General features: G+C 49.6%; 5 protein-coding genes and 1 long non-coding RNA gene across 12 annotated transcripts; 1 reads left to right on the top strand and 5 right to left on the bottom strand.

The window, feature by feature from the left end:
* Positions 1 to 450: 450 nt before the first annotated feature.
* On the bottom strand, positions 451 to 5,494 carry FXYD3 (FXYD domain containing ion transport regulator 3). Its single transcript, XM_074306809.1, has 7 exons — positions 4,880 to 5,494; positions 2,851 to 2,913; positions 2,057 to 2,089; positions 1,937 to 1,960; positions 1,547 to 1,621; positions 1,402 to 1,438; positions 451 to 764 (listed from the first exon to the last, which is right to left on the bottom strand). Exons 2-7 carry the CDS (start codon positions 2,888 to 2,890, stop codon positions 752 to 754), a joined length of 222 nt encoding a protein of 73 aa, XP_074162910.1. The 5' UTR covers positions 2,891 to 2,913; positions 4,880 to 5,494; the 3' UTR covers positions 451 to 751.
* Positions 5,495 to 7,112: 1,618 nt separating this feature from the next.
* Positions 7,113 to 32,004, bottom strand: LOC141564377 (IgGFc-binding protein-like). 3 transcript variants are annotated; one of them, XM_074306802.1, is made up of 22 exons: positions 31,860 to 32,004; positions 31,718 to 31,756; positions 31,097 to 31,227; positions 30,003 to 30,287; positions 29,471 to 29,608; positions 29,205 to 29,364; positions 28,640 to 29,028; positions 27,218 to 27,725; positions 26,319 to 26,914; positions 25,319 to 25,883; positions 22,548 to 23,146; positions 21,346 to 21,895; positions 19,594 to 19,796; positions 18,301 to 18,702; positions 16,457 to 16,743; positions 15,585 to 15,850; positions 14,298 to 14,890; positions 12,113 to 12,677; positions 10,984 to 11,582; positions 9,803 to 10,367; positions 9,179 to 9,358; positions 7,113 to 7,776 (listed from the first exon to the last, which is right to left on the bottom strand). In XM_074306802.1, exons 1-22 carry the CDS (start codon positions 31,885 to 31,887, stop codon positions 7,763 to 7,765), a joined length of 7,662 nt encoding a protein of 2,553 aa, XP_074162903.1. In that variant the 5' UTR covers positions 31,888 to 32,004; the 3' UTR covers positions 7,113 to 7,762. The 3 variants fall into 3 exon arrangements, with proteins under 3 accessions (XP_074162903.1, XP_074162902.1, XP_074162904.1); XM_074306801.1 differs by having other exon boundaries at positions 9,165 to 9,358; XM_074306803.1 differs by lacking the exon at positions 18,301 to 18,702 and having other exon boundaries at positions 9,165 to 9,358.
* An 18,702-nt stretch (positions 32,005 to 50,706) lies between these two features.
* HPN (hepsin) lies at positions 50,707 to 62,939 on the bottom strand. Its single transcript, XM_074306810.1, has 13 exons — positions 62,766 to 62,939; positions 61,770 to 61,874; positions 58,449 to 58,550; positions 58,314 to 58,355; positions 56,812 to 56,941; positions 56,599 to 56,721; positions 55,266 to 55,306; positions 54,544 to 54,709; positions 54,155 to 54,345; positions 53,916 to 54,011; positions 53,585 to 53,727; positions 53,032 to 53,196; positions 50,707 to 51,185 (listed from the first exon to the last, which is right to left on the bottom strand). Exons 2-13 carry the CDS (start codon positions 61,783 to 61,785, stop codon positions 51,147 to 51,149), a joined length of 1,254 nt encoding a protein of 417 aa, XP_074162911.1. The 5' UTR covers positions 61,786 to 61,874; positions 62,766 to 62,939; the 3' UTR covers positions 50,707 to 51,146.
* Positions 62,940 to 63,042: 103 nt separating this feature from the next.
* On the top strand, positions 63,043 to 67,979 carry LOC141564384 (uncharacterized). Its single transcript, XR_012488627.1, has 4 exons — positions 63,043 to 63,163; positions 65,867 to 66,038; positions 66,418 to 66,553; positions 67,058 to 67,979. It is a non-coding gene; the product is annotated as an uncharacterized LOC141564384 (long non-coding RNA).
* Positions 64,901 to 73,618, bottom strand: SCN1B (sodium voltage-gated channel beta subunit 1). The gene is made up of 6 exons (XM_074306811.1): positions 73,127 to 73,618; positions 69,083 to 69,249; positions 68,666 to 68,906; positions 66,402 to 66,543; positions 65,814 to 65,886; positions 64,901 to 65,725 (listed from the first exon to the last, which is right to left on the bottom strand). Exons 1-5 carry the CDS (start codon positions 73,164 to 73,166, stop codon positions 65,820 to 65,822), a joined length of 657 nt encoding a protein of 218 aa, XP_074162912.1. The 5' UTR covers positions 73,167 to 73,618; the 3' UTR covers positions 64,901 to 65,725; positions 65,814 to 65,819.
* Positions 73,619 to 76,951: 3,333 nt separating this feature from the next.
* GRAMD1A (GRAM domain containing 1A) lies at positions 76,952 to 112,008 on the bottom strand. 5 transcript variants are annotated; one of them, XM_074306817.1, is made up of 20 exons: positions 111,900 to 112,008; positions 108,025 to 108,103; positions 86,935 to 87,160; positions 86,770 to 86,790; positions 86,341 to 86,425; positions 86,029 to 86,132; positions 85,848 to 85,943; positions 84,338 to 84,418; positions 84,062 to 84,177; positions 83,827 to 83,980; positions 81,331 to 81,526; positions 81,094 to 81,237; positions 80,724 to 80,842; positions 80,469 to 80,611; positions 80,114 to 80,217; positions 79,155 to 79,328; positions 78,531 to 78,618; positions 77,979 to 78,086; positions 77,747 to 77,867; positions 76,952 to 77,666 (listed from the first exon to the last, which is right to left on the bottom strand). In XM_074306817.1, exons 2-20 carry the CDS (start codon positions 108,069 to 108,071, stop codon positions 77,574 to 77,576), a joined length of 2,220 nt encoding a protein of 739 aa, XP_074162918.1. In that variant the 5' UTR covers positions 108,072 to 108,103; positions 111,900 to 112,008; the 3' UTR covers positions 76,952 to 77,573. The 5 variants fall into 5 exon arrangements, with proteins under 5 accessions (XP_074162918.1, XP_074162915.1, XP_074162914.1 ...); XM_074306814.1 differs by lacking the exons at positions 108,025 to 108,103; positions 111,900 to 112,008 and adding an exon at positions 103,508 to 103,806 and having other exon boundaries at positions 83,827 to 83,923; XM_074306813.1 differs by lacking the exons at positions 108,025 to 108,103; positions 111,900 to 112,008 and adding an exon at positions 103,508 to 103,806.
* Between the last annotated feature and the right edge of the window lie 3,228 nt (positions 112,009 to 115,236).

Consider the following 115,236-nt stretch of genomic DNA (forward strand, 5'->3'; position numbering starts at 1 on the left):
GTATGTTATTCTAAGGTCCTTGATGCTTGGAGTAAGCTGTTCTGCAATGGAGGTCTTTGAGACTCCCGGAAAAGTCCCTGAGGTCTTTGGGACTCTTGGAAGGATATCCTGTGATTTTTAGGGCCTATGGGAGGCTATAATAGGAGTTTTTGAGGCTCCAAGAGAGAACATCCTGGATCTCAGGGCTCCTGGGGAAGATATGATGGGATTTAGGGGGCTCCTGGGAATAAATAGTAAGGTTTGGGGCAGACTGTTCTGGGAGTCTTTGCCTGTGGGCGAGTTATTGTCAGGTTTAGCCAAGCTTCTTTGCTGGGTTATTGGAGGACACCTGGGGTCCGACGCTAGCTTACGCTGGTAGAGACGGGCCAGCTTTTCTAAACTTGCCGCGGGGACCACTCTTTTCAAGGGTTGTCATAGAAAGCAGAAATCAAACATCATCTTCCCAACAAAGACGTTTAAGAGAGGAGGAGTTTATGTGAACCTGAACAAAAAGGGCTCTTCTACAGCCTACATTTCAACCCTTTCCGCCCCCATCCACGCTGTTCTCCCTCTCACTAGACATCTTGAAAAATCTAGAATGGCTTAATTCAAAAACACATGTGAAAAAAAAATGTCCGCCTGGGACCAGGGTCCCCAGAGAGATGCCAGGTCAGTGGTTGTCAGAGGTACAAAAATGTAGGTGAAGGCGAAGTCAGGCAAAGGAACAAAAAAGAGATCGGAAGGGTCGGGGAGGCTGGGGGCAACTCGGCAGTTACTGGCCGGGCCTACAAGTGTGAGGAAGAGAGGAGAGAAAGATTAGATTTTCTAGTTTCTGAACTCATTACTTCAGTTTTCCTTCCCTGTCTTCACATCTACATTTATTTCCTCCCCAATCCAGATAAAGCCTGCTAAACTGGAAGCATTTTCCCTACCTGGTGGGATTTCTCCTGCCCTGGGGCTAGAGAGAAGGAACAGGGGGTGGAGGAGAGGGGAGCAGGTCACACACAGTCCACCCCACCCTGCTTCCTTCCAGTTTCTTCAGGCAGTCACCTCCCCCACATACACACCCAAACCATAGATTTTGAAATTTGGAAGGGACCCAAGGGTTCCTTTGTTGCAACCCATCCCCAAAAGGAATCTTTGTTCTGAGCTCCCAGCCCATCAGGCCTCCATTAAAAACCGCTAAGGGTGAGGGCATTAGGAATTCTGGGATCCCTTGTGCTACCAATGTTTTCCAAGGAAAGGTGAACCTCCCTTTAAACTATCCATTACAGTCCCTGTTTCCATGCAGAGGGAATTTAAGAGGATGGGTCTGGAGAAGGCCCAGAAAGGGGTCCTTCTCCCAGCTATCAGGATTTGGGCTCCTAACAGGGCCACAGATTCTGGGGCAGAACAGGTCAAAGGACAGGCGCTCCATCTTACTTGTGTTTCTGGCCGAATTTGCATTTGCATTTGCCACCTGCATGAGCAAGAAGAATGGAAGAGGGTGAAGGGACTTCGCCCAGGGAAAGCTCACTGCCCCCTTGGTTTCCCAGATCCTCACTCCTCGTTAATTCCCCAGACTCACTCAAAAGAACGATGATACCGACAGCACACAGGATGCCAGCGCAAACCAAGCCCCCCACACGTAGGCTGTGCCAGTCTGTGGGAGAGAGGCATGATGGGTTGGCTTCTGCCCCGTGGCAAGTCTGGCCACCCCTTCCCCTTCTTCAAAGGCCAGCTTACCTTCTCCAAGAAGCCTTCTTTGATTAAAAAGCTCAGAAAGAGCTTAGATGGCAACATCTATCTTGTTGATTTGGAGGTATTTTCTCTCTGGGCCCTGTCTCGTCATCCTTCCCCAGCCCACCATCATATTTTCTCTTTTATCCCTCCCCCCACTCCAGAGTGCAATGTCCCTAACAGCTTCCATCCCCTTTACCCCAGGACCCTGGGTAGGCAAAATCAAGGAAGCTCTTACCATAATAGAAAGGGCTGTCCTTATCTGAAGGAAAAAAAAGACAGAAAATGGGGTCAGGAGAGACGGTACCTGCAACCCCAAAGAAGTTGGGGAGGGGAGTAAGAAATTGGGGTAACTCACCTTCTATGTCATTAGCTTCCAGGACAGGCAGAGCTGTGTGACACAGAGAAAGAGAAAGCAGAGAGAGACTGGGATATTGGTTTCTAAAGGCAATGTGAGACAGGGGAGCTCCTGCATTTCATTTAGTGGGCAGCTCTGGGCATGGGAGGATTCCTGCCTGCTGTATCCTTCAAAAGGGGGGACTGTCAGCTTGCCGGTAGTGTTAGGCCATATGGAGGGTGGCACAGATGTGCCTCAGAATGGGGAGCTCACTCACACTGGCCGGATGGACAACAGTGTTTTATTCATTCATTCTCCTCTTCAAGGTAAGGAAGAGGGGGAAATGAGCCCTCTCCATCCAGTTTTAGTAGACGCCATTTATCGCTTTTCTTAGCCATGTCTAATAAGGTTCATGTGACTGTCCCCCAGCACTTCAGCCCCCGTCACTCAGATCTCTTTTCTCCTGGACTTTGGATCTCCCACTCTCGTTCCAGTGGCTGCTGTTGATTCCAGCATCTTAGAAGCCCTTCCTCAATATTAAATATATCTGATTTTTGGGAGGAGGCAGCATTTTAACCGCCTTTTGGACTTTCTCTGGGAACAAAGACTCCCAATGGTCATTTCAGCCATCTTTTTGACTTTCTTCCATCTACCTCCTACTAGAAAAGTGACTGCCTTCTTTAAATGGTTTATGGAGTGCTCCCCGCCTTGGGTTGAGGGAAATGCTAGAGGATCATGGGTAGTAGCTTTGGGTTCATGTGAAGGAGAAGTCTATGGAAAGGAACAGATTTTCAGTCTCTGACGCTGGCACTCACCCGCCATCAGGAGTAGAATGCCCGCTGTTACCCCTTGCATCTTGGTGTTCAATGGGTTGGACCCTGTTGGGAGGAATCTTAATGGAACACGTCCCTGTCCTTCTTCTTTCTCTCCTTCTCTCCTTCTCTCCTTCTCCCTCCCCCACCTCCCACACAGAACCTCAAACATATGTACACAGGAGCACACCACAGGCAGGAAAGTCTTTCTGTGGAGCCCAGGGTAGGATGATAAGAAGGGAGAGAGCAGATAAGGGCGGAAGAATGAGTGGAGCAGATAAGAATGAAGAGAATGGGAGAATGGAGACCAGCTGGGGGAGGGTAGATGCTTACTGAGTCTCGAACTGAGAAATAGAGTGAGGTTTTGTCTGCTGGAGCAACGGCGAATGGGGTAGCCATGGTGGAGTCTGAGATAGATTTGGGGTAGGGGCACTTGAAAAGGAGGAGTCTGGGGCCAGGTGGCAACATGCCCGTATTCTAAACAGGCTGAGGTTGCCTTCCCAGCCAGTCTCTCCCACAGACAACTTGGAGCCTTAACAGCCCATCCCTTCCACGGGCCACGGGCCAGAGCCTGGGGCTGTCCTGGCATATCTGTCTGTTCTAGGGGGAGATGAAGGAGGTCATGGTCATGGGTGGTTGTGGGTGAGCAGTAGAGCAGAGAGGACAGCGGAACCCCAGGGGGTTGAACTTGCCGCCAGAGCTGAGAAGGAGCAGCCCTATCTAACTCAAGGGAATTCTGTGGATTCTGCCAACCTTGCTATGGCTCTTTGATTTCTGGACTCTTGGAATCCTGCATTTTCCTCCTCTCTGGGCCTTTTCTTATCCTATCCAAAGAGGCAAGACACCCCTGCCTTTGGGAACTATCCCCATGGTCTCTTTCTGAAATTAGTATGGGGGTGGGGTATTTCTTCCACCCTTTCCCTCTCTTAAAGGGTGTCAGCCCTGATCCCGGAGGCAGAAAGGCAGTTTTCTAGTTACTGTTGACTTTTGGGATCTCCATGTTACTGCCAATGTGTCACGCCTCATTTGTGCTACCTCCCTGGGCTGTGGCCCTTAAATCGTGGTCACTCCCCGAGGCTCCCCGGTACTGCCGGCGCCCCTTTACTTTGAGATATGCTGCAGCCCCCCCCACTTCCAGGTGACCACGAACAACATCCTCCACCACATGCATTACTGCCAGAGTACCATGTTAACATTCTGCGTTCTCTTTTAAATGAATTCCCCCCCTCACTTCCTGTTATTCCACCATACTCTGATAACCCTGGTCTTTGCCCTGCCTCCCCTATTATTTCACATTATTATGACACACTTCATTACTTTCTGTTAATGATGTGATTTCCTGGTGACTTTGATATACTCTCCTGCCCTTAATCATGTTATTACTGCATTCCCTCCTGGCCTTTACACCTGATCCTGGGTTGTGATTTAAGATCGCAAGGACACGGCCGAGCGCACGTCTCGTCTCGGTATCTACACCTCAGGGGAGGCCTCCTCCATTTAGTGAGCACATCGGTGCCCTTTCATTCTAACCATCCCGATCCTTTCTTTGCTCTTCTAACAGACGGAGATGGGACTTTCCCAAACCAATTTCTCCATTACAGTCACCATCATGCATTGGGTTACCTCCCTTACTCAAAGTGACCAATAGTACTGGCTTTTCTCCTTTATTCCTCCTTTCTTCCTCCCCTTTAGTGCCCTTGTCACCATTACTTTTCTCCAATACTTTCAAATCCCAAAGTGCTGGGAAAGCTTTGATTCCCAAGCAAATCTCTCTTCTCCCGTTCTATTCAACCGACTGTGGTCTACACAGAGACAGCCCTTCTCCAAATTCCTGCATGGAGGAAGGTCCCCCCAATAGAGGAAGTGAGAAGAGGAGGAAAGCAGAGAAGGAAGGTGGCTCAGGGGAGAGGTACAGAGACAAGGATAACAGGTAGAGGAAGTTAGAAAGTTTGAGCTGGGGTGGGACCAAGCCAAGGCCGAGGAGACCCGGTTAATAAATGGAGTTAGAGTAGTGGGGGCTTCTGGAGCTCACCTGGATGGCAGGACAGAGCTGGGCAGGCAGAAGGCACTGAAGCTGCTGCAGCTGGGCCAGACCCAGCCTCTTTATACAGAACAGACACGCCCTGGGCAAATCTAGGCAGGTAGGGAACAGGTCTGACTCCCTGGGGCTCTAGCAGGGCTCCCCCCCCAACCCTTGCTCTTAAAGGGGCAGCTCAGCTTCTTTTATCGAAAGGTCCCATCAGCCTTAAATCCTCACTGAATAGGAGGATGAGTTAATCTACATAGATAAGGAGAGAAGGAGGCTCTTTGGAAAACTGTGGAAATTCTATGTGAGGACTTTAACCTTTCTCCTCCTCCTAAAGCCCAGCCTAAGTGGAACCAATAATAAAGAGGCCTCTGAAAGAGACCCCTGAGCAAGAACTTGGTCGTTGCTCTGAAGAACCCAGCTATTGCTGAGATCACTCAGTCATGGGGAGGGCCTTGAGATATTTGTGGAGAAAATAGAAGAAGAGAGCCCGGAGACCCCTTCTCGCCCCCTGGGACCCTGGGCCGCAGCCCCACCCAACCAGGCAGCAGAGGCCAAAGTACTCTCTCCCATCCACCCCTTTCCCAGTAAATATCTTGAATTGCTGATTGCTTCCAGGGGCATCTGAGGGGAGTGAAAAACCTCACCCCAAGATAGAATGCCTGGGCCTTGGGAGTGGCCGGGCTGGGTTCATTTTAAGGGTTATAGGCAGAAGTGATATGAGGAAGTGGAGTGCACGTAGTAAGTGGATAATTAACGCTTCTTGACTGGCCATCAACTGAGTGTGGACTCAAGTTCGATTCTTTCTCATCCCTCCTCCCCGCCTCTAACATTTACTCCCCCTCCTCCCCACATTCCTCCAGACAGGGGTCCATATGGAACCCAAGATGGCCCTGGCCTTTCCAGTTGGGGGCAACCACCTCCCCCCCCCCCCAAGCTGCTCCTTCCCCACAGAGAGAGCTTTGTTTGGGGGCTGGACTGGAAACAAGGGGCTATTGAGTAGCTGGCAAAGGATTGGGGTCATAGGGAGGGGGCAGGGGCTGGCAAAGGAGATGCTTCTGTTCCTGCTCTGGTCACCATCTGGAGCTTGGGTGCCCCCACTCTGCCTCCTGGGGTGGGGCCAAGGGGACCACGGGCGGAGGAGAGCCAAGCAGAAGGTTAGGTATGAGGGCGAGGGGCTGGTGGCCAGAGACAAGGCTTGCCACCTCTTAGAAGGTTAAGGTGGTAATGGAGAGAGCTGGGGGAGGGAATTGTTCTGGAGTGGAGTTGAGGGGGATAAATGCTTAGGAAAAATGGCTCAGGGTTGTTATTACTTCCCAGCAGAGGGGAGGGGAAAGAGAGAGAGAGAAAGAGGGAAACTCCCCAGAGCCATCTGCTGTCTAAATGTGGTTCCTCCAAGGCATTTCTCAATTCCTCTGAGTCAGATCCAGCTGGCCAGGGCCTTGAGCCCCACCTGGCCCTCTGCAGCCTGGGAATTCAGCCACCCCCCCCCCCACTTCTGGAGTCTGGATGGCTGTAGGATGCCCAAGCACCTGGGGAAGAGTAAAGGCTAATAGCCTTGACCTGGAGACAGATGGGGGCTTGGGGGTGGGGCTGCTGCTTGTAGAAGATTCCCTGGGAAAAGGCATTCTAACATGAAGACTTCTCTTTATCTGGGACACAAAGGCCCAGTCTCCCTGGAAAATGCCCTGGCCATCTTCTTTTCCCAGTGGCTACAAGAGGACCCCAAGATGGCTTGGCCATGGCACAGCATTGCCCTCTGCTGGGGAAACCCCAGAAATATGACACCAAACTTAGCTAGACACCCTGTAGGCCCTGCCTCCTAGGCCAGGACAATACAAACGATCCACATTTATGTATGGGCCGAGAATCATGTGCAAGGACATTAGTACCCTGCCCCTTGTCCCCAAGCCCCTGCCCCATGGGCCCGGGTCCTCTGCTCCCCTTTTCCTCAGGCTCTCTGCCCTGTGCCCCATGCGAGATGGGCTCCAGCCTTCACTGTTACGCTACAGCTTCTACAACTCTTGGCCAACAAGGTGATCTCCGTGTTCACACAGGAGAGTTCATAACAGGAATATAATAAAGCCTAGAGAATGTCCACCTGCCCTGCTTCTTCCTGATCTAGCTCTGAACTTTCCTAGTCCATGTGGAATGGAACTATATCATGTCAGGCCTTTAATCAACAGGTCTTTAAGGAATCCTTCTTGTGGTCACTGCCCTTGACATCCACAGCGATGAAATCATTGCATGCGTTTTTATTTCCCCAAACGGGCAACGAATTCCCCTTGAGCCGGGGACCAGGTCAGATCCTTGCGCTGCCTCCACTACAATACACGGTCAGACACAGGACTCGGGCATGGAGGTGGGGGGGGGGGGGATAGCTACTAAACAGGTGAATGAATGGATGTCTGCTAACAACTTGTGGGGAAGAATAGAAGAGAGAAACCCAGAAGGAAGTGCTATACTGATGGCTGTGGCCCCTTGGATCCTGTCCCTCCCACCTCCCCCACCTTGAAAAAAAGTGCTGAGTCCCAGCAGCTTGGGCTAGGTTTGGAGCAGAGCAGGGAGGACGGGAGCCAAGGACGTGCTCAGCTTGTGAGTGCCTGATGCTGCTTTCCCACCCCCAAGACTTGGGAAGCTAAAAGAACACTCTGATCCACAATTCTTATCCTCAGTCCCCGGGCCAGATGTCTGGCTCAGGGAGATGCTTGTGGTAGAGCCTTCTTAATGACTGGGCTCCATCGTGGGAGAGGTTTGTGGCTGCTTGGATGCTGCCGCCGGCTCCCTGTTTCCTGAGCCCGAGCTGGACTGGTTCGGATCTAGCCAGTGTGGTTCCTCTGGAGACAAATGTGGCTGCTCCGTGATCTCCACAGCAGCTCGGAAGCCTCTTCAGGGCTCAGCTCCTGGAGGAGGAAAGGAAGGTGGGGAGTCCACGGGAGAAGAGCAAACAGAAAGCCATGAGCCAAGATTCCGGGCCAGGGCTAGCTCTAGGCCACTCACACGCCCGATCAGTCTCGGCACTTTCATCCGTTAGATGAGGAAAACACCTGCCCTGCCTGCCTTCATAATGGCTGGTTTGAAGGTCATCAGGAATAATTCATGTGACAATCCTCTGGGTTTTCTCCTCTACTGACTGATGGTTCCCTTGAAGCAAGAAGGCACTGGCCAGTCGGTGGTAGGGCTGAGAGGGCAGGAGAAAAGCTTGTCTGCCACGTTCTCTGGTGGCATTAGGAGATAAGGAAAGAGCCAAGCTCGGTGGGGGACAGCTCAGGACACCATTCTGTGCATAATAAAGACCTATGAAGCTAGCAAGAGCTGGATATTTGAATTCTGGGAGTGGTGAAGGGATGGATGGATGGGTGGATGGAGAGATGGATGGATGGATGGATGGAGGAAGGGATGGATGGAGGGATGGATGGAGGGATGGATGGATGGGTGGAGGGAGGGAGGAATGGATGGATGGATGGAGGGAGGGATGGATGGGTGGATGGAGAGATGGATGGATGGATGGGTGGGTGGACAGATGGGTAGATGGATGGATGGATGGATGGATGGAGGGATGGATGGAGGGATGGATGGAGGGATGGATGGATGGGTGGAGGGAGGGAGGAATGGATGGATGGATGGAGGGAGGGATGGATGGATGGGTGGAGGGAGGGATGGATGGATGGATGGAGGGATGGATGGATGAGTGGAGGGAGGGAGGAATGGATGGATGGATGGAGGGAGGGATGGATGGATGGGTGGAGGGAGGGATGGATGGGTGGGTGGACAGATGGGTAGATGGATGGATGGATGGATGGATGGATGGATGGGTGGAGGGATGGATGGATGGGTGGAGGGAGGGAGGAATGGATGGATAGATGGAGGGAGGGATGGATGGATGGGTGGAGGGAGGGAGGAATGGATGGATAGATGGAGGGAGGGATGGATGGATGGGTGGAGGGAGGGATGGATGGGTGGGTGGACAGATGGGTAGATGGATGGATGGGTGGAGGGAGGGAGGAATGGATGGATGGATGTCCTGCTAGACAGTTGGAGTCTGAGGAACAGTGTGGCAGAGTGTACATTGGAATCTCAGCTCTGTTATTTAATCACTTTTGCAATCTGAGACGAATCACTTCACTCTTGCTCTCAGTCTTCCTCTCTCTAAAATAGGAATGGAACCAGACCACTGTGGCCCTTTCCACTTCTAGCATCAGTAGTCCCAGGAAATGAGGAAACCCAGTGTAGAAGCCCTGAGCTGTCTCTTTCCCCAAGACTATATGGGGCAGTCAGGGAGGAAACTCACTAGGCAATGCCGACCTTGGTGGCCACAGCCAGGCTCTGGGGCTGGGATACAGCCGGGTCCCTGAGGCAAGGATCCGTCGTCACAGACGCAGCCCTCCGCACACAGGAGCCCACACTGCAGCTCCGAGCCGGGGCAGGAGCGCCGGCGAGGGCAGGCACAGAGCTCGTAGTGGCTGTGCGGGGGACACCGAGGGGCTGTGGAGAGAGGAGAGCGAGGAGCTGCAGAGGGTCCTGGAGGGTACGCCAGTGGGTGCACCAGGGGAGTGCTTGGGGTCCGAGGTGAGGAGCCAGAGTATGTTATCCCCCTGCTCTCATGCCTTGAGGAGATGACATAAGCCCCTCTAAGCCTTTTTGTCACACTTCTCTTCCCAGAAAGCCCCCGAGACTTCCCTAAACTCTACTCTCTGTCCTTTCAGACTATCTCGCTCTGGACGGATTGCTTCCAAAATGATGAGAATAACGGTATTTTGTGAGTCCCACAGCATGACGTGAATTTCAGCCCTGGTTATTATCGTTTTGACTGAAGGGAGGACAGCAGTCTGATGGGTGACTACCATCCCGCTGCTTTGCTGGCTTTTGGGCCCATGAACCCCAAACCCCAGAGGTAAAGTGTGGCAGGAGCAGGACTTGCACACTTACCACAGAAGGAGGGGCTCCTCCAATGGCCGATGGTGATATTTGCTCGCTGACAGGCAGCAGCGTAAGTCTGGATGGCTAGGCACAAAACATGGCTGTCTCCCCTAGACCGGCATACTTCATTGGCGCAGGCAGAGGCAAAGGGCTTTGGGTCAATCTCCACGTGACAGGAGGAAAAGGGCCCCCGGGGGTTCTGGAGGATCCAGCACCGGCTCTTGGCTGGCACAAGCTGTTCCTGCGCCATACATACTGGACAGCCATTGGTACAATCGTCTTTACACTGATGATCATCCGGCTTCCGCTCAAAGGCAGAGGAAGCCCCTGGATCCCCTGCTGGGGAATCTCTCTGTAGCTGGAAGTCATCGCCAGACTTCCCGTTGAAGCTCCCACATAGCCCACAGGTCCGGCCCTCGTAATTTGGGGGCAGGGTAAGGAAGAGGCTGTGGGCCAAGTCGGAGGTGAAGATCAGCCCAAAGTGGGTCTGCAGCGTCAGGTGGAACCCATCCTGGTACAGGAGAATGGCGCCCATATTGAGGCTCAGCGGAAGGGTGAGCGGAGCCCCATTGACCTGAGAGAACGAAAAGTGGACAACTTGGGAGCCACATTCTCGTTCCCTGCCTGCCCTGAACCTTCCTGGGGAGGAAGGGACGATTGGGGAACTGGGGGGGTGACTGGTGAAAAGTCTGAAGGAACAGGTTTCCCATGGCCTCCAGTCACCCAAGGGAAGGTCAGCTGATGGTGAGGGGGAGCGGGACAAGAGTAATGAAATGAGCCAACAATCCATGGGCAGCAGAGCGTTCACATAGATAGTAGTTTGTATATATTCATATGTATATGTGTACTATATATATTCCCACAAATATATATATAACACATGCACATATATATGTATACACACACACACACACACACACATTACCCCCCAAAACGGTTACAAGAGGCACTGGGTTTCCCAAGCCCCAGCAATATGATCCTGGTGGCCATTCGCCTCTCCAGACAAAAGAAAGCGTTCTACGCACACACTCCCTCCCTCCTCAGATAGGTTCTGTACTCATGTTTCAGACTACGGACCCCGGTTTTGGAGAGTCTGCCAGGGGGAGGTCCAACCAGCATTCTGCTTTTCCTCATTGGTGGATCTTGATCTGGGGCATTTGGCGAGAGGTTTCTTGTTGAGATGAACTTACCTGGACCAGCCCTGGATTTTCTTTCTGAAGATGGATCTGGGTCCCATTGACCAGGATAAATATCTCGGAGATGGCAGATATGGGGGTGCTCAGAGTGTTCTCCTTTCTGACTTCCACTCTGAAGAAGGGCAGGGACCCCAAGGAAACACACAGCTCAGATAAGATGAATTTGCAGGTGCCAGGGAAGTCATAGGTCTTCTGATCGAAGGTCACGTACCGAAACGGCCCCAGTGTCCGGCAGGTGCTAGGGGCAAGCGGATGGCATCCGGAGATGCCCTTCAGGGTGCCGCACCTCTCCCCGGGTCCACAAGAGGAGTCGGAACAGTGCACCTCGTGGCTGGAGGCATCACAGTGGCAGAAACGCCGGCAGTCCTCCCCTTCCCAGAAGGTCTCCCCGGCCAGGTAGTATCTGCCCTCCGAGGTGCAGCCGCACTGAGCCGGGGGCACGCAGTCAGGGCCGCTCAGCACAAAGCCCTGGTCACACTGGCAGCCCTCTTGGCAGGGGGTGTGGCAGCTGGCAGTCAGGTTAGGCTCAGCACAGGTGTTGGGGCAAGAGGATCCACAGAGTTCATAGTGACTGTGGATGGGACAGGCCCTTTCTGAAAGAAGGAAGGAAATAAAGCAGAACTTTGTAGAACGTGCTTTTCTGGCTGAGGAAGGAGGTAGAGAAAGCAGCGTCGGGAAGACACAGGGGGAGGACACGGAGTTTAGAACGACCTGAAATTGAGGCTGAGTGGAGGGAGTCCTATGTGGCCCCACGGTAGGCTTAAGGCTGGTTTTTCTGGACATAGGAAAAGGTCACTTGCGATGTGAAGATTTGTGTGAATCCTCACCCCTGGACTGAGGAATATCAACATTTATGGAGACCCTCTGAGAATAAAGGGCCTTCTCAAGCCTTGGAGCAGGCACAAAAGAAGCAGACCACGCTATTCTTGATTGGATGAGAGAGCTAGCTTCTCCCCCAGGGAAGAGCCAAGACCTCTGATCTCAGGGTATCCCTTGGTCTGATGAGAGAAATAGGATCCCTCCCTCCCAGAAGCCTTGAGTACAATGGATTTAGGAAGGCTTTGTACAGGTAATTTTGAGCTAGCTAAAGAACCAGAGATCTCATCTAGGAATGGCTACTTACCACACCCCACCTCCTGCCTCCAGGACTGGATGGGGAATCCACGCAGCTGGCACTGGAGAGCATAGCTTCCGAGAACCTCGCAGAGTATCTCCTGGGAACCGTCGCTGGCGCAAACGTCATGGATGCAGTTGTCCGTGTGGATGCGGGCTTCGGTCACCTCATGGCAAGCAGAGAATGGCCCGTTCGGGTCTTTAAGCAGGCCACAGGAAGCCCGGGACTGGTACTGGGCTTCCTTCTCCGGTGGGCACTTTGGAGCCAACCCCACTCCAGAGCAGGGAGTAGGAAATCCCGGCTCCCTCCAGCTACTGGCAAACATATTGGCATCGGGGATCAGTGCACCATCAGGGCTCCTGAAGTCATCCTTAGGATTCCCATTGAAATCTCCACCCAGACCACACAGAGAACCTGCATAAGCCTCAGGGACCGATACCCACAGGGAACGAGACTCATCAAAGGACACAGAAAGACCAAAATGGAACTGGAGCACCACTGCAGAGGGACTGGAAAAGGCATGGACTCTGCCACCAGCCCGCCCCAGGGGCAGATTCATCCGGGATCCATTCACCTGGAAGGAAGACATGGGCGAGAATCACGGACCCACTTCAGGCTCTGCTTCTGAGTCACGGGAATCCTCCTGCTACAACTCCTTATTATCCTTCTTCCTTCTGGATCTGAAGCTGCCAGCAGTGGGGCAATAAAGGGGCTCCAGGAAAGGGGACTCACTTCAAGATAGAGCCAGTCTCTGAGAGCTGATAGCCACACACCTTCCCTTCAGGGCCTGCCTCTGCCTGTCTGTCTGTCTGTCCTTCTCTCCTATTTTCTCTTGTCCTGCTCCCAAGAGCAGTATCTCTAAGACTGTGCTTCCCCCAGGGAAGAGCCAACTCTGACTTCTTGGTCTGCAGAGAGGAATATGATTCCTCCCTCTCAGGGGCATTGGATACAATGGATTTTAAGAAAGTAATATCAATATCTCCTTCCCTTGAGGGCAATGATATCTATAAGAAAGGGGCAGCACTGAACTTGGAAGACTCATTTTCCTGAGATATTTAACTAACCGTGAGATTCTGGGCAAATCAGTTCACCCTGTTTGCCTCAGTTTCCTCTTCTGTAAAATGAGCTGGAGAAGGAAATGACTAACCATTCCAGAATTTTTGCCAAGGAAACTCCAAATGGGATGGAAGCACCTGGATTCTGGTTTGCTAGAGTCAAGGAATTTTGCCTCTCTGAGCTTTAAGTTTGCTCATCTATAAAATGGACCATTTGTCCCTCCAGCACTGTTTTGGAGAAAGTGCTCTGTAAACACTAAAACACTAACTAGATAGTGGTTGATAGTATTATATACATGTGAATTGATTATTCATGGTTGTTGAGTGCCTTTTCATACTCACCCAGCTATTCCCTATTCCTAATTCCTGGATTTGATATTAGAAGTCTAAAGCTGTGGGTTGGGAGAATCTGAGTTCAAATTTAACCTCAGATACTTACTAGCTATGTGACCCTAATTTGAGAAGGGGGGAGGGAGAGAGGGAAGGAGAGAAGGAAGGAGGAAGGAAAGAAGGAAGGGAGAGAAAGAAAGAAAAAGGAAGGAAGGAAGGAAGGAAGGAAGGAAGGAAGGAAGGAAGGAAGGAAGAAAGAAAGAAAGAAAGAAAGAAAGAAAGAAAGAAAGAAAGAAAGAAAGAAAGAAAGAAAGAAAGAAAGAAAGAAAGAAAGAAAGAAAGAAAGAAAGAAAGAAAGAAAGAAAGGAAGGAAGGAAGGAAGGAAGGAAGGAAGGAAGGAGGAAGAGAGAGAAAGAAAGAAAAAGGAAGGAAAGAAGAAAGACAAAGAAAGAAAGAGAAAGAAGGGAAGGAGGGAGGAAGAAAGAAAGTGGGTGGGAAGAAGGGAGGAATGAAGGATGAAATTATGGAAGGAAGGAAAGGGAGAAAGGAAGGAAAGAGAAAGGAAAGAAGAGAGAAAGAAAAAGGAAAGAAAGAAAAAAGGGAAGGAGAAAAGATGAAAGGAAAAAAAGGAAGAAGGAAGGAAGAAAAGAGAAAGGAAGAAAGGAAAAAAGAAATAAAAGGAAAAAAGAAAGCATGCAAGAAAGAAAGAAAGAAAAAGGGAGAGAGGGGGAGAAAAAGGGAGGGAGGTAGGAAGGAAGGAAAGAAAAACACTCTGTTTCTCCTACTGAAGACTTGGGGAAAGCTCTTACCTGGATTGTCTTATGCTGTCCAGCCAGAAGGGAAAACCTCTCTCCACCTAGATCCACATCCACCTGCTTGGCCCAGGAAGTCACCATGGAGTGCTGGTGCTCAGCCTTTAGCCAGATGGCAAAGGGGGTGAGTTGGGTATCACAAGTTTGCACCAGGGCAACACGGCAGGCTCCCCTGAAGCTGAAAGTAGTCCCATCAAAGGTCCGGAGATGGGGGTCTCCATACAGCCACATAGTCCCATATTTGATAGGGTAACAGCCCCTCACCCCTCTGTGCAGACGGCACACTTCCCTGGGCCCACAAGTATGGGGACGGCACTTCATGGCCCGGCCCGGACCCTGACATGTGCACTTCTGGCTACACGTGTCTGTGAACAGCACCTCAGCCCCCTGGGGGTAGTATTGTCCATTCAGGACACATCCACAATGATCCTGAGGGATGCAGATCCCATTCTCTAGGACATATCCTTCTTGGCAAAAACAGCCTGAGATACATGGCCGGCTACAAGTGATGCTAGTATTGAGGTTGGCACAGGTGACTTGGCAAGAGGTACCACAGAAGTCATAATAGCTGTTTGGTGGGCAAGTAACATCTAGTGGGAGAGGAGAAAGGTAAAGAAAAACTTGGATGTGGGATAAAGCTTCCCATCCCCTCTTCCCTCCTGATTTTCCCACCCCAAGAAGGAAGCAGGGGTACCAAACTCATCCTGTAAACCAGCCAAAGTGCACATGCTCAGAACAGAGATATAAGGGGAGAAGGAGGGAATTGGGATCAAGGAAAGGGTGAGGGCTGGATGTGGAAGCTGGAGGTTAGTATCTTAGCAATAAGGCTGGGGCTGGGTTAGGGAGCGATATCCTCTAAAGTTGGGGCAGCTAGGTGGCACAATGAGTAAGAGTGCCAACTCTGGGATGCCAAATCCACCTCATACACTTCCAAGTTTTTTGTGATCCTGGGGCAAATCACTTTACCCTGCCTGCCTCAGTTTCCTCATCTGTAAAATGAGCTGAAGAAAGAAATAGCAAATCTCTGCCCAGAAAAGCCCAAAAGGGGTCGGGAAGAGTCAGACAGAACTAATTGATTAAACAACAATCACATAATGTTAGAACCACAAGTGATCTTAAAGACCCTCTAACTCAATTTTCTCAGAGGTTAAGTGATTTGGACTGGAAAACAGAGGCTTAAAAGAAAAAGGAATAAAATTGAGTTAGTGGATGAGGTACAGAGTTAGGGTTAAAACTAGGGGAGATGACGAGGCTGGGGGTAGAGAGTGGGGGAGTGATGCTTACTGCATCCGAGGCTTGTTCTCCAGTCAGGCAGTCTCACTTTATGCAGGGCACAGAGCTCAGCATAGGCCTCCAGAGCAGCACACAGCATTCGATTGGCCGTCCCATATTGACATAGATCATATACGCAAGACTGGAAATAGGGGTCGGGATTCTCATGCCAGTGACACTCAGCAAAGGGTCCTGAGCGGTTGGAAAGGACCGCACAGATCTGGGCCACCCTGTGCCCTTCACCACAGGAGTCCCTTCCAACAAAATCTTTCCGGCAGCTGCAGATCAGGAGAGATCAGGAGAGGCGTTGGTCTCAGCTCCAACGAAACCCACCCTTCCTCTGGTTCCTCCCCACGGTGCTCCTGACACTCTGGCCCATCTTTGGAGTGCCCTTCTCTCCCTTCTCTGCATATTGCATCATCACCTTTTCCTCCCCCTTCCCCGTTTCAGCCACATTCCTCTCTCCCTTGTCCAACCTATAATACTTAAGGGTATGTGGTCCTAGAACGCTTGCTTTATAGTTGGCCCACATGTGGAATCTGTAAGTACACTGAAAGTCAAGGGCAGCTCTTATGCCCCTGTCACATTTCCCTCACTTTTGGTCTACCAATAGCAAAAGCTTAATTTTTCTTGAATTTTGAGATGCTTTTGGTTGTACCAGTGAAGGTACACATTTATCGGTTTGGCATATATTTACTAAAAGTCTACCATGACCACATCTCCATGGTCCCTAGTCTGTCCCCTTTCCCCTATACTTAGTCTGAGACTTTACAAGCAAGAAAAGTTCTGCCTTATAATGGTATCCCTCAGGCTCTAGACCCTCTGGATCTACACCTGGGCCTGCAGAGGAAGCCCCGTGTGATGATGACAGGTAATGGCCTCACCCAGGTGGACTGGCATTGGCCTGCCAGGCATTCCCAAAGGCAGCATCGCTAGGTGCTGGCCTCCCACTGGGAAGGATCTTGTCATCGTCCTTGTTTCCGTTGAAGTTGCCACACATACCACACAGACGGCCCCTGTATCCCGGGCCCACTCTCACAAACAGGGTGTTTCGTCCATTGTACTGGACTTCTAGCTCCTCTCCTACTTGTAGCCGCAATAGACCCCGCTCCTGCAGCACCCTGGCCTGGGGCCCCAGCTGTAGCGGCAGGTTGACTTTGTGCCCATCCACCTGATGAGGGAGGAATAGACCAGCTCTAAGGATGGTGCTCTTTTGGCTAGTTCGCCTTCTACACTTCGGAACAGGATTTCCTATGCAATGCTGACAATGAAAAGGCACCTTCCACACCGTCCTTCCGTATCTGACTAAATCTAATCTGTGCCAACTTTTAAACATTTCAGTCTTCCTATTCTCCACTAGAGAAGGAAGTCATCACCCTTTTTCTGTAAGTTAGGTCATCTCAATTCCTTTCACTCGCCTCATAGCTTTCCACAGGCTCCTAATATATTCTTTTTTTTTTTTTTTGTGGTTTCATATGCAATCATCATTTTATTGTACTATGTCATGGAAATGTGTGTTTTATTCCATAAATTAAAAAGAAAATAAAAAACTTAAAAAAATCTATGAAGGGGATCATTAATTGGAAAATGGCTAAACAAATTATAATATATGAATTAAGCAGAATATAACAAAATCAACACTTGATTATATTATATTATTGTTATAGGTGCCACTAACAAATTCTTATTAGCTAAAAACAATAATATTATAAATTATATAATCATAAAATAATATATAAAAATTGAAATTATAAATTTTATAATTATAAAATATAAATTTTATTTATTATTAAAATAAATAAAAATATATATGATTATAATATAATACATAAGTTACATAATTATAAATTTATAAATCAGATAATTATAATATGTGATATAAATTATAATATTATAAATATAAATATTATAATAATATTAAAAGCTAACATTTATAACAGATTATTTCTGGTATATTTTCATTTTCAACAGACTGTTTCTTATCCCCAATCCCCACCAGTGTATATCTGGGTCACCTTCTTCAACCACCAATCTGTGAATTTATCAGGTTCAGGATTATTTTACGGGTGGCAGTCTTCCTCAAAGTAATAAGAAAAGAAAATATGGCCCCCCAAAATCCTACAACATTCTAAAGCCAGATAGAAATGACTTCTGGACTAGTTGTGAACTTGCCTCTCTAACTCATGAAGATTTGAGTTTCCAACCACATTTTTGTCTGTTTAGAATCACAAGGATCTCAAAATTGGAAGGAGACCAAGACCATCTGGTTCATCCTATAGCTGAGCAAGAGGTTTTTTTTTTTTGTTTTGTTTTATTTTTTTTGTTTTGTTTTTTTTTCCTATGAAAGCCCAACCAAGTGGGCATCAAGCCTGTGCTTGCATTTCCCAAGTAGGACAGCGCCTAGTCTCTCCCAATACATCCAGTTCTAATTATATCTGACCAAAATCTGCCTCTCTGCAATTTTTTAACTCATTGTGCCCAGTTTGGGCCTCCTAAGCCAGACCCAAAAAAAATATAATCCAGGGAGTTTTAAAATTCAGATGAAGGATGAGGTCAGGATTAGAAACAGAATGAATTTTGAGTATGGACTCAACTTAATCTGAAGATGAGAGCTGGGAGCAGAATTGGGATTGAGATTGGCTATATTGTTAGGGTTCAGATTAGGTCTCCTTGACAATGGTGGCCCTCTTCCCACCAATTTTTTCCCTTTTTTTCAATTCATGCTTACCTTGACTGGTTGGCCACGTTCTAAGACCACGTGGGCCTTGAAGTCCTGGTTACTGAGCCACACCTCCACATGAGTCACGAAGGAGACTCTACGACTACGGAAGTTTCTGTTGGTAGCCTCCACTCGGAAAGAAAGGTCCCCAGGTAAAGAGGCTTCCTTACACGTGTGGGTCAATTGATAGGCACAGGTGCCTTGGAAGTGAGCAACCGCTCCATCAAATGTGAAGTAGTGAGGATCCCCAGTGGCTGTGCAGATACCCATGGGGCTCTGACAGCCCAGCCGTCCAGCCTGCAGGGCACATATCTCCCCTTCAGGACACTGGGCCAGAGAGCATCGGAATTGACCGGGAGCATCACAGCTGCAGCGGTGGGTACAGTGAGAAAGCCAGACCAACTCTCCAACCTAGCAGGAGGATGTAGGGAAAGGGAAGAGGGGGAGGTTGGGGGAGGGGATAGTGTCACTAGGTCCTGGCCCCTCCTAGATGAAGGAGGCTGGGTGGGCATGGGCTTCTTTGTATATATGTGGGGTAGAGACTGAAACATGGAGTGGGAAAGGTGGTGGGCCGAAGCTCCCACTTGAATCAGGGTATCAGGCTGAACAAGAACAAACTTGAAAAGAACTTCTAGATTTCAACAGTCTAGAAGAAAAAATCTTAATGGGTATAGGCTCAATATCCCTAGATTCAGGGAGGGGACAAATAAAGGAAACACAGGAATGTTTTAGCTATCTGATACTGAAAGGAAAGGCTAGGTCACATAAACAAAGTCCCACATTACACCATGAAGAGAAAGCCTGTCAAAGGCATTCTGTTGAAAGGTCACATACACTGAAACCATAGACTCAAAAAGGGTTTTTAAAGATAAATTACTGGTTATTCTTGGAAGCAGGCCTGGAATGTTGTGAGACAGCCTGAACCTGTGAAGACAACTGTGGCTTCCCTCAGCCTGCCCCTCAGGCTCCTATTAGAGAGATCCCTTTGCTAGAGAAACATTAGTGTTGACCCTTTGCCTGCCTCAGTTTCCTCACTTGTAAAATAGGGATTACAATATCTCCTACCTCTCAGGATTGTTGTGAGCATCAGAAGAGAAAATATCCATAAAGCACTTTGCAAATCCTCAAGTGCTACAGAAATGCTAATTATTATTATTGATTGTTGTCGTGTTGTTAAGCAGGGTTTTAGATCATGTCCTTTGAGTCCAGATGCAGCACTTCCTCAGTGTATCACACCACCTCTCTATCCCACCCCTTTCTGCCAATCTGGATATGAGACCTTTTTCTGGCCTTCATACTGACCTTGTAGTAGCGGCCCTCATGCTGGCAGCCACACTGATCTGGTGGAACACACCTGTCCCCACTCCACAGGTAACCATCCAAGCAGGTGCAGCCCTCAGAGCAAATTGGGCCAGCAGGCAGAGGAAGTGGAAGCACAGCACAGAACCGGATCTTGTGGGGGTCTTGACAGAGATGATAATAACTGTGTGCGGGACATGCAGGGGCTGGGAAGGGGAGAAACAGTCTGGAAGTGAGGGAACCCCAACTGGGCCATGGCAAAGTCACTCTGTTGATTTAAACCACTTTGGGCGAGGCATCCCCTAACTCAGAAACTGAGAGTGGTTCACTGGTTGCCTTTCAGATCAAATCCACACCTCTCAACCTGTGATTCACGGCTATTCATAACATAACTGCATCCTCTCTGGCTGCTTTTGTTCCCTTTCCTTGTTCAGAAGAGGAGATTAAATAGATATTCCCTCTTTCCTAGCCAGAAGGGTCTTCTCACTACCCTATGTGCTTCCCTTCACATGCTCAAATCTTTTCTGTCTTTCAAAGTCTACAAAAAGACTACAGGGCCTCTGGATGGCACCATAGCTAGAGTGTAGGTCTGGAGTCTGGAAGGCCTAAGTTCAAATTCAGATACTTACTAGCTGTGTGATGCTAGGCAAATCACTGAAACCTATTTGCCTCAGTTTCCTCATCTGTAAAATGAGCTGGAGAAAGAAATGGCAAAATCTCTAGTATCCAAGAAAACCCCAAACAGAGCCATGAAGAGTTGGATATGACTGAAATGACTAAAAATACACAAAGACTTCTGTGGCTAGCACCACCATAAGTGACTTAGCCCTCTTCCAAATCTCCTTAGCATTTATGTCCTTTTGATCCCAATCGGACTACGTGATGAGCCTTTGACTGATTTGTTGCAATGGAGAAGTGTAGAAAAGAATAGTCCATGAATATAAGTAGACAGGCTTTCCATCTGTATCTCGGGATCATGGGAGACCATGGACCCTTTGGTTAGAGTATAAAAAGAAGTCTTATCTCTACAACAAGATGATAAAGGTTCTGATAAGCAGAAGCACCGGGGCTTTTTATTTTGTTTCCTTCCCTTTTCCTTGTACATATGCTGCCGAAGCAAGCACTCTTTCCCTTTTCCTTGTGATGTTCAACATAGAACAGATATTTATAAAGTTGGGAGATGGAATTTTTATATAAAAAACAGCAAGAGGGTCATTGGGTCGGTGAATTCTTGGGAGGGGTGTAAGGATGTTTGATCTCCTACTGTATCCAGGCCATCTCCAGCCATCCTGATCTCTATCTGGCCATTGGACCATATGGCTGTGGAGGAGAAAGGGAGGCAGGTGACCTCGCACAACCTTCCCTCACTTAAATCCAACTGTATCTCATGGCGTCATCTCTCTCCTGTGATGGTTCTCTTTGAGAACAAAGGACAAACAAGAACAAAAACAACAACCCGGTCTGAATAGAAATAAAAACTTGGTGACTGAGTGAATGAGTGGCGCTCTATCTCAGTGTGCCACCAGTCTCATTCTCTACAATCTCTGAAAGTCTGAGAGACAAGAAAAATATCAGATCTGGCTCTTTGCAAATGTTTTCAGGAAAGGAAAAAAACAAAACCAAACAAAAAGATCCAACACTATTAAACACCGACTTTGGCAATCCCATTGGAAACTGCTTGGGGCCAGTTCAATTCAACAAGCCCTGATGTAACACCTGTGGTATACAAGTGTTGCACCATCAGGACTGACTCACCGCAGAAGGAGGAGTTCCTCCAGGGGCCAAGAGTAATGTTTGCCCTCTGACAGGCAGCAACATATGTCTGGATGGAGAGGCAGAGAACGCCGCTATTGTCCATGGAGAGGCACGTGTCATTGACGCAGCTGGCCACATAAGGTTCTGGGTCGATCTGAGAATGGCAGGCAGAGAATGGTCCCCCGGGGTCCTGGAGGATCCAGCATCGGGCTTTGCCCTGAATAAGCTGCTTTTGTCCCCTGCAGGTTGGGCAGCCATTATGATCACAGTGATCTTCACAGTCCTCAGTTTTCCACTTAGAAACCAAGTTGTCAACAGGTTGCCCTGCTAGGGACTGGAACTCATCCTCATGATTCCAACTAAAGTTTCCACAGAGTCCGCAAGTGTTGCCTTCGTAGTGGGGAGGCAGGGAGAGGAAGAGACTATAGACCAGATCAGAGGTGAGCATCAATCCAAAATCTGTCCAAAGGGTAACGAAGAACCCATTGGGGTACAAGATGATGCCACCAGAATTGAGGCTTAGTGGGAAGTGCAGAGTCTCTCCATTCACCTATGGAAGCAGAAGACAACTCAGATAATTGGGGGAGGTACAATTTCCCTAGGGATGGTGGGAAGTGGAGATTGGTGAATCTAGGTGTATATAGAAAGAGGTCTACTGAGGATTCTTTAATATGGACCTAGCTCAATCCAAGGGATAGTGGGAAGTGGAGATTGGTGAATTTAGGTATATATAGAAGGACCATTAAGGATTCTTTAATATGGACCTAGCTCAACCCAAGGGATAGTGGGAAGTGGAGATTGGTGAATTTAGGTATATATAGAAGGACCATTAAGGATTCTTTAATATGGACCTAGCTCAACCCAAGGGATAGTGGGAAGTGGAGATTGGTGAATTTAGGTATATATAGAAGGACCATTAAGGATTCTTTAATATGGACCTAGCTCAACCCAAGGGATAGTGGGAAGTGGAGATTGGTGAATTTATTTATATATAGGACCATTAAGGATTCTGTAATATGGACCTAGCTCAACCCAAGGGATAGTGGGAAGTGGAGATTGGTGAATTTAGGTATATACATAGAAGGACCATTAAGGATTTTTTAATATGGACCTAGCTCAACCCAAGAAATAATGAGAAGTGAAGATTGGTGAATTTAGGTATTAGAGGGTTCATTGAAGATTTTTTTTTAACATGGACCTACCTTAACGTGACCTGAGTTTTTTCTATGAAGATGGATCTTGGTCCCATTGATCAGGATGAGCAACTCTGAGATTGCAAGTATATGGGTGTTTGTTTCATACTCCTTCTTGATTTCCACTCTGAAAAAGGGCCGGGGTTCCAAGGAACCACATAGCTCAGAAAAGATGTATTTGCAAGTGCCCGGGAAGTTATAAGTTTTCCCATCAAAGGTGATGTACTGTGATTGTCCTAACATTTGGCAGGTCCTGGGGACAAGCGGGTGACATCCAAAGATGCCCTTCAGGGTGCCACACCTCTCCCCGGGTCCACAAGAGGAGTCGGAACAGTGCACCTCGTGGCTGGAGGCATCACAGTGGCAGAAACGCCGGCAGTCCTCCCCTTCCCAGAAGGTCTCCCCGGCCAGGTAGTATCTGCCCTCCGAGGTGCAGCCGCACTGAGCCGGGGGCACGCAGTCAGTGCCGCTCAGCACGAAGCCCTGGTCGCACTGGCAGCCCTCTTGGCAGGGGGTCTGGCATTGACTGGCCAGGGTGGGCTCTGTGCAGGAATTAGGACAAGAAGATCCACAGAGTTCATAGTGGCTGTGGGTAGGACAGGCCAGCTCTGAAAGATAGGTTGGTAGACATTAGAACATGAGAAATACTCCTGAGATCAGATCTCCCCAAGATCGGGGGTGGAGGGAGACCTTAAAAGAAAGTTGGGAGAAATGAGGTTGGAATTAAAACTGGGAACAGCTCTGTTTCTTAGAGAAATAAGTCACTCAACAAGCTCTTATTAAGCACCTACTGTATACCGGACATTGTGCTAGGCTCTGAGGAAACAAAAATAAGGCAAGAGACTGGAGCTTACAGTCTAACAGGGAAGACGATAGGCAAATAACTATGCAGAAACAAGATCTGTACAGGGTAAATTGGGGATGGCATCAGAGGCAAAGCGTTAGCATTAAGGGGGACTAGTAATATCATGAATGACTTTCTGGGTCCTAGTTTCTTCAAGTGTAAAGTGGGGGGTTCAGACTACATTCTTCCATTTCTTTGGAAGCTCTGTCCCAAAGCTTATCTTGAAAAACTCATCCTGGATACATTCAGGAAGTTGTCTAAACTCCAACCTCTTCTTGGGATTTGTGTGTAATTCTAGCAGTTCCAATGGTCTTGTGATGGAGAGAGCCATCTGCTCTCTGGGGTCTGCGGGGCCTGAGTGTGGATCACAACATAGTATTCTCACTTTTTTGTTATTTGTTTACATTTTGTTTTCTTCTCATTTTTCTTCCTTTTTGACCTGATTTTTCTTGTGCAGCATGATCATTATGGAAATCCATATAGAAGAATTGCATATGTTTAATATAGATTGGATTACTTGCCGTCTACGGGAGAGGGGAGGAAGGGAGGGAGAAAAATTTGAAACACATGGTTTTTCAAGGGCGAATATTGAAAACCATCTATGCACATTTATTTTGAAAATAAAAAGCTTTTAAAAAAGATAAACAATTAAAAAAAAAACTAGCCTTTCCCCCACATTTACTCCCCTACCTATAAAGCAAATCTTCCTTCGGCTTGCTCTAAATGTATTTCTTCTAACCTCCATGGGCAGCCTTCATTCTAGAATGTGGATTTTGGTGGAAACATTTGGTTTACACTCAACTTCCCTAGGAAGCTATAATTGCATAAAGCGAAGTCCACCCACACCTATTTACTCATCCAGCAGCAGCATCTATCCAAGTCTTCGTGTTCTCTCCCTTATCCCGTGGGCTCAGTTGGCACCGAGGATGGGGATGGGGAGGGACTGTCAAGTTCCAAGGGCTTGCAGCCAGTCCCTAGCGAGCTTCGGATGCAGTTAAGGTTGGTGCTCAAGAGATCCCAAAGCCATCCCTGCTTTCCTCTGAGGTTCCTGTTACCACAGTGTTTGTGTCTGACTTGGCTGAGGGTAAAATGAGGGTCCATTCCCTAAAAAACACACATATCGGCTAAGGAGGATCTGCCACTGGGCGTTAAATTGAACCAAACTGAGGAAGTTTTTAAAAATCACGGGGATTCGATTTGAAAGAGACCTTAGCCACTGTCTAGTTCAACTTGCTCATTTGACAAGAAAAGCACTAAGACCCAAGTGATCCCCATGTCACATGAGCAATGATGGTGGACAGACTTCAGAGCAGAATGCCCCAATTCAGGGCGCTTTCCACTAGGCCACCATTGGGTGCATTACACGTGTGGCAGACAGAAGTAGTGGACAGAGAGCCCTGACCTGCTTGGGAGGTGGAGGTACTAATCCTTCAACAGCATACTGGTCAGTAAACATTTATTAAGCTCTTACTGTATGTCAGGCACTGTGCTAAGCAAGGAACTTGGGCAAAGTTCCTTTATTTCTGTGCTTCTGTTTCTGTATTCTCATCAATGGGTTTAGAATAAACCTTTCTAGTAGAATTTAACAGGGCTCCCCAGATTTCTGACGGGATAACTCTCTACTTTGGCTTATAGCAAAACTGGCCTAAGAGGGCTTCTCTTGGGGGATGTTCTTTATTCCCCTCCTGGGGTGTTTTAATAAGTTCATCAGACCCTGTGTGTGAGAGCACTTGGAAAAATGTGACATCACAAGTATATACTGTGAGATTATTTAAGGAAGAAATTGGCTTTTATATTTCTTATGTTTTGATGGGTGGGGTAGAATAGAAAGAAATAGTGAGAGCCAGAGGGAAAGGAGGAGAGCAGGGGCAGCAGGGGAGGGCAGCATGAGGGACTCTGGGGGAACCGGAGCTGAGAACCACTCCTACTCACTCACCACAGCCCACCCGGCGTCTCCAGGTTTGAATGGGGAGTCCATGTTGTTGGCATTGCTGGGCAAAGCTGCGGAGCACCTCACACAGGGGTCTCTGGACCCCCTCTGAGGCACAGAGATCATGGACACAGTTTTCCACAAGAACTTGAACCTCAGCCACCTCATCACAAGCATGGAAGGGCCCATCCCGGTCTGTGAGCAAGCCGCAGAAATCCTGGGACCGATAGCGCGCCTCTCTTTCCGGTGGGCACTGGGGCATTGGGCCCATGGCAGAGCAGTGGACGGGAGACCCCGGGTCCTTCCAGCTCTCTATGAAGGCATGAGCATCAGGGAGAAGCTTGCCACCAGGACTTAGAAAGTCATTGTCTGGATCTCCATTGAAATCCCCACCCAGACCGCACAGGGAGCCCGCATAGGTCTCGGGCACGGTGACAGAGACGTAGTGTCGCCAGTCATAGCAGACCAGGAGCCCGACGTCTGTCTGCAGCACAATCCCTGAGCCACTGAAGTAGATGTGGAGACGCCCCCCAGCCAGGAGCAGCGGCAGGTTCCTCAGAAATCCGTTCACCTGGGGACAGGAAGCAGGCCAGAGCTGCAGTGGATCGGGCAAGATTCCCCCCAGAGACTAGATTCGCTCGGCGTGGAGTGGGAAGACTGTCTTCCCCTTGGACCAGGATGTCCGTTTCCCCGAATCCCTCTGCCCTCTGCCCACATTGGCGGTGGGAGGGTACCATGAAGGCTGGCCCTGATCCAGGCTTCCAGTAGGAAGTCTCTGAATGTTAGCAGGACTGTGAACAGGCAGAAGGACATGTGGGAGCCACAGGCTCAGCCTGCATATAAAATCTGGAAGAAAGGGCCAGAGAGGGAAGGTTCTCTAGGGGATGGCGGGAAATGTTGCCCCTTCGGATAAGGGAGGAGAGGAAATTAAATACCGACCAATGACCTGGCCACCCCAGGGCCTAAATCTGCCTGATGTCCGGGCTCCTGTTCACGCCACACTCACCTGTACCTTTCCTGGAGCTTTGGCGGTCATCACGATACGCTCCCCATACACTTCCACCTGCACCCGCCGTGTCCAGGCCACAGCCATGGAGCTAAGGTGCTCGTTGTGCACGTGCACAGAAAATGCAGGGGGCCACCCCTGGGTCCGGCAGCTGCGGGTCAGGGTGTAATGGCAGGCGCCCTGGGCGGTGAAGGCCACGCCATCGAAGGTGCGGTAGTGGGGGTCCCCTGAGACCCAGATGCTCCCGTTGCCTTCACGGATGCAGCCCCAGACCCCGTTGTGCACCTTACACGCTTCTCCAACCTTGCAAGCATAAGGGTAGCAGCGTACCGGCTGCCCAGGACCCTCGCACAAGCATCTCTGCCTGCAGTGATCGCCGACCACTTGGGCCCCCAATGGGAAATAGCGGCCCCGGAGAGAGCAGCCGCACTGAGTCTGGGGGACACAGGCCCCGCCACTGAGGAGGTGTCCGGCGTTACAGGCGCAGCCCTCCCGACACGGGCCCTTGCAGAACAGTGGAGCCAGGGAGTCCGTGCAGCTGGCCCCGCAGGGACTGGCACAGGCTTCGTAGTGGCTGTTTTCTGGGCAGGACATTTCTGGAGGGCAGAGGGCAGAGACAAAGCAGGCCCGCTGAGAGCGAGCAAGACCCACCTTGGGGAGAGAAGGAGGAGAGACCCAGAGAGAGAATAACAACTGATCCCAAACAATCCCAATGGCAGCTGATATTTGTGCGGGGTTGTTGAGGCTTCCAGGCCATTCACCTGCCGGGGTTGCTCTCCAAAAGGTCTTGAGGCTAATTCTCAGCCCCGGTCACAGGTGCCAGACCTAGCCGAGAGGAAGGTGGATTGGGCCTTGCAGCCCCTGGCCCCCCTCCCTTAGACTACAGTGTCTCTCCTCACCACAGAAGGTGCGTCTCCTCCACGCGCCCACGGGGAGGTTAGCAGCCTGGCAGCTTCGCGCATAAGCCGCCAGGGCCCGACACAGGACGTGGGGCGCGCCGTCAGCGTGGCACAGCTCCTCAGCACAGCTCTCCACAAAAGGCCTCGGGGAAAGCGCTTGGACACAGGCACTGAAGGGCCCTGGAGATGCCTCCAGCAGCCCACAAGCCTCCCGGCCTGTGTACAAGGCCACCTGATCCGGGGGGCAGCTTGGGGGGCCATGGCCACATGACTCGCCCGTTTGCCAGCTGGTAACCAAAAGGGTGGGATCCCACCATGGGGGCTCTGCCCCACACAGTCCCTGCACAGTGCTGCCCAGGCTGGCCGGCACGGTGAGCACAAGGCGGCCCTCCTGCACCCACAGCTCCAGGCCAAAGTCCGTAGTGAGGTAGGTGGCGAGGCCACTGACATGGGCAGCGAGGCTCCCCTGCAGGAGCTGGATGGGCATTGGGAAACGGAGACCGTTTACCTAGGAGACAGAGAGAGGGACGGGTCAGCTCTGGGGATGGGCTCAGAGACACAGACGGCAGGAGAGCTTGGCCCAGGGAACTCCGGGATGGGGAGATGTGAGAGAAAAAAGGCCTCGAGATACCCAAATGGGCCAAGACTCTCCTGGCTTAGAGAGACCTGGGTTATAGAGGCCATCCTCCATCTCCTTTATCTCCTCCTCACCCCTCCATTTCCGATCCTAACCTGATCCCTCTCATACCAGCCCTCCTCCCCTCCCCCCAGATCGCAGAGTTTTAGTTTGCAGGGACGTCAGCAGCCGCTAAGCCAGCTAATCAAAAGGAAGAGCCACAAGAATGAGCCCACAATCCACTGCCCCCCTTCCCATCCCCCAGGTCTTTATTTTAGACAAATTGTTGTCTGGCCCAGTACTGGTGAAATTGAATTTCTGAGCCTAAGTATAAGAGTTTACATTTACTAAAGTTCATCTTATTTGATTTAGCTTAAAGGGTTTGGGGAACCTTGTTGTTTCTTGGATGTTCCCTGTTTCTAGCATCTTAGTAGTTTTGTGGCTGCCCTTGCAGACAGGGAAGGAGCCACGGGTGGTCTCCCGATGATCAGGGCTCCTCGAAGGCAGGGTCCCATCCGCCTCCCCACAATCCTCCCGCCAGGCCCGTGTGTGTGATGACTGCTGGTTGTCTCAGATGGCAGAGCTTACTTTAAATGGCTGGGTAAGTATGAGTTATCATTATTTCAATCTCAGCGTCTCAGAATCACGGGAGCTGGGAGGTGGAAGGGACTATCCAGTGGCTGTTGGGAACAGCTGATGAGTGACCCACTAGGATGTCAAAACTCCCATCGAGGGGAATCCCGGCCACCTCCTAATGAACTTTTTCTGGTTCCCTCCTTTTTCCACGGCCCCCAGTCCAGACTCACCAGCACGTGATCCGCTGTACCATTGGGGACCACAATCTCCTGGCCATGGGCCAGAAGCCACAGCTGGAGCCTCGGCAGCCGGCTCGTCCCCTTGCTCTCCACCTTGACTTGGAAGCCAGGCCCATTGCCAGAGCCCCGGGCCAGGATGTACGTACAGGGCTGGAGACGCAGCAGATGCCCAGAGAATGTACGCAGGTGCCCACTGGGCCCCAGCTGGCATGAGAGCCCCTGGCGGGCCTGGCAGTAGTAGAAGGGGTAGGAGGCACGGCACTGCCATTCTGCCTGGCATGGCCCCGGCCGGCATTGAACTCTCTGGTCAGCCTGGCACTGGCACTGATGTTTACAAGTACTGCTATTCCAGAAGGTGGCACCAATGGGCAAGAACTGGGCTGAAGAAAGGCAATGGGAGGAGGCATTTGGACATGTGGGTCCCTGAGGGCAACGGGGATGGGGGACTGGACAATGGTGGTCTTAGGGCAGGCATGGAGGACCAATCTCCTGGATTCCTGAAAGAAATGGGGATGAGGGAGCATGGGCTGGGTGGGCGGAACTCCTGGCTACTCACCCTTGTAGATGCAGCCATTCGGGACCGTGAACTTGTCAGTTCGGAAAGCCCACAGGCCCGGAATCCCCATGTTGCTGGTGGAGGATACATGGATGATGGCGGGTGTCCGAGAGCCGGGGAGGTTGAAATAATCCTGAGCTGTGCCACTGTTGAAACCAGCCTGGAGGAAGTGGCCCAGGTGAGAGCACGAACTGGGGCTAAACACTTCCCCAGCTGCAGGTCACCATCCTGCAGCACCATCCCCCACTCAATCCCTTGACCCCCACCTGGGCCGGGGTCCCTCCAAGGCCATTGTTGGGGCTCCCTCCGCTGATCACTCCTGTTGTCCACTGAATGTCACCATAATACAGAAGAACGTAAGAAGCATTGGTGCCCGAAGCCAGCACTGCCTGGAAGGTATTCACCTGTGGGAGTGGGGAATGGCGCGTTTATACGTGGGAGCCCACAGAGTCCACAGAGGGAATAAAAAGGATTCTGGGGAGGAGATGGAGGAAGAAGGCTACAGGTTGGGAGCTATGAGCCGGGCTTTTCCTAACCTCTCACAAAGATTGCCTCAACCAATTTCTTTTCCTTATTTCTGTTTCTTCCTCTCATCTTTCTCCCACTCCATCTTTCTCCCAAGTAAAAATCCTTGATCCACCCTGCTTCTCTATATCTCAGTTCTCTGATCTCGGTGTCTCCATCCTTCATCCATGCTGACCCAGGGGCCTTTTAAAATCCCAGGAGCACAAGGGCCACCAAGACAAGGCTCACTCTTGGGTGTCTGGATCCCCCTCCTCGACTTTTCCCTTCCCTCACCTGGTCAGTCAGGGTCCCGAAGAAGGGGACATGGTCCCAAGTAGCCACAAACAGAGAGCGAAGAATGATCTCTGGTGAGTCCGGAAAAGCAGCGGCCAGCTCTCTGGAGGCACGGCTAAGCAGCTCGGGCTGCCGGCTCTCTCGGTACCACACCTTCCCCTTCTGCAATGTTGTTATGTCCGCCAAGAATGGGGCCACAAATGCCCGGCCATCTTTCAGAGGCAAGGCTTGAGGGATGAAGTGCGATAATGGCACCTCGAAAGAGATCAAGCCATTGGTGTTCACCTGTGTGGGATGATGGAGGAAAACAAAGACCAGAAATCAGGGAGGGAAGTGGAAGGAAGGGAGAGAGGAAGTGGGATCAAGGGGAGAGGGAGTGAAAGCCATTTGAGAAGAGGCAGGGATCAGGAGAGGGAAGAAGAAGAGAAGGAGAAAGAGGAGGAGGTAGTGAGGAGGAAGAAAAGAAAAAAGAAAGAAAGAAAGGAAGGAAGAAAGAAAGAAAGAAAGAAAGAAAGAAAGAAAGAAAGAAAGAAAGAAAGAAAGAAAGAAAGAAAGAAGAAAGAAAGAAAGAAAGAAAGAAAGAAAGAAAGAAAGAAAGAAAGAAAGAAAGAAAGGAAGAAAGAAAGGAAGAAAGAAAGGAAGAAAGAAAGAAAGAAAGAAAGAAAGAAAGAAAGAAAGAAAGAAAGAAAGAAAGAAAGAAAGAAAGAAAGAAAGAAAGAAAGAAAGAAAGAAAGAGAAAGAAAGAAGAAAGAAAGAAAGAAAAAGAAAGAAAGAAAGAAAAAGAAAGAGAAAAAAAAGAAAGAAAGAAAGAAAGAAAGAAAGAAAGAAAGAAAGAAAGAAAGAAAGAAAGAAAGAAAGAAAGAAAGAAAGAAAGAAAGAAAGAAAGAAAGAAAGAAAGAAAGAAAGAAAGAAAGAAAGGAAGGAAGGAAGGAAGGAAGGAAGGAAGGAAGGAAGGAAGGAAGGAAGGAAGGAAGGAAGGAAGGAAGGAAGGAAGGAAGGAAGGAAGGAAGGAAGGAAGACTTGAAGGAAGGGGAGAGAGTAGAGCCATAGGGAAGACAGGTAGTGGGGTGGCAGGAATATAATCCCAGACTCACATAGATGTTTCTGTAAGTGGCTCCAAAGAAGCTGAAGGGTTCAGAAAGTAGGAACTTTGGGGAGACACCGTCATCTGCCCTGGGGATACTCTGGTCTCCATGCTCAGGGCCAAAGGGATACAGGAGGGTGGCTGGAGTTCAGGGACATCTCAGAGCATAGAAACAGCTTCTCCCCTCAGGTCTTCAGGACAGAGACCCCCATCCTCCTAGAAGTCTCCCTTATTTAACCACACTCCCCTCTCTACTTTATGCAAGATTGCCCAGTCCTGAGCATCTGTGAACTGTTTGCACAGGGGGTCTTTGCCCTTGTCTGCTAAGTGATGTGAGCAAGTGGCCTGATCAGGTTAGTGGCCCTCCATGTGTTGTTTTTCCATCAGATTCCGGACCATGTACTGCACTGTCCCGGCCCTGACCTCACCCCCATTCCCCAATAAGTGGAGGGGCCTCATCTGGTTTGGGATTATCCAATAAGGTAAAAATCTTGTTCCTCCCCTCCTTGACCCCCGACATGTCCAGGACAGGGCTGGAGAACAGACTCCCCACTCTACATCTCCCCACCACTTCTCCTTAAATCTCATCCGGTGTGGTCCCGTCCTTCTCCACCCTGAGGCCCCAACTCACCAACCGCATCTTGACCCTGAGCCAGGGATCCCTGCAATGCTGGGGACAGCAGGAAGAGCAGAGGGTGAGAGGGAGCTGAGTTATTCTATGCCCTCTTCCTACAGAGCTGAAGCTCCTTCCGCCGCTCCCACTCAACACTCACCCACAATCAGCAGCCAGAGCACACCCATGGCCCCCCTGATCCCCGCTCCAAAAGGAGAGTGTTATATACATCAGCCAATGGGGTGGGGTCACCCTGGCAGCCGGGGTGGAGTTGGGGTCCTGGCCAGATAATTCACTGGCTTGGATCAGCAGCTCGGACTGCCGCCTTCACCTTGAAGCCTTGTGCTCTATTGTTCCAGAGGTCCATGGGCTACGAGTTCCAGGGGCCCTTGGGAGGAGGAACACATCCTAGTTCCCATCGCTTGTGGTGAAGGCAGAGCCAAGTGGGGGGAAGGGAAGGTGAGCATGTGCAATTATGTACAAGAGTCTCTACTTAATTACTGGAGAGCCTCGACTAGAATCCATGAAGAGAAGTGTCAGGTAGTGAAAGTGTCACCTTGAGAAGAGGGATTAAATAATCCCTTCTTTTGTTTTTGTATTTATTTGCAGCATCTAGAATATTAAAGATTCATTCAATTAAAATTAATTTAAAATGTTTATTGAACTGAATCAAGAAAAGTATGTTCTTTTTCGTTTGTTTGTTTGTTTGTTTGTTTGTTTGTTTTTGTTTTGTTTTGTTTTGTTTTGTTTTGTTTTGTTTTGTTTTGTTTTGTTTTTTGTTTTACTTTTTTGGCCAGAAAGCTTCCAAGATAGGTTTAAAATTCCTGCCATGGGCCTAGCCAGAGTATGTGGTGTGTGAATGTTGGGGAGCTGGGTGGGAGGAAAGAGAACGAGGGAAGGAGACAAAGGGGAGAGACTTCTATCCCTCATTTATTTAAAATTTTCTAGGGATTCCTACAGACAGAAATGAAAATACTCATTGGGAGAGAGGGAGCCTGGGGAAGCTGGCGTGACAGTGTATAGGACAAACTCATCCATTGTTATCATATCAATCAGGATGATTATTACCATAACCATCCCACCTCTCTCCATTCTCCCTCCTCTTCCCTTTTCTTCCCTTTCCAAGAATCCAAGTTTCTGGCTGCTTTCTTCCCTGCCAGTCTTCCTGTGAGGTCTGAGGTTAACGATTAACTCCAGTAGGACTCAGAGTGCTGGGTACTGATTTGGGGAAGTCTAGAGTGTGAGGTCATTGGGGAAGATGGGGACAGAGGGATGAAAGGGGATAACTGATGCGGTGATCTTTCCCATCTTGTGCCTCTCTGGGTGCCCTCCCCACAGTCCCTCAGCAAGAAAAGGCAAAGAGTCAGCCATGTGTCTGAGTTTCTCAGAGTTTATTAGAGCATGATTTCAGGATCTCTTTGCCCTCTAGATCTTCTCAGAAGAATTGGACAGAGACATTTCTTATCTTCTCTTGGTAAATCTGAACAAAATACTCACTCTGAACCACTTTAAAAAAAAATAATTTGTCCAGGGAGCAGCTAGGTGGCGCAGTGGCTAGAGTACCAGCCTGGATTCAGGAGGACCTGAGTTCAAATTTGACCCCAGACACTTAACACTTCCTGGCTGTGTGACCCTGGGCAAGTCACTTAACCCCAATTGCCTCAGCAACAACAACAAAAATAATAAATAAAAAAAATTTAAATACCCTTATTTGAATACCTCAATTGAATCCCACTTGGATCATGTTTCTATGAGCCCTCTTCCCTAATTGGGCCAGTGAGGTCCAGGCATCTCCCTACTCCTTGAGCACATCTTTCCTGTTTCAAAGTCCTGCCAGTCTTTGAGGTCCAACTCCCTCCCCCATGAATCCCTCCTGGCCATCTTCTGTCTTTATCACTGATCTGGCAATTGACCAAGTCTGTCTCTGGGATGTCCCCCAGCTAACTCCCTGATTGTGCAAGGTCTCCCAAGCAACTGGGCCCAGTTAGCAGTGTCCTGCCTCCCAAATTAATTCCAAGTTCAAATATCCTGGGCTCAGGGGCTCGTAAGATTGAAAGGTGAAACATGTGCAAAAACGTTTGTGGCAGTCCTCTTTGTAGTGGCCAGAAACTGGGAATTGAGTGGATGCCCATCAATTGGAGAATGGCTGAATAAGTTATGGTATATGAGTGTTATAGAATATTACTATTCTGTAAGAAATGACCAGCCTTTCAGAAAGGCCTGGAGAGACTTATGGGAACTGATGTGAGTGAAATGAGCAGGACCAGGAGATCATTGTATACAACATCAGCAAGATTATATGATGATCAATTCTGATTGGCTTTTTTCCAATGGTCTTGTCATGAAGAGAGCCATCTACACCCCGAGAGAGGACCATGGGGACTGAGTATGGACCACAACATAGCATTTTCACTCTTTTTGTTGTTTTTTCCTTGTATTTTATTTTCTTTCTCATCATTTTTTTCCTTTTTGATCTGATTTTTCTTGTGCAGCAAAAGAATTGTATAAATATGTATGCATATATTGGATTTAACATGTTTAAAAAAAGATTAGATGATTAAAATAATCTGGCCCTCATCCTCTTGGAGTTAACACTTTCTAGAGGTTTAGGCACTGAGGAGGAGGAGGAGGAGGAGGAGGAGGAGGAGGAGGAGGAGGAGGAGGAGGAGGAGGATAACTAGCATTCATATAATATTTTAAAGTTTGCAAAGCACTTTACAGTATGAGACAGAGTAGCGGTTAATAAGATCAAAGGAGGAAAAAGATGCTAGGAAATTGAGAAAGCACACTTTCAACCAGCCAAGCAATCCCCAATTAATCTGTAAAGTGCTTGAGGACTGAGATGCAATCTTAACCAGCATGATACTCATTTCAGACTTGGGTTTTAAAACAGACTATGCTTCTGCCTCGCTCAAGCCCAGGGTTCCTGGATTTGGGGGACCTGGTCTTCTATGCAGACTTGCCCCCAATCACCTAAACAGAGCTCTGCCTTGGTGCCACATTAACTCAGCATCTGTGAAGATTTAAGGGAGAGGCTTGGAAGACAAAATAGAAGATTACCTTCTTCAGTTCCTCAAAGTTGCTCTGTCCCTCTGAGCTTCAGCGAGTCCTTCCCATCAGCAAAACAAGAAGCTGGAGGGCAGAAGGATAAGTGATGGGGAGATGGTAAGTCAAACCTGCCCAGAGGGCACCCTCCCCTCAATCCCCCCTCCTACCACTCCCAATCAGGAAGGCGCCAGCCTCCTCACTAGTGCCTCCATTAAGGCCTCCAGACTGTCTGGCTCTGGAACAAATGTCCCAATATTGGAGAAGCGACACATCTCTTGGGTCTTGAACTATATAGATATTACCAGGGTAGGGGAGAGAGCCAGAGATTAGAAGCCAGTGTTATCTGGAGTCCTGAAGGGGGTAGGTGGAAAATTGGAAGAAGGTCTTGAGCAAGATTGCAGAGATTTGGGATCAATATGGCAATGGCTTTCTGGGTCTCAGCTTGCTCCTTATAAAATTTGGGAGTTGGGTTTAGACACTCCAGCGCTCTCTAGATTCTGCCATTTGGGATGGGTGCCAGAATGCCTGGTTTCCTCACCTAGGTCCCACTATGAAAAAGCTTCTTGGGGAAAGGGGAATGGGCAGGTGTGAGGATGAAGGGAGGGCCGAGGCAAGACCATTGCCTGCTGCAGTCCAGAGTCTGTTTCCCAGATGGGAGCAAAGCGGACCCAAGAAGTATCTCCTGTGGACAAATTAAGCTTAAGATCTTTACCATCCCCACGCTGCCTGAAAAGACTGAGCCTCTTCATCTGCATCCCAAGTTTTTCTAGCCCTTTTTGCTTGGATCTTCAGAAAACTGACCACCCCCCCCCATCTCTTTCCCATCATACCTCCCAGTCCCCTGCTATGTACCTGGTCCCAGCCCTGGAGCCTTACCCAATTTGGGAAAAGTGACACTGAAAACATCATCTTCTTGTACCCAGAATTCTTCTTTCACAAACCTCAGGGTTTCAGGAGACTGGATGCCCCAGAACAGAAGATCTTTGTAGACAAAGTATTGACCCGACCTGCTGGAAAGCTAATAAGGATGACATTGTGTCTCATGTGCCTGGCTCAAGTTCCTCGTCCCAAACCCTGCCCCTTCAGATCCTTGACTCAGGGCTTGGGATCCTTCTGGGACTCCATAGAATGCTTGGCATCCAGAGTGTCTGGGACCAAGAGAGAAATTTCCTTAAAACTTAATCCTCTTACTTGATCCAGGTCAGTCATTCAAAGAGGGCAAAGAATAGGAAACTGGATCTCTTGGTCCAAAGTTATGGACCCTGCCTCCTCCTAAGACTTCACCCAACCTTCTCCCCACCCCACTCCCACTCAAAATGGACTTGATGAAGAAAAGAATTGCAGAACTCAAGCAGCCTTGCGAGAACTGAGAGAGTGGGTAAGGGAAGTGGGGAGGGATAAGCAAGCCTAGTTTTTGCTCAGCTTTCTTACACATATTAGCTTATTTTATGTCACCAGGACCCTGCAAAGAAACTGCTGTCATTATCTCCCACTAATTAATTTGCATAGGGTCACACAGCTAATAAGTACCCATAGGCTAAATTTGAACTCAGGTTTTCTGGACAAGTTGAGTGATCCTAGGCAAATCACTTAACCCCAATTGTCAGGAAGGAAGGAAGGAAGGAAGGAAGGAAGGAAGGAAGGAAGGAAGGAAGAAAGAAAGAAAGAAAGAAGAAAGAAAGAAAGAAAGAAAGAAAGAAAGAAAGAAAGAAAGAAAGAAAGAAAGAAAGAAAGAAAGAAAGAAAGAAAGAAAGAAAGAAAGAAAGAAAGAAAGAAAGAAAGAAGAAAGAAAGAAAGAAAGAAGAAAGAAAGAAAGAAGAAAGAAAGAAAGAAAGGAAGGAAGGAAGAAAGGAAGGAAGAAGAAGGAAGGAAGGAAGGAAGGAAGGAAGGAAGGAAGGAAGGAAGGAAGGAAGGAAGGAAGGAAGGAAGGAAGGAAGGAAGGAAGGAAGGAAGGAAGGAAGGAAGGAAGGAAGAAGGAAGAAGAAAGAAAGAAAGAAAGAAAGAAAGAAAGAAAGAAAGAAAGAAAGAAAGAAAGAAAGAAAGAAAGAAAGAAGAAAGAAAGAAAGAAAGAAAGAAAGGAAGGAAGAAAGGAAGGAAGAAAGAAAGAGAAAGAAAAAGAAAGAAAGAAAGAAAGAAAAAGAAGGGAGAGAGGGAGGAGGAAGGAAGGAAGGAAAGAAGGAAAGATATCAGGCACAGCTGATGATATGTATATTCTTTCAGAGCAGAGCCAAGATAGCAAAGTAAAGGGAGCATTTCTGCTGAGCTCTCCTAATATATCCTTTTATACAACTTTAAAACATGTGTCAACCTGAATTCTATGTGGAATAAAAGATCAAAAAAAAGCCACAGTGAGTCATTTTTCTAGCCCAGGGCAGGTTAGGAAGAGAGAAAAAGGTCTTTGTGTCATCAAGTATGTGTCCTGGTGTTGCCTTTGAAAGAATTTCCACTCAGACTGTCTCCAAACCAAGCAAAGTCATTTTAAGATTTACAAACTCAGTGGGCAGGGGCAGCTAGGTGGCGCAGCGCATAGAGCACTAGCCCTGAATTTAGGACTTACCGGTAGCTTTTGACCCTGGGCAAGTCACTTAACCCCAGACTCAGGGGGAAAAAAAAAAAAAAAACCAAAAAACTCAGTGGGCAGGCCAAGCTCCTAGAAAGGGTCAGCAGCCCAGCAAAGCAAGACAAAGTTTATTTTATTTATTTATTTTTTTTGCTGAGACAATTGGGGTTAAGTGACTTGCCCAGGGTCACACAGCCAGGAAGTGTTAAGTGTCTGAGACCAGATTTGAACTCGAGTCCTCCTGACTTCAGGGCTGGGGCTCCATCCACTGTGCCACCTAGACAAAGATTTTTATAGAGTAAATGGTACTAATTACATCACAAGATATGTAAATTTTGACATTTTTGGAGGAATTTCCTATAATGTTATGAGGACTCCTAAAGCCTTGGTGGAAATGAGTTTGTGGTTACTCAGAATGCATGCAGAAAAGCCCTCTTGGGAGATATTAATTTATAGTAATGCTATTATAACTAGCATAGGTTCACCCAAGGACAACAAAAAGGGGGAACTCTGCAGGGTCCACGTCAGGGGAAAGATTTTTGAGGTTTGCATATCAGTGTCTTGTTTTGCATCCCAATGGTGTCATTTTCTTATTGGCTGATTGGTGTGTTATGTTGTGGTTAAAGTCACGTGGTAATCTGATGATATGGTCCCAGAATATGCTAGCCTCAATAATTGAGAGCTTATGAGTAATGATTTCTGTGGGGTTTAGGCTGAGAAAAAATTTGGGTTAGGATGGGCTGGGGACAATAATCAGAATTTCATCATTTGCACATTGGGGTAGGGGTTCACTGGGAGCAAGATGTGGCAAAAGTGGTCTCAGCTGTGTGCTGTGAATGTGGCGGCAGCGGAGCTCCCAGCACCCAGGGATGATAAAAGGATTGGATACCTGGTTGGAGATTCCATGGGACCATGGGACACAGGCAGGACTGGGAAGAGGACCGCAATCCTTTGGAAAATCCATTGCCCATTACCCCATTCCAGGGAAGAGAGGAGTGTTTGGGGTTGAAAGGGAGCAAGAGCTGTACCTGGGTAAGGACCAGAGCCCAGATCAGGAGGCCAATGAGCAGACCCCTTTCCAGATCACACCACTTTGGAAGCACAGAAAACACACATTCCAGGTGGAAAAGTAGCAGGACATGAAAAGCAGAAAACCAGGTCAGATATCCCCACCATCATTTGAAGTAAATACATCCCAACTCTAACATCTAGAAATAAACTAGAAAATGAGCAAACCACAAAAAAGCATCTTACCACAAGAAGTTTCTATGGTGACAGTGGAGCTCAAGACACAAACTCAGAAGACAATGATTTGAAAACATCTATAAGCAAAATCTCAAAAGAAAACTGCAGATTGGACTCAAGGCCAACAAGAATTCCAAGAAGAGCTAAAGAAAAAGCTTTTTTAGAGAGCAAAAAAAAGTTATTAAAAAAAAAAATAAGAGTGATGGAGGAAAAATTGGGAAAAGAAGTAAAAGCACTGCAAGGAAATTATGACAAGAGGATTAGAATCCTATACTATTCTTGCAGGGACCCCCAATGATCTCTTTTTTCCCCCAATAAACAGCTGCAGTCTTCTGCCACTAGAGTCCTTCGTAAGGCAGTGAGTTCATGAGTATACTCACTCCCCAGTGTCTGAAGACGATCTCTTTAAGCCAACTTGGGCTGAAAAAATGACTCACTATGATGTTTTTGTTTCCCAATCAGGGCTTTTGCTAGTTTTTTTTTTTTTTTTTTTCCCTGAGGCAATTGGGATTAAGTGACTTTCCCAGGGTCACACAGCTAGTAAATCTTTGTAAAGGTCCTGAGTTATCACCTTGTAATCCTAACAAATATTAAGTTCCAAAATTTGAACTCAGGTTCTCCTGACTTCAGGGCAGGTATTCTATCCATTGTCCCATCTAACTGTCCCTCTAATTCATTTTCCAGACCTTTGTGGAGATGTATTGAGGGAGCTGGTTAATCTTACTATACCATCTTGAGTATGGTAGAATCTACCCCCAATCTTCCCCCAAAAATGTCTCAAATCTATACCTTGAGTCCTTTAGTCAGGAAGGAAATGGCATGTTTCAAAGTGAATTTGAGGGAGAATCTACATACTTTTTGTTTAGATTGTCCCCCTGATGAGAAAAACAGAAGCTTTTTGCTGTGAGCAGAAATCTGCCGTTCCCATAGGAAAGTGAACATGACGGAATAAACAGCAAAAACAACATGTCCTTGGCTGAAGGACAGTACCTACTAGGCCCCCAGTGAGGCAAGCAGTCATGAGTTAGATATTCGCCTGAAATAGGACATATCCGACAAGAAACGGACTTTCCCCATGCACTGCCGACGTGTGCAAAATCTTATCTGAGATTACCCAGTTTTCTTGTTTTGTCTAATTTTCCTGTTCCTCTTTCTCTCTGTTCTCTATATAAACTCTCACTTTACTGCACTGGGCTGCTAACTCCCTTAAAGAAGAGATCCCCGGGGTGAGTTACCCCAAGTTACCCCAAATAAATGCCCATGCTTGAGCTGGAGATTGTCTGAGCTTGAATTCTTTCAAAATGACACCCCAATACAAATGCAATACCTCAACATTTTGGTGGCCTGGATGGAAAAGTCTTCCACCTCCAAATCAAGGTAAGCCCCCTATCTTACGACTGACACCCTCAGGAGCTGGCAGGAGAGGCTGGTGCTAGTGTCCACATCCTAACGCCCAATAAGTTCTCTCCAGATGGGACACTCTATTTAAGAACTTTGTGTTTCCTCCCTCCCCTTTTGACATCATATATGGAGATGAATGGCTTAAGGGACAGCCTGGTTATCTTAGATTATAGCGTAATGGGACAGTCCCTTCCATACCACAGTACTAACCGTTAGGCTGCCTTTGGTAAAACTGGAATCAGGACCTAAAAAGCAGCTCCCGATTCCCAGGAAGGAGTTAGTAAAGTTGTGGGGTTTTTCTTTCTTTAATAGGGTTTTAATTTGCAGCTTTATACTGATAAAGATCTAAAGCAAGCGGCCCCAAGATTGGAAGGGCTGATAAGGAAAAGCTAAGAGTTTTTCCAAAGTTAAATGGATTCATTTTTAATTAGATCCCAAACTTTATAGATTATGTTTAAATCTCGAAAACCATCTTTGTGCCCATTCCAGTATATCAGACATCAGGGAAATGTGTTTAAAACTGCACAAAATGAGGTTTTTGTCTTGTAAAAGCTTTTGATCAGGGCCAGAGCTTTTATTTCAAACCTTTGTGCAATTACTTTAGGATCTCAGTGATTTTTAAAAATATATATATAAGCTACTTTTTTATATAAATAATGTTGGTAAACAATATGAAATGCAGATCTTGATTTGTAAATTATTTATTAAGTGTAATGCTCTTCAGATCTAAAAGGCGAAAAGAAGCAGGACAAAAAGGAAGGTGAAAATGATTTTTAATTTGAGTTTTTTGAGGTGCAGATTAATAAAGAGAATTCCCTAGGTTGAAATTAGCTCTGTAATTTGGGAAAGTAATGTTGTTGTAAAACACTGGTTATATTTATAAATTTTCTCACATCACATAATTTCATAAACAATTGTAATCTAGATGTTAGATGAAAAATTGTACTGATTTTTTGGATGGAAAATGCCATCCCCATCCAGAGAAAGAATTATGGAGAAGTGAATGCAGATTGAAGCATAGTATTTTCACCTTTTTCTTCCTTGTGGTTTCCCCTTTTTTTCTGATTTTCCTCTCCCAACATAACTCATATAGAAATATGTAAAATGAAATATTTTAATTAATTGATTTAATTAATTAATTAATGATATGTAAAATAAAATATGTAACCTTAAAAATAATTTTTTTAAATGAAATGAAAAGATTTGGAAACTATTAAGTAAATACTGTGAAACACTAATTAAAAACTTTTATCTATATTTAAAAGGAAGTTTCACCTAAAATTATTTGGCTAATACTTAGGAAAATTATGAGATTATTGACTAAATTATTTATCGCACAAAGAAAAGAGCTTTAAAATCTCCTTTGTAAACCTATAAGGATTCTTAGAATCAGCTAGTTTTTAAAATTTATTATTATTATTAAAAATTATTTATTGAACTAAGTACAAAATAAGAAAAAAAAAAACAATAGAAAAAAGAGACAGAAAGGGGAAATTAAAAAAAATAAAATAAAATAAAAAAACACCAACACTGTCATATGCCTAGCAGAACATGAGGGAAGATTCAGAATATATAACAATAAATTTTCATTTCAAGAAAGTATATATAATAATAGAAGAAAGTATATTCATCAATGTTGATCTTTTCTATGCTTCTTTGTAGATTATTCTTTTGTTCTCTGCTGTGCACTTTTTAATTTTATTCCTTTTTCCCCCTTTTATTTCCCCCTCCACCAAGCAGTCTACAATTAAGCAAATATATATATACAAACACACACATATATGTACATATATGTATTCACACACACCCAGAGATCCACATACATATCCATAATACCTATATACACACATAAATAAACCTACATGCATACATACTCACATAAACTCAGACATATATATATATATACACACACACAAAGTTACCCATATGTAAACATGTATGTAAAACAATATTAATATGGCTGACATAAGGTAGATTTCTCTCTTGATTAAATATTTAAGTTTGACTTTGTCCAAGATCAATAATTACTAACCCTATTTTTTCCCTAATAAATTGTATTCCTGATCCTTGTAATAGTATTTCTGTATGTCTCTTATTTTCTATTCCTGCTAACTCTTCTACTTCAATTCTGCTCCTTAACTTGCCTTGCCATTACTTAACCTTCCCCTACCCATGGATCCTTCCCTTATCTTTTCCTCTCACCCTTTCCTTTATCCCATTCCCATTAATTGACATACATTATCACACTCCTGTTAATCTAAACACTCTTCTGTACCTCACCTTATCCCAAGCCACCCTTCCTCCCTCTTTATCCCTTTCCCATTAATCTACACACCTTGTTTCACTGCCATAAATCTATATATCCTTCTGTACCCCACCTTATCCTATTCCCTCCCTCCCTAGTTTGAAGGGTTCTATACCCTTCATGACATATATATGTAATACCCCTGTTTAACCCATTTCTGATATGGATAGGTTATCAGAACTACAAGCCCTCCTCCCATCTCTAATGCATCTATATCAGTTCTTTCCCTGTAACTTATTTGTATAAGTTATTTTTGTAATTTTTACATTTCCCTAGACAGTATTACTTTTTAGAATCAAATTATACTAAACAATGCCCCGATCTTTTTTTTTTTTTGAGCTATCCAATTATTGATGTCAATCTTAAATATATGGTATACGTTTTCATGCACAACACATAGATGATTTGTCAATGTTGAGTTCTTTGAAATTAATCTTTGATATTGGCTCCTTAGATTTCCTTTTCAATTCAGGTTTGGCTTAAACAATTCTGAAAATCTGCAAGTATGTTGAATATGCGTTTTTTCCATTCAATACCATGGATAATTTTGCTGGATATATTTTGGGCTACATATAAATATATATATATATATATATATATATATATATATATCTATCACATATGTAACCATGTCCCCACTTATAGGTCTCATAGTCAATTTCTATTATTACGGTAGACCAAAAAGGTGGAGAAATGCCATTGCCATCCTGAATTATTAGTAGTTATTAGAATTATTCATTGTTAGAATACTACCAAAGCAGTTAAATTACTGTAATAAGCTATAAGTGGGAAAGATTTCACTGTTTTGATCTGAATTTATTGTCACTCCATGGCCTAAGCAAGAGTTAAATTAGTACTTAAATTGTCACATGGATAGAATTCAATTCCTAAAGTGTCTCATTCTTTTAGAATAATAGGAGTATAATTAAGCAAACAAATTTGTGAAACAAAGATGTAAGCCTATTAAATTGTGAGATTAAAGTTAGGAAGTCTTTTGTTTTTGCCTTAAGGAATAGGATTTCACTATATTGCTGGAGAGTAGTAATTTATGAACTATCTTGTGTCGCCCTAATAGGAAATCTGATTTTATTTATGTTTGCTATTTGATCCGAAGTTCTAATGTGTAGAATTGTTTGCAACTACTTAATCATCATATTAAAGATGTTCCCATTGTTTAAAGGGATTCTGGGGGCTGTAATTCTATATTGATATCCTTTTGAACATGGTTAATAATGAAACATGTTTCATTATAGACAATGTTTCATAAAAGCTATCCTTTATGCAACTTAGAATTTTTCATATTCAGAAATTCTAAGTCTTTGGTTGATGGTTAATTTTCTGTGATGAATCGCTTACTATCACCAATGTAAGATTATAGTTAATACTTATTATTTACGACATGTGATCCTTAAGAGTTGAACACACTCAAAACTCTGATTATTGGAATTTGCTATTTAAAACTTTATTGGGGGGGGGGGGAATCATTGATCTCAGACAAATTTAAAGTTAAAATAGATTCAATCAAAAGACCAAAGAGGGAAACTACACTAAATGTTACACGTATTAAGCAATATTGTTTTAGACTATTTAAAACAACTAGATAATATAAGGTTGGAATATTGCTGTGTTATGGGAAATGATGAGTTGGTGAATTTCAAACAATATGAAAGAACTTGCAGATGCAAGGAGTATGATGTTATCCACCTTCAGAGAAACAGAGGACAAAGATGCACGTGAATGCATGTGTGTGTGGCATTTCATTCTTTTTGTTGTGGTTTGCTTGAATTTTATTTTCTTATTTTTTTTGTCCTGATTTTTCTTGTGCAGCAAAGTAATTATATAAATATGTATGGCTATTTTGGAGTAAACATATATATTTTATCATGTTTAACATATATTGGATTATATGCCATATGGATATGGGGGGAGGACGAAAAAATTGGAATCCAAAGTTTTTCAAGGGTCAATGTTGAAATAATTATCCTTGCATATGTTTTGAAAATAAAAAACTTAAAAAAGAGAATAACTATAAAAATGTATATTGTGTGTATTATCACTTTGGCCAAACTCTGGGTTAAGATCAATGTGGCAGGTGAGGATGTTGTTTTTACTTTTATGGTTTTACTGTAGATACAGGAGCCACTTTATCCTCCTGCAATTTTCGAGTTCTAAACACCCTTCTGATCAACTTCTGATAGAAGTCAGCAGAGAGTCTTTGCACTGCGGCAGACAGAATCTCTGCCCTGTCCATGTGGGATCACTTTTTAGCCACAGTTTTTAGATCGTCCCCATTTATCTTGTCCCTTTTCTATGAATCGACCTTAGAGTTAAATTTGATTCTCATTTTACCCTGATTCTCCCTTTGGGCAGAATCCTTCCTGTCTCAATCAGACCATGGAGCATTTTAATCAAGGATTGGGAGTATGTGGATCCTGAGACACAGGATCAAGGAATTCCCCACCTGGCAATACATGTCACTCCTGTGCAGATCCACTTAAAAGACCCTCTGGTTTTCCTCGTCATTGTCACTCCCCTATTTGGTCAAGGCTAGGCAGGGATTGCGACTTCTTATTAACAGATTCCTAAAGTATGGTCTTCTTGTGCCCTGCCATTCACCTTATGATACCCCTAAACTTCCAATGCAAAAGCCAAACAAAACAAAACAAAATGAAAACAAAAACGAAAACGAAAACTAAACAAAAAACAAAAACAAAAAAACAAGTACCGAACATAAATGAAATAGTGATTCCAAAACTGATAGTCCCCAATCCATATACTTTGTTTATTCAAATTCCTGGTGCTGATGCTTTTTGGGTTTTGTTTTTTTTTTTTTAATTTCCTTGCAGGAGGATTCTTCCTATTGTTTGCTTTTAAATGGATATTCCCTAAGAGCCACCAGCAACTCACTGGGACAATGTTGCCCCAGGGGTTTAGAGACAGCTCCCATTTGTTTGGACAAGAGCTCAGCCTGATCTCCCACTTTTAATTTTGACCCCAGGATCTCTGATTCCACCTGAAGATGACTGAGCTTTCACTTAGGAAGCCTCTCTTGAAGACCATCCGTACCTGGAACCATCTTGCCTCTAGAGAATATAGAATTTCCCCAGTTAAGGCACAGATGATAGACAAGCAGCCTCTTATCTAATTAGTTCACAAACTCACTCCCAATTGCTGACTTTCAAAGAGGACTGAGGATATCCTAGCCTTTCCTAGACACAGCCTGGGAATGATTGGATTTTGCAGGATTTGGATTCCCAAGTTTGGCCTTATTGCAAAGCCCCTGTATAAATCTCCCCTGGGCCCTGACTTCAGTGGGGCTCCAAGCAGGAATTCATCTTCAAGAAGCTAAAAACCACTGCCTCAGTTTTGCCATTACCTGATTTAGCTAAACCCTTTACCCTCTAGGTAGGGAGAGGAAGGGCCAGGTTTGGGGAGTCCTCACTCAGCTTCTGGGGCCTGACCTTCACCTTGTTGCACATTTGTCCAGATAGACTCCAAAGAGGTAGGATGGCCTTAGAGCCTTAGGGCAGCAGCAGCCAATGCCTTCTTGTTCCAGGAGACTTCCCCTCTAGGCCAGCCTCTACTGGGCCTGACATCACATCAAGTCCAGGCTAAGAATCTAAAGGCCTGATTATTTGATTACCACATGGCCATTTGACTAAAGAGCAAGCTTTGATTTTGGATACTAATTTAACCCTGAAGGTGTGCCAGACCCCAAACCCTGCGTCCTTCCTTCCCACGTAGAACCCCTACAATTGTGATGAAGTGCTGGATCTAGCTTACTCCAGCTGCCTGGACCCGAAGGGCACCCCTGAAACAAACCTGATATAATCTGGTGTACAGATGGGTCTAGCTTTGAAGATGGGGGAGCAAGATCCACCTGCACCATCCAATCTGCCCCCACTTCCTCCTGGGTCTTCTGCCCAGAAGACTAAGTTAACAGCTCTCTTACCAGCTCTAGAGTTAAGCAAAGGCAATCGGGCAAATATTTATTCTAAATGTGCCTTTCAAGTTCTTCATGCCCATGGGACAAGATGCAAAGAAACCATCAGCCCTGGAGATAAAGTCTTGGAAGGAATAGGGCATTACCTACCATCTGCACACCTCTTGGGAGCCCTAATCCTCCTGCAAGGTGGAAAAGATGAATCATGCAATGAAAAGAACTTTGACCAAATTGACCCTGGTGTTTGGCAGGATGGGGTGGTGTTGCTCCCAATCCCTTCTTGAGCAGATGTTAAGTTTAGCCCTTATGAGCTTGACATCCTAGCAGATCCTGAATTTTGACTTCTTACCAAAGCGTTTATCTCCTTAGGTCAGTTGCAACTGAGCTTTTCAGATTCTGTTAATGCTCATATCCCTAAGCCAGATAAAACCATTATCTGTGTGCTCTTTAACCACCAGGCCTGGAGATATTTAAAATCTTGGAGGGCCCAGTGAACTGACTCATGGGGAAAGAAAGGGAAGGGCCTCTATAGAGTCCCTTCAACCAGCTCACAGCTATGAAGCTCGAAGGCCTCCCTGGCACTCATTTGTGCCAGATAAAGCCTGTCTTTTCCCATCACAGACAGCTCAAGCAGTAGGCTCATGAACCAAATTCTCTTTTCAAAGGAAACAGAGGATCTTTGGGACCAATTTATATTCGAGCGATTTCTTTGGGTTTTGTTTCCACATTCTGCCTTCTCTCTAGTTCTCATTTGCTCTCCCTCCCATCCCCTATTTCCGCTCCTCTGTCTATAATTGTGTCGGTTTTGATTTCGGAGCCATTCCTGTTTAACACGTTAGAGCACTTGGTCTCTTCCCTGTTACAGAAGTCCCACCTTCAGCTTCTAGGCTACCAGCCTTTGACCTGGCTCAGAGCCCTCAACCCTGGATGTAGACGGCAAGGAGTTCCAGTGCCCTTCCCCTCTCCTCTCAGGTACCTGCCTCCCCTTGTCAGCAGGAGGCAGTAATGGAAGATGAGATCTTCACCTTCTTTCCAAAAGATTTCCTCCAATAAAAGACTTGCATGAACTGATGCTAACTGAACGTTAGGCACAGTAACAAGATTATAAGATGATCAGGGGCAGCTAGGTGGCACAGTGGAGAGAGCACCAGCCTTGAATTCAGGAGGACATGAGTTCAAATTTGATCTCAGACATTAATACTTCCTAGCTGTGTGACCCTGGGCAAGTCACTTAACCCCCACCTCAAAACAAAAACAAAAACAAACAAAAAAACAAAACAAACCAAAAAGAAGAAGAAGAAGAAGATTATATGATGATCAACAATGATGGACTCAACTCTTCTCAACAATGAGGTGAATCAAGGCAATAAACTAGACTTGTGATGGATGTGCCAAGAGAATTATGGAGACTAAATGTGGATCAAAGCATGGTATTTTTATCTTTTTGTAGATGTTGTTTATTTGCTTGTTTGTTTTTTTTTCTTTCTCATTTTTTTTTCACTTTTCCTCTGATTTTTTCTTGTAAAGCATGATGAATACGAACATGTTTCATGGAATTGCACATGTTTAAGCTATTGATTGGTTGCTATCAATCAACTGCAGGGGAGGGAAGGGGAAAAATTTGAAACAAGGTTTTCAAGGGTGACTCCTGAAAACTATATTTGCATATATTTTGGAAAAAAAAATTGTCAAAAAGCAAAAAAAGAATCCCAATAAATAATAAAAGTGGGAATATGATGGCACTGACTTTAGCCCTTATCTTGTCCTTCTCCAAATTTTTCTGTAGAAAATTTGCCCAATAACAAAGGCTTTTTGGGGGGAATTTGAGGAATGCATAACTAACCATGTCTACAATCCTAGTTCTATGAAAAATGTAGCATGACCCAAATGCCCTGAACCTGGCTGGGTGGACAACTGCAGTCTGTCTTTCTGTTCCCAAGAGATCCCTGCTGGTCCTGAGGTCACTTACTCCCCAAAAATTTGGGGTCTCTACACTCTGTATGGGGGGATGATGAGACAAACAGAATCTTTCTGTGAGTGATAAACATGCAGTTCTCACAGGAAAGTGAGCTTGATGGAGTGAAGTGCAAAAACTGAGCAGGTACTCATCTGAAGTGGGATATCTGTGAACACAGACAAGAGAAGGATTTCCCCTGTGCGGCACCTCTGTATGCAAAATCTTATTTGGGATTGCTCGATCTTCCTGTTTTAGCTGCTCTCCATTTTCTTTTCTTTTTTCTTTTTAATATATATTTTTTCTTTTTTATTAATTTTTATAATTATAACATTTTCTTTGACAGTACATATGCAAAGGTAAAAAAGATTTTTTTTACAACATTATCCCTTGTACTCCCTTCTGTTCCGAGTTTTCCCCCTCCTTCCCTCCACCCCCTCCCCTAGATGGCAGGCATTCCCATACATATTAAATATCTTATAGTATATCCTAGCTGCTGTCCATTTTCTATAAACCTAGTCCTTCTTTGCTGGGCGGCTGTTTCCCTTAAGGAGTAGAGGCTACTGAGTTCCTTACCCCAGTAACTGCCCATGCTGGATTGGAGGCTGTCTGACCTTTCCACGTGCCCTATACCTCAACAACCCGTAGATGAAACGAATCGCCTCCTCCATAGCATCACTAGCCAACCAAAGGCAGCTGTCGAGGCAGCGTGGTGCTGAAGTGGATCGAGAGCTGGCCAGATCCTGAGTTCCAATCCTGACTCAGACATTTATTAGACTGTGATCCAGAACAAGTCACTTAACTATTGTTTGCCTCAATCTGCTCAATTGTAAAATGAGAATAATATTTCAGGGTTACAAGGTTGTCATAAGGACAAAATGAGAAGGATCTTTCTAAAGCACATGAAAAATAGCAAATGCTAGGCAAGTGTTATCATTATTATTTGTTTCTTTTAAATTCAGCTGAAGAGGGACCTTTACACGGGACCCTCCTCATTCTCCCAGATGCCAGTGCTTCTCTCATTACTTTATTCATGTGACAGATTAAAATATGTATTGCATCATAGGTAAAATGACACCCATATATGTGTTGTCGGCTCTTTCCAGGCGATGCCGAGCGGGGGAAGGCCTGGGCCTCTGCAGCCCAGTCCCCTGAGATTGAGGAAGGGGCTTGGGGGGGGCTGTGGGCGTCAGCACTGGGCGCTCAAGGGGAGGTACCCACATGCAGGCTCCTATTGTGGGAGAGAGACATGGAGGGAGACATGGAGGGAGGGGGCATATGGAAGGAGGAGAGACAGAGAGGGAGAGGAAAGATATGGGAGGGAAGAAACAAAGGGAGGGGAGACACAGAGGGAAAGGAGAGCTATGGAAGGAGCGGAGAGACATAGAAGGAAGGGAGAGATTGAGGGAGGGAAGAAGCAAGGAGGGAGAGGGGAGAGAGAGGGAGGAAAGAGATATAAAGGAGAGGAGAGAGAGAGGGAGGGGGGAGGAAGAGAAAGAGAGAGAATGAGAGAAATGGGAATGAGAAGGCAAGGGCAGGGAATACAAATTTAGGCCAGAAAGAAAGGCAGTTCCTGCCCTCAAGAAGCTTCTACTGAGTGAGAGGGGCTGACTCCCCATTGGGCCCGCAGTGTGAAATGAGCACGGGTGCTTCTCCCTGGAAGAGCCCGGCAGGGGCCGGAAGCATTGCTGGTGGGAGAGGCTGCTGAAATGAGAGGGGCAGGGACTGTGGTGGGGCGTGGCCAGGGTGGCAGTGGCTGTTGTGGGCACTCACAGAGGTGCCCTCAGGAATGTTCGGGGGTCTCGGCGCCCTGATTAGGCTCACAGAGTGTTATTTTGGGGTCTTGGCCCCCAAAGCTACTCACAGGGCTGTCCTGGGACCTCAGAGCACTGACTGAGCCCAAGGGCTCATGTTATAGACGAGGGGGCTGCCGGTCCCCACAGGGGCTCGTGGCACTGTTGTTGCTCCACGGGCCCCCCTGCACACACACAGGAAGCACCTTGGGGCTTTTTGCAGCGTTTCTGGCCTTTCTTTGGGGTGTACAGTGTCCTGCGTTCCCAGGCCCTTCCCCAGGCATCACAAGGTGTTACTGTGGAGTCCTCCTCCCCAGCTCCCCTGCTGTGTTCCCCTCCCAGCTTGGGGTTGCTGAGCCCGGGCTCTGCCAGCCGGTACAGCTCCGGAGGTTCCTGGTTTTTGTTCTGGGAATCACGGAGCATGAATGCACAAAGAGGGAGGAGGAGGAGGAGGGAGTCTGAGCCTCTGGGGCGGCCTGGTCCGGCCTGGGTGCATCAGTAATCCCGAGAATTCCTGGGAAGTGAGATTGATTACTCTGCTGCAAAACAGAAACCTATTTGAGACGCATTTAACCCTGTGGGACTTGTTTCTGTAATTACAGGACGAACAGATACACCTCCAGCCTTGGAGTCAGGAGTGGGAGGGCCACGTTTATGCCACTGGGTACCAAGAGCGTCCAAGAGCTTTACTGAGAGTTTGGGCAGTTCTGTATGTTGGGGTCTCCTCTGGTCCGTTTTAAGAAACCCCGAGACACGGCTAATCAAAACCAGTTTTATTATTCAAAGAAATCACCAAACATTTCTGGGGACAGAGGGCAGGCGGGGCAGGGAGCCCCAAATCTGGTCCCCACACATCCCGAGAGAGTATTTACAGGAGGAGGCGGGACAGGACTCCCGGGTGGACCTGAGTAGGGGACTGCCCAGAGAAGGGCTGGCAACGGGCCAGGGATAGCAGCAACGTGTGGGGGATGGGGTGGAGAAACTCCTGGAGAGGGTGTCGCTCCTGACCGGCTGCACCCCCCCATTTTCTCCCCTGCCCTTCAGAATCCCCAGGCCCTCCTCGTCTCTACAAAGGAATCCAGAATGGGGCTCTCTGAGCCATAGATTGTCCTCCACCGCTGGCTGCTGGGAGTAGCCCAGGACCAGCAGGGATCATGAGAGGAGGAGAAGCAGGTTCCCTGGGAGGAGAAGCAGGGTGTCAGAGCTGGGTCACCATCCCACTGTCCTCGGAGTGAGTCTGGGGAGAGAAGGGCAGCAGGGAGTAACTGGTAAAGGAGCATCCCTTCCCTCCCTTCCCCTCCTTTTCCATTTCCCCTTCCCCTTTTTTTCCCTCCTTTCCTTTTCCATTTCCCCTTCCCCTTCTTTTCCCTCCTTTCCTTTTCCATTTCCCCTTCCCCTTTTTTTCCCTCCTTTCCTTTTCCATTTCCCCTTCCCCTTCTTTTCCCTCCTTTCCTTTTCCATTTCCCCTTCCCCTTCTTTTCCCTCCTTTCCTTTTCCCTTTCCCCCTCTCTTCCTTTCCCTCCCCTCATTTCCTCACTTCCCCTTCCCCTTCCCCTCTCCTTTCTTTCCCCTGAGATCCCTGCTGTTCCTTTCCCTTCCCTCCACTTCCCCTTCCATCCCTCCCCTCTCTTCCCCTCCTCCTCTCCCCTTTGTCCATGTAGCCCTTCCAAGTCCCTGCACGGCTGGCAGGGTCCCTAATCCTGCGTCCTCCTACTCTAACCTCTAAGAGAGGGGCCAGGCATTGCCTTTGGGCCTTGGTGGAAGGTGGGTGCTGGCTTCTGGGAGTGGGAAACACTTATTGTGTATTTAATGGATGCTTAATGTTTGTTCAATGAACAATTCCTCCGGAAATAATACATAATTCCCATCCATGCCCAATAACCAGTGGGGGAGGAGGCATAACAAGAAAATGATTCTTCATTTAGGGAACCACTCCTTACCCAAAATAAGCGTTTCAAATTTAACATTGATTAAACCAGTTAAACCGCTGCCCTCAGGACTGGGGTGGGGGTATTAAAGTTAAACAGTTCCTGTTGTCCTGGCTCTCTCAGGGTGTTTATGCTCTGCTAGGGACCAGGACGTGAAGGGATGGCTGATTTCCAAATAACTCCTGATATAAGAGCAGGAGAGAGGGTCACACAGGGGGTTATGGGAAAAGGTCATTACTAATAGGGGAAGCCATATCAAAGAAGCTTTCCTAGAGGAGGTTGTGATTTAAAGGAGTGGGGATAGAAGAGAGAAACAGGAATAATCACCTCTTCTGCTCACACCTAATTCAGCTCTAATTCAGACTTAGTGACCCATGTCCATCTCCCACCACCGGGCCTTTACCTAGGCAGTCCCCCATGCTTGAAATGCCTGTCTCCGTTCAAAATGCTCCTAACCTTTAACCTTTTGTTTCTCCCCACCTGTAGAAGTCCCGCCCCCTCAACTTCCTTTGTATCTTCTGTGTTTTGATTGGACTTATCTAGGACAATGCCGTATCAAAGGGCAGGGACCCGGCATGACAGATGCTCCATAAATGCCAACCGATGGGTCAAAGTGTGAAGGTGAGAGAGTCCTGAGCCAGGTCCCGCTCTCCGCGGCCCCATGGGGGGTTTTCCTGGCAGAGATGCTGCCATTTTCTTCTCCAGCTCATTTTTACAGAGGCGGCGACTGACTTGCCCAGAGTCACTCTGGTGCTAAGTGTCTGTGGCCAGACTCCAGGCCTGTCCATCCACTCTCCCTGCACTATCCCACCGTCCCCCAGTCTGTCCACTGCACCGCCCGGCTAAAATGGTGGAGTCAGTGGAGGCCGACCCGAGGAATTTAAATGAAAGGGAGCCACTGAAAGGTTTTAAATGAGGGCCACCCGAGCAGCTGTCAGACTGACTGGCCAAAGGCCGGAGCAGAGGCGGGATGTGATGGCCGCGGCCATGTGACGAGGGAAGAGGAGATGGGGCCATTTGGCAGGAGTGGAAACGCATGGAAGCTGCTCTCACCCTGTCTCTCCCAGGTCTCTCTCACTGCCTCCAGATACGTTAGAATGGGGCGGCTAGGGAGGGATGAGCCCGCCTTCCCTACATCCCTCCGGCCCTCGATACCTTCATGGCTCGGTAGATCCACTCCTGGTATTCTCCTACTTTGGTGTAAACCCCAGGCTTGTGGGCCAGGGCGCAGCCCGTCCCCCAGCTCACGATCCCACACAGCCTCCACCGGGGAGTCCTGGAGATAGAGTCCTCACACACAAAGGGGCCCCCGCTGTCTCCCTGCAGACGAACGGAGGCAAGGCTGGAGGGCGGGATGCCTGGGCTCTTTCCCAGAGACAAAAGGCTGGCAACCATGACAAACGGGCCCAAATGCCTTTTCCTTCTCCCAGCCAATCAGTGTCTCCCATCATTTGATGAAATCTAAGATCTAAGCTGCTCAGTGTGAGATCCATCTTGCTTTGGCTCTGCTTTTTCTTCCCACCCCCCAAAATGCAACTTTGGACAAGGAATGCCCAGCCCTGTGCCCGGTGAGAGACTTGGCAAAGGCGTCTGGGTGTTGGGGATACTTGGTTGGGGGGAAGGTAGGGAGGATGGGGAGGAAGATCAGTTAGCGGGGCCTTAGGAGTCAGCTGCGGGGTTAGGAAACATCCCTGGAACAGTTCCCCACCTGGCAGGCATCGATGCCCCCCTCAGTGTAGCCAGCACAGAACATTTTGGGTTTGATCTGGTTCCCATAGAAATCAGGGCTATTGCAGACTGTGTTGCTGATGATAGGCACTCGAGCCTCCTGTAGCATATTAGCCTGTTTCCCTGTAGGGATGGGGAGGGAGGAGAGGGTCTGTGAGAGACGGAGCTTCTGGGTAACTGTCACTGGGGCTCCTCCTGACTTTTCGAGGCCAGGGGCACACGCTGCCCACTGACTTTGATCTTACTCTGGGGTCTCATAGTTCATGGGGAATGGGTCTCCACAGCCTTGTGGCCGGGGCATGTCGGCTCACCGTAATACTGAGTGTTTCCCCAGCCTGTTACTGTGCAGATCTTCCCATCCACCAAGGCCTGACCGGCAGCCGGGAGGCAGACAGGCTGGATGTATTCTGTGGGGGGGAAAGAGCCAAGCTGGCCAGAGTTCTGTCTTCCTGGAGCCAGGTGTCTCATCCCCACACGAGGAGGGACGCCCAGCCTCCCCACCCCCGTTCTTCCTCGGCCGCAGCTCCCAGGACCCAGGGACTCAGCTCACCAGTGAGGGGCAGGGGACTGGAAAGGTGGACCAAAGCAATATCGTTACTGTTCTCCTCGCTGTTCGGGTCCCGGAAAGGCAGGTAGCCTCCGTGGTACACCACAGCCTGGACCCCAAGCTGGAGTCCCTGGGTGGAAGCCTGGGCCACGGCGCCCGCAAACACTCTCCACCGTGACACAACCCGGTTCCGCCTAGGACAAGAAAGAGCCGGATCATTTCCTCTCCGTCGGTTTATCTCTGACTACAAAAGATGTATCTTAGGAGAGGTGCCCAGCTCAGGACACTATGGGTGTTCTGTTGCTAGTTTCTGGGTTCCATGTTCTTCCACCTCCCCTGAAATTCAGCACCTCTTTCTTCTGACAGACCCGGCCCACAGGGAGGGCACTCACTCAGGGAAGCAGTGGGCCGCAGTCAGCACCCAGTCTCCGGACAGCAGGGACCCCCCGCACAGGTGCGCCCCGTCATAGCGCAGACTGACCTGCCATGGCCAGCGGCCCAGGCTGGCATCCTGGCCTCCAACGATACGGTCCACAGGCAGCTTCCTCCGGCCACAATCTAGGATCAGACAGGTTCAAGCCCACATCCCAGACTCTGCCCCCTAGAAAAAGGAACACCCCCTCTCCTTGGCGCCCCCCAGGCAGCTCCTGCCTAAGGGAGGAGACATAGCCTTTGCTTCCAAGGAATCCTGTCCTTAGTTCTGCCTCAGTTTCCTATTTGAAATGAGGAGATTGGTCCACAAGGCCTCCTTCTGACTGACTCTGGTCTGGGATGGGGAGACACAGTCTCCCCTCAGGGAGCTCTGGTCCAGTGTAGATACCCACAAAGACAAAGTGTCATGGAGCTCCGAACTGGTTTTGGAAGGAGAGGAGATTGGTGAAGAGGACAAGGGATAGTTCTGAGAGGGCAGGAAATGGCCTGTGGCAGAACTTGGAAGCTGGCCTTTGGGGGGTGGGGAAGGCAGCCAAGAGGCTGAGATTCTAAAGGATGCCCCCTTTCCGCCAGCAAACAACCTTTGTCTCAATGAGCTGTCCTCAGTTCTGCACACGGGGGATCTTAGTTAATGCCATGGAGGGGGGCGCTCTAGGAGGAAAGACCATGTTGCGGGGCTTACCTTGGCAGAGGGTGGCTAGGAAGAGGCCCCTGGGACAGTCACTGTCAGAGAGAGAAGGGGGCTGGTGAAGGGGGAAGGGACAGGAGACTCATGTCCATTCTTATTGTCTCTTAACGTTGCCCCCCAGACCCGGCCCCTTCCCTTGCATCTCCTTTCTCTGTCCTAAAGATCTAGGGAATTACAGTGTGCCCGTACACATTCAGACAACACCATGGTTTGTGTATCGTACGTGTGGGTGGGAATGGGTATTTACATTTTATTTCAGTCAATATTGATTAAGCATCTGGGATGAACAAAGAAAGCGTGAACTAACCAGTCAGTCACTGGGCAGTGGGGGATTCAAAGATGAATAAGAAGTAATTCCCGCTGTCAAGATTATTGGAGTGCAGTGGAGGAGAGAACAGACACACAAGGAGAAATACAATAAAAAACGAGCCGACGATAAGCCCACAAGATAACGCGGACGTTATCGGGAAAGAATAATTCATTTCCTGACAGGCAGGGATCTGGGTGGGCAGCAGGGGGAGGCACCCCAAGTACAGGGGACAGACATGGGAAAGAGTGAGAGGGAGTCATGCTGGGTACACGGGGAGGAGTGAGAGGGAGCGAGGCTGGAAATGGAGATGGAGGCAAGTTTAGACCTGACCGGGTAGCTGGACAGCGAACAAAAATGAGAATTTGGGCATAACAACGGGAAGGAAAGGCCGGATGTGAGAGAGAGCATCCAGAGGGAATGGATGGGACGCGGAGGGTAATTCATCAGCTGGGGGGGAGATAAGGGGCAGAGATGACAATGAGGATTTTGAGGAATTTGAGAATGGACAGAAATGGGGAAGTTAAGGGAGAGCAAAGGCCGGCTTTCTGTGTGCGTCCCTATAGTTCCTTTCAAGTGGTTAGGCTGCTGGACTTGGAGTCAGGAGGATGCAAGTTCAAATTCAGCCTCACTGATTGTAATGCTGGACTAAGTCATTTAACGTCTGCCTCAGTTTCTTCATCTGTAAAATGGGAATGATGATGGCACCCACCTCCCAGGGATAGTGGGAAAATTAAATGAGATACTATTTGAAAAGTCCTTTATAAATGCACGCGGCTACGATGATGGTGATGGAGGAAGGAGTCCCAGTGGGAGCAGTCAGGGGAGAACCAGTCTGGCTAACATGTGTTCATTGAAATGGGCCCGCGCCTCGACAGCTGTATCTGTGCCTCCATGAGCGGCTGTGTCTGGGTGGGTCTGTGACTGCTGACCACCAGCCCACGGCAGCTCTCATTGCACGTGGTCCTTGTCCCCACCCATCCCTGCCCGGTCTAGCTCCCATCGCTCCGGTGTCCTTACCAGATGGAGATGACCTCTGACAGCCTCCGAGCATAGGGGAGCCTCTCCTCATCCACGCAGAAGTAGCCAGACGTGCCGTTCGTTCCAGACATCTGGACGTCCAGCTCCGAGTGGCTCAGAGCCCTAGGGGGCAGAGGGGTCGGGAACAGCAGCCCAGTTCTGCCCTGGCCCCAGTCCACTCCCCTCGCGATTCCCACCCCTCCTCAATGATACCTGATAAAGCCCATCTCCTCACAGCTCAGACTTGCCACCCTGGAGTTGGCTCTGGAGGAACAAAGCAGCCGCCACGTCCCCTCGGCTCCGTCAAACACAGTAAGCCGAAGGTCTGCCGGACTCACCTGTACTATAGGGGCAGGGGTGGGGGAAGGGCGACAGGTCTGCTGGTTAGAGTCTGCAGTGAGATCTCCAGATGCTCTGCCCAGCATTGGCTCCGAGACAACAAGTTCCCGTACCCCGACGGCTAGCTCGGACGGAAGCAGAGCCTCCCCCGCTCCGTAAATGAGCTGCCTTAGGCTGCCCGTAGCTCTGCCCTGGGTAACCGAGGCTGGCAGCAGGACCTGGACAGTGCCCGCCAACATTCTGAAGACGCAAGTCTAATAACACAAGAATGACTCAAGGGGAGAGGACATAGGTTCAAATTCCAGCTTTCTCCCTGGATGACCTTAGGAAAGTCATTCCCTCTCTCTGGGCCTCAGTTTCCCCTTCTATAAAATGGCCTTGAAGATCTCTGAGCTTGAAATCTGTCATTATCGTGGGAAGACTATCTTACTGTATCCTATTAGTGTGTCTAGAAGGACACCCATTTAAGAGAAATTTGAAATAAATGTTGTAATTTTTAAAAGAAAGTCATTTTCTTAGTTTAAGAATATAAACTATATATGGGCAGCTAGATGGTACAGTGAATAGAGCACTGGCCTTGAGACCTCAGACACTTCACACTTACTAATTTGTGACACTGGACAAGTCCCTTAACCCTAAGGGGTTACCTCAAAAAAAAAAAAAAAAACAAAAACAAAAACAAAAACAAAATGCAAGACTATATTATGGACAGCTTGCTGTGTTTTACAAAAATTGTCATATTTAGCATGGTTAAGAAAGGGAAGGCAGCTAGGGGGCACAGTGAATACGGGGCTGGGCCTGAATTTATTTATTTTGGGATTTAGAAAGCCCTGACTTCAAACCCAGCCTGAGACACTTACTAGCTGTGTGACCTTGGGCAAACCACTTGACCTGTTTGCTTTAATCCACTGGAGAAGAAAGTGGTAAGCCACTGGAGTATCAACAAAACCCCAAATGGGATCAGAATCGAACACAACTAAACAATAAAGGGTCCCTCCCCCCAGTTAATGTGTGTCCGAGGCAGGACTTCTTCGCCAGCTCTTCTACCTCCCAGCATCAAATGAGATAATGTGTGTGAAAGTGACCCACAGCTCTAAAGCGCAGTACAAATATGGAGGGGGGGGGTATTGCCATTCTTTCTCTAAGTGCCCTCTAGTCTTTCTGTGGCTCTTTGCCACAGGACTCGTAGCCACGAGTCGCCCAAGAGCGGAGACTTTCCACCTGAAGTCCCAGCCTACCTCGGGGACGTTGGCTCTATGTTGCTGGCTGTCTAATGGAAAGGTTCTAAGAGCTGGGGGAGGGCCCCCTAAGTGAGGGCCGGGAGTGCCCTCTGAGTGCACTGGGCAGGGAGGAGGAGGAAATCGATGCACACTCACCCGGGTAGAGCACCTCCTGGTCACTCCTCAGCAGCACAGTCACTGTGGAAAGCACAGAGATGAGGAAGGGCTGGCAGGGTGGGGAACGGCAGGGAAAGCTGAGGGGAGGGGCAGGACAGGGGAAGGGTCTCTCACCGATGGCCCAAGAAGCAGCTCCGATGCCCGCCAGGAGCAGGAAGCCCACTGCGCTGAGCGCCACAATCTTGGGCAGAGACCAACACTGAACTTTTTGGCCACCTACAAAGAAACACAGTCTATGTTGGTCCCTCGTTCCATAACCTGGCTCCGAGAACTCAGGATTTCCCCTCCACTGTTTTCCAGGCAATTCCCCCTACCGAGAACTAGGCCTTCTAGTGAGCCCTTCCTTCCTCCGCCAGCCCTGGGCTGGGGGCCAGAGCCAGTCAGCACACCGCCCCTCGCCCAGCTCGGACTGGCCTTACTCCATTTCTCCACCCTCCTTTTTCTGCTGACCCCCCCCCCCAGCACATGTCCGGTTTCCAAGGGGATCCCAAGGGCCCGGGAAAGTGGTTGGGTCAGTTTCTCTGAGCAGCTGGTGAGAAACTCCCCAGCCCACCTACAAACTCGGGTGTCCTTTCGGGAAGCTGGCGGCTCTGTTCCCTTTCTTTCCAAGGCCTTCTTTCACCAAATACCCTCCCCAAAGTGGGGGATAGGGAGGGAGGGATACAGGAAAAAGGCCTGGTGTTCAGTGTATGTGGGGACAAGATGTCACTGGCCACAGCCACCTCCCCATTCTCTTCCCTGGCCACCTCCCCATTCTCTTCCCTGGCCACCTCCCCATTCTCTCCCCTGGCATCCCAGTGATTTGTGGCCCCGAGAGTTTTATCGCTAGGTCCATCCCACACCAGCTTTTCTCTTGACTGGGCCCTTCCCTCCCCATCCTGGCTTCCTCTGGCTTTCTACTGTAGCCGGTCCCGGAATGAGAATCATATGTGAGTCAGTGACCTTTGCTCCCTGGCCCTATCCCCCTGGCTCTGTGTCCTGCTGTTTGTCCCCATGCTGGTTCACCCGGTTCTCTATTTCCAAACCTTATACCCCACCAAGGTGGCAGGAACCAAGCTGTACACTGGGATTCAAAACCCTGCCAAGAGCGTCATTGTTCACCCGGGGGTACCCAGGTGAGACAGGCAGCAACGTCCCTCTCCTCCCTGGATGGGCCGTTCTTTTGTCACCGGTCCAGTTTTCTTCCCCCATTGGTCACACGTGGCCAGAGCAGCACAATGGCCCAACCTCTGCTAGTCTGCTCTTTCCCAATCCCCTTTCAGAGAATCCTAGACTTTCAGAGACAGATGGGAGCTTAGAAGTCACCCCCAGAAATCCCCTTTAATTCCAACTTGCCAAACCTCTGACCGTGTTTTCTGATTCTTTTTTCTTGTATTTAGATCTGATTTGACATAGCTTTGGTATGAATAAGGCACAAGTGCTTTGCAAACCTTGGGCACTAGGTAGGGCAACTAGAGGGCACCAAAGGCTGGCTCTGGAGTCAGGAAGACATCGAGTTCAAATCCAGCCTCAGACAGTTATTTACTGGGCAAGACCCTGGCAAGCCACTTCACCCCAGTTTCCTCATCTCTAAAATGGGCCAGAGAGGGAAATGGCAAACTAGTCCAGCACTTCTGCCAAAGCAGCCCCAAACGGAGTCACGAAGAACCAGACACAAACGAACGACAAAGGCGCTATATAAATGCCTGTCATCTCTCCTTCTACCCCAACCCAGTGCCCTGGCCGAACTCCTCTGCTTCTTGTCCCTAACAGACCTTTGTCAGTTCTGGCCTCTGTGGCTCTCTTCAGATTTTCTTACCTGTTACTCTACTAAATCATGTCTCTCTCCCTTTCCAAACCAGCCCATGAACTCTCAGAAACTACTATTCAGGAAGCTTTCCTCAGTTTAACTCCACCCAGCTCCTAAATACAGATCTGAGAATTTATTTCTGTCTCTCCCTTTATTTTCGGTCTCTTCCTGCGTCCCTGGCCATTTGCATGGAAGCAAGGCGAGGGTCAAGACCTTGTTTCTTCCATCAGACAGGAAGCCCCTTGAATCCTGGGGCCATTTGCTTTCTCAGTCAGGAAGGAGGATCTTTTATTTATTTATCTTTGCCAGAAGGGGATCTTTTAAATGTGACAAGTAGTTCCTCTTTTGTCTGTTCTCCTCCTCCCCATTCCCAATTCAACTGTTTTATGCACTGGGTTCTCATTTCTCCATCAATACACTTTGGTTGGAAAATATCAACTGGGTGGTACACTGGCTAAGAGGGCGGGGCCTGGAGTCAGGAAGACCTGAATTCAAGTCCAGCCTCCGATGCTTACTAGTTGTGTACCCTGGGCAAATCCCTTCACCCTGTTTCTTTCAGTTTCCTCATCTGTAAAGTAAGCTGGAGAAGGACATGGCAAACCATTCCAGTACCTCTGCCCCACAAAAAAAGAAAAAAGCAAACCCCCAATGAGATCATGAAGATTTGGATAGGACTGAAAATGATGAAACGATGACTGAAGAACAGGAAGCTGGGAAATAGGTTGGAAATTCAAACTTAGAAGAATGTCTGTGGCTTATTCTCTAAATGGGGAGAAGGGAGGAGGCGGGGAGAAGAGATGCCGGCCTTAACTCTGGATCTGGTACCTCCCCTTATTCAAGGCATCTGCTGTTGTCCAGAGTTGGGCAGGAAGTAAGAGAAGTGAGCTTGAGGTAGTGGCCAGATCCCTGAATATCTGGATCTCAATTTCACCATGCTGATAAGGAAGGGACCGGGCAGAAGAGCACTAATGTTCCTCCCTCCCCTTCCAAGTCTTGGGACCTCTCATCCTAAGGCCTGCTCCGTGTTCCTTTGTATTCTCCCACTCTTCTCAGCTTACAGACAGAGGGGCCAGGCCGGCCAAGCCCCTAGAGATCCCTCCTTCAGAAGCGATGCAAAATGAGGGACGGCTGGGAATCTGAAACTCGGGGCTTTTATGGTCAAATGCCGTAGGAGGGTAGGACCCCGGCCTCTCTTAGATTCTGAGTTCAATTTGTTCTTGGCATTCGAGATTAAAGTATTTGTGGAGAAATCACTGATTCTTGGGGTGGAAGGGGGGAAAGGGACCATATAGGGCTGTAGCAAGTGGGGAAACTAAGGCACAGAGCAAGGAATTGAGAGGAAGAGGAGACAGATTGTGTAAGAACCTAATGGATGACTGATTAATGGCGAATCTGGCAAGGAACTGGAGGGAGCTTTGGGGGGGAATGGGGAACTGGCTGAGATGGGTAACTTGAGGAAGATGGATGAGGGAGGCGAGTGTGGGACGAGACAGGTGGCAGTCTAAAAGGACAGGTTTAATGGTAAGAGGGTGAGATATAGGGAGATTTTGAGAACAGAAACCCAAGAGCTAACTGGGAAAGGGGAAAGTGGGGAGAATGCCAGGGTGAGGATAATAGCAGGGGCCTGCGTTAGGGAAGACACTTACTCTCCTTCTCAGCCATGTCACCACCTCCAGTTAATGATTCCCCCAGTGAACAGTGGTGCTGTGGCAGTAGGGCCTCCCCCCCTTGGGGAGAGAGGCAACCGAGACCTGTGGGGGAAACAAAACAGATGGGGGTAGACCTGCAGCTCCCCGTACCTAGAGGCCGCTCTCCTGATTGCACCCCTTCCCCACAGGCCTCCCCCGGCCCAGGTGTGCCCAGCTGTCGGCCTGAGCTCCCTCCCTCTGGGCCGACGTGAGGGGCTGGGCCTGCTGCCCAGAGCATGCCGTGATCACGGGCTGGCCAGCCTGCCAGCTCAGGGGATCAAGGACACGGCCGGGGAGCTGACCAGGCAGCTAGGGCGCCCGGGCCCGGTGGGGAGCGGGAAGGAAAAGCGAGATCTGGGGACCGGGAGAAGGCGGCGCTGAGCGCGGAAGAGCAGAGCTAGAGGGAACGGCATGCCGGGACCCCGGAGGAATAGGCAGCCTGGTGTCCTGAGGGGCCGTGCTGGTTGAAGGGGATTGGATGCTGCGTCCGGAGGGAAGGGGCTGTACCTCATTCCCTGACAGAGAGAGAGCTGAACGAGTCGCGCGCGGCTCCCCGAAAGATCGGAGGCGGGGCGCTTAGTCTCTCGGGGGGCAGAAGGAGTCTGGTGGGGGGGATGCTCCTGTGGCTGAGCGCTCCAGGTCTCAGAGGCGGGTGGGCTGGCCCCCGAGGGAGAAGGGACCCCCGAGGGGAGGAGGGGTCCCGAGGGAAGGAGGGACCCCACGCAAGGAGCCGGGACTTGTCCGTTCTTCCACCCCGGACGGGTGGGGGCTGGGGGGAAAAGCCGGGATTAGATGATCCCGGGAAAGGCCGAGGCTGAGACGGCAGGAAACCTGGACTGGGGATGGAAGGGGGCCGGGTACCAGTGTCTGAAAAGGCTCGAGAATGAGCCCGAGGAGAAACCGGGCCTGGGGCCCAGACGGCGGGGGGGAGGGGGGCTCGGAGCGCTGCCTTACCCTCGGGGGTCCGGTCGGTGAAGTCTCGGAGCTGTCTTCCACTTCCTAGGGGTCACGCTCGGACCCCGGCAGGAGCATGGTGTCCCCAGCGGGGGGCCAGGAGCCTGGGTCCCGGGAAGGGGAGAAACAACAGCAGCCTTGAGCTCGGCCAGACTGGCTCACCTGAGGAGGAGGGGGCTGGGGGCTGGGGGGGAGGGGAAGGGGCGGGCGCGAGGGCGGAGAGGAACCCGGCCAATGGGAGTGGCTGCTGTCGGAAGCCACCTGCCCAGCTCCCGGGCACAGCGGGAGAGGGCTGCCTCGGGCCCAGGGTGGCGGCCGAGCCTCCTCGGCTTCCCCGGCTTGGCCGGGCCGCCGCTCCCGCCGCCGCCGCTCCTCGGGAGCTTCGTCCGGAGGTGGAGGTCTGTGTAAACAGGAGTGAGGGTGGGCGTGGCCGCCGGGCAGCCCGGGCACCTCGGGGCGCGGCGGGAGGGAGCGCTGCCCTGCGGCCGAGCCCGGGACGGAAGGAGGACGGAGCCCCTCGGCCCAGCCCCGCGGCAGGCCCGAGGCCGGCCCCTGTCCTCTGCCCCCTGCGCCCTCCCATCCCTGCTTTCCCACAAGTCACGGGGTCTGGTTTGCTTTGGCAGCGCCTTCCTGACGGGGCAGCCAGCGACCTCTGGAGCCGGGGAAAGTCCTGGGCGGCGGGGAGGGCGGAGGGAGGGAAGGGGAAAGCGCGGGCCGAGTCTGGGGGCAGCACCAGGAGCCCCCCGACAGGCACATGCGCGCCACCGTGGGAGCCTCCAGAAGCGCCTCGCCGCTGCCAGAGACCGACCCTTCCCCAGCCAGACACGCCCCCACGGCCCTGCGCGAACACCGAGACACGCGGCGAGAACGCGCGGGGACACCCAGAGCTGGCTTTGCAGCCGCCCGCTCGGCCACGACCCGAGAGCACACCAGAGCGGGCGGCGGACCGGCGGGTTCCCGGAGCCCTGCTCATCTCCCCCAGCCATCCCTCATCTCCCCCCCAGAGCCCTCCTCATCTCCCCCCCCAGCCCTCCTCATCTCCTCCCCCAGAGCCCTCCTCATCTCCCCCCCAGAGCCCTCCTCATCTCCCCCCGCCATCCCTCATCTCCCCCCCAGAGCCCTCCTCATCTCCCCCCCCAGCCCTCCTCATCTCCCCCCCCAGCCCTCCTCATCCCCCCCAGAGCCCTCCTCATCTCCTCCCCCTCCTCCTGGGGCCAGAGCCCTCCTCATCCCCCCCAGAGCCCTCCTCATCTCCCCCCCAGAGCCCTCCTCATCTCCTCCCCCTCCTCCTGGGGCCAGAGCCCTCCTCATCCCCCCCAGAGCCCTCCTCATCTCCCCCCCAGAGCCCTCCTCATCTCCCCCCCAGAGCCCTCCTCATCTCCCCCCAGAGACCTCCTCATCTCCTCCCCCAGAGCCCTCCTCATCTCCCCCCCAGAGCCCTCCTCATCTCCCCCCCAAGAGCCCTCCTCATCTCCCCCCCAGCCCTCCTCATCTCCCCCCCAGAGCCCTCCTCATCTCCCCCCCAGCCCTCCTCATCTCCCCCCCAAGAGCCCTCCTCATCTCCCCCCCAGCCCTCCTCATCTCCCCCCCAGAGCCCTCCTCATCTCCCCCCCCCCCTCCTCCAGGGTCCCAGAGGCCTTTGCAAACGCTCTTTCGGTGTGTGAATGTAGGCTTCCAGAGGCCCCAGTGCCTCAGTTCTAGCTCCAGAGCCTCAGTCAGGTCCTGTGAGCCGGGCTCCCACTCCCCATCATAAGCCTGCCCCTCCCCCTCTGGCTGCCCCCCTCACTGGCTTCTGCCTCTGGCTGCCTTTCTCCTCCCGTGGCCCCCTGTGGCCCCAGTGATCACACAATAACGGTGACGTTAATCATGTAACAGCCGATGCTTCTGAAGCCCCCGGGGAGCCCTGGTCTCCCCTCCCAGGCTGGGAGCTGCCCACCTGGGTGCCCGTCCCCACCTCTGTCTGGCCCAGGAGGGGGCGCGGGCCCACACTCCCCCGGGCATCCCCGGCTCCCCCAGCATAGGTGAAGCTCCGGCCGGAAGGAGCTGGCCCCCAGCCCCCCACCCCTGGGCTTCCCACAACCCCCCAGGAGGCCGGCGCTACCTCCCCGAGCCTGACTGAAGAGGGAGACGGAGACTCAAGTCCGAGCGTTTTATTTCATGAACAAAACTACAACTGTACAGTAACTAGGAAGGTTGCGTCCTCCCATCCTAAATGCCCACAGATCTGAGGCTGGTGAGAAGGGGTGAGGGCAGGATGAGCCCAGGTTGAAAGGAGGCGGGGGCAGAACTAGGGGGAAGGTGCAGCTAGTGTAGAAGAGAATCCGTGCCCCTTAGCCCTGCCACACACTAGGTCAAGAGGGTCGCTGAGAGGGAGCAGGAACATGGATGTTAGTCCTGAGGCCTTGGACCAGAGTCCAGGCGGCCTGGCCCCCCGGGCCCCTGTTTCCCTGTCAGTCGGTGTGTGGTGAATGGCCAGGGGCGGGAGGCCGGGGTCAGGGAAGGGCCCCTGCATCCTCAGATGTGGCGACGTGAGGTGCGGCCAAAGCGGCAGACATGTGCAAATCAGCATGGGGAGAGAAGGGAAAGGAGGAGAAGTGTGCTGTCCCTTCCCCCCCCCAAAGATCAGGCAGCAGAAGCAGGGGGGGACTGGTGGCCATATTGCTTTTTTCATCATGCATTTTGGTGAGTCAGGAGGGCCCCCACTCCCCCACCCCCCCACTGTCATATCCGGTGGGCAGAGGAAGAGGGGAAGGGGGGGAGGCACGGGCCAGGAGGCGGTCACTGCCCCTTGGCCCTTTGTTACAGTATTAGACAGATTAACAGGCAGGCCCCTGCCCCCGCCTCACCCTACTACTACTCCTTTGGCATGGAGGCCGAGAGCCCCCAGAGGGGTAGGGACCCCCTCCCAACCCAGCAATCAGGGCAGCCCTTTCTTGAGGCAGGGCCAGGAGCCCGGAAGGCTGGAAGAGAAGGACAAAGGAGAGTGAAGGACGGAATGGCCCCTCCACCCCCCACCCCCCCTCCTCAGAGGCCGGGCCCCAGCCTTACCCTGGGCTATTCAGCCACCTGGACTCCTGTACAGTTTTCTTTGCTCTCTGAAGTGATGGCCAAGTACTCTGAGCTGTGGGGATCAAAGGTCGGACATCGATCACCATAAAGGGGAGCAGCACAGTGTCCGACAGAGAGAAGACCAACGGGACACGGAGAAAGCCAGCGGCTTAGTCACATCTGTGCCGTGCTCTTCCCCCAATCCAGAGGCTGTCAGCAATCTCCGTAACTCTGAACCCACTCTCAGTTCTAACCTCCAACCAGCCAAACAGTCATCCTCCTGGTCCCCTGGGCACCAGGCCTTATCTGAACCCCATTAACTATAAAGCAACCCCCACCTCTGACCCCCTCCTTAACTCTGAATCAGTTTATTCATCCTCACAGTCCCCTCAGCACCAGGCTTTATCTGAACCCCCAAACCCAGATTCTAATTATAAAGAAAACCCCCACCTCTGACAACCTCAAGTCTGAATTACCCCACTCAAAATCCCAAATATAAATCAGTCCCCAGCCCTAACCCTGACTTTGTCCCTTGGGCTTTTGGGGGGTTCCCGGGAAAGTTTCGCCCATACCCCCTTCTGAACTCACGCGTTCTCTTGGGCAGCCGCTTCAGTAGCAGCAGCGATCTTCTTGTAGCAGTAAACCATCTCAGCCACGAGCCAGATGGTCAGCACGACAATGAGCACGTACATCATGATCTCCGACACGATGGAGGCCATGTCCCTGTTGGCTGCAAGGGGGTAGGGACAGAGTTAGGGGGGTTGATAGGGTGGGATGCCGTGGGAGATGGGGCAGAGGTCATCAGAGAATGTTGGTTTAGCTCTTCCCCCTCTCCCCATCACCTCACCTTAGCTCCCTTCTCACCCAAAGCTCCCCAGCCCACACAGAGTGAGACCCCGTCCTCATTGATCTCCCAGCGTGGGCTTCGTATCTCTTTGTCTGTACTGTGCAGATGTGCTTCAGTCTATCTGGATCTAATGCAATTCAACTGAAAATTGCTTTTGACATGAATTGTTCCCCATACATATGCCTTCTTCTTGCTCTGATACCTTATCATAGTAGGTGAAAGTGGTCCTGGGCTCGTTAAGATCTTATCAGCAGCACATGAGCTTGGACTAGGCTGCCCCAAGATCCCTCTCTCTACATTGAAGCAAGACCCCTATCCTGTAGCTCATGTGGCTCTCCACATTTCAGCAGGAGCAATTCTTTTCTTTTCTTTTTTTCTTTTTTTCTTTTTTTTTTAGGAGCAATTCTTAAAGATCATCCAAGTTTTAGGATGGATCACTGTCATGGATCCTTGAATTCTTAAACACCTGTCCCATCTCTCTGGTCAGATTTCATTTCTGTAGGAAGAGCCGTGTTTCAGACGTTCCCCAATTCTGTCCTCACACCTAGTACAGGCACGTAGCATTGGCCAGGACGGTTTTATTGGGATAGAAATACATAAAAAGCAGATGATTCTGGAGGAAGGCAGTATAGTCAGAGCAAATACATGGGTCTGGGAGGCCAAGATTCCCATTAAGTTTGACTCAGTAGGCCAAACAAAAAAGATGCTTGAGAGGAATAGGATTCAAGGCTACATCCATAGGAAAGAAATGGAAAGACCTGGGTTCCAGGTCCTATAAATTCATAGATTTCACTGGATATTAAAGCTGAATAAACAGCGACGGTCTGACTCCTTCATTTTACAAAACTTGCCCGGGAACAATGATGAAGGAACTCGCTTCAAAGATCAAGTCCACGTAAAAAGAATCATTACTTTGGAGTGTGGAGAAAACCTCCTTATTTCTCCAAGAGATGGCACTGAGGGAGAATAGTAATAGGCTTAAAGAAGTTTAAGAGAAGTTCCTGGATGATAAAATGTAGTGGATTAGGGGATTCAAGGGAATCTGGGATGTGTGGGGAGCATATCAACCTCATCACTTCTAGAAGGAACTACTGCAAATACCCTCTAACTCGCCTCCCATCCATTCTCAACTCAACTTGACTTTTCTAAAGGGTAGACCTTTCCATCCAGTGGCTCCCTTTGACCTCTAGGATTAAATTGGCATTTAAACTCTCCCTATTAATTTGGAAAAATGAATAAAAATAAAATAAAATTAAAAAATAAAAAGAAATAAAGAAATGCAAATTAAGACAAAAACAAAACAAAACAAAACAAAAAACCTCTCCCTATTGTGGCCCCTTCCTACTCTCCTCCACAAACTCCATCTTCCAGGAACTGGTGGACTGGGGCATACTACAGCTGCTCTTCCACACCTGGAATTCTATTCCCTCTCACCTCTGCCTCTTAGTTTTTCCCTGATTTCCTTCAAGACTCAGTTCAAATCTCATCCACCACAAGGGGCCTGTCCTGCTGCCCACATTCTCTCAGTTTCCCCAGATATTTTCTCCCTGCCCAGATGGGGTCTCCAGTGCCAGACACATAGTGAGTATTCAATAAATTCTTGTTGTCTGACTGATTTCTGTCATCTTCCTTGGGTGGGGGGGTCTGGGAAGCAGAGGGAGATGAAATAACAGTGGTCTTCTCAGACCTCTGTCATGGGACAAAATCCCGGGCCACTGATCTGTGCCGTAGCCTTAAAATACAGGCACAGACCAAGAAAACAGATAAAAGAACCAAAGAAATAAAGAGCCAGAAACCGACGCAGAGACAGAGTTAGATTGGGAGATACATTGATTGAGAGCCAGGGACAAAGGAAAATGAGCTAAGAGCCTGGCCACCCCCACTGGGTTGTCTGGGCATGGAGCCAGCATCATCCCACCCAGACCATCTGCCTCCCTATTTGATGTTGGAGGCAGGTTGAATTCACAGAGTGGGTGGAGAAGGTCTGTGGAAGGGGGATGCTTACCTTTTTCTACCACCTCAAGATGGATCTTCTTGACGACGCTGGTGTTGTACTCATAGTTCTCAAAGAACAGAAGGCGGTAGACGTGGCACTCATAGTCACCGGAATGATTGTAGGTGACATTGGTGATGAAAATGGACAGGTCTTGCAGGTCCTTGCTGCCTCGACTCCCGTTCCACACCACACGACCCTCAAAACGCTCATCTTCCTCCAATTGCAGCATCTCGTTTTCATAGCGTAGGATCTGGGGAATCCAAGGCAGGCTGGTCACGCCAGCTCCAATGCAATCCAATTCCCAATCCTGATTCTTATCCCTCCCCCAGTTATCATTTTTACTGACCTTGAATTCTGATCCCCAGATCAAACCTCAACAGGAACCTTTCTCTAACTATACCCCCCTTCTCCCCTAATCCCTCCCACCTTGACAAATTCTTCAGTCCCCTTTTGACGGAAAGTCCACTCGGTGAAGGTCTCAGCCACGGTTTCACTTCGGCGCTTGCATGAGATGCATAAAATCTTGAAGGTCATTCCATAGACAGCCTCTGTTTCTGAGTCCACCTCCACACAGCCCCCCCAGACCGATGACACTGTAGAAATAGTAGGATCAGGAGGAGAGGAGACTTAAAGCCTTAGTAAACTTCAAGTTCTAGGATAAGTAAGGAAAATCTGGACTCGGGTCTGAGCTAGATTATTTGAGACTAAATTGGGCTGAGTGAGGGGAAAATAGCGATAGATTTGGAGAATCAGAAATCCCAATTCTGTCTGTTTCTGTGAAACAACAGTCAAATCACAACTATCTGAGTTTCATTGAGTTTCCTTATCAGTTGAATGCACTCTAGCTCCAAGTCTATGATTTTATGGTGGGTTTTGTTTCTGCTCACCCCCTGGTCATTCTTGCACCAACCTTGGTTTTGTACTGAATTATGTGAAAGTGAAATTATGTAGTAATAAAGAGGCTGAGTTCCGGGATTAATTCTGACACTGATTCCTTGTATAATTTGGAGCAAATTGTTTTAAGAACCCCCATTTCTTTCCTTATATCAAATGGGGAGAAACTTTCCTCCAACCAATCCCACGGCAGTATTGTGAGGATCCAGTGCTATCAAGAATGGGGGCAGAAGATCTGATATGTGACAAAGGAAAGGATGTTTGCTGGTACAAGAGAACTATGCAATGAGATTGTGTAATGATCAATTCTGAAAGATGTGGCTCTTTTCACTAATGAGGTGATTCAAGCCAATTCCAATAGACTTGTGATGAAGAGAGCCATCTGGACCCAGAGAGAGGACTGTGGGAAGTGAGGGTGGATCCCAACATAATTTTTTCACCTTTTTTGTTGCTGTTTGCTTGCTTTTTGTTATTTGTCTCACTTTCCCCTTTTTGATCTGATTTTTCTTGTGCGGTACGATAAATGTAGAAATATGTATAGAAGAACTGCACATGTTTAACATATATTGCATTACTTGCTTGCTGCCTAGGGAAGGGGATGGGAGGGAAGAGAGGGAGAAAAAATATGGAACACAAGGTTTTGCAAGGGTGAACGTTGAAAACGATCTCTGCATGTATTTGGAAAATAAAAAGTTATTATATATAAAAAAAAAAAAAAAGAAAAAGAGAGAGAGAGACAGGGAGAGGGAGAAGGAAAGGAGGAGGAAAGGGGGAGGAAGAGAAGAGGGAGGGAGCACTATGACCTGACACCCTCCCAAAGTGCTGGGTTGGTAAGCAAGTTGATAGCACAGAGACCATTAGACAAAGCAAATCTAACATCAAGCTTAGAGCAAAGGGGAAATACATTAAGTAAAAAAAAAAAAAAAAAAAGCAGCCTTTACAACTGACTAGTCACCGTTGCTTCTGACAAAGCTACTGCAGTAAAAAGAATCAGGTCAGGGTCAGATACAAGGGTAGAATTAAATTCCAAAGGCCTGGAACCATGAAAACATCCATTTTGGAAGCAAAAGACTTGATGATGAGGCGGGACAGGATAGCCTGACGTCCAGAGGAGGAATGGGTCAGGATAGAAAAGTACTTTCTTTCTTTAAAGGCCAAAAACCAGAAATAGAATAGGGCCAAAGGAATAGGGAGATGGGGATGGACATGGCTCACACCCTACAGCACAGAGTGGACCTGGAATAGAGGCTGGGAGAGGCTAAGATCCCATGGTCCTGGCCACAGTGCTCACCCCAAACCTCCTCAGGCTGGAGTTCATCAGATTGAGAGCCAGAAAGACCCTTAGAGATCAACAGCTACCAGCCCCTCGTTTTAACAGATGAAGAATCGAAAGCATACAGGTGGAGTGATTTACCCAGGAGTGTCAGCACACAGAAGGAGTAAATAGCAGGCTGGATTTGAACTCAGGTCTCTGGCTTTTCCTCACTATACTAGGGGGTTTAGAATCTTTTTGCTGGTCATCCCGAAAGAGTCAGAAATGGTTACTCTGTGAGGGTCTTTCTGCTTGTGGCTGCCTGTAATAATTACTCCCTTTCGGGGTTGATGAGTTTTTTCTGAAGAAATTTTAGTTAAAAGTTATCTTTGAAGCACCATGCCCCCTGGCGGCCGGAAGGGAATAGTGACAGCAGAAGAACGGGGGAGTCTTCGGGAGGACCGTCTAAAATCTGGGACGGTCTGAAGGCTGAAGACTAAGCGATGGGCCGCCCCCTCCCCTTCTGCCCCAAGACGTCACTTTCCCGTCAAACCCAGGACATCAGGTGCCATCAGGACTCTTAGGCAGGGAAGTCACTTGTCTCAATCTGCTGTCACTAACAATGAGGATGGAGGTTGTGAGTTCAGCCGGCTAAGAAATACACACAAACAGCTGGTCCCAGTTCTCTCCTTTGGGGCTTTACTTCTCTAAGGGCCGCAGACAGGGCCGGCCGCCTGCTCAGGGATCTGAAGGCAGGCCGGACCTGCTGGCTTCTGGCCCCTTTTCCCTTTTCATTGGCTTTCTCCTGAACAAATAGGAACGTTTGTTTGCTTTTGTTTTTTTCTTTTGGTGAATGCAAAGCGGCTAGAGTAAAGGGACAGGCTGCTAGGAGCCCTCTCCCTGCGGCAGGGACTCCGGGAAAGGAGGTCTTGGGGATCTAGGCCATGGAACCAACAACTCCCCTCCCCCAGCCAAACAACTCGGCTCCTCTCACTGGTCAGCGAGGGGAGGATGGGGCTGTGAAAGTTGGGACGCCTCGGTTCTCTTTCCCCAGGGCGGGGGCCGCACTTCTGGCTCCTCCATTGCTAGCTCCCCCTTGGGCATTTCAGCTGTGAAGCCCCACAGACCACCCCAGGGGGCTCCCGCTCCCCCACTCTGCCTGTCAGTCTTCTAGCAGGAGAGGGCTAAAGGTGAGAGCAGAGTTGGTTCTCACCCTCCTGAGGTCCACTTTTCGGGATCCTCTTCCCCTCTCTTTCTTTCCCTCCTGTCCCTTTTTCTCTCTATCTCTCTCTCCCTCCTGTCTCTCCTATCTCTCCCTCCTATCTCTATCTCTCTCTCTCCATCTCTCTCTCTCCTATCTCTCCCTCCATCTCTCTCCTATCTCTCCCTATCTCTCCCTCCTATCTCTATCTCTCTACCTCCATCTCTATCTCTCTACCTCCATATCTCTTTCTCTCTCCCTCCCTCTCTCTCTCTCTCTCTCTCTCTCTCTCTCTCTCTCTCTCTCTCTCTCTCTCTCTCTCTCTCTCTCTCTCTCTCTCTCTCTCTCTCTCTCTCTCTCTCTCTCTCTCATATCTCCCTCCTATCTCTCCCTCCATCTCTCTCCCTCCTATCTCTCCCTCCATCTCTCTCCCTCCATCTCTCTCCCTCTATCTCTCTCTCCTGTCTCTCCCTCCTGTCTCTCCCTCCATCTGTCTCTGTGCATCACGCCGTTCTATCTCTCCATCTTGATGAGTCTTTCTCTCCTCCCCTCCCCCATCTTACCCCATTCCCGGGTGTGGGTGTCACATTACAGCTTGCAGGACTCCCAGAAGCAGCTGACACCAGTTCTTCTTCCCCCGAGCCTTTCCCCAGCCCCAGGAATTGCTCGTTCGCCCCCTCTCCCTTTTTCTGCGGCCCCAGCCTCGTCCCGGGCATCTTCCCACTTCGCTCCCCTCTCTCAGTCTCCCTTCCCCCCGAAAAACCCCAATTCCAAAGATGGGAAGGGCAAAGAGGGGAGAAAGCGGCCTTCTCCCTCCAGCCCCCCCCCCCCCCGGACCAGGGGAGAAGGGGCCGGCTCCAGCCCTGCGGTATCTCCGCCTGACACCTGCCGAGCCCCCAGCGTCTCCTGCGGGCCGGGGTCCCCCTTCTCTCCCGTGCGCCCGTGCATGGAGAGTTCTCTGCCGAGGCGCCTCCCGGGGAGGGGTCCCGCCGCGAGCCGGGGAGCCCGTGCCGAAGTCCCCGCGGCCGCCCCGGGAAGTTTGGAGCCCCGGCTCCGCGCCCCCCCCCCCAGTTTTGCGTCCGCCCCTCCCCCTCCCCCAGCCCCCCGCTCGGGGCAGACTTACCCAGCGCCACCCAGAGCAGCATCCCCGGGAGCGGCCCCATGACGCCCGGCGGCCCCGGGGCTCCGGCTGTCCGCAGGCAGCGGTTCGGTCCCGCTCGCCTGGGCTCGCGCCGCCCCCGGCCCGGTATTAATAGCGGCGGGAAGGAGGCGTCGGCAGCGCGTGGAATGTCCCCCGGAATGACCCCGGCGGGCGCAGCTGCTGTTGCGGCTGCGGCTGCGGCTCCCGCTCGGGCTGGAGCTCCGCGCCGTCCCCCCTTCAGCAGCGGCGGGCCGGCGGGGGGGGCGCGCCCCCCCGCTCCCGTTACCGGCGGGGGCTCAGCCCCGGAGCCCGGCGTCCGGGCATCGCAGCCGAGCCGGCGGCCCCTGCCCCCCGCCGCGGAGCGCTGGGGGATCACGCCCGGCCCCCCCCGCCCCCTTGGCTCCGCTGCTCCGCTTTGTGCCCCGCCCAGTTCAGGGACACCTCGAGGGCCGGGAAGCCGGGCAGCTGCAGCCAGATGTGGGGGGGGGGTTCAAGGCATGCCGGTGGGGAGAAAGGCTCCGGATCTCCGCGCACCTTTCCGAGCCGGCTCCTCTGTCTCCTGCGCACTGCAGCGGGAGGAGCGGGAGGGGGGGGGGATGAATCAGAGGCTCGGGGCGGGGGGGGGGGGGTGGCAAGGGGGACGGGCCTGATGCATTGCAGCAACCACGGCTGGGGCCGCCCCCCCAAAGGTCTGCCGGCCTAGTGCCACTTCGGGGAGCTCGGCACCCCACGGGACCTAACGGGCGGGGAGGGGCTGACCCCGTTTCCACGAGGATCCCGGCTCCCGCTCGGACAATTCCGCCTGAATGTGAAGGAGCTGGGGACCGGGGACCGGGAACTGGGGACTGGGGACTGGGGACTGGGGACCGGGGACTGAAGACCGGGGACCGGGGACCGGGGACTAGGGCCTGGGGACTGGGGACCGGGGACTGGGGACTGGGGCCCGGGGACCAGGGACCGGGGACCGGGGACTAGGGCCTGGGGACTGGGGACCGGGGACCGGGGACTGGGGCCCGGGGACCAGGGACCGGGGACAGGGGACTAGGGCCCGGGGACCGGAGTCCGGGTCCGGGGGCGGTGATGGGGAGGCGGTGAGAAGAATGGGAGCCGCCAGACCCTCCAGCAGCTGACTTTGCAGCTTCCCGGAACTCTCCGACATTCTGTGGCAGGAAATAATCCGGCACTTTTCCGGACTGCCCCCCCCCCATCCCCGGGCTCGGGGCCAGGACTCCGAGGGCTGGGCGCTCGGTAACCCCGGCCCTTCTCCGGCCCAGCCCCAGCGGCCCAGCTCAGGCTCCGGCCAGCTCGTGCTCCCACAGCGCCCGTCCTCCTCCTTTGGGCCCCGAGGCCCGGGCAGGGCAGCAAGGGGAGCATCACTTTGCCCGAGAGAAAGAAGTGCGGTCTGGCTCAGGTACTTCCTTCCTTCACTTCCCCAGGGGAGGGGGGGGGGGAATGAGGAGTGGAAAAAGCCTAGGACTCGGAATCCATGCGTCACTCTGTGACCTTGGAGAAAGCCCTGCTCTATCCTGTAGCTTAGTGTCTTCATTTACAGAATAAGAGCCTTGGACAAGACTAGGCTAAAAAAAAAAAAAAAAAAAAAAAAAAAAAAAAAAAAAAAAAAAGGCTTGTGAAATTATAAATATTATAAATTACCGAGTTAAGGAAGCCTGGGGTCCTGGTTGAAGGTCTGGGGTAGACTAGGGAAAGCGCTGTTCGTGGCTCAGGGCTCATTTATACCATTGAACAGCTGAGCGAGCAAGTCCATTAAGCTCTCCGAACTCCAATTTTCACACCTGTACAATGGGCACACTGGACCCACCCCACCCCCTTGGGAGCCCACGTGTTTCCGTATTTTCTGTTGTTGTCTGCCTTTTGTTCTCAGAGGACGATGACATCAGGAAGGTGGAGTCCTAACGAGTTAGGGAATTAGCTTTACTTTACGCCTCACTTTGGTCTCCAGAGCCAGCGACCAGATATAGAGCAGGACAACTGGGGATGGCCGAAGGGGCAGAGGGAGAGCCTGGACTCTTCCAGGCCTGTTTATCTGAGGCTCGGTAAGGGGGGAAAAAAAGTAAAGATCTCCTCATTTGTCCGTTAGTTATGGCAATGGGAAGAACTCTGAACCCATCATCAGAGCCTTGATTTGGAAGACCGCCTGTGCTGTGTCCGGCCTGTTTCACCTTTTGGGGTCTGCTTCTTTATCTGTTCAATTGTGGCGTTAGACTCAGGGGTCTCTGAATTTATGATCCTAAAAGTCTTCATTTCCAACCTGAGCCCCTCTTGGGCTGAAAATGTTTTCGGGGGGTCCTGTCCCTTTTGCTCTCTGAGGGACCCACTCACAGATGTCCTGCATCTATAGAGAGCTTCTCCAGACAAGGTCTCCTGTGGAAGAGGAGGGTGTAACAGTGGGCAGCCATTACATCATGATTGTCCCTATGTTTAACATATATCGGATCGTTTGCCATCGAGGGGAAGGGAAAAAATCGGAAACACGAGGCTACGCAAGGGTCAGTGTTGTCAAATTATCCGGGCATGTGTTTTGAAAATAAAAAGCTTAAAAAAAAAAAAAAAAAAAAGATTATGGTTCTCCCTAGAAAAAGAGCTCATGTGACTCCTCAGATCCCGAGAGATTTAGAAGTAATGCTGGCCCACCTCTCACCAAACAGGGTGGCTTTGAGGTTCAGGGCGGTGGGTTGAACGACTGGCCCTTGTAACGGTCAATTGTCATCTTAATGCAGATTCACAGAAAGGGCCCTCTACCCACCAACCCACGGGAATCCCTGGCCTCCCCCACTGCCCCCCAGACCCATCAGACCCAGCTTTGAGGGTGGAGGCCAGAATTCTTTGCATTCGTTGTCAAGGTGGACACAAAGAATGTAAAAAACAAATTCAGGTAGTTTGGGATGGCGTTAGAATACCATTTCACCTGAACGTGAAGGGCAAGAAAGAGCTGGAGGCCGGGAACTAGGGGATCTGGGTCCTGAGGGGAATGAATAGGGGAAGCTAGTGAGAAGAGTTGGAGCGTTCAGACCTTGACCCCTCCAGCAGCTGACTTTGCACCTTCCCGGAACTCTCCGACATTCTGTGGCAGGAAATAATCCGACACTTTTCTGGCCTGGTCCCCCATCCCCAGGCATGGAGCCAAGATTCTAAGAGGTACATGAGTAATCCCAAGAGATGGGAAAGTGAAAAAAAGATGTTTAGGAAGAATATATAGGACATGAAAGTCTGTAAAAAGCTTTATAATTATTTAAGGACACCATGTAAATGTCAGCAGTTATTATTAGGTGCTTTTCTGGACAGTGAACCCCGCTGGTTCCGAAAGGGGAGTTAGGGAGCTGATGTCTACCCTGTGTCCCCTAAATCGCTCCTCGGAGACCCTGTCACAGGCTGTTTGCTTGGTTCGGGGCTTGGGGGTCAAGTTTCTGATCGATTTATGGGGTATCGAGAGGTCCTCGTCTCCATCACTTGACTAGCTCTGTGGCCACAGATGGTCTCAGTTTCCTCATCTGTGAAGTGAGGATTATAATGGCTATAAAATCTACCCCAGTGCTATGGTGAGGCTCAGGCAAGACCGTGGTCGTAAACTTTAAAGTGCTCTATTGAGTATCCCAAAAGTCTCGATGCAATTTAAAACCATAAAAGCAGCCGCTTATTCCTGTGGTCGATTTTGTCGTGGAAGACCTGAGAGAGATTTCAGTGGAGCCGGAACTTATTAGCCGCCCCCTCACCCACCCACCACACGTCCCAGTGGCCTGGCCTTCAAACATCCAGCGTTCCCTCGGTCGCCCCAAATCAGCCCACAAGAACATTTCCGACCCTTTATTGGGGCTCCGTTTGCCCCAAATAAATATAATACATTACGCCCCATCTCTGGGGGGAACACTGGACAGTCAGCCTTCCCCTGTCCGTAGGACTCCCCACCCTAGGTCTGTCCCCCTTCCAGGGGCAGTTTGACCCTTTCAAAATAAATTACCCAGAGGGAAAAAAGGGGGGAAGGAGCTGCAGAGAAGGCCCTTGCAACCAGCTCCAGGATCAACTCAAGTATCATCTGGGAGAGGGGAGGCAGACAGCTGTTGGAGGCTGGAGAGGCAAGTTCTTCCCCCCACTCCTCCACTGCCCCCCACACACCCTCCCCAGGTACTAAAGTGCATCGCAGCTCTGCAGTGGAAGTGTCCGACCTTTCTCCCCAACAGGGGCAAGGGGGCGGGCGTGGGGGACCGTTCTGTTCAGAGGGAGGAGTTTCCCGTGGGTAGCGGAGATAATGGGGCTACGGTGCAAAATGAGGGGAAGGAGGCGCAGCAGGGGGCTCGGGAGGGGCGGGGAGGAAGCAGGCATCCAAAGGGTCCAGCACTGGTCCAGCAGTGGCAACTGAGGCTGTCTGTGTGTCCATTCCTCGGGGGGTAGTGGGAGGGAGCAGGAGGGGGTCTCAGGAGAAGGCATTCTCTCCAAGGGGCTCAGGGTCAAAGGGAGGTTCCGACATCTCGATGCCCTGGTGCAGCTTCTCCAGGGAGAACTTCATCTGCAGGGAAAGCAAAGAGTCGTGCGTGGGTGGGGTGGGAGGGGAAGGGGCCAAGGACCCGGGGAGGGGGGGGGGCCCACCTCATCCAGCAGCTCCACCGAGGCCCGCAGGATCTGCCGCCACTTGTGCACCTCCACGCTGTGGAACTGCTTCTGGAGGGCCAAGATCTCGGCCCACTCGGCCGCCGTCTGGGGGAACTTCCTGTGGGGAGAGTTGGGGCTGAGGCCCGGGGACAGAAGCAGGTAGAGGGGGGGCACGCGGCCTCTCCCGGGCTTTCCCTCCCCCGCCCCCAATCCCGGCCCCTCCACTTACTCTTTGCCCAGAGCCAGGCTGTGCCAGGCCTCAAAGGTGTGGGCCGTGCGCTCCAGGGACCAGAGCCGGTAGAAGAGGAGGGCGTTCAGGGCCACCAGAATGACCAGGCTGTGGGGGCAGAGAAACTGGGGTCAGGGCCCTGGGGCAGCAGGGGAGGCCGGCGAAGGTCAGGGATCCGAGCAAGAGCGGCCAGGGCGGAGGGCCCGGACCGAGCCCAAGGGGGGCAGGAGGGGGGTGGAGGGGCGGCAGGGAGCCAATACTCTTACCTTACACAGATCCTAGGGAAGCAGGGGGAGAGTGAGACAAGAAAGGGTGAGAGCCGTGCCCCCCACAGGGTCCGAGAGCAACATCTGAGTTACCACCCCCATTTACAAATGGAGAAACTGAGGCACAAGAGGTACGCGCCTTCCTCATGGTCACACCGGGAAGCAGGGACGGAGCCGTGGCCTCCGGCTGCAAAGTCTGCCCCTCCGTGGCTCCGTGTGCCCTGGCACCGTGCCACAGCGCCCACTCACACACTCCCACTCACACCCTCCCCAACCTCCTGCTCACACGATGCTGATAATAAGGAGGATCCCAGGGATGCCCGATCCGGGGCTCTGGTCCAGGGCTGGCTCTGAGAGTCGAGAAGTGATCGAGCCTGGGGGGAGAAAGACAGGAGGGGAGGGGGAGGGGCTGCCTGCACACCCAGGACCCCACAAGGAAAGGCAGCGAATAGCACCCCGTGGGGGGAGGCGCTGGTGTCTTTTTACAGATGAGGATACCGAGGAGCCTGGAGGTCCCACGGGATGGGGGAGGGGAGAAGGCACCCCCACTCTCCCCAACACCTGCCTCTGCACCGGGCGTCCCCTGAGCCCCCGGCCCCACCCTCTCCCTCGGCCTTCCCCACAGGCCTCCGGGCCCTTCTCCCCACTGATCCCTGCCCAGGAGCTGCCTTTCACAAGGGAGCCCAAAGCTCCCGGCCCTCTCCCCCAGGAAGCCTCCTGGGCTTCTCCTCATTCTGCCTCCAGGACGACCTCGATACCAGGAATCCCGTTGGAGAACAGACATATCCTGTGTGCGCCCCTCGGAGAGGGTCTCTTGGGGACAAGGACCCGCTCTTTTCCCCTTTGTTTTCTCTGCCCCGTCAGGTCCTCGGCCCGTGCTGGCCACCCACCACCTCCCACGCCCCGCTACCTGAAGGGTGCAGGCCCCCCCGGGGGCACGTGTCCGGGTCGGCATGAGTGGGGGTCTCCCCGTGGTTCCTCCAGCTCAGGGGCCTTTTGCGCCGTCTCAGGCCTGACAGCAGCCCCCGGGCCTCCTTCCCGCCCTCCTCCAGGGACAGTTTCTCTGCTTTGGAGAGCTCTCTCTCTGGAGAGGAAGTAAAAAACGGAGTCATCCTCGAGAACTGGGCCCTTCCCACTCCCAGTGCCAGGGCTGTCTTTGGGGGATGCCCAGTGGGGGCACACAGATCCGAGGGGGGCTGCTATCCCCAGAGGACCTCCAGATCCCCCTCCTCTCCTGCCCTCGCCCTGGGGGGCCGTCTTCTCAGGTGTCCTGCACCCCCCATCTGCTGAAACAGGGGGCCACAGTCTTTGGGACGAACTGGGCATGGCTGAAGTTCTGAAGGAGCCTTTACTAATAAATTAGGGGAAAGCAAAACAAACCAAAGACTGTGTGTGTGTGTGAAAGACACAGAGCCAGAGAAGAGGCACAGAGAAGGGGGTGGCTGCTTCCTTCTTTCTGGTCCCCGGATGACCGGGTGGGCCCAGCTGAGCTAAGGGGACAGAGGGTCTTTACAAGTTTTGCCCTTTGGGGCGGGCGCTGCAGCCGTGCGAGGCCCCCAGAGACCAGACGTGCTCCAGGACTGGGGCACTCTAGAACCGGGTGAGACGGAGGGAGGGCTGTGCGAGCTGGGAGAGCCGTCCCCCTCCCCACACCCTCCACCCCCCCACTTGTTCTTCCTTTTTTTATTCCCCCCCCCTTTTCCTGAGGCTGGGGTTAAGTGACTTGCCCAGGGTCACACAGCTAGGAAGTGTTAAGTGTCTGAGACCAGATTTGAACTCGTGTCCTCCTGACTTCAGGGCTGGTGCTCTACCCACTGCGCCACCTGGCTGCCCCCCGACCTGTTCTTCCTTCCGGCTGCCTCAGCTTACCCAAGTGGTGGAAGTAATCCTCAATGCCGCTCCAGGAGTTCTTCTCGATGAGGGACTTCACCAGGCTCCAGGGCTGCTTCCGATAACGGATCTCGGATGATACGCTGGAAGGGGAGAGTGGCGGGATCAGAGGCAAAGGGCAGGAAGAAGGGGGCAGGGCTTTCTTCAGGCTCCAATCCAAATCCCCCCCAGGGGAGCCTCTAAGCACAAGCCGAGCCCTCCTCACAATGGGGGCTCCCATCCGGCCTCCTCATCGGCCCTGCCCAAGCGGACGCCCGGGGCAGGGAAGGACGACTGCCTCCGGGGGTCCCAGGGTGAGCGAGGCCGGGCCTGAGCTCGGGGTCTCTGGGCTTACCGGAGGCGGGTCTTGTTCCTGGCCAGGCTCAGGATGCAGTATCGATGAGCTGTGTAGAAATAGTCTTGGTAGGGAATGCCCTGAGTGAGGACCTCGGAATCCACCACGCAGCCCCCACCCTGAGGGCTCCGGCGGAACAGCGTCTGGCAAGGGGGAGGCAAGACAAGAAGGGCTCGGGAGGGCCCTCTCCAGGTCCCTCTTCTCCTGCTTCTTCCCCCTCCTCCCCACTCCCAGTTTTTCCTCCTCCTCCCTCACCTGCGTCTCCACCACCGCCGCGCTCTTGGGGCCCAGGGGGTTGCTGATGGGGATGGTGTAGGAGAGGACACGGCTCTGATGGCATTTACTCTCCCCACTCCACGGGGTGAACGTCACATCTGTCGTGAGGAGCAGGGGTGAGGGGCAGCCTCTGGGCCCCCTGACAGCCTGCCCCGCCCCCTCCTCCAGGAAGCCCTGCTAAGGCATGGGAGCCTGGCGGTGGTGATGTGCGGCTGGAGCCCCGGCCCCCGGGGAGCACTCGGGATGGGAGAGAAGTCAGAAAGAGGAAGGGGCTCCCAGCATCGTCCCCGGCATCGGGACCCCTCAGTTCTCCCAAAGCGGATCCCTGCCCCCCCCCCCCAGTTCTGACCGGTGAACTTTCGCTGCTGGAGGAAGCCCTGCAGGAAGGGGGAGTCGGAGAAGAGCATCTGCTGCAGGCGGTCAGCCCCCATGTGGAACACGCAGTTGATGAGCAGGCGGCCCGAAAGGTCCGGGAGGAAAGAGGTCAGGTCAGCTAGAGGAGGGGGAAGGGCAGACGTTGGCTCGGGCGGTGGGGGCCGTGGCCCCCGGGAAGGAGGCTGGGGAAGGGTCAGCCTCCCTGCCTTACCTTCCTCCGTGGCCGAGGAGGAGGAGTTACTTGTGTCCGTCAACATCTCTTCACTGGGCAGCAGGTCCAAGGGGGTCAGCGGGGCTGGACTGTCAGGGGGCATCTCGGGGGGCGGGGGCTCGGTCACTGGAGTCACCGTTTGACTGGAGGAGGCGTCCGGCTGACTGTCCGTCTGCCTTTCTTTATCCTCCTCACCCTAAGGAAACAGGGAGCGGGTTCGAGTCCTCACTGACCATTCCCTACGTCTCCTCCCAGACCCGAGGGAGAGACGCTGGCTCTACCTCACAGGCTGAGAAATGGGTGCAGGAAGGAGCTAAAGGGCCTTGGAAATCACCCGGAGCAGTGAGGAAACAAGTCCGAGCCCGCGTGGGCCCTCCTCCTGCTGCCCTGCCAGGCCCCCTCATCTCCGTCCTGACCCTCCAGGATTAGCTCTCCCTCCCCCAGGCCAGCCCCCACTTGGAGGTGCTCCTAAAGCTGGCTGCCCTCCTCCCCGGGGCCTTTGGCTGGGAGCCCCAGCCCTTCTGTTAGTGCTAAACTCAGTTAGAACACGGAGCTTGAGGGCAGGACAAGCCGCGGAGATGCTCCCAGATAAATCCTCCCAGTGTCAGCAAAGCTGAGCCTGGACCCCCGGCCCCACCTTCCCGCCGGCCTGTCTGCCTGTCTGTCTGCCTGTCTGTCTGCCTGCTTGCCTGTCTGTCTGACTATCTGCCCATCTGCCTGTCTTTCTGTCTGTCTGTCTGCCTGCCTGCCTGTCTGTCTGTCTGCCTGTCTGTCTGACTATCTGCCCATCTGCCTGTCTGTCTGTCTGTCTGTCTGCGTATCTGTCTGTCTGTCTGTCCGCCTGTCTGTCTGTCTGCCTGCCTGCCTGTCTGTCTACCTGTCTGCCTGTCTGTCTGCCTGTCTATCTGCCTGTCTGTCTGCTTATCTGTCTGTCTGTCTGCCTGTCTGTCTTCCGGTCTGTCTGTCTGTCTGACTGACTGCCTGCCTGTCTGTCTGTCTGCGTATCTGTCTGTCTGTCTGCCTGTCTATCTGCCTGTCTGTCTGCCTGCCTGTCTGCCTGTCTGACTATCTGCCTGTCTGTCTGTCTGCCTGTCTGTCTGCTTATCTGTCTGTCTGTCTGCCTGTCTGTATGCCTGCCTGTCTGACTATCTGCCTGTCTGCCTGCCTGTCTGTCTGCCTGTCTGTCTGTCTGCCTGCCTGCCTGTCTGACTATCTGCCCATCTGCCTGCCTGTCTGTCTGCCTGTCTGACTATCTGCCTGTCTGCCTGTCTGTCTGCCTGCCTGTCTGTCTGCCTGTCTGACTATCTGCCTGTCTGCCTGTCTGTCTGCCTGCCTGTCTGTCTGCCTGCCTGTCTGTCTGCCTGCCTGCCTGCCTATCTGCCTGTCTGTCTGTCTGTCTGTCTGCCTGTCTGACTATCTGCCTGTCTGTCTGTCTGCCTGCCTGTCTGCCTGTCTGTCTGTCTGCCTGCCTGTCTGTCTGCGTATCTGTCTGTCTGTCTGCCTGCCTGTCTGTCTGCCTGTCTGACTATCTGCCTGTCTGCCTGTCTGCCTGCCTGTCTGTCTGCCTGTCTGTCTGTCTGCCTGCCTGCCTGTCTGACTATCTGCCCATCTGCCTGCCTGTCTGTCTGCCTGTCTGACTATCTGCCTGTCTGTCTGTCTGCCTGCCTGTCTGTCTGCGTATCTGTCTGTCTGTCTGCCTGCCTGTCTGTCTGCCTGCCTGTCTGTCTGCCTGTCTGACTATCTGCCTGTCTGCCTGTCTGCCTGCCTGTCTGTCTGCCTGTCTGTCTGTCTGCCTGCCTGTCTGCTTGTCTGTCTGTCTGCCTGCCTGTCTGTCTGCGTATCTGTCTGTCTGTCTGCCTGCCTGTCTGTCTGCCTGTCTGACTATCTGCCTGCCTGTCTGTCTGCCTGTCTGTCTGTCTGCCTGCCTGCCTGTCTGACTATCTGCCCATCTGCCTGCCTGTCTGTCTGCCTGTCTGACTATCTGCCTGTCTGTCTGTCTGCCTGCCTGCCTGTCTGACTATCTGCCTATCTGCCTGTCTGTCTGCCTGTCTGTCTGTCTGCCTGCCTGCCTGCCTATCTGCCTGTCTGTCTGCCTGCCTGTCTGTCTGCCTGCCTGCCTGCCTATCTGCCTGTCTGTCTGTCTGTCTGTCTGCCTGTCTGACTATCTGCCTGTCTGTCTGTCTGCCTGCCTGTCTGTCTGTCTGCCTGCCTGTCTGTCTGCGTATCTGTCTGTCTGTCTGTCTGCCTGCCTGTCTGCCTGTCTGTCTGTCTGCCTGCCTGTCTGTCTGCGTATCTGTCTGTCTGTCTGTCTGCCTGCCTGTCTGTCTGCCTGTCTGACTATCTGCCTGTCTGTCTGTCTGCCTGCCTGTCTGTCTGCGTATCTGTCTGTCTGTCTGCCTGTCTACTTCTCTGTCTGTCTGTCTGCCTGTCTGTCTGCCTGTCTGTCTGCCTGTCTACCTCTCTGCCTGTCTGTCTGCCTTCCCCGGCCGGACTCACCGCGTTGTCCCCGTCGCTGCTGGCCTGGGAGGGGCACGGCGTGAGCTGGGTCCTTCGGGAGGCCGTGGGGCTAGGCTCGCGGCTGAGGTCTGGAGACCTATGGGGCAGGGTCATGTCACTCAAGGCAATCACATCCCCCACCTCCTTGTGGCCCCTGTCAGGAAGAGAGAGGGATGATCAGTCTGCGCCGGCCCCGCGGTCCCCAGGCCTGAGGGGCTGCCCCCCCCCTCCTTACCCCAAACCGTTCAGCTGCTGCAGAGGGCAGACGTAGTCTTCGTCCTCACTGGTGAGACCGAGCTCGGAGCCGTAGCACTGATGCACCAGGTGCCACAGCTCCCGGGGTGACAGAGTCTGGGGTGACCGGCAGTGGGGTGAGGGGAGGGGCAGCGAGCCCCCCTGCTCCCCACCTTCCCCGACAGCTTCCCCAGTCCCTTCCCCTCCCATTCCCCCATCCTCCATTAGAGGGAGCCCTGGGCCCGGCTCTCCCCAGCCTCTCCCGACCGGCGGCTACCTTGTCCAGGAGGGCATTCTGCCAAAGGCGGAAGATGAGCAGGAAACAGCGGTCTCGGGCTCCAAAGGAGGTGAAGAAATGCTGGGGGAGGTTGAGCAAGGAATGGTGTGAAAGACAGTGGGGGAAACGGAGACTTCCGCCCCCCTCCCCCGCTCCGTCTCCGGCCGCCCAGTCCTGTTCACTATTTATGGCTCTGCTTCCCACTTCCCCTCCCTGGCCTCCACTGTCCCCATCAGCCTGTGGACATTTCCTGCTTCCCTATGGCCCTTCTGCCCCAGCCCCTCCTCCCGGTCCTTCCCTCCATGGCGTCCTTCCTCTCCACCAGCTCCCACGTGTGCCCAGCACTGCCTCGCTCCTTCCGCACCCTTCCCCAATCCAAACCCTCCTCCTTCCTGCATACCCTTCCCCTCTACTTCCCACTGCCCCCAACACCTTCTCCCCACGCCCTCCCCCCAACATCCCCCCCATGCAGACCCCCATGCTCTCTTGCCTGGACTACCCACTTCTCTTCTAAATTGGTCACCCTGTCCCAACCGAGCTCCAGAGTTGCCAACGTGACTTTGTCTGTGTCGCTCCCGAACTCATGAACCATCAGTGACCCCCTACTGTTCCCAGAGTTGTAAACTCCAGGCCCTTCCTCGCTCTCCTTGCCCCGGGTGCTAGTACCCGCCCAGACCGGCTTCCCTCGCTGCTGCTCCGTTTTCCACATCCGGGCCTTTGCTGTGGCCGGCCCCCTATCTATATGCTCACTCTTCTTACTCCCCTCCCAGGGTCCTTCATTTCTTACTTCGAGACTCAGCTTGAGGACCAGGGGATCCTTATTCACTCCAACAACAACGCTGTATGAGGATCTATTCTGATGGACGGGGCCCTCTCCAACAATGAGATGGACCAAAGCAGCTCCAATGGAGCAGTAACTGAACCGGCTACACCCGGCGGGAGAACTCCGGGAGACGACTACGAACCACTACACAGAATCCCCAGTCCCTCTGTTTTTGTCCGCCTGCATTCTGGATTTCCTTCACAGGCTAATTGTGCACTATGTCAAGTCCGATTCTTTTTGTGCAGCAAAATAACTGTTGGGACATGTATACATCTATTGTATTTAACTTATACTTTCACATATGTAACATGTATTGGTCGACCTGCCGTCTGGGGAAGGGGAAAAGTTGGAACAGAAGGTTTTGCAGTTGTCAATGCCGGAAATTACCCATGCATGTATCTTGTAAATAAAAAGCTATTAAAAAAAAAAAGGCTCAGCTTGCACCCATTTTATGGGAAGCCTTCCTGGATCATCCCGGCTACTTCTGCCTCCTTTTCCAGGTCTATCTGTTGTATAGTTAGTTATTGGGGGGAGTCCTCCCTATTTCTGCCTGAGCTCCTTGAGGGCAGGAAACGTCGGGGCCTCTTCTTCCTGTTTCCCGGGCCCGCACTGTCCACAACACATCAATAAATGCTCAACGACTCCCGCCAAGCCCCGCTCCCCCACGCCGCTTCCTCCCCTGCCTACTTTCTCGCTCTCGGTGCAGATCTGGATGGCATTGGGAATCAGTTTGGCTGTTTTCTCCTTCTTCAGACACGTGACTTCCTTCAGCTGGATAGAGATCTGGGAGAGCCAAGGGGAAAGATGCGGGAGGGGTCTTTCTCTCAGCGCCCCCCCAGCCCAGCCTCAGCCCAGGCCCAGGGCTCACCGTGGTTTCCCAACGGAAGATATTGCTGTAGAAACAGATCCAATTTTCAGAGAGGTAGAGGCGGCCTTGGAGAAGGATGTCCCTCTGCAGGGCACAGGAGTAATCTGAGAGCAGAATGGACAAGGGGCAGCTTAGTAACCTGAGCCCGGGAACCAGGAAGGGAAAGGCCGGGAGCGAGGAGGGCAGCGGGCTGGCAGGGGGACAGGGCAGAGGATGAGACGGCGAGGCTGGCAGGGAGAGCTGCGCAGCGGCGAAAACCAGGCGACCTGGGGCGTTTGGGGGCCCCAAAGAGGTCCCCCTCCCTGCTCTTACCCACGATGAGCCGCTCAGCCTCAGGAAGCTTGCTGAAGAGTTTTCTGAAGTCCTCATTCCGCTGTTTGTAAGTGGGGCTCAGCATCTGTCAGAGAGAAGGGGGACGCTACAGCTTGGCAGGGCTTGGTGTGCCTTCCCCCAGTGCTCCTGAGTCTCCCAAGGCCCAGTTGGATAAATCATCAACAAACCTTCATTAAGCAGCTACCAGACACCAAGCTAGAGGCTGAGGATCCAAGTAAAGGATCTCCTTTCTGCTCGCGGCCCATTCAGCCCCCTTTCCGGCTTCCATTCCAGCCCCCCGTGACCCCTCTGTCTCTCATCCCCCTTCCCCCCTTCCTTATCCCTCCCTTTTGTGACCAGATGATCATCCATATTCTCACACATAGGGATGCTTTAATCCTCCTCACCCATACTTCCAGAGATACTTACACTGTACCAGCTCTGCATTTTCTGTAAGAAAAAAAGAGAAAAGACAAAGTAGGTACCACTCTGTCCTTCTCCCTTCCTTCTGTCTCTCCGGCCCCTCCCCTGCCTGCTCGCCCTCCGGCCTTCTCTGCCCATCACCCACCATGCGCCCCCCAGCCCTGCTCAGACCTTGCTATTTCTGATGAAGTTTCTGCTACTGAGTGACTGGGTTCCGGGGCTGCTCGCCCCTCCGCCTTTCTCCGAGGAGCTGTCCGAGCCCTTCTCTGACCCCTTCTCCACCATGGCTCCGGCGTCCTGCTCCGCAGGGGGGGACCGGTTTGGGGGCAGCAGCAGCAACCGCTTCCGAAGGGAAGGGGAGCTGCTGGGGGTGCTCCGGGCGGAGTGGGGGGCCGTGCTGAGGAAAAAAAAAAGGAAAATCAGATTGAGGGCTCTTTCCTGTCCTAAACCCCAGAGAAAGTACTCCACTCTGCAACCTGGGATCCGGGATGTGGTCCTGAGTGCCGAAGAAACTGGAGAAATAATCTGACACTGTTCCTTTTTATAAAACAATATTTATAAGACTGTAAAAGATCTTCCTTCGGGACAGCTCTGGGGAGGGACCCAGCAGCATGCCCTTTTACCAACAAGCATGTTGAGGCCAGAAAAGAGTAACTTGCCTGACATCCCACCGGTCAGCAGCCCAGCTGGTGGGCGACTCTGGCGCTTTAGATCGCCGTGGCCTCTCTGCATCAGGCCATACTGCCTCTGTGCAGCCTCCCCTGCACATCCCTTACCTCCCACCCCGTACCTGCGGGCCCTTTTCTCTCTGCCCTCTCTACCTCAGCACCCATGCTGTAACAACTCCTTTGTGGATCTGCTCTCCGCTTGGTCCTTACCAGTATTTCACACGGTCATCTGGGGCCTGGTCCATGTCTCCTCCATCAAACTCTAAGATCTGGGACTCCAGAGAGCAAGAGCCATCACTTAAATTGGGAATCGGGTCAAGGGCCCCAGTCAGGGCTCTGAACTACTTCATGCATCATCCCAAAGTATTCTACCCCTCCTATGGCTCCACACGACAGTCGTGCCAAGACATCCAAGTGTTCCACTATAATGAACTCTGAAGTTATTTCTTATCTTCTTCTCAGTCTCATTCTTCATCCTCCCCATGACCACAATCACCCCACGCCTTGATTCTTTCTCAGCTTCCATCCCTACATTATCCACACTCTCCTTCCTTCCCTATCTCAACCTCCTGCTCCCCTTCTCCTACAGCCGAGCTTTCCTTGTCGAGCCCTAACCATGCATCTGCCTCCTTAACTCTTACTCACGTGCTACAGAAGAGAATTCCTGTTACATAATCTCAGCTGGGCCCTTACCTATCCCGATCACCACAGCAGTTTTTCCAAGCCTTTCCATCCCTCCTCACGTCTTCCTTGGCACTTTACCCCCCAGCTGAAGACTGCCTCGTTCTCAAAAAAATGGGGTCATTTATGGAAAACTTCCTCCTCCTCCTCATCGCTCAGCCATCTTCCTCCACTCTCTCTCTTCGCCCTCCTCTCACTTGAAGATTGGCCCATCTTCTTGCCAAAACAAACCACTCGACAGGCATAAGTCATCCCATTCCATCCTGTCATCTCTGGCAGATGTCACCCCACTCATTAATCTTCCCTCTCCCTGTCTACTGGCTTTCACTGTCGCTGACAAACATGCCCATGTCTCCCCATCCTCAAAAAATAAATCTTCATTTTAAGCCATGTATCCCTGCTAACTATCAGACCACATCGCTCCTTCCTTTCACGGTTAAACTCCCAGAGAAAGTAAATTATAATAAAATATATCCTTTGCTTCCTGCCAGAAAGATGCTGAATTTAATGTGCAAAGAGACAAAAATCGGGGAGGTGGGGTGGTCACTGGGGGAATCTGAGTTTTGTTTGTTGGGTTTGGGTTTTTTTTTGCTCTTATTGTTTAGTGGGAGAGAGAAGGGGAAGGCCATATTTAAAATTCATTTTAAAATTCAAATACAAATAAGTAAATACTTAACCTCCCCCCCCCAAAAAAAAAACCACCTCTCCAATCAGTACTTCCTCCTCTCTTACTAGTTTCTAACCCTTCTTCAGTCTGGTCTCTGACGCTATCATTCAATTGAAAATATTTAAATATTCTCTCCAAAGTTACCAATGATCTCAATCCTTATCGCTCTTGACCTTTCAATGGGGTTGATTACTCTGTTCTCCTGGAGACTTTTTCCTCTACTTTTTCATGACATTACTCTCTCCTGGGTCTCCCCCATCATTCCCTCTTGGTTTCTTTTGCTGGATCTTACAAGTTGCACTCACACTTCGGCTCTCCCCTTAGTCCTCTTCTTCAATCCTATCTTGACCAATATTTTCATCAACTCTCACGGGTTTAATTATCATCTCCAGGCTGATGATTTCCAGAACTACTCACCCAGCCCTAAGATTTCTCTTCAACTCCAATCTCACATATCCAACTGCTTAGCGGACAAACGATAGCCCACCCAAAACTAAACATGTTCTAAATAACTCATTCCCTTTTCCATGAAACCTTCTTCCTTCTCGACTTCTTTATTACTGTTGATAACACCACTATCTTCTTAGTGATTTAAATGCTCACTTGTGTTTATCCCGTACATCCAATCCAAGCCAAGGCTCATCAATTCTACCTTTATACCTCTCCTTCAACACCATGACCGTATACCTGAATTACCGAAATGGTCCAAGGCTTGGTCTTCCCGCCACTAAACGCTCAGCCTCTACTCAGCTGTCAAACTGAACTTTCTAAAGCAGATTGGGCCTCCCCATTCAATCAATTTGTCTGACTCCCCATCACCTCCCAGATCATTTTTCTCCATCCTTCTCTTTCTGGACACTGGACATTTATTGGCTACCCCTTTCTTCTGGATATTAATGACACTGTCACCTCCTGAGTCTCCTTTACAATTTCTTTGTGGATTTCCTACCTTCTCTCCTCATGACCTATTATCAATTCTTAGGGGCTCAACCATCAACTCATATATTTATCTGCATACTGTCTCCCCCCATTAAATTGTAAGCTCCTTGAGGACAAGGACTCTTTTGCCTCTTTTTGTATCCCTAGTTTTAGCACATAGTAAGCACTTAATATTGACTGATTTTCATATAGATGACTCCAGAAGCAGCAAGATGGAGTACTGGACTTGGAATCAAGAACACATGGGTTTGACTCCTACCTCTGATATTTAGTAGTTTTGTGATCCTCTCTGGGACTCAGTTTCCAGATCTGCAAAATTTGGGGTTTGAACTCTGAGGTGAATCACTGCTTCTGCATCCTAGATATACTGCACCAGGCCTTAACTGCAGGCGATCATCACCAGCTGCCTGCTGGACATTCCCATCTAGATCCCCATGGTCATCTCAAACTCATGTCCAAACTAAAATTCCTCATCTAATTCCCTTCATCTTAAAACCTCTGCAGCTTCAGTCTCCCATAACTTTGGTGTCAGGAGTCCACCCAATGTGGCAGAGGTTCCTTTGCTTGTCCTGATGTTGTGCAGATACCAAGGGAGTACACACTTTATCTACAGATTTCTCCCTTGCTCTTGCCACACGACCAGCCCATTTTCTTTAGCAATGATGCTTTTTTTTTTTTTTAATATCACTTCCTTCACTCTCATTCTTTTTTTTTTTCCTTATTAGACCTTTGATTGTTATGTATGGGAATCCACTCACACCACCTAACATGCCCTTCTCTAACAGGCCTCTGAATTTTTAATTCTTTAGAGCTCATCTGTAGGGTCCCATAACCTACAGCTATATAACAGCAGCAGAAGAATATTGATCTTAAAAATAACGGGCTTCTGCTTTCATGGGAAAATCTGAGGATCATTAAAAAAAGAACTTTAGAATTTTTCAGTCCCTTTTCCTCCTGTTTAATTCTGGATTCAAATCACGGTCCATATGTATTCTGACGGAGAAATTCTCTAGATTATCTATCTAACTGAATATCATAGTCCGTACAAAGTACATTCTTCATTCACTTGGTTTCTTTTATATGAATGATTTGGCAAAACTTATTTAAGTAGACAAAGAGGCTCATGCAACCGCATGACACCATCTGCGACGGGAGCATTTGGAAAATCTCAGCCTCCCTATTAGCTTTGGATGCTGCCTAGATCTCCTCCAATGCAATGGCAAAACTTATGACTACCAAAAAATCTCAGCCCTTGTCAATCTCCCAGAGAGATGACTAAAAGAAAATCAATAACTACTGAGCTCTACTCCTACTGTTCCATCTTTATAAAATTAGACAAGATTAGAAGGAAACTGGTAGGCTTTTACAAGTGATATTGCAGAGTAGACCACATCTCTACCATCACACAAATGACTCAAGGGTGCAGAGAATACAAGACCTCCGTGGGTTTACTATTCCTAATTATGAAAAAGCATTTGATTTAAGAGAATGAGGATTTTCATGACTCTTCCCACAAAGACAGGCTCTATATCTTCATCAAAATGGTTCAAGATTACTTGAAAATTGGAATAACCAGCATAATCTTGTTCAAGGACTCTATGATGATGGAGTATCAGGTAAGAGCTAGCACGGGAGATTAGCAGATCACTACCCCATCATCAAATTTCCCTGTTTCTGTGGAGGCTCCCATCTGTCTCTCCAGGGATTCACACTCACACAAGCTGAGAATCATCCTGGACTTTTCACTCCCTCTCAATTCCCATAGCCAAAGAGTCACTACCTTCTGTTTATCTGACCTAACAATCTTCTCTCCATTCACACAACCACCCCCCTATTCAAGCTATTATTAAATCCTGATTGGACTACTGCAGTCATTTCTTAAGTGGTCCTCCTGCCTCCATTCTTTCCACTTGGGACAATCCAGCCTCCACACAGCTGCCCAACTGATATTTCTAAAGTCCTGATCATTTCATTGCTCAAGAACTTTAAGTGGCTCCCTATTGCTTCTGGGGAGAAAAAATAGAATCCTATTTGACACCTCACAGTATAACCAAACTCAAATTTATTTCACAGTTGACTCAAACTGATCCATGTGCCATTCCCTGAATATGAGCTTCCATTTTTTTCTTCTTAAACCTTTGCTTCTTGGAACACTTGATTCCCTGTAAGGTTTCTCTCTCAAGTGCCATTTCCTAAGAGGTCTTTTCTGATCCCCCTAATTGTTAGAGAGCCCTCCAAGCTATCATTTCATGTTTGTTTTGCATATATTCTATATTTAATGAAATTCATGTGGCTTCTCTCAATAAAACGTAAGTCCCTGAGAGAAAGGACTGTTTCATTTTTGACTTTTTGTAAATGTCTAACACACTAAATGCTTATTGAATTGAATGTAAATTTAAAGTGCTGAAGAGTACCAGAACTTAAGTAAAAGGCAATGACCAATATTTCCGTGGGTTTTGGTCTCTCCTTCCCTCTTTCACTATCTCAAGTCTCTTCATTTCTCCTCTCTCCATGTGTGTCTCTGGGCAAAGAAGTAGGAGACTATGGGGGTTTGAGGTGTACGCTGCCAGATATGGTCTCTGTGTCCACTGGTTTGGCTTCCCTGTTACCTCTTGTTTACAGAAGGAGTCTATGGGAGTCTGTTGCAATGATTGATGAAAAAACATCAATAGAGCCTTTTTTCTTTTAAGTGAGCAGGCAGCAGGAAATAAAAGGACTGGATTAGCAGGTCTATAAGTGCTCCCCTGGAACAATCTCAGAATTAGAGCAAGTCTCTTCCCTCTGAACCGGTTTGCTCATTTGTAAAATAAGGCCGAACCAGATGGCCTTAAGGCTCCTTCTGGATCCAGAACTAGGGTCCTAGGGGTGCTTCCTCATGGGCCTCCCAATTCCTGCCATTCTACTCTATTTTAAGCTAGGGGTGGGAGGAATTTGAACTCTCCACTGCAATTCTTTCTGAAGTGGTGCAACATAAAGGGAGAGAGAGGAGAAATAAAGAGATGAGAGACAAAGAAGGAGGAGGGGAGAGGAAAGGAAAGGAAGGGAAAAGAGAAGGGAAAGAAGGAGAGGGGAGGAAAGAGAAAGGGAAGGGAGAGATCATTTAATCACTTTAGAAAATAAGCTCCTTAAAGGCAAGGACTTGTCTTTTATCTTTAGTGCTTAGTTTGCCGCCCAGCAAATAATAAATGTTAATAAATATCTTTAGATTCACTTATTGTAGATTTAGCAAATCTTTTTGCAGAGCAATACAAATATGTTATCAAGTCATTCCTAGTGAAAGGCTAGCCCGAAGTCCTGGAGGAAAACCCTCAGGAGGGAGATGTTATTAGGCTGAGCCTGAGGGGACAGGAGGCAGGGAGAGCAGCTTTCCAGGTGGGGCAGGGGCAGGGGGCAGGGGCAGAGAGGGGGACTATGGGGATTTCAGAAATCACAGATAAATCCACAGATCATAGATATTATAGGCTTAAGAGATCATTTGCTTCAACTTTAGAGAAAAAAACAGAGGCTTCCCAGAAAATGGAAGTTAGCAGTGGGTGGTTTGGGATTTCAGGATCAGATTTGTGGCTGATTGCAGGGAACTTTCATTTCAGACCACCAAACACTGAAAACTCCACTGGGAGGAGAGTCCTTCGCCCTTCTTCTCTGTTCTGGATAATCTAATGATCTCATGTCACAATTTACCAAATTCCTCTCCTGGTATTTGAGGCCCTACCTTAACCTCTCCAGCTTCCTCTCCCCATATTCTCCCGCTCCCATAGAGCCCATCCACTGCAGGCCTGCTCCCACCATTCTCTAGGGATGCCCATTTCTGCCTGTAAAATACTGCCCAGCTTAAGTTCTGACCACTCTCCCCCAGCCCCATCCAGGAGTGATTTTTTTCTTTTAGAATCTCTTTTCCAATGAGTACACTAGATGGGGCAGTGAACAGAGCACGGGAACAGATACTTATTTGGGGATATGGTATACTTTTTCACTCCATTCATGAATCAATAAGCACTTTATAGGCACTTGCTGAGAAGGAAGAGAAAGCTTTCCACCCACTTCATGAATGAATGAAGAAGCACTTAGTAGGCACTTGTTGGGGAGGTGGGGGAACAGACTTTCCACTCAGCTCTTAAATGAATAAACACTTAGTAAGCACTTTTTTAGAGGAGACAGAAAGCCTTTCCTCCATCTCTACGTGTGCAGTCGGTCCCCACGCTTCAGCTCCCCTTAGAAACCTCAGTCCCTGCTCACTAGGTCTCTGGGCTCTCCTCAGTCTGTCCGGACCACTGATCTCAGATGGGTATGACTCTCCAAGGGAGGCTAGGTGGGGTACCACCTCCTCCAGGGCAGACCCTGCAGCCTCAAAAGCCTGCTACACAGTGCTAGGCACTAAAAAAAATGCTCCTCAGATTGGATCTGGAGCACAATGGTTCGTTTTATTATCACCACAGCTTAGGAAAGCAATTGGCTTACAGGAGACTTTCTTGTCCTCAGCCCATTGTCACATGAGAGCCATCTGAAAGGCCTTAGGGGTTTTAGTCTGGCTAAAAGTCCAGGAAACTTTCTTCAAATACTTTAGACTTAGGACATGGCGCACAGATTTAAGGGTCAGGTCATCAAATCCAGTCCTCTCATTTTTCAGATAAGGAAACTGAGTCCTGGAGAAGTCAGACAAGTCACACAGGTAATAAGGAAGATCTGTCCCTTGGGAAAAGGAACTGAGCAAAGCGGGGAATTTGCAGAGGCTGACTGAATTAGAACAGAACTAGTTGCTTCTGACTCCTCCTGATCCTTTTGGTGTTTTCTTGGCAAAAATACTGCCAGTGATTTACCATTTCCTTCTCCAGCTCATTTTACAGATGTGGAAACTGAGGCAAACAGGGTATAGCTGACTTGCCCAGGCTCACACGGCTAGGAAGTGTCCAAGGTCGGATTTAAACCCATGAAGATGAGTCTTTCTGACTTCAGGCTTGGAGTTTTATCCGCTGACCACCTAACTACCCAACATACAGCTGGCAGTTAACAGCTGCTTGATGGATCAGGGAGTCCAAGCCCTGGACTCATGGTCTAGTAGTGGGAAAGAAAGATTGCTACAGGAGAAAAAGGTCATTGAGTGAGGTATCTGTTACAAATCCTTCAATCAGGACCACCAGGACCCTCAGTTTCCTAATTTGTTATTTTGTTAGTATATCTCCTCTTTCTTCCTCTGAATCCCACCCCCGAGAATAACTACTTGGAGAGAGCTCTTTTCTGAAGCTGAGTCCTTCTCACACTAACCTTCCTGCCTGGTTTTCATCTTTTCTGATATGAACTAAAAAGGGTTCTTTGTCTTCTAGCCCAGTCAGACAATCAGTTCAACCCAACGGACATTTCTTAAGCACACACATATAAGATGAATACGTATATATGGGGATATGTGTATATAAGGAAAGGAGAAACAAGAGAGAGGACAGGACGGAGGGAGAGCGAGGAGAAAAAAGAGAAAAAAAAGGAGAGATAAAAGGAGACAAAGAGAGTCAGAGATGAAAGAAATAAAAGAGAAAAGAAGAAACAGGAAGAGAGAGAAAGGGGAGAGGGCGAGGAAAAGAAAGAAACAAAGATAAAGGAGTTACAAAATAATTGGGAGAAGTGGATCACTAAGAATTGGGGCATCAGAAAGAGCCCCATATATAAGGCAATGCCTGAATGCACACAAGGGGCTGGGCACTCCAGAAGGCAGAGGTGATGGAGGAGATGGGAGAAAGCCCGGGGAAGGACAAAGTAGGAGACGAAGGCTTACGTACAAGGAAGAACAAGCAGATCAGTGTGGAGGGAGCTGTGCAGGGGGAGGGAAAGGGAAGAGCAATATGAAATAAATCAAAAAAGATGGGCTGGGGCCAGAATCAGAAAGGCAATAACTGTCCGGAAAAAGAATCTGTTATTTATTTAGGGCCATAGGGAGCCACTGAAATTCTTGAGTAGGGAAGTGCCGTGCTTAAGGAATAAGCAGAATATAAAGAAGGTCTTAATAAATCAACAGGGAAAATGAGAGGTGGGGAGAACACTCGTCCCAGAGAAGTGGCCCTGCTACGAAAGAGCTCAGAGCAAGTGACTCTACCTTCCTTAGTCCCAGTTTCCTTCTTTGTGAAACAGGATTAAAACTACCGGGCTGTTGCAAGGACAAAGTCAAGGCACATGAGATGCTTTGTAAACCTTCTGCTGTGTAAATCTAAGCTTTTATCAGGGCAGAAATTCAAACTATTATTTGTTTACTTTGGGCCAGAATTTAAAAATTGTTATTTATTTATTTTGGCCTGATCTCTGGGTAATATCAGGGGTGTAGTGGTAGCATGAGATAAGGAGACTCCAGTCCGTGCCTTCGAGAGCTGCTGGGACACTGGGGAAGGGACTAGGCAGAGGCCTTTGTGCCAGGCACTGTGCAAAGATCTAATTAGAGCTAAGGCCTTCAAGTGACTTGCATACAGCCCCTGTATACATGCAGCCACCTACTGGATGATGGGCTCCACCTCTCCATCTCCCTTCCCCTAACTGACCACCAGTCAGTCAGTTCCCAAGCGCATCAGGTCTGCAGCTCTCCTGCCTCGGGCCGCTTCTCCCTTCCCATTTGGTTTCCACTCCATGACAAGGTGGTTTTGCTAAATTGCTAGTCCGACCGTGTCACTCCGGCCCACTCCCTTCTAGAAGCTCCAGGGACGGGGACCTAACTCCAGAACCTCAACTGTTCTGTGTACCTGCACCTCTAGAAAGCTCTTTATTTCTTTTCCTTCCTAAAAACTCAACTCAAGCGCTTCCATGCCTTTTATTTACCTCCCCCCCCAGTCCCAGCTGCTCCTTCTCTAAAGTTACCTCCTATCAGCTCCTTATGTCTGTGTGTGAGGAGGGTGGGGGACGGATTCCTTCTCCCCCATTGGAAAGTAAGCTCCCTGAGGACAGGGGCTATTTCCTTCTGGCCTAGTATTATCCACAGACTAATAAGGTGCTTAATAAGTGCTGATTGTCTGACCCAGAAAGCTTTCTCCAGTTGATACTCGGCTTATGTCTTCAGCATTATTACAAATTATTCCCTTTCGTATGCTTTTTAAACTAACCAAACTGACCTGTGCTGGATCTGATTTGAGACCCAAGTTCAAATCCCACCACAGATACTCCGGGCAAATCATTTTTTTCCTTATTGGCAAAATTACGTTAATAAAAGCAACTATCCCCAAGTTGTTGTGCTGATCAGATAAGATTAGCTTGATAAAGTGCTTAGAATACAGTAGGCACTAAATTAATGTTTGCTCCTTTCCCTTTACTCTTTCTCCCTTCTCCAAGCTTCTACACTGGCCAGTTCCTGATGGGATTGCTTTTCCTACTTAAAAGGATTTTTCTACCCCCACCCCCAGCCCAGAATCCTTAGCTTTCTTTAAACAACACTTCTTACCTGAGGTTTTTATGATTCCTCCCTCACTCAAAACTATCCTGGATTTATGTAATTTATGAAATGATTTTGTGCACTTGTGTGTGTGCACGTGTCGGTCTCTCCTGTATGGCTGAGGAGACAAACTGCTCCATCTTTGTATGCCCTGGCACAGGACCCGGTATGCAGACGGTACTTAATACCTGCTGGTAAATTGACTCCTGACTCCCTGCTCTCTGCCCCCTATGTTGTCCTGCTGATAATAACAATGACTGCTGGTGATTATTATTATTAAACTCTGGGGCGCTACGGACTGAAGGAACATGGGGTTTGTGCTCCACAAGGCAATGAGGCGCGTCACCTGGCCATTGTGGAGGGTCACACATCCGGCCTCCACGTCAGTCTGTCTAAAACAGTGCTGAGCATCCATGGAGCAGTGTTCCAGGGCCAAGGCTGAAGCTCCTCTGTACCACTCTGGGCTGGACTCGGCACTCAAGGCCTCCACAACAGCCTCTAACCTACCAGCCTTAAGTCTCTCTCACACACACACACTCACATACACACAGACAGACACACACAATCACACACACACACACACTCACATACACACAGACACACACACACTCACACATACACCAGACACACACACACTCACATACACAGACACACACACACTCACATACACAGACACACACACACTCACACATACACCAGACACACACACACTCACATACACACAGACAGACACACACACACAATCACACACACTCACTCACACAACAGACACACACACTCACATACACAGACACACACACAATCACACACACTCACTCACACACACTCATACACACACACACACTCACTCACACAACACAGACACACACATACTCACATACACAGACACACACACTCACACATACACCACAGACACACACACACACACACTCACTCACACACACTCATACACACACACACACTCACTCACACAACACAGACACACACACACTCACATACACAGACACACACACACACTCACACATACACCAGACACACACACACTCACATACACACAGACAGACACACACACACACAATCACACATACTCACACACACACTCACATACACACAATCACACATACACACACTCACATACACAGACACACACACTCACATACACACAGACAGACACACACACAATCACACATACTCACACACATACACACACAACACAGACACACACACACTCACATACACAGACACACACACACACTCACACATACACCAGACACACACACACTCACATACACACAGACAGACACACACACACACAATCACACATACACACACACTCACATACACACAATCACACATACACACACTCACATACACAGACACACACACTCACATACACACAGACAGACACACACACAATCACACATACTCACACACATACACACACAACACAGACACACACACACTCACATACACAGACACACACACACACTCACACATACACCAGACACACACACACTCACATACACACAGACAGACACACACACACACACAATCACACATACACACACACTCACATACACACAATCACACATACACACACTCACATACACAGACACACACACTCACATACACACAGACAGACACACACACAATCACACATACTCACACACATACACACACAACACAGACACACACATACTCACATACACAGACACACACACTCACACATACACCACAGACACACACACACACAATCACACACACTCACTCACACACACTCATACACACTCACTCACACAACACAGACACACTCACTCACATACACAATCACACACACTCACTCACACACTCACACTCACTCACACAACACAGACACACACACACTCAGACACACTCACTCACATACACACAGACAATCACACACACACTCACACACTCACACACACTCACTCACACAACAGACACACACATACTCACATACACAGACACACACACTCACACATACACCACAGACACACACACACACAATCACACACACTCACTCACACACACTCATACACACTCACTCACACAACACAGACACACTCACTCACATACACAATCACACACACTCACTCACACACTCACACTCACTCACACAACACAGACACACACACTCAGACACACTCACTCACATACACACACACACACTCACACACTCACTCAGTCCCTTCTGTGACACAGCTTATTCCCGGACCAGTGCTTCCCCTTCTCCTTCCTTTACTTCCCAAACTTGCCCAGGCTCAGGACCCTCCTAGGACAGTCCTTCACTGCCCTGGGCTCTCCATTCCCTGACCTCTTGACTTCTGGCCTGGTTGGGCAATAGGCTGTATTTTGTCCTTTTTTTGTCGTCCTCTAGACCAGAAGAGCCCTCCCAGGGCAGCGGCAGGCTATGTGCTCCCATCTCCGGGCTAGCTAGGAGGCAGCTAGGAGGTGGGTCCGGAGGCGGCCCAGGGCCTCTGACACCGGCCGGGTTTCCCTCGGGGCCGGCGGGGGAGGGGGAGGGGGCCTCTCCGGGCCGGCTCAGGGGCTGAGAGCAGCCTCTCATCGGAGGCATTCCGTCCCCACTGCCCTGGGGAAGAGGGGAGAAGGGCCTGGGCCTCACAGCGGCAGGAGAGGGGCTTCCCGGCCTGCAGGGAGCTGGGGCCCAGAGAGGGGCCTGGGAAATAAAAGGGGAAGGAGCCCCGGCCCGGCTTCCTCCCCGCTTCCTGTGGTAGGACTCCCCGGGCCCGGAGTCACAGGTACCTCCGGGCCCCGCCGGCCAACTTCGCACACTGGGGCCGGGCCTGGGGAAGGTGCTACAGCGGGAGGGGCAGCCCCGCCTGGCAGAGGATACTGTCCGCGCGGACGGCCTCCTTCCTCCCCGCGCCCATCCCGGGGCAAGGACGCGGGGAGACCGACCCCAGACGGGGGCGGCCACATCTGCAGGCCGGGGGACCCCAATCACGGCCCCGGGGGCGGACACTCCCGAGCCCCCTCCCCAGGCCTCCTTCCCCTCTTCTCCCCCGGCCCCCGCCCGCCCCGGGCTTCCCCGCAGGGCCGAGGACACGGACCCGACGGGGGCTCTCCTCCGCCCCTTCTCCACAACGAAAAGCCCCCGGCCCCCTCTCCAGCTGCCCCCTCTCCAGCTGCTCCCCCCACCAGCTGCTCCCCTCCCCCACGGGCTCTGACAGCAGTCTCAGCTCCTAATCCTCCATTCTCCCCCCCCCAAACAAACCGTCCCCCCGCCCCTCCCTCCCCGCCCGCGGGCTCGGCTCCCCGAAAAGGCCCGCTCCCTCGGGACTCCCCCACCTCTCCCAGACATCGCGCCACAGGTCCCTCCTCCCCATTCCTCACCGCGCCCCCTAGGCCCTGCCCCCCGCCCCTCCATCCCCGGCACCCCCATGCCCCCCCGCCCCCGCCCCACCATCCTTACTCAAACATAGCACGGAGCGGCCGGGCCGGGCGGGGCTCCTGGGCGCGGGGACTGGGGGGCCCGGGCCGGGGTGGGAGCGGGACGGGACGGGAGGGGGACGGGACGCCCGGGCTGGGAGGGCTCCGAGCCCCGCGGCCCCGGGGAAGGGGAATCGGCGCCCCGCTTCCTCCGCCGCCCGCCCTCCCTCCCGGCAGCACAAAAGGCCGCGGAGCCGGCGGCGGCTACACCCCCCCAGCGTCACCGACCCCCCCCCTCCTCCCTCCCCCTCCTCCTTCTCCTCCTCCTCCTCCTCGCGTCACCAGCCCCGCCCCCGCGGCCCCACGGCGGGGAAGGGCCGGGCGCTCTTCTCCGGGCTGGACACCTGGGGCCCGGGGAAGAGGGGGTCGGGCCTGGCCGGAACGGGGGCGCCCTCCCCGCGCCCCCCTCCCCGCTGGGCGCCGGACCGGAAATGGGGGGGCGAAGGGAAACGGGGGGCAGGAAGGGGGAGGGGAGACCCACCCCCGCCCCCCAGTCAGTCCTTTTCACAGCAGTCGTCCTGCGTGTGTGTGTGCGCGCGTATCCCTGTGTGTGTGCGCGCGTATCCCTGTGTGTGTGCGTGTGTATATGTGTGTGTGTCCCCGTGTGTGTGTATGTGTGTGCGCGTGTCCCCGTGTGTGTCCCTGCGGATGCCCCTCCTGCCGGCTCTGCCTCCGTCCTGACAGCTTCTCTCCGAGGATCCCCGTCCTCCTCCGCCTTTGTCCGTCTCCGGCTTCCGCTGCACTTGCTACGACCCCTCCCCAGCTCCCCCAGGGGTCTCCTTTGTCTTTCTGGCTCTCCTTCCTGGGGGGCTCTCTCCCTCTGCCTTCTGTCTCTGTCTCTGTGTTTCTGTCTCCTCTGCCCCTACCCCCCCAGCCCCACTCCGTGTCTTTTGGTCTCTCTGTTCCTCCTAACTTCTGGGTCTCTCCTGCTGAGTTCTGGAAACTCTCCCTTTCTCCATCTGTCTCTGTCTGCCCCTGCCCGTCTCTGCCTCTGTGTCTCCTGTCTCTGTGTCTCTGTTTCTGTGCCTCTGCCTGTCTCTGTGTCTCCTCCTGTCTCTGTCTCTGTGTCTCCTCCTGTCTCTGTGTCTCTGCCTGTCTCTGTGTCTCTGTCTCTGTGTCTCTGCCTGTCTCTGTGTCTCCTCCTGTCTCTGTCTCTGTCTCCTCCTGTCTCTGTCTCTGTGTCTCCTCCTGTCTCTGTGTCTGTTTCTGTGTCTCTGCCTGTCTCTGTGTCTCCTCCTGTCTCTGTGTCTCTGCCTGTCTCTGTGTCTCCTCCTGTCTCTGTCTCTGTGTCTCCTCCTGTCTCTGTGTCTCCTCCTGTCTCTGTGTCTCTGTCTGTTTCTGTCTGTCTCTCTGTCTCCTCCTGTCTCTGTCTCTATCTCTCTGTCTCCTCCTGTCTCTGTCTCTGTGTCTCCTCCTGTCTCTGTCTCTGTGTCTCTGCCTGTCTCTGTCTTTGTGTCTCTGCCTGTCTCTGTCTCTGTCTCTCTGTCTCCTCCTGTCTCTGTCTCTATCTCTCTGTCTCCTCCTGTCTCTGTCTGTCTCTGTCTCTGTGTCTCTGCTTGTCTCTGTCTCTTTCTGTCTGTCTCTGTCTCTGCCTGTCTCTGTCTCTGTCTCTCTGTCTCCTCCTGTCTCTGTGTCTCTGCCTGTCTCTGTGTCTCTGTTTCTGTGTCTCTGCCTGTCTCTGTGTCTCCTCCTGTCTCTGTCTCTGTGTCTCCTCCTGTCTCTGTGTCTGTTTCTGTGTCTCTGCCTGTCTCTGTGTCTCCTCCTGTCTCTGTGTCTCTGTTTCTGTGTCTCTGCCTGTCTCTGTGTCTCCTCCTGTCTCTGTCTCTGTGTCTCCTCCTGTCTCTGTGTCTCTGCCTGTCTCTGTGTCTCTGTTTCTGTGTCTCTGCCTGTCTCTGTGTCTCCTCCTGTCTCTGTCTCTGTGTCTCCTCCTGTCTCTGTCTCTATGTCTCCTCCTGTCTCTGTGTCTCTGCCTGTCTCTGTCTCCTCCTGTCTCTGTCTCTATCTCTCTGTCTCCTCCTGTCTCTGCCTGTCTCTGTCTCTGTGTCTCTGCCTGTCTCTGTCTCTGTCTCTCTGTCTCCTCCTGTCTCTGTCTGTCTCTGTCTCTGTGTCTCTGCCTGTCTCTGTCTCTTTCTCTCTGTCTGTCTCTGTCTCTGCCTGTCTCTGTCTCTGTCTCTCTGTCTCCTCCTGTCTCTGTCTCTGTGTCTCCTCCTGTCTGTCTCTGTGTCTCTGCCTGTCTCTGTCTCTGTGTCTCTGCCTGTCTCTGTCTCTGTCTCTCTGTCTCCTCCTGTCTCTGTCTCTATCTCTGTGTCTCCTCCTGTCTCTGTCTCCTCCTGTCTCTGTGTCTGTGTCTCTGCCTGTCTCTGTCTCTATCTCTCTGTCTCCTCCTGTCTGTCTGTCTCTGTGTCTGTGTCTCTGCCTGTCTCTGTCTCTTTCTCTCTGTCTGTCTCTGTCTCTGTCTCTCTGTCTCCTCCTGTCTCTGTCTGTCTCTGTCTCTGTGTCTCCTCCTGTCTCTGTGTCTCTGTCTCTGTCTCTGTGTCTCTGCCTGTCTCTGTCTCTTTCTCTCTGTCTCTGTCTCTGCCTGTCTCTGTGTCTCTGCCTGTCTCTGTCTCCTCCTGTCTCTGTCTCTATCTCTCTGTCTCCTCCTGTCTCTGCCTGTCTCTGTCTCTGTGTCTCTGCCTGTCTCTGTCTCTGTCTCTCTGTCTCCTCCTGTCTCTGTCTGTCTCTGTCTCTGTGTCTCTGCCTGTCTCTGTCTCTTTCTCTCTGTCTGTCTCTGTCTCTGCCTGTCTCTGTCTCTGTCTCTCTGTCTCCTCCTGTCTCTGTCTCTGTCTCTGTTCTCGGGCGGACTCCCTCGGTGGAGATCCACCCCTGCCCCCCCCCTTGGCTGCAGTGGGACGCGCTGCGAGCCCTCCCCAGGCTGACCTTTCCCCGGGGTCTGTGTCGGGGCTCCTGGGCCTGCGCGGGCGCCGGGGTGGGGGGGTGCACCGGGGTCCTTCCCCTTCGCTGGAGGGCGTGACCTGGATGGTGGGCAGAGGCAGCAGCTCCCGGCGCGCCCGGGCCCTCCCCTCTGCCTCCCCGGCACCACGCCCCCTCGGGCGCTGCTCTGCCGGGCTTGGGGGCCTCGAGGGGGCCTCTGTCTCTCCCAGCAAGGGCACCCAGGGCAGCAAGGGCAGGAGGTCTTCCATGGAGGGAGGCCGGGGGGAGCCTCTGCCGTCTGTGGCCTCCAGCGGGAAGGCTGAGGAGAGAAGAGGAAGTTCCGGGCCGGTTGGGCTTCATGGGGGAGACAAGCCCACCTCACTCTCTGCCTCCGAGAAGGAAAGGGGCTTCCCAAACTTCCCCTTATTCCAGCCCAGGGAGCCCGAGGCAGCGCGGGTACCCCGAAGGGGGAGTCCGCAAGACAGGTTCCCCGGGACAAGCTAATGACCCACGGCCGATGTCGTGGGCTCCGAAGTAAGCGGTGGGGCTCGGTGTGCTCCTCCTCCCCGCCCTGGGCCAGCGTCTCCCTGGGCCCCTCCTCTGCAGCAGCTCCCCCCACCGCGCCCTCCTGGGCCCGAGCTGTCCCGTTACTCTGCCGCCCCAGAGGTGCTCCGGGCGGAGGGGACACAGACTAACGGAGCAGGCCGGGCTAACTGTCACAGCCGGACGGGCCGTCCCGCCTCTGTTTGCTTAGTCAGTCCTGCAGCAAACACTGGGACTTTCTCACAGCTGCCTGCCCGCTAGCTCTGGGCAGCCCGGGAGCCACAGCAGGGAAGGGGACAACCTCACCGCTTTTATCCGGGGGTTTCTCGGGCTGGGGGTGGGGCTGTTTATGAATCCAGAAGTCTCTGGCTAAGGGGAGGCCCAGGCTTGTGGGTTTCTGAGGCTGAAGCCCAGGAGGGCATGGAATGGGCCAGAACGCTTCTCCCTGCACCCGCCCACCCCAGGGTCTCCTGCCACCTCCGCTCCCCCAAGGGGAGGCTCCTCCTGACCTTTGTTCTCACAGGGCCTGGGTCCCGCAGCTCTCCAGTACAGAGAGGAAGAGGGAGACAAGTTCCCCCGTCCATGCATCAGGGAGGGAATCTTTGGCATTAGGACCGGGTGACCTTGAAGGCCCGGAAGAACTTCTCTGGGGTCGTGTTACTGTCCAGACACCTCCCCCCTCCACATGCACACACCTGTTCAGAGAGAATCTGCCAGCTGTCTAAGAAGCAGCAGACCTGGGTGGGGGGAGGGGGAGAGAGGGAAAGGGACAAGGGTGGGAGGCACTGGGGCCTGGTGGGGAAACCTGGGTCACCAAAGCTCCAGCAAGAGGATCTGAGGATCTCCATGGAGGCCCGAGGCAGCGGAGACCCATGGAGGCAACTCTTCGTCCCTTTAATCCTTTTTTTTTTTTTTTTTTTTTTTGAGAAAATCAGGGTTAGTGGCTCTCCCAGGATAGTAAGTGTCTGAGGTCAGATTTGAACTCAGGTCTTCCTGACACTACTTAGCTGCCCTTGCCCAACAATTCCAATTCACTCAAAAGTCAAGACATAACACTATGATGTCATCAGTCCTCTCCAAAACAAAAGACAAACAAGAACAATACCACCACCCTATCACCACTTCTAGTATTATTACTATCCCCACCACCATTCTCACTACTACTACTACTAGGCCTATTATTCCTCCTATTATTCCTATTACTCCTCCTCCTCCTATTACTCCTATTGCTACTACCACTATTCTATTTCTACTACTACTACTATTCCTCCTATTCCTGCTATTACTATTACTACTATTACTTCTACTGCTACTATTGCTATTATTATTTCTACCTCTACTAGTGCTATCTCTACTTTGCCTATTACTATTATTACTATTACTACTACTGCTTTTACTACTATTACTCTTCCTACTCCTTTTACTGCTACTACTATTACTTCTACTACCACTACCTCTACTACTACTATTATTACTATTACTACTACTACTACTACTATCATTTCTACCTCTGTTACTACTTCTATTACTACTTCTATTTTCTACTATAACTATTATTTCTACTACCACTACTACTCTAATTCTAATTTTACTACTATTACTACTTTAGTTCTACTATTTCTATTACTATTATTTCTACATCTACTACTATTATTCCTACTGTAACTATTATTTCTACTACTGCTTTAGTTCTACTATTACTACTACTATTATACTATTACTACTTCTACTACTATTATTTCTACCTCTATTACTACTACTATTTCTACTACTACTACTACTACTCTAGTTCTACTTTTACTACTATTACTACTTTAGTACTACTATTATTACTATTACTTCTACCTCTACTACTATTATTTCTACTGTAACTACTATTTCTACTACTACTACTACTACTCTAGTTCCACTATTACTACTATTACGTCTACTACTACTATTATTATTATTACTTCTACCTCTACTAGTGCTATCACTACTATTTCTATTACTATTATTTCTACATCTACTACTACTATTCCTATTGTAACTATTATTTCACTACTACTTTAGTTCTATTATTATTATTACTACTAGTCTAGTCCTACTATTACTACTACTATTATTACTATTACTACTGCTACTACTATTATTTCTACCTCTATTACTACTACTACTACTACTCTAGTTCTACTTTTACTACTATTACTACTTTAGTACTACTATTATTACTATTACTTCTACCTCTACTACTACTATTCCTACTGTAACTATTATTTCTACTACTACTACTCCTCTAGTTCCACTATTATGACTACCACCACCACTACTACTACTACTACTACTACTACTACTACTACTACTACTACTACTACTACTTTTAAAAAAGAAAGATATTGTATACACCCAGGGTGGCATTTAGGGTACTCTATAATTTAGTCCTAACTTGTTTTTCCCATCTAATATCCCACTATCCCCCTTCACATACTCCAAGCCTTGGAATCAGAGCCACAACAATACTAGGAAATTGTTCCCAGCGCACTCACAACCTCCAGCAGAGCTAACAGTTAGCAAGAGTGATGCTGCTGGTTGTTCACAGTTTCGAAAAGGACCTTGTGAGGTGATGTCCTGGCTTGCACACAAATAGGAAGTTACCAGATATCAGGCTGGGGGGGGCCCCTCCCTGGGAGCCTTGAGCTCCATTCCCACCTCAGGAGGGTGTGGTAGCCTCCTCAGAAGCAACCCCACCCTGAAGTGCAGAGTCCTCAGGTTCTCTTTCCCACCAAGGAGTAAGGTTTCCTCCTTTCTCTCCACCATGGGTATGTTTTGTATCCTTACATTGGTTATGGTTTGTAGAACTCGCTTTGGGCCCAAAAATCTAGTTAGGATTGCCTGGATTGGACTGCTTGCTGTTCCCTGGAATATGCCTGGATCCTTCCTGCTTTGCCATTCCCTTTTCTCAGAATGCTCTCTCCTGCTCTTCCTCTTCTCCCGTTGAAGAACCATCATCCTTCAAAACCTCTCCAAATTCAAGTGTCACCTCTACCATGACTACTCCTCTTAGTCCAACGTGGCACTGTGAGCTACCTTCTCTGAAATGCTGCAGCAATCCATTTGTCCTGACTCTCACATTTGAAAACTTATCTTTCCTGGTAGTATCTCATCTCTAACTGACAATTCTACATGAATGTCCCTCAAACTCAGTAAGCCCCAGACTGAGATCATCATCCCTGCTCCCAGTTTCCATATTCCTATTTAGAACACCGACAGGCTCTCATTCACTCAGGGTTATTATCTCATCATCATTCCCTCTCTCTTAGCCCATCATATACAAGTTGTCAATTTAACATTTATGTCTCCCCTACTTGGCAAATAGTAAAATTATATAGTAAAAAAAAAAAAAAAAACCTCATAATAAATACTTTTAAATTTATCCTTGCTAATTCTGTCTCTACATCTTTTATAGTCATCCCTTTCCAATGAAATCTGATTCACTCCCAGGTCAAGATTCCATGATGTTGCTGTTCCTCTTCGAAAACAAAAACCAAACAGGTCACTCCCTTTCTTTGTCACTTAAACAGGAATCTTTCTAGTTTGAGCTCTCTTAGTTTCTCTTCTAGACTATTGAAATAGCCTCTGGATGAAGTTCCCTTGTAACCTCTCTCTCTCCTTCTCCAATCCGTCCTCCCCACAAATTCCAAAGAATCGGTCGGATTGTGTGACTCCCTACTCAAAAACTTCTAACGATCTCTACGGCTTCTAGGATAGAAGCTCTCCATGCCCTGTCTCCAATCTCGCTTTCCAGCCTTTTTGTACATTGCTCATCTCTACTCACTCTATGGCCTGGCTGAGCTGACAATCTTGATGCTCTCCCCATGTGATTTTCCTTCCCCATCTTATCTCTGTGCCTCTGCCTCAACTGTTGCTCATCCCTGCCATTCTGTCCCTCCCCATTTCCCCCATTAGAATGTCCCACATCCTTCATGTCTCAGCCCAGGTACCTTACAAGGCCTTTCCCAATCTTCAGAGATGATAGAATCCTCTCCATAATCCAAGGATTTGGACTCACTTTGAATTCACCTGTTATGACCAGAAATTGAAACAAGGTGCTAATGTTTATGTACTTAATTCACACCTTTAAAACATTAGACTTCACATATATAAGGAGGAGTTCACAAGTCCACAAAAGGACAAGCCCATTCTTGGACTTCCGGGAGATTCACAAGTGAGAAGCCCACAAGCCCACTCTTGGAGGCATTCATTCCAACTTCCACCTTTGTGCTGGATGGAGGCATTGGAAGGACAAGAGGCTGAAGCTGGCAGAGTCAAAGGACTAGCAGCAAGAGCTCTGGGAACTAAGGAGAGAGATAGGCCTCTAAGAAAGCTAACCAGGAAAAGATTCAAGACTTTGAAGGAGAAAATAAAGCATCTGGACTTTAATTCCTGGCTGAATTCGGGGTGATTATTAAACTGACCTGAAATGAAGACTGCCTCCAGAAGCTCCCCAAGAAACCTGCTCTCAGAGAACATTATAATTTTAGAGAAGAACATTACATTCACCCCTTTGGGTAACTGTGTTTCCCACCAGGATCCTTGAGTTCAGAAAGTGGTTTTGTTCTTACTTGTGTATCCCCAATGTCCAAACACATAGTTGGTCCTTAATAAATGCTTATTGATCTAATATTGATCTAATTCTTAAACATCTTTAAGGACAGGGAAGGCATCCTTGTGTTCTGCTGGCAGGGGCTAGCAGCAAATGTTTTTTATGGAACTGTAAATGTGGAAGGGTGAGATATACACAAACACAAAGAGATAGAAAAAGAGATGGAGAGAGAGAGACAGAGAGAGAGAAATAGAGACAGAGACAGAGAGATGGAGACATGTGTATAGTATCGGCATATGGGATACCAAGGAGTAAGAGAATGGCAAAATGTCTTTGCAGATGATTTGATGGTATACTTAGAGAACTAAAAACTATTAGAAATAATTCACAACTTTAGCAAAGTTGCAGGATACAAAATAAACCCACATAAATCCTCAGCATTCTTATATAACACTAACAAAATCCAACAGTTAGTTACAAAGAGAAATTCCATTTAAAGTAACTGCCGATAGTATAAAATATTTGGGAATCTATCTATGAGCAAAACTACAAAAAACTTTTCACACAAATAAAGTGAGATCTAATCAAATGAAAAAAATATTAAGTGCTCTTGAATAGGTTGAACGAATATAATAAAGATGACAATACTACCTAAACTAATCTATTTATTTAGTGTTATACCAATCAGCCTCCCAAAAAAACTATTTTAATTACCTAGAAAAAATAACAACAAAATTCATCTGGAATAACAAAAGGTCAAGACTCTCAAAGGAACTAATGAAAAAAAAAAATCAAATGAAGGTGGCCTAGCTATACCAGATCTAAAACTATATTATAAAGCAGCAGTCACCAAAAACATTTGGTATTGGCTAAGAAATAGACCAGCTGATCAGTGGAATAAGTTAGGTTCACAGGACAAAATAGTCAATAACTTTAATAATCTAGTGTTTGACAAACCCCAAAACCCCAGCTTTGGGGACAAGAATTCACTGTTTGACAAAAACTGCTGGGAAAAATGGAAATTACTATGGCAGAAACTAGGCATTGACCCACACTTAACACCGTACACCAAGATAAGGTCAAAAGGGTTCATGATCTAGGCATAAAAAATGATATTATAAATAAATTAGAAGAACATAAGATAGTTTACCTCTCAGACTTGTGGAGGAGGAAGGAGTTTGTGATCAAAGAAGAACTAGAGATTGTTATGGGCCAGAATTTAAAACAAGGTACTAAATGGATTTGAGGAGACAATGGTCAAATCTCGTTTAGCATTGATTTAATCCTACAACAAATAATGGTTTCCTAGTGATAGAATGATTGGTGTATACTCAGGATGGAACATATAAGCTAGAAGCCTCAGCCAGATAGGGCCTGAGAAGCTTTCAGAGAGCAGAGAAAATTCGGAGAGATTCAGAGGACAGAAACAAAGGATTCTTACAAGGTGTTAAGTCAGTGGAATTGATAAAGACAATGGAAGTCTTTACCATTGTAAAGTAATGGTACATCTACTTAGTACTTACTATAGTTTCACAAGATTCACACATAAAAAAGAGACTATAAACTCAGACAAACTCCTCCAGAATGAGAACTGGAAGACAGAGACCATGGTGGTGGTCCTCCTACCTGCCCCTTAGAAACCAAGACACATTCAGGAGGACCTCAAGAAGCTGGCAGAGGCAGAGAACACAAAGGATTGGTGGCAGGAGCTCAAGCTCTCGGAACCAAGGAGAGAGATAGGCCTCTAAGAAAACTAACCGGGCTCCGGGAAAGGAGACAAGACTTTGAAAAAAGTAATAAAGGATTTGAACTTTAACTCCTGGCTGTACTTGTGGTGATTACTGAACTTAAAAGAAGGCTGCTCACTGAGACCCCAAGAAACCTGAACAAACAACGAACAAACAAGAGATCATTCTTGATCACAAACTAGAAAATTGTGATTATATCAAATTAAAAAGCCTTTGTACAACTAATGTAAACTGTAAAACTAATGCAAACAAGATTAGAAGGGAAGCAATAAACTGGGAAAACATTTTTACAGTCAATGATTCTGATAAAGGCCTCATTTCCAGAATATATAGAGAATTGACTCTAAATTATAAGAAATCAAACCATTCTCCAATTGATAAATGGTCAAAGGATATGAACAGACTATTTGTAGATGAGGAAATTGAAACTATTTCTAGCCATATGAAAAGATGCTCCAAATCATTATTATTTAGAGAAATGCAAATTAAGACAACTCTGAGATACTACTACACACCTGTCAGATTGACTAGGATGACAGGAAAAGATAATGATGAATGTTGGAGGGGCTGTGGGAAAACTGGGACACTGATGGAATGGTGGAATTGTGAATACATCCAACCATTTTGGAGAATGAATTGGAACTATCCTCAAAAAGTTATCAAACTCTGCATCCCCTTTGATCTAGCAGTGTTACTACTGGGCTTATATCCCAGAGAGATCTTAAAGAAGGGAAAGGGACCTGTATGTGCAAGAATGTTTGTGGCAGCCCTTTTTGTAGTGGCTAGAAACTGGAAAATGAGTGGATTCAGTAGGAGAATGGCTGAATAAATTGTGGTATATGAATGTTATGGAATATTATGTTCTGTAAGAAATGACCAGCAGGATGATTTCAGAAAGGCCTGGGGAGACTGACAGGAACTGATGCTGAAAGAAATGAGCAAAACTAGGAAATCATTATATACTTCAACAGCAATATTATATGATAATCAATTCTGATGGATGTGGCTCTTTTCAACAAAGAGATGAACCAAATCAGTTCCATTTGTTAAATACTGAAGAGAACCAGCTACACTCAGCCAAAGAACTATGGGAAATGAGTATAAATCACAACATAGCATTTCCACTCCCTCTGTTTTTGTCCGCTTGCATTTTTTATTTCCTTCTCGGGTTATTTTTACCTTATTTCTAAGTCCGATTTTTCTTGTGCAGCAGAATAACTGTATGGATCTGTAAATACATATTGTATTTAACTTATACTTTAACATATTTAATAGGTATTGGTCTACCTGCCATCTAGGGGAGGGGGGTGGGGGGAAGGAGGGGAAAAATTGGAACAGAAGGTTTTGCAATTGTCAATGCTGAAAAATTATCCATGCATATATCTGGTAAATAAAAAGCTATGATTAAAAAGAGAGAGAGAGAATGGCAAAGTGGCAGAATCACAGATCAGAGGGTTAGGAGAGATCTCATTGGCCATTCATCTAGTGTGGCCCATATACCAAAGGAGTTCCCATTCTAATATACCTGACAAGTCGTGCTTCTGTTTCACCTTGGAACACTTCTGATGGCTGGGCTGTTTTTTCCTGCCATCAAGCCTCCATGGGCCACTTGGTAATTTCCACTCCTTGTTCCTGGCACTGATCTCTAGGGCCAAGTAGAACAAAGCTGATTCCTTCAGCACAGGGCAGCCTTTCAAGTACTTGGAGGGCTGATCACTTGAAATCTCAATTCTCATTCTGATTGGCTCAGTTTTGTCTACTGAGCACTTTCTCTATTGTCTCTCCCCTCTAACATGGCTGGAGGATAAAACACTCCACTCCAGCCAGAGCCTTCCTTTACAGAACACCCACAACTTTCAGCTTTTTTTGGTTTAATCTCCAAGGAATGCCTCTCTTTGCTCCTCAGCTCCCCGTTTTTCAGCTATTCTTTATGTACTATCTTCCTCCATGAAATTATAGCTTCTTTGAGGCCAGGAACTGTCTTTTCTTATTAATCTCTCTAGAGAAATGAGCCTCAGACACTTAATAATTGAATGACCCTGGGCAAGTCACTTCACCCCATCTGCCTCGGTTTCCTCATCTGTCAAATGAGCTGGAGAAGGAAATGGCAAAACATTCCAGTACATTTGCCAAGAAAACCCCAAATGGGGTCACAGAGAGTGAGATGGACAAAACTATGTGCCTGCCACACAGTAGGTGCTTAATAAATGTTTATTGAATTGAATTGAAAACTAGCATGTCCTCCTTTAGTCTTTTCTTCTCCAAGCTGAACTTGCCCAGTTCTATTGATTGGTCCTCCTTTGACATGGATTCAAGGCCTTTTATCATCTTCACTTTCTTGCTCTGGACACTTCAGTTGATCAATTTTTTCCCTAATCCACACTACTCAGAACTAAATAAGGTCTGACAAAGGGATATTTCAAAAGAGCTATTTTTCCCCCTTCCTGGAATCTTATTCAGTCTTTTTCAATCATGTCTGACTCTTTGACACAATTTCTTGGCAAAGACACTGGAGTGGTTTGTCATTTCCTTCTCTAGCTCATTTTACAGATAAGGAAACAAGAAGGGGGTAAAATGAAATTTAAATTCAGGAAGATGAATCTGGGGTTCTCCTAAAAGCAGATTGTATGAGTAAATTGCATGAGGTTTTTTGTTGGCTCCCACTCCACTTCTGACTCATCTTGAGCTCCCAGGCCATTATATACCCAGGTCCTTTTCATAACAACTACCTCTTTTTCTGTTTCTGTTTCTGCGTTTTCTGTTTCTGTTTTTCTGGAGCTGATTTTTTACCTTCTGGTTGGTCTCCCTGCCTCAAACTTTTCTCCACTCCAATCCATCCTTAATTCAGCTTCCAAAGTGATTTTTCCAAAAATAGAGGATTGACCATGGTACCTCCATATTTGAGAAACTCCAGTAGTTCCCTAGTGCCTCCAAGATCAAATATAAAACCCTCTGTCTGTCTTTTAAAACCCTTCATAATCTGGCTCCTTTCTATCTTCCCAGCCTTCTTACACCTTATTTCTTTCCAAGAATTCTTATCAATCAGAGATTCTGCTCTTTGCTCTTCCTTACATAGGATGCTCTATTTCCTAACTCTATGCATTTTCTCTGACCATTCTCCATGCGTGGATTCTCTTCCTCCTCATCTCCATGCCCTGGCTCCCTTCAAGTTACAGCTAAAATCTCATCTTCAAAAAGCCTTTCTGATCCCGCTTAATTCTAGTGCTTCCCCTCTCTTAATTATTTCCAATTTATCTTTTGCATATCACCTGTTTGTACCCATTTTTGCATATTGTCTCCCTAATTCAAGCCCTTTGTGGACAAGGATTCTCTATCGTTAATTTTTTTTATCCCCAGTATGATACCAGGCAGGTAGTTAACACTTGATAAACATTTACTGACTTGAATTTCATCTTTCTTGATTCAGCCCAACGGTTTTGCCTCTCAGAAATCCATTTGGATACTGACTCTGTCATCCAATATATTAACTTTCCTAACTTTGTGTCTTCCACAAATTTGATGAACATGCCATCTAGTCCTTCAAATAAAATATTATTCTTAATAATTAATATTAAACAGCTTAGAATCAGGTACAAATCTCTAAGATATTTTACTGAAAACTCCCCATTATGATGACACTAAACTATTCACAAATACTCTTTGAGTTCAGGTCATCCAATCAGTTTTGAAGTCATCTATTTGTATTTTTTTCCAATCCCTATTTTCCCCACAAGAACAGTATCAACAGGGATAACTGGAGCCCGCTCAAACCAACCCACAAGATCTGATTGCTAAATTTTCATTTTGAGCATTTATCCTTTGGTCATTTGCAATGATTTTCACTATCCCATCTTTAGAAAATATTCACTCAAAAATAAGTGGGGTCTACATCCATGCTAACTGAAAACTCTTTCAACATGGCTGCCAGAGTGTCAAGATTACTGCTGGGCTGAGTTGATTGAAGAGATTTTCTGACTCGGATTTATTGGCCTTAGTACCATAGGTATCTACTAGAGAAGAAAATATTTTGAAATTTTAAAAAACAGTCTTCTGGAGTGTATTGCTTGCCTTACAAGTCAAACGAGTTTCTATGAGATAGTTTTGACTGTATGAATATTTCAGTATTGATGTCTATTGATCTTCTCTACCAATTATTCAACATGGAGGCTACATTGTGTAATGGAAATCAACCATTGCTACAAATAAGGTTTTGGTTAATTGTTTTGTTGGTTTCTACACTTAAGAAAATGATGAAAAAAATGTTAATTTTAGATTAAACTTAAAAGTGTGTCCTGCATATTTGGTGGTGAGAGGGAAATCTAGTTGTTAAATATTTGCTAACACACCCCTGAGAAGTTCTGTAAAATCTAGTATCCTCCTCATCTATCAGTTCAGTAGATGAACCATAAAAATGAAAATCAAAGAATAACAAACCATAAAAAATATAAAAGAAGGTTGGTCTGGCAGTGATAGGCACATGATGAAGCTATCTTAGCTTTTAGTCATCACCACTTTCCTTTCTAGACATCCTTTCCTGAATATCCCCAGAAATCAAAGAGCAGTTCTGTAATGTAATTAGAACCAAAGTATAATATATACTTCATGGTATCTATAAAAATATATCATGGCAAGTGGCAGTAGAGAGGAAGGTAAGAAGTGAAATATAAGAGCACCTTGAAATAGGATGTGTGAGTGGGAAGTTCTAGACCCTGATGGGTCTGGATAGAATACGGAGGAGTTTTTCTTCATTCTAACAGTACGGAAGGCTCCAGGGATATGAGGGGGAGATGGCTTAATAGGGTACCTAATGGACAGAGTCCAAAAAGAGTATGTATGTTTGGAGACTGTGAGGGAGTCTTTGG

Source organism: Sminthopsis crassicaudata, chromosome 3 (genome assembly GCF_048593235.1).
Source record: "Sminthopsis crassicaudata isolate SCR6 chromosome 3, ASM4859323v1, whole genome shotgun sequence".
In the NCBI taxonomy this organism is placed as follows: Eukaryota; Metazoa; Chordata; class Mammalia; order Dasyuromorphia; family Dasyuridae; genus Sminthopsis; species Sminthopsis crassicaudata.

Bases quoted from the DNA above. Each gene is read 5' to 3' on its own strand.
- FXYD3 (XM_074306809.1), bottom strand. From the start codon at position 2,890: ATGCAAGGGGTAACAGCGGGCATTCTACTCCTGATGGCGG. The intron at 1,961-2,056 runs GTGAGTTACCCC...TTTTTCCTTCAG, and splicing joins GGAAGCTAATGACATAGAAG to ATAAGGACAGCCCTTTCTAT. The intron at 1,439-1,546 runs GTGAGTCTGGGG...TTGCTCATGCAG, and splicing joins CGGTATCATCGTTCTTTTGA to GTGGCAAATGCAAATGCAAA.
- LOC141564377 (XM_074306801.1), bottom strand. From the start codon at position 31,887: ATGGGTGTGCTCTGGCTGCTGATTGTGG. The intron at 21,896-22,547 runs GTAGGTCCATGT...CTGCTTCCATAG, and splicing joins AAAACTCAGGTCACGTTAAG to GTGAATGGAGAGACTCTGCA. The intron at 9,359-9,802 runs GTAAGTGTGCAA...CTCTCTCCACAG, and splicing joins GAGGAGCCCCTCCTTCTGTG to CCCCTCGGTGTCCCCCGCAC.
- HPN (XM_074306810.1), bottom strand. The intron at 56,942-58,313 runs GTGAGTGTGCAT...CTGCCCCTATAG, and splicing joins CCAGGAGGTGCTCTACCCGG to TACAGGTGAGTCCGGCAGAC. The intron at 55,307-56,598 runs GTAAGGACACCG...TCTCTCTGACAG, and splicing joins TCAGAGGTCATCTCCATCTG to TGACTGTCCCAGGGGCCTCT.
- SCN1B (XM_074306811.1), bottom strand. From the start codon at position 73,166: ATGGGGCCGCTCCCGGGGATGCTGCTCTGGGTGGCGCTGG. The intron at 69,250-73,126 runs GTAAGTCTGCCC...CTATTTCTACAG, and splicing joins GCTGCTCTGGGTGGCGCTGG to TGTCATCGGTCTGGGGGGGC. The intron at 65,887-66,401 runs GTGAGTTCAGAA...TGATCCCCACAG, and splicing joins GCGGCTGCCCAAGAGAACGC to CTCAGAGTACTTGGCCATCA.
- GRAMD1A (XM_074306813.1), bottom strand. From the start codon at position 103,770: ATGGAAGACCTCCTGCCCTTGCTGCCCTGGGTGCCCTTGCTGGGAGAG. The intron at 78,087-78,530 runs GTGAGCAGGAGG...CTGCCCCCACAG, and splicing joins CTCCTTATTATCAGCATCGT to CCTGGTCATTCTGGTGGCCC. The intron at 77,868-77,978 runs GTAAGTGGAGGG...CTCTCCCCACAG, and splicing joins AGCCTGGCTCTGGGCAAAGA to GAAGTTCCCCCAGACGGCGG.